The sequence below is a fragment of the Myotis yumanensis genome, unplaced genomic scaffold (assembly GCF_028538775.1).
Source record: "Myotis yumanensis isolate MYYU_CA2020_CCGP unplaced genomic scaffold, mMyoYum1.0.hap1 SCAF_1, whole genome shotgun sequence".
In the NCBI taxonomy this organism is placed as follows: Eukaryota; Metazoa; Chordata; class Mammalia; order Chiroptera; family Vespertilionidae; genus Myotis; species Myotis yumanensis.
In genome coordinates, this window is record NW_027223752.1 from 236,189,406 (window position 1) to 236,311,301 (window position 121,896).

The following is a 121,896-nucleotide window of genomic DNA, read 5'->3' on the forward strand; positions in this document are numbered from 1 at the left end:
CCTCCCCTCGCACCTTCTGCTCTCGCGGCAATGGCCCTTGTTCACCTTTTTTAATTTCTTTTTTTCTTTTTCGTTTTTGATGTATCACCTTAGTCTGCAGAAATGTGAGACGCTACAGATAGATATTGCTTAAATGATTCACAGACAGAAGTAGTTTAATTTTCATTATTGTTCATTCTTAACACTTCCTTTCCATTACTGATATTAGCTGGATAGGTCTTTTCAGTCAATCAAAGCAAAGAAATACAGTACCTGCAGTGTACAATCAATAGGATAACTTTGTGAAAAATATCTGACAGTTTCCTTCTCTACTTAATACAAGCATACAAAATGCATACAAAATGGAGCTGTTGTGTTTAAACTTTATCCTTTATCCCTGCACACAGTGACTTTATAATTCTTATTTCAGCAGAAAAAAAAATGACAGCTTTAAGTTACTGACTGAAAAAAGATCCTCTGCCGGAAGCCGGACCACCCGTGCTGCTTGACACAGTCGCTGCGGGGAAGAAACATCTGCACAGCTAAGGATTCAAGGGACCTGGTGTCTATGGCATACTGTTCTGAGTATGCTTGCTCCCCTTCTTAGCGCTATGTGTTTTAACCAAGGTCACCTCTCCAAGAGAAAGTTTGTTTCCCAGGGTGGGGATTTTTATCAGTAAAACCCCTTAAGTGCCAGGCGGGTAGTTAATCACTTTAACTATGAACAATCACGCATAAGCTACATAATCTTTACTCCCTGGAATGGAGATAACAAACGCCCTAACCTTTGGAAAAGAATAGATAGGATTAAGATCAACTGGTATAAATACAGATGTAGCAGGAGAAATAAACACAGAACCTGGCTTGAGATCCTGGGCTAGAACCTGGCTAGACTGCTGATCAACTGAACACTGTCTCCGTGTCATTCCTTCTTCACCAACTCCATCCACACCTTTGGAAATCCCTGGACGCGCCCACAAGCCTTTCTCCTTTCCCACTACGATTCCCAGCGTGCTCCACGCCAGCCCAGAAGCTGCCTCACTCTCGACCCACTTCTGGTTCGTGATGCAGTTCTGCTTTGCAGGGTGGATTGTCTGGGAAGCAAAGCCCAGCTGTGGCTGGGGTTTCGTGGCTCCTGAGCTCGGCATGGCTTCCACAGGAGCTTCCTCCACTGCAACCAAAACCAAGGCACCTGATGACCTAGTCGCGCCTGTTATGAAGAAACCACACATCTACTATGGAAGTTTGGAAGAGAAGGAGAGGGAGCGTCTGGACAAAGGAGAATCTGGGATTGTGGGGAAAGAAGGACTTAAAGCAGGAATTGAAGCAGGAAATATTAACATAACCTCTGGGGAAGTGTTTGAAATTGAAGAGCACATAAGTGAGCGACAGGCTGAAGTGTTAGCCGAGTTTGAGAGAAGGAAGCGAGCCGGGCAAATCAATGTTTCCACAGACGACTCAGAGGTCAAGGCTTGCCTTCGAGCCTTGAGGGAGCCTATCACACTTTTTGGAGAGGGTCCTGCTGAAAGAAGAGAAAGGTTAAGAAATATCCTCTCAGTGGTCAGTACTGATGCCTTAAAAACAACTAAAAAAGCTGATGAGAAATCTAAGAAGTCCAAAGAAGAGTATCAGCATACCTGGTACCATGAAGGACCAAACACCCTGAAGGTTGCTAGACTATGGATTGCTAATTATTCACTGCCCAGGGCAATGAAACGCTTGGAAGAGGCCCGTCTCCATGAAGAGATTCCTGAAACAACTAGGACCTCCCAGATGCAAGAGCTGCACAAATCTCTCCGGTCTTTGAATAATTTCTGCAGTCAGATTGGGGATGATCGGCCTATCTCCTACTGTCACTTTAGTCCCAATTCCAAAATGCTGGCTACAGCTTGTTGGAGTGGGCTTTGCAAGCTCTGGTCTGTTCCTGATTGCAACCTCCTTCACACTCTTCGAGGCCATAACACAAATGTAGGAGCAGTTGTATTCCATCCGAAATCCACTGTTTCCTTGGACCAAAAAGATGTCAATTTGGCTTCTTGTGCTGCTGATGGTTCTGTGAAACTTTGGAGCCTTGACAGTGATGAACCAGTGGCAGATATTAAAGGCCATACAGTACGCGTGGCCCGTGTAATGTGGCATCCATCAGGACGTTTCTTGGGTACCACCTGCTATGACCGCTCATGGCGCTTATGGGATTTGGAAGCTCAAGAGGAGATCCTGCATCAGGAAGGCCACAGCATGGGTGTGTATGACATTGCCTTCCATCAAGATGGCTCTTTGGCTGGCACTGGGGGACTGGATGCATTTGGTCGAGTTTGGGACCTGCGTACAGGACATTGTATCATGTTCCTAGAAGGGCACCTGAAGGAAATCTATGGAGTAAATTTCTCCCCCAATGGCTATCACATGGCAACCGGCAGTGGTGACAACACCTGCAAAGTATGGGACCTTCGACAGCGGCGCTGCATCTATACCATCCCTGCCCATCAGAACTTAGTGACTGGTGTCAAATTTGAGCCTCTCCACGGGAATTTCTTGCTCACTGGTGCCTATGATAACACGGCCAAGATCTGGACCCATCCAGGCTGGTCCCCACTGAAGACTTTGGCTGGCCACGAAGGCAAAGTGATGGGCCTAGACATTTCTTCTGGTGGGCAGCTTATAGCCACTTGCTCATATGACAGGACCTTCAAGCTCTGGATGGCTGAATAGGCACGACCCTAGGAAAAGAACTCCAACTTCAAGCTCTCCCTTAAGAGCCATTTGTTGTATCATGTTTGTTGCCAATTACCTCAGTAGATTGGATTCTGTGTCAGCCCCTACTCCAAGCAGACAGCCCAGTTCCTGGGTGCATGTGAACTCTTCATGCTTGAATTTTAACGAAATAATGACAGAAAACTTCCCAGATATGGGGAAGAATAAACTTACACAAGTACAGAGAGTCCCAAGCAAGATGAATCCCAAAAGACAGTGATGGAATAAGGTTAGTTACCTCCCTATGAGACTGGCCCTGTGGAGGACTGCTGTATGTACTGGTGGATGGCTATGCGTTATTGGTCGGGCGTACCTGCCTCTCCATGACCCCCGTGTGGATAACTCAATGCCGTTGAAGCCCACGTTTAGAATTCGCCTGACAGAGAGGAAATCCGCCACAGTGGAGTGCACGTATGGCCGCCAAGGGCCCCACAGCTGCCACATGCAGATTCGGAAGGACGGGTTCTCCACCAAGTGCAACCTGAGGCACCACCACAGGATACTTGGTGGGAGCCAAGAGGAATTCCCAGCCTGGCTGCGGGAAGAATTGGGGCAGACGCTGGAGCACATTTTCCAGGAGGACCGGCTGCGGTTCATCCGGATGAAGCTCATCTACCATCAGAATGACAACTGCCAGAACTACTGCTGCATCTACCTCTTAAAGATCTTTTCAAGACTAACAGATAGCCCTGGGGAAATATATCCAAATATATGTTCAAGGCTAGCATGTTCATCTTCAAGCCCTGCCAGTAACTATGTAGACAATTGTTTTTATTCATCTTTTATTTGAATACCTTGTTGCCTTCCTCATAGCACTCAGGATTGTGTCTAGCTCCATTTTTAATCCTTGAAACTTGGCTTTCTATTCCATGGTACATGCTTCAGGGCTACATGTGGCCCAGGGAGCAAGGTGGCTGGACTGCAGTCTCGGATCCCTCAAGTAAAGAGGCACATCTCACCACAAGCTGGACTTGCTGGTAGCTTGAACGTTATAGCCACACATGTAGGTTTTACCACAAACTACATGACTGACTTTGCCAAATCACAAAAAGATTATACCATCCATGTTCAGGATGCTTTCCTACACGGACTTAACTTGTTATCTTCCCAATTACACCTCGGAATCCTTGCAAATAAAACTTATTACCTTACACTTGCGTGCACAAGTTACACAAGAGACATTTAAGAAGACTTCTTTTCCTTGTCAAGACCTCCCATGTGTAAGGGGATTCCAAATAGATCACTTTTCAGCACAATCGGAACCTGAACCCACTAGCTGGTATGGAGACCCGGCTCTTGCAGCAGGTGTTAAGTTAGGAGTAGAAGTTTTCATGTCACTATACCAGGAATCCCGTGAGTTAGATTCATTAGTTGACTCAGGCCAATCACCACGTTATTTAGAGAGATTTTCTCTGAGCCATTTAGTATGTCTACCAGGACACCTAATAATGGTATCTTTCTGGCATGCAGGCAGCCTACGAAGAAGTTTGGTTAGACCGGTGTCATCCTACTTAAAGGCAGTCGCATACATACCAACATCCTCTACTACACTTTGATGGACATGCGATTTCATATTCTCATTATCAGACAAGAACCAAATATTTGACCTTGCATCAAAAATTGGAATTTTGTCTACGGCCATACCATCCTGAACATGCCCCATCTTGTCTGATCTCAGAAAAATTGGAATTTTAAGCAAGTTGTCTGGTTCACAGGTTGTTTTTGCGTTGCTGGCCTGGAATTCCAGGCTCACACAGCTATCTTAAGAGTCCTCCAGCTCTGCAGTCAGTGCGGTGGTTCTCCAGCAGGTCCGAGATCCGAGCCCCAGCCAACCCGGTCACAGGTTTCTGCAGGATTCCTTTCTGAGCACCTTGAAGATGAGCATCTGGGCCCCACCCACACTCCTGGAGCTGGCAGGAAGGAACCTCCTGGGGGACCAGGCCTCAGCCATCTCAGCTCTGGAGTACTTGCCTGCTGAGCTCTTCCCTCCGCTGTTCATTCAGGCCTACCATAGGAGAATGGGGAAGCCCCTAAAGGCTTTGGTGCACGCCTGGCCCTTCACTGTCCTCCCTCTGGGGAGCCTGATAAGGGACCATGAACAGAGGCAGCCTCAAGTGCCAGGCGGGTAGTTAATCACTTTAACTAGGAACAATCACGCTTAAGCTACATAATCTTTACTCCCTGGAATGGAGATAACAAACGCCCTAACCTTTGGAAAAGAATGAATAGGATTAAGATCAACTGATATAAATACAGATGTAGCAGGAGAAATAAACACAGAACTTGGCTGGAGATCCTGGCTAGAACCTGGCTAGAGAACCTGGCTAGACTGCTGATCAACTGAACACTGCCTCCGTGTCATTCCTTCTTCGCCGACTCCGTCCACACCTTTGGGAACCCCTGGACCTGCTGGGGTTGGACCCCAACAATTGGTGCCCAATGTGGGGCACGGACCCACGACCCTGAGATTAAGAGTCTCATACTATACTCGGTGTAGGGGTTTGTGCCAGCTGCAGTCCCGGCCATCACGGGCTGACGCCGAGTGTGCTCAGCCTGCCCTCATCGCGGCACCTGGGCCTTGGTGCGCTGCTGCGGCCCAGGGGGAGGGTGGGCCTGGCAGACCGGTATTCAACTGAAAAGATGTCACTGTATGATGACCTGGGAGTGGAGACCAGTGACTTGAAAACAGAAGGCTGGTCCAAAAACTTCAAACTTCTACAGTCTCACCTTCAGGTGAAGAAGGCAGCTCTCACTCAAGCACAGAGCCAGAGAACAAAACAAAGTACAGTCCTTGCCCCAGTAATCGACCTAAAGCGAGGTGGCTCTTCAGATGACCGGCAGATTGTGGACACCCCGCCTCATGTAGCAGCTGGCCTAAAGGATCCCGTACCCAGTGGATTTTCTGCAGGAGAAGTTTTGATTCCCTTAGCTGATGAATATGATCCTATGTTTCCTAATGATTATGAGAAAGTAGTGAAGCGCCAAAGAGAAGAACGGCAGAGACAGCGGGAGCTGGAAAGACAAAAAGAAATAGAAGAGAGAGAAAAGAGGCGTAAAGACAGACATGAAGCCAGTGGGTTTTCAAGGAGACCAGATCCAGATTCTGATGAAGATGAAGATTATGAGCGAGAAAGGAGAAAAAGAAGTATGGGCGGAGCTGCCATCGCACCACCCACTTCTCTTGTAGAGAAAGACAAAGAGTTACCCCGAGAATTTCCTTATGAAGAGGATTCAAGACCTCGCTCACAGTCTTCTAAAGCTGCCATTCCTCCTCCTGTGTATGAGGAACAGGACAGACCCAGATCTCCAACGGGCCCTGGCAACTCCTTCCTCGCCAACATGGGTGGCACAGTAGCACATAAAATCATGCAGAAGTACGGATTTCGGGAAGGCCAAGGTCTTGGTAAACATGAGCAAGGGCTGAGCACGGCGTTGTCAGTGGAGAAGACGAGCAAGCGAGGAGGCAAGATCATTGTGGGCGAAGTCACAGAGAAAGATGCAACCAAGAAGTCAGGTTCAAATCCATTAACTGAAATACTTAAATGTCCTACTAAAGTGGTCCTACTAAGGAACATGGTTGGTACAGGAGAGGTAGATGAAGACTTGGAAGTTGAAACCAAGGAAGAGTGTGAAAAATATGGCAAAGTTGGAAAATGTGTGATATTTGAAATTCCTGGTGCCCCTGATGATGAAGCAGTACGAATATTTTTAGAATTTGAGAGGGTTGAATCAGCAATTAAAGCCGTCATTGATCTGAATGGGAGGTATTTTGGTGGACGGGTGGTGAAAGCATGTTTTTACAATTTGGATAAATTCACGGTGTTGGATTTGGCGGAACAAGTTTGATTTTAAGAACTAGAGCACAGGCTACAAGCTGCAAGCAGAGAAGAAAAAGGCGACAGCCAGTCTGCATGGCTGTTGGGTCCTTGAGACTCTTGGAAGGACTATATGTTGATTAATCCCTTTATTTTGTGGAAATATAGTATAAAAATCCTTTAAAAAAAAATAAAAAGAGTCTCATGCTCTACCGTTGAAAGCTGTTTACTACTTGGAATCAGGGAAGTGCCACCGGGCTTTGTGGGCTGCCCCTGGCGGCGATACAGCGCCCGGGGCCCAGCGAAGGCGCTGAGATGTTGGGAGTGGACCCGCAGCTGGCGGTCACCATGGGCTGCAGGGGGCTCAGGGGAAAAAAGCTCATACATTTGATTTGGAAGCAATGTTTGAAGATTCAAAGAACAGCTGTGGAAAGAAGTCGGAAAACACTGGAGGCAAGAGAAAAAGAGGAAGAAATGAACAGAGAGAAAGAATTAAGAAGGCAAAATGAAGATATTGAACCTACATCTTCAGGCTCAAATGTGGTCAGAGATTGCTCTCAATCATCTTCCAGTGATACGAGCAGTAGTGGAAGTGAAGAGAGTTCTGATTCCTCTGATGAGTTGATTGGCCCTCCTTTACCCCCTACCATGGCAGAAGAACCTGTTGATCATATGGAGCAAGCTATTGGTCGTTTACCTCCACCTCTTCACGAGAAAGAGGTAGATGGTGATGATGATGATGGTGGTGGTGGTGTGGTGATTCAGAAGAGGAGGAAAATCCTGTTCAAAAGATCCCTGATTCTCATGAAATAACGCTGAAGCATGTCACGAAAACAGTTTCTGCTTTGGGTCTGGACCCCTCAGGTGCCCGCTTGGTGAGAGGAGGATATGACTATGATGTTAAGTTTTGGGATGTTACTGGAATGGACGCTTCTTTTAAGGCATTTTGATCCCTTCAACCCTGTGAATGCCATCAGATCAAGTCATTGCACTATAGTAACACAGGAGACATGATTCTTGTTGTATCCGGAAGCTCTCAAGCCAAAGTGATTGACAGAGATGGTTTTGAAGTAATGGAATGTATAAAAGGAGACCAGTATATTGTGGACATGGCCAACACCATGTCCACAAGGGTCACACAGCAATGCTTCATACTGGCTCATGGCATCCCAAAATAAAGGGAGAATTTATGACTTGCTCAAATGATGCGACTGTAAGGACATGGGAAGTTGAAAATCCAAAGAAACAAAAAAGTGTGTTTAAACCACGGACGATGCAGGGTAAAAAAGTGATTCCCGCCACGTGCACATACAGTAGAGATGGAAGCCTCATAGCAGCTGCCTGCCAGAACGAAGCATACAGATCTGGGACCGGAACCTGACGGTTCGTCCTAAATTCCACTACAAACAGGCTCATGACCCGGGTACAGACACTTCTTGCGTGGCTTTTTCCTATGATGGTACTGTCCTTGCCTCTCGCGGAGGTGATGACACATCAAAATTATGGGACATCCGACAGTTTAATAAGCCACTTTTTTCAGCCTCGGGTCTTCCCACCATGTTTCCAATGACTGACTGCTGTTTCAGTCCAGATGATAAACTCAGTAACCGGCACATCTGTTCAAAGGGGATGTGGCAGCGGCAAACTCGTTTTCTTTGAGCTCAGAACTTTCCAGAGGGTGTATGAAATAAACATCACGGGTGCGAGTGTGGTCCGCTGCCTGTGGCATCCAAAGCTGAACCAGATCATGGTGGGAACTGGAAACGGGCTGGCGAAAGTCTATTATGATCCCAACAAGAGTCAGAGGGGAGCAAAATTATGTGTGGTCAAAACCCAGCGGAAGGCGAAGCAAGCCGAGACTCTGACCCAGGACTACATCATCACCCCTCACGCCTTGCCCATGTTCCGTGAGCCCCGCCAGCGGAGCACCAGGAAGCAGCTGGAGAAGGACAGACTGGACCCCCTGAAGTCGCACAAGCCCGAGCCTCCTGTGGCGGGCCCAGGTCGTGGCGGCCGGGTGGGAACCCACGGCGGCACCCTGTCCTCATACATCGTGAAGAACATTGCTTTAGGTAAGACCGACGACAGCAATCCACGGGAGGCCATCCTGCGCCACGCCAAGGCCGCGGAGGACAACCCCTACTGGGTTTCTCAAGCCTATTCCAAGACTCAGCCCAAAGCCATGTTTGCACAGGTTGAATCTGATGATGAGGAAGCAAAGAATGAGCCAGAATGGAAAAAACAAAATCTGAAGAATCTCATACGAGAGCTGTTCGCATGAGGGGGAGCATATTGAACAGGTGTTTTTTTTAATGCAATGAAAAATACATATAAAAAAAAGAAAGCCAAAGAACAAGAAGCCCCATCACCTGTCCTCGGCCACCACCTGTGCTTAGTTAAGATGAGCTCGGACTGGAGGAAGGTGGCCTTAACCCGATACAGTTGTGTCTTTATAACAAGGGGGGTTGGCTTAGACCAGCCGTGGGCAAACTACGGCCCGCGGGCCGGATCCGGCCCGTTTGAAATGAATAAAACTAAAAAAAAAAAAAAGACCGTACCCTTTTATGTAATGATGTTTACTTTGAATTTATATTAGTTCACACAAACACTCCATCCATGCTTTTGTTCCGGCCCTCCGGTCCAGTTTAAGAACCCATGGTGGCCCTCGAGTCAAAAAGTTTGCCCACCCCTGGGTTAGACACTCAGGGTCTCAGGCAGCAGGGAGAGGCAGGCGTATGTGTCCATTTCACAGTTCATGGGAGGTGTGTTTTTTTTAACAATGAAAGTTTTAATTTTTTAAATTCAGTGAGGTAACTGGCTAACAACAAAGTCTAGTTTCCTTCTCTTACCATACATTTGACCCCCTTTACCCAACCACCCTCTCCCTTCTACTCCCTTCCCCTCTGGTACCCACCATTTTGCTGTATTTAGGAATCTGTTTTGTTCATTTGTTATTTGCAACAACATGGGTGGGTCCGGAGCTGTTATGCTAAACGGAATAAATCAGGTGGAAAAGGACAAAAACCGCCTAATTTCACTCACTGGAGCTCTTTGTGCAAAATGAAAAGAGGGGCAGAGGGTGGCAGTGACTGGGCCAGACCCTTGCCGCTCGGTGGGGAAAGGCGGGGACGGGGGCAGCACCGAACACGGGCAGAGGGCCAAGTCTCTGAGGCCAAGTTTGCAGGTGACAGCAGTTAACTCTTACCCGGACCTGAGGGGGATCAGATAGCGCAGACTTAGCTGATGATGACTGGATGGTTTAAACCAACAGATCAGAAACTTAAGGATGTGTTTCCCTGGAACTGTTCAAACCAGCCCGAGGCTATGCAGTGGTAGCGTTCTCCTCCTGGAGGTCCAGCCCCTGGAGACAACCTCGAGTGGGAACGGAACTCAGGCGCAGGGTCTACAGCTTGCAGGGAGCTGGAGACCCTCACAGCACTGGTTACACCTGCCGCACAGTCTCCTCTTTACAAAGCACAGCGCCCCCTCGTGGGACCTTGTTAAATACCATGTGTTTCCAATTGAGCAGCCCAAGGAGCCCAGGGTTGGAGATAGCTCACTTGTTCTCACATTGGAAGAATTTACACATCAGAGGTTAATGCTTTTGTATAGGTTTACTTTTTATACTTTTATTGATTTCAGAGGAAGGGAGAGGGAGAGATAAAAACATCAATGAGAGAACCATTGATTGCTTGCTTCCTGCATGCCCCAAACTGGGGATCAAGCCCCCAACCCAGGCATATGCCTTGACTGGGAATCTGAATCGTGACCTCCCGGTTCATAGGTCAACGCTCAACCATGGAGCCACGTCAGCTGGGCTCTTTGTATAGGTTTATATAGTCAGGCCAGGGTTTTGTTTTAATCCTCTGACAACAGCATGGAGGACAAAAGCAATAGAGAGCTCTTGGGGTAATAGCCCAGTCCTAAATAGTCTGTCTCCCTTCTAGTAGGAAAGCAAAAAGCCCCACCCCAGCTTTTCAGGATCAGCAGGCGGTACCTTGCAGCTAAGTTAGCCCCATGCAACTTCACACCACCCCCCTCCATAGCTGAGTGGACTAGGAGTGGAACCTTGATCCAACCTGGGACAGTTTCTGGGAGAGGAAGTGAGGGGGCACTCCTGGTGAAAGCTGGAGGAGATGGATGTGAGGTGGGTGTAAGGAAGTAGAGGTGGAGGGGATCTATTCCAGGGACACTCTGCAGGTGGTCCTTGAGTGTGGCTTATCTAAGCTTGTTTACAAACTCCAGGGAAGGACCCAGGAGAGAGAGGAAGATTCCTAGAGGGGGAAGGGCCCTGTCCCTCCAGGACATGGACTAGTTCAGACGGGAGCTGCCCGAGGGAGCAGCTCACCCGCCATGGCCATGCTTCCTGCTGCTCCTGGCACAGCCCTTTACCGACACTCTTAAACCAACAGGAAGGAGGAAGTCAAACCAACAGGAAGCCTGGACATGAAAACGTGAGGGTTGCAAGTGAGCAAGTAGGTTTAAGTTCAGAACTCCTGTCCCATCCCTCCTTTCTCTCTGTTCCTCCCCGGAGCTTCTGGGAGCAGGAGCCGCACAGGCCTCCTGTATGTTCACCTTTAAGGAAGGGGAAACAGGGCTGAGGCTAAGCATGCTCAGGGCGAGGTGGATCCCCATAGAGCCACGTCCCCAGCCCTCATCTCACTGCAAAGCATCAGCAGAATTGACCAGAACCCATCTCCCTCTGCAAGGGGAGGCTGTAAGGCCTCTTACACACCTAAAACCAGTTCTAAGGGTTCGACCAAGTTATCCAGTCTGCAACCCCTTTATCCAAAGCCAGCCTCCGACTTCAAGGAACATCTGTTTGAGCTGTTGCCTGAACAGTACGTTTGTACGCTAATTTACGCTTTGGAATTTAATGCAAATTCAGGTGTTGCTCTTATTGGTCATTCCCTCTGTAACATGTTTCAGCAAATTCATTCAGCTCACTTGGTGGGCCCTTAGCTAAGTGTTGAAAAACATGCGGTCCCTGTTCCCATTACTGTTTCCCAGGTGGTGGACAAGGAGGCTGATCAATCCAGCAGGCATGGGAGTGAATGTGGAACAAATACTACTTGAGAACTGAATTGAAGAGACTGGCTTTCAACACTCCCATCAAGATGCCAGGGAGGCAGCTGGTTATAGAAGTGTACAGGTTTACACAGGCAGGTCAGGGTTTTGTTTTAACAAAAGCATGGAGGGCAAAGGACGTAGAGAAGTGCCTGTGCTGACATGTAGAGCAGTGAATCGCTGGGATAGAGACCTTTCAGGGTCCACATGGAAGTCTGAGGGCACCCTCTGTTAGGGATCTACCAGGCATGTATCTAAAATGCAAAGTGCCCCCTCGGGAATTCGACCAGGAGACCAAGTTCAATTGCTCACACTGAAATGCACTGACGACCAGGGGGCAGCGTGGAATGATGGCCCCCGGCAGCCCTGATCACCAGCCAGGCCTAGGGGCCCTACCTGTGTAGAATTTTTTGCACTGGGCCTCTAGTTCTCTTATAACGAAGGTGCGTGTGGGGAGCAGGAAAACCCGAGGAAAAAAGTGCTGGAACCACAGCCAGGCACAGCTGACGCCAGCCAATTGAGCCCTTACAGCTGAGAGATCACCGGCAGAGGAACCAGGGGAATGACCCCCAGCCCTTTTCTTTCAACCCCGTCAGCTGCCTGCCAATCATGTTGTTTGTAGCAGTACTTTTGATTTTTATTGCCTTCTTCATCCCCATCCTACCCCAAACTTCTTAAGCCTCCAGACCAACATATAACTTACATAGAGCCTAGCATGCGCCCAGAGGGTTGGTTTAGAGTCTCATTTTGAATAGCGTTAAGTCCAACAAGACTTTGCACACCTGCATACGGGTTACCAGCTTGCAAGAGCTGGGGGTTGGTGCCTCAGTTTTACATTCCAGTCCATCACATGAATGCTCTAGGGATGAACCTCAGTTGTCACACCTGCTCTTAGCCCCAGTCCCATTAAGGCCTGATCATTAAAACCCTGTTTCTCAGAACAGCCACAGCCCCACTTGTTTTGCATTTCTGCTTTAGAAATCACACCGCTTTGCACAAAGTCAACATTTCTAGGGTCTTTTTTCAGTTCACAGAACTGCCTTCACATCCATTGCTTTTTGATTGAAGGTTGCATTTGGGGTGCTGGGTCATCCGTGGGAGCATCTACCATGTGCCAGGAATAGACATACTCCAGACAGAAGTCAGGGAAGGGAGTATCAGAAGTGTTTGTAAGGGCTGGAAGGTTGCAATTTAAAAATAAGGTAGTCAGGGTAGGTGGCGTGCATCAAGAAACTTGACACTTAAGCGTAAGTACTTTTGGCCAAGTAATTCCAGGTGGAGAGCAAATATCAGAGGCCCTGGAGCGCCAAGGTCACCTTGCAGGAGAAAAGCGGGCAGGGAAGGTACAGCTGAGGGTAGAGGGCTGGTGTAGATGAGAATCCCCGAGGCCTTCCAAAGGGCCCAGGTAGGCCATCTCAAGGACTTTTAAGCTTTTGAGGTTTGGGAGTTCCTGTAGTTTTTAAACTAATAGTGAGATTTGATTTTCAATCTAACACACACCCAGGCTGCAATCTGGAAAACAGACTGAGATTGGAGGGGGGAGAGATGGGGGCAGGAGCACAAGCCAAGAAATCAAATTGGACACACCTGCAGTAAATAACCCAGTAACAGCCAAGGGGAGGCCAGGAATGATGAACCTGGATACATTTTGAAACGGAATTTCCCGGTAGTTTAGAAAGTCAAGGATGTAAGCCCAAGCTAGAAAACAGTGAAGTAGAGAGAGAGGTACTTTGTATGCTCTCACGTTTACCCTGTCCCCCACCTCCGAGAGACAGGACCCCCTCACACACCCAAAGGTGAGGCTCCAAGTAACAGGCCTCAGAGCCCTTCATTTCCCCTATGAGCCACTGTCTGGATCTTACAAGATGAAATCCCCCTTTTCCTTCCGCTTTCTCGACGAGGACATGAACCCTGGGTTTCTTAGAACCTACACCCCTCCCCCCAGCCCCCGCCTCTTGCTTTTCTTGGCTTTCTTCGCTTTCTAAAATAAACTTTTGAGAAAGCTCGGGCCCAGCAAAGCACACCCCTAAAGTTCCTCCTGCCAGCAGCCCTTTCCGAGGGAGGGCGACTCCCACTGACTCATACTGTTTTTTTTAAGAAAAGAGAAAGAAAGAAGGCACTATGTTTGCAAAACCCCCAGCGGGCGCCTCGCAGCTTCTGCAAACACAGGGTGCCCACAGGGCCGGAAGCTAACGGCTTGGAGGCGCCAGAGACACAGACACGAGAAAGACTTCCCCAGCCCCCCAAGGCCACACGCTGGTGCTTCCGGTGCCCCCAAAGCTTCCGCACAGAACATCCTTCCTTCGCCCCGCAGCAGCATAGCCCCAGCCCTCCCGCGCCCGGAGAAATTCGGACGCAGAAGGATGCCCGCGCCGCTTTTTCAAGGGGCCGCTGGTGACGTCCTTCCGGGGGCGGGGCGTCAGGGCGGGGCCGGCGGGGGGAGGGGCGGGCCGTCCGCGCATGCGCCCGGGGCCGCCGCGCCGAGCCGAGCGCTTGACTATATATGGTCAAAGCTGGGGGCGAGCCGCGCGCGGGGCCGCGCTTCCGGGTTCGGCGCGTCCGCGGCGGCAGCGCGCAGGGCAGGGCGCGAGCGGACCTTGGAGCCGCGGCCTCGGACCGCCCCCTCCGCGTCCGGCACGCCCGGCGCCGCCTTTCGGTCCTTTCCCCGGCGCGGCCTCGGCCAGGTCTGATTCACGGCGCGGGCGGTCCCCGAGGGTCTGGCGAGCGCGGCGCGGTAACAAGTGGGCGAGGATGCCGTACGAGATCAGTAAGTGCCGGGCCCGGGGCCCCCGGGGGGCGCCCGCGCTGCCGGCCCCCTCGGCCCTCGGCCCTCGCGGGGCGTGGGCGGCTCGGCGGGGGTCCACGGGCGCGGGGGAGGGACGCGGGGCAGGCCCACGAGCGCCCCGCCAACCTCGGGGGCGACCCCGGAACCCCCAAAGTTGGAGGTGCGGGCCGGGCCCATGGAGCCCCCGCGCCCCCGCAAGGGGCGGGCGGGGATCGTGGACCAGGAAGTCGCACGGCCCCCCGCGCTCCTTCCAAGTGGCGGCCGGCCCTCCGGGTGGAGGCAACAGGTGACCGGCTGGGACCGGCCCTGAGACCCCGCTCGTCTCCCCTCCCCTCCCCTCCTCTCCCCTCCGTCCTCGGCCCCGGGCCGGGGACCCGGGCGGGGCGCCCCTAACGTGCGCCGCTGCGCTTGTGTCTCCGCAGAGAAGGTGTTCGCCAGCCTCCCCCAGGTGGAGAGGGGCGTCTCCAAAATCCTCGGCGGCGACCCCAAGGGCAATAATTTTCTTTACACCAATGGCAAGTGCGTCATCATAAGGAACATCGATGTGAGTAGCCCCCCGCCCCCTCCAGGCCCCCCGGCCAGTCCCCAGGCAGCACAGCTCCTGGGTGAATTCCCCGCCCCTTCCCCGGTTCCTCTCCGGCGGTGGCCTGGGAGGAGGACGCCACGCCCCCTCGGCTCTGGGACCACACCTCAGAGCCCAGGAGGACTGTTTCAAGTCTAGCCAAGCCGGGTTCTCTCTTCTTGAGGCTCAGATTAGTTCAGTCCTAAGCATAAGGGCTCTGGACTTGGGGGATCACAGGCCGATCCCTGCTCCTTGACCTTGGGGGGCGGGGGGGTTGCTGACTCAGGCCTCCCTGAGCCCCAGTTTCCTCATCTGCAAAATGGAGATGAGGAGGTGAGGCTCCCCCCACTTCCCCTGGCTGCCCTGCCTGCTGAATGAGACGAGGCCTCCCCGCAGCCCAGCCTGCCTGGCACACACCCAGCACTGGGTAAATGGCACTGAGGTTTAATCACTATTAACACCCAGGGTCTCCCCGTGTCCCTGAGCCGGGCACCTGCACTCCAGCCTCACCTTCCCCCTGCGGGATCTGAGCCCCAGGGCAAAATCAGATGCCCGTTAATGCCCATGAGTCAGGGGCACAGGCTGGCATCCTGCCCCCAGGCTGAGAATGCTTCCAGAGCCAATTCCCAGGGAAGTCCTTGCACATTCCGGCTGCTCCTCTGTGATGATTGAAATGACCAGGATTGCACGCTGAAATGCTGCTTCTCCCTGATTCCGGGGGCGGCAGGAGGGGGAGGGGGGCGACAGAATGGGGGAGGGATGCTGGAGGTGCCAGTAGGACCATTGGGGGGGGGGGGGGGTGGTGGCGGGGGTTCTCCTGAGCTGGGCTTGGGCTTTTTGCACAGTTTGCAGGTGGGTGGTTTTGCTTGGCGATGCTCCCCAGGGTGTCAGTTTAAATTCACACAGATCGTTGGGAGCCATTACGCTCTGTGGGTTGGGATGGTCACTGGTCAGATGTGCTTACCTTCAGGAATCTCACGACCCACTGAGGGAATGAGGGGCCCTGGGCCTCGGCTTCCTCATCTGTAAGAGGAGAGGCCTCCCTTGGGTCAGAGGTGCTGCTGGCTCTGCCCCCACCTCTGGTGGAGCCAGTCGCTGCTGTTGCTCTGCTGCAAAATGGAGCTCCGCTTGGCGGTGTCTGCCCAGGGTTGCTGGGCACCTCGAGCGAGGGGGTGGGTGGTTGTGAATGTGCTTTGAAGGCGCTAACAGCTACTGTGCTAGTCACACGCATTCCTAGAAAGCTGATCTGGTCTCGCTCAGACCGAGGGGAAACATTGCCAAGGCTTAGATCGTACTGATCCAGAGGTCTCCAGAGTGAGGGCCTGACATTTTGAGGAAAGTTGAGGTGGCCCCAAGTAGATAGATACTCACTTGTAGTTTGGCAAACAGACAAAAGCATCTCAAGGGTGCAGACCGTGCACCCCATGGACTTGCCCCTGACAAGGCAGGCGCGTCATGGCCGTTTGTATTCACTCCAGATGCAGACCTCACATGAAGTGTAGCTACTGTGTCTGGTACCAGGAACAATTCTTACACTGCAGCATCTCCTCCAACCCCACCATGGGCCCATGGCTCTGAGGGGGTGTCAGGCTCAGGAAGGTGAAGGAGCTGGTTCCAATGGACAAGCTGGTTAAGGCATGAACAAGCCACGGAGGCGTCCCCTGCCCTGGGAAACCCAGGCTCTTCCTTCTGAGGTCTTTTTACGCTACATCCTCTCTTTTGAGGATGCATTTGCTTTCACTTCCCATCTGTTTGTAAGCTTCTGCAGGACCAGGGCAGCACGGGTACTGCTGCTGTGGCCGTCCCTGTTCTGGGTGTGAATGGGGCGCATGGGCCCTTGTTTGATTGGTGGGCCTCGGTTGTCCAGTAAAGGTGGGGCGATGTTTATTAGGTCAGAATGCTCCTGTGAAAAAGACAAGTCCTCATCCACCTGCACGGCCCAGGAGGGAAGGCGGTGGTTAGAGTACAAGCTCGGAGTAGAGAAGAGATGGGAGAGAAGGTGTGGACCAGACCATGGAAGTCTGATTGGCATCTCACCCGTAACGCCTGAAACCATATTAGGGTTTCCCATGTGTCCCTCCCCCCAAAGAGCAATGCAGTTCTCCAGCCCTTCAGGCCTCAGGCCTCAAACCTTGCACTTGACTCCCCCCTTCCCTTCCACACCCTATTTAATTCCTCTCAGAACCCTATGGTTGCTATTGAGAGGAACTTCAGAATCTGACAAGTTTCAGTACTTCCTCAGCTGCCACCCTCATCCAGGCCACCATCTTCTCTCCTGGAGTACAGAAACAGCCAGCCAGCCTGGGTCCCTGCCAGCCCCTGGCTCCTCAGGGCTGCTCTCAGCACCGCACTGGACTGGCTACCTTAGAGCAAGTTGTTCCTGTGCTCTCCCCCCTATGGCTGAGAGGTGGGATGATGAGGCGGGATGATGAGGCCGTCACACTCTGCTCCAGGCAAAGGCCCTCAGAGCCTGTCCTCTGCTCACAGTCTTGCAGGGAGAACCAACTTTCAGGAATTTGAGTTCGGACTGACAAGGAAGAAGCAGAGGCACTGTGGGCTACTCAGCACAGGAGGCTCCGAGCGCCTGTGGGCTCAGAAAGACACCTGGAGGATCAGTGGTGCCAGTCAGGTGGAGTGGGGTGGTGAGAGGGTCCCGCAGTTTCGGGGCCTGGAGAGACCGTTTGGCTGGAGCACTGGGTGTGAGGGGAGCGTGCAGGACAGGTGTGCAGGGCTCTGGTGGTGGATGTCAAGCAGCCCTACCGAGCCTGCCTATGGTCCAGAGGGTACAGAATGTTCTGCAGTAGACGATTATCCTGTGTCTGAGATTTGAGGCTGGGTGACCAATGAGGAGGCTGCTCCCAGATTAAGGCATCTCTCAGCAAGTGCTCGTCAGCTGGTGCAGCCAGCCCTTGCTTCCTGATGGTTCCCACACACATTCAGCCCCCTACTTGCTAAGCCCTGCCCACGGCCACAGTGCCCAAGATTGAAATCAGTGGTTCTCAGGCAGTTTTGCCCCCACCCCCCTCCTGGATATTTGGCAATGTCTGAGGGCATTTTTGTGCTACTGGTATTTAGTGGGTAGAGTCAAGGGATGTTGCCTAACATCCTATAATGCACAGGACTGCCCTACAACAAAGACTAATCTGGCCCAAAGGTCAGCAGTGGCCATTGAAGAACCGTGATAAAGAACATTCAAATGCACTAGGTTAAGCACTTGGAAAGAACAGCGTCCATACTGATTTGGGAACAAGAGGGAAGAACCATCTGTGCCCCAGCAGCAAGGCAGTCTTCTGGAGCAAGGGCATATTTGAGTTGGGTTTTGGAGGATGAGAAAGAGTTCTCCAGGAAGAAGATTGAGACAGCAGAGATGGGGAGAAATTAGACGGGATTACATTTACACTGAGGTTGGAAGAAGTTTGACTGCATCCTCTTAGCACCATTATGGACTCCTTCCTGCAGATTGGTTTTGTACATTTCTTACTCTGCTGATGGATGTGTGGAGAGATACATCAAAGCCTTTCTTTGAGATAAAAAGAAAGGTTGCAGCCTCACACTTGAGGCCAGTGGAGAGCTGGTCATATTTCTGGCTGTGTTGTGGAAGTTCACTCTTCCTGGGAATGGTTGGAGATGCTCACTCAAATGCCCATCCAGTCCCAGCCTTAGAAAAATGCCCTTCCCTACCACCCAGCTGCCTCCACCCCCTTCCCCATGCAGGGCCTTACTTCGGATGGCGTGCGTGAAGTGCAAAGGGCCCTTTTTACTCTCAATGGTAGAGTCTCCCCAGCTTCGTGGTGGTGCAGCCATTAGAAAGACCTGGATTTCAAGCTTTGGTTACCTGGCTTGTGGCTTCTTACTTCCACTTTCCAGAGCCTCACCCAGAAAAGGGGCATCCCTCTGCCATAGACTGGATGTGAATGTCGCGTGCACTCTAGGCCTGTCCGGTTCTGCGCGAGCACTGGCTGATTGCAGTCCAGCACACAGCCCCAAGCACCACCTCTGGCATCGAGCTGGATTTTGATGGGCACATTTTGTGCCCGGCAGTGGCCAAGCACTTATAGCAGTTTCCATATCAGTAAGAATCATCTATACTAATAAAAGGGTAATATGCTAATTAGACCGGGAGACCTTCCAGACATCCTTCCGGACAAAGCCACGGTGGCGGGACCGAAACAGAGGCACTTAGGGACAGAGGCACTTAGGGTGATCAGGCTGGCAGGGGTGGGGGGAGGAGTTGCAGGTGATCAGGCCAGAAGTGGGGGCAGTTGGGGCAATCAGCCCGGCAGGTGAGCGGTTAGGAGCCAGCAGTCACAGATTGCGAGAGGGATGTCCAACTGCCGGTTTAGGCCCGACAGGGATTGGGCCTAAATCTGCAGTTGGACATCCCCCAAAGGGTCCCAAATTGGAGAGGGTGCAGGCTGGGCTGAGGAACACCCCCTCTCCCAACCCCTCACCTCACCCCCGTGCATGAATTTTGTGCACTGGGCCACTAGTCTATAATAATAAAAGCATAATATACTAATTAGACCAGACAGCCAGACAACCTTCCGGACAAAGCTGGGGCTGCAAGAGCAAAGCCCCTCGCACGTATTTCGTGCATCGGGCCTCTAGTGTTGTTATACCATTAGTGTGAAATTTAACTGAGCTAGTTCACAAGCATCTCTGGAAGGTTGCCTGGGCTGTGATGGTGCATGGTCTGCCTTCGTCTTCACAACCCCCTATTGGGTGACTCTACTGTCTTAGAGACAGGGCACTGAGGCCCAGGAGGTGTTGGGATTTGAACCAGAGCAGCCACTCCCAGTTTTCCGTCCTGACTCACAAGGCCCAGGGCAGGCAGAGGGATGGGAAGACAGGTAAGGAGGTGGCAGTCTTGTGTCCAGTGGGCTGCTGCCATGCCCAGGGTCATGCCTGAGGCTTGGTTTGCTTCATTGGGAGGCAGGAAGGAGAAGGCTTTCAGGGGTGGGAGGGCAGTGCTCACCAGGTCCCAGCGCCAGCCCAGACTTGATCCGGGAGGGTAGGAATGCATTCTTGTTGTCCTTTGAGGTCTCGTGGTAGGGGCTTAGCCTCTGGGTTCAGGCCTACGGTTCTGGAAGCACAGGTTTGTGTGTAGCTGCTTTGGAGCTGGGTATTGGGCAGTAATTTGAACTTGGCCTTAGTCACCCATGGACAGAGGGCCCTGCAGATTATTAACTTGCAGGTCCAGCTACTGGAAACTGCTCTCAGGAGCTGGGAGTGTTTAGAGAGCCAGGACTCTGGGAACTCAGCCTCCTGGACTCATGCTCACCTTGCCTGGCCAGAGTGTGGAGGGCGCCCAGGCTTTCTCTAGCTGCTCCAGGGGACCTTCAGCTGCAGAAGCTCAGACACCCCTTGTGAGCTGTGCCGTGTCAGACCCCTTCAGCAGTGGGTGGTCCATCGGCCTTCCCCACCTCTGACAGCCCATCTGGTTCACTGGCCAGGAGCTGAGGGAAAGGCTGCCATGCCCCGTGACTGGGCTGTTACCCAGTCTTACCTGTAAAATGCTGTGGTGACCTCTGTCCCCTAGCTCAGCACCAAGAGGGAAATGTGAAAGGGGTGCAGGGGTGGTCAGGATGCAGCATAGCCACTCTCCTGGGACGGGGCAGGGCAGAGTTTGCGTGGTGTGCTGCTCCCAGGAAGACCCCCTGCTCAGGTTCAAGGCAGGGACAGGCTCTGAGGTAAGAACCTGAACTGCCCTCGGACCACGTGGTGGGAGCACCCTCATCTTGTTGGTGAGATGGGGTGGACCAGGGGTGGCCGTGGTCCTGTGTCTCATCGCATTTGTGACTGCTCTCGCAGGCTTCAGCATCGTGGCTCTAGTCAGAGATTTCGGGAAGTGGCTGAGCGTCAGGCAGGCCCTGAGCTGTGCCCTGAGTTCAGGGGGAAACCTGTGGGATGTGGATGGGGTGTGGGGCCAGGGCGGCTCCTGTGCCAGCCCTGAGGTGGGCCCTGGGCTGGAAGGGGTCTCAGGGGTCTGAGAAGAGTGGAGGCTATGGGCTCAGGTCCTGCAGCCCCTGAAGGAGGGATTCTAAGGAGAGAATGAGGTGATCGGAGTTGGGACCCAGAGACCATGGTGGATTGATGCAAGGAAAGATCGGTTTAAAATATATTTTCATGGTTCCAGGGGGAATGGGAAGAAATAGACAGAATCTGGGTCGGGTACAAAGAGGAGGTGGGCTTGGGAGCTGTTAGAAGACTGGGCAGGGCTGGGGTAGCAGGCAAGGCAACAGGTTCTAGTGGCTCTGTCAGCCTCTGCCCACATCCACGTGGCACCCGCAGGGCCTCTAGTGCCAGGGCTTCTGACTGCGAGAGCACAGGAAGGAAGTCCCAGAGGAGAGTGCCCAGCCTCCGCGCCCCTGGTGGACACTGGAGCCCTGTTCTGGAGGTCTCCTGAGGATGGGGGAGGGAGCCTGCCCCAGTGGAGTGCTCCAGCTGCTCCCACACTCGGCTTCCCTCCCCTCCCCACCCCCCCCCACTCATTTTCTGTGGTTCAGATCTCGTCCTCAAATCATTACTCATCCCAAATCCTGCTTTTGTTCCTCCAGACAGCAGGAGATGAGGGGGCGTGGGAGGGAGGCTGCCCCTGGAGGTGTGAGTGGGCACTGCTGGTGTGGAATGAGCCTGACCTGTGGCAGGACATGCTGAGGACAGGGATGGTGTCATTTCTGCCTCCAGTGGCCAGCTTCCCTGTTGCAGAGCAGTGGCCGCTGACTCAGGCAGTCATATTCAGCCTGGTGACGCCTGCTGTCCCCCTCCCCACCCCCACTGGCCCCGTGTTATTTGGGAGAGTGATGTCTCGTCCAGTGGCTGGTCCAGCTCAGGATTGCGGTGCTGAGCCTGCCCGGGACAACCTTGGGAGTTTCACACGCCCTGTGCTCTGCCCTGTGCTCACAGACGCCCTGCCCATTTAGGGGAAGGAATTCTTAGGACAGAGCCTCCTCCCAGGGGCGTTCCTCCCTCCCCAGAGGCCTCTGCAGAGCCCACCCTTTTAAAGGTAGTGCAGGGTGGTGACCAGGTCTCCAGGCTGTGGGTGCCGGCGTGAGTGGGTAGTTGTCCTTCGGGTGGCTCTGTCATCTGAAGTGGGCTGGTAGTGCCCACCGTGTGGGTGTAAGACCTCAGTCGTCCTAGCGATGGTGGTGATGATGGCTGTGCACACAGCGTGGCGGCTTCTTTGTGAGGGAGCCTGTCAGTGTGCAGGAGTGAGTGAGGGCTGCTCTGGCAGGAGCGGGTTGGAATAGTCAGACATTTAATAGATACCAGGCATCTTAGTTTTGTTGAGGGGTAATTTAGATGCAAGAGACATCCCTCCATTTTAAGTATGTATAACTTGAGTTCGTCAACTATACATAGTTATGTGATTGCCCCCAGAATCCAGAATCATAACATGGAACATTCCAGTCGTTCCACAAAGCCCCTTCTGCCCCGGGCTCCCTCCACCCCAGCCCCTAGCAGGGGCCGGTCTGCTTCCTGTCACTTTAGGTTTCCTTTGCTAGAATTTCACAGAAAGCAGTCCTGGTTGTGTTTGGGGTACATCCTCGCAGTTGGGAGAGGTGGTAGCAGTTCCTCTTGATGGCCCATCCGTTCGTTTCTCTGGGAGACCTTTGAATGGTTTCTGGTTTCCACCTCTGACTGCATGCACAGGACTTTTTGTGGACGTGTGCGTCTCTTTCTCTTGGGAGTGGATTGCTGGGTTTTTGTATGGTGAGTCTATGTTTAACTATAAATAACCAGCCAGGCTATTTTAAATTCCCACCAGCAGTAATTCCAGTGCTCCCCTCCCTTGCCCCCTCATGCTTGCTAACATCTTTTAATTTTATTGGTTCTAGCGGGTACATAGTAGTATCTCATTGTGGTTTTGATTCGCATTTCCCAAAGGACTAGTGTGATGCTGAGCGCCTTTTCATTTCCTTTTCTGCCATTCATGATATCTTTATTGGATACCTGATATCTTCTAATTTCATTAGCAAATGTTTATTCCAAGACTAATTAACTTATGAGCCAAATATATCAAGTGCCTACTTCATCACATAATAATAAGTATTAAGTCTTAGGGGCAGACACGGGATCCGCGTGAGGGCTGCTCAGAGTTCCTTTCCCTCAGAAAGCATTTATTGAGTACCAGCTATTTGCTGACTGCTGTGATGGCTAAAGAGATAAATGCACGTGGATGTGAGGGACCGTGGTGCATGTCATAGCTGCCTCCGGGACATGTGGAATGCTTGGGAAGCACAGAAGAGAGAGGGCAGGCTATCACAGGAGGCTTCATGGAGGAGGTGGCTCTTCAATTAGGTTTGATGCATAAGTAGTGTTAGCAGCCAGGAAGAAATGTTGCTGGTCAAGGGAACAGCATTTACAGAGACTTGGGGCTGCCAAGATTAGTGGAAGGGGGCCAGTGGTTGATGGGGCTAGAATTGAGGGTGTTCTTCTCTGGCCTCTGGTTGGATGGGGTGGGGTGTGCAGGGATCCTGTGGCCAGGAGGCTGAGCAGGTTACAGGCCTCTGATCTTGCAAGGAGAATGGAGAAGGGAGATTACCAGGTGGGGGGACAGTTGGGGGTCAAGTTAGTTGCACCTGCAGCAGCTGCTTCTGGATAGAACCTGTGTCCACAGCCTGGTCTGTGGGAAGCTGCCTCTTCAAAGAGCACGTGGTTCATAGAAAGCTGACAGCGGGTGTCAGGGATTCAGTGGCCGAGTCTTTATTCCACCTGAAAGCAAGCACAGCTGTGGGGACAAATTGGGAGCATCTCAGCGTGGTCCAGGTTTTCGAGGCCTCCTGGATGTGGGTGTGTGTTGGGGGGGTGGGGGGTGGGGGGTGGGATCAACTTTCAGTAAATCATATGTTAAGACCTCACTGTGAGTAGTCAAGCTGCTCCTAGTCCCAGGTACTGGCCGTCTTCTTGTTGCAGAGCCCAGCCAGGCTTCACTCTGTGCTACGCAAGAGGTAGGAGTGGGAATCCGCGTTTCCCACCCGAGGGCTTTGACAAGGAGAGCCTCCAGCCACGTGCCCACTCTGTTCTCCTTCCTCAAAGCCAGGTGCCCTGTTTTGGGTCCTGCCCTGCCTGGCAGCCGGGACAGGGCTGGCTCTGAGCAGGAGAGACCAGCTTGACTTGAAGAATGTAGCTGCAGCCTGCACAAATAGGGACAATTAGGATCCGATTTTTTAAAAATGAAACTCCTATTTCATGTGCATATTTCACGGATACATAGGAGAGAACATTACCTTGTCTTCCATAACCATAGACTAAAGAGAAAGAGGTAAAATGACCTAGAATTCTATCACCCAGAGAGAGGCAGGCAGTAGGCGTTATACTTCTGGGATTTTCTTTGTGATGCTTTTGACTTGCTAGTAAGTTTTGTGGGTGTGTCATTTCCCCCCACATCCATCAGTTGGGAGAGTGGAAAGTAGTTTGACTGCTTCTGCTTGCCTCGTGTTCACTCTGCTCTCCTCCCTGCAGAACCCAGCCCTTGCTGACATCTACACGGAGCATGCCCATCAGGTGGTGGTGGCCAAGTATGCGCCCAGCGGATTCTACATCGCCTCTGGAGGTACCTGTGTGCGTGTGGCGGGTGGTGGCCCTGAGGCCAGGCTGGGCTCCTGCCTTGGAAGGTTGGGGGGGTTGAAGGAATGTGGGGGTGGCAGGTGGGACCAATGTGATTAGTTTCTTGGGGCTGACAAGAAAAGTATAAGCCACTGAGAAACCCCATGCCACTGCTTTCTAGTTTGCAGCCTGCCAGCTGGTTCCAGCCTCCGAGGTCAGCAGAAAAGCGCTTGAGGTTGGCCAGAGGCCTTTACAGTGGCTGTGTCGTGATCACTGGAGCCCGCGCGGGTGTGTGTGTGTGTGTGTGTGTCTGAATTTAGCTTTGTCTTGTGTTACCTTTCCTGCTGCTCCTTTTCTGGGACCTAGCACAATGCGGCCTCAGCCTCCGTCAGAGCTCATCTCATTCTTTGACCCTTTGCTCTCCAGCTGGGCGCCGGCTCAGTGAGCGGCTGGGCACACAGATCTTTACCTTCTAGGATGCTGTCTTTATTCACCTAACCCTTTGAGGTAGATCTCTTACCATTTACAGATGAGAAAGGGAGGCACAGAAATTACAGTGACTTACCCTGACCCCATTCCTTCACACACTCAACAGCTATTTATTGTCGGCCTGGCCTGTGCCTGGCCTGTCTCAGGCCCCAGGGAGAGCCAGGTGGAGGAGCTGATGTGGGCCTCCTCCCATCCCCAGAGAGGGACAGGCAGAACCAAAGTGCTGAGGGAACTAGCCGGCGAGAAGGGAAGGGCCAGGATTCAAACACGCTGGAGCCTGTTGTCTATACTGCCCTTGCTCAGGGCATGGCCGGCCAGGCATGGACCTGTCCCTGCAGGGATCGCCCCTCCCTGGCTGTGCAGCCTTCCTTGAGTAACTTGCCCTCTGGGCCTTAGTGTTCTCTCTGTAAATGGGGCCTGCTAGCACCCACCAGGTCGGTGGGGAAGGGTCCAGTGTGCAATGTATGTAAATACTAGGACAGCTCTTGCATAGTGGGCACTGATGACAGTGTCTGTCACCGAAACCGGCACGCACCAGTGCCGGTGGCCGGGGTTGTATGTGGAGGGCTTGGCCAGGAGTCTGGCACGTACTGGGCACTTCATGATTTCTGTGTTTTGACCTACTCTAACTCCATGGTAAAACTTGCTCTAATTTCTATCCTGTGATTTATTTTAGCCATGTGGGGTTTTTTATTCTGGCCCAGCTTGCCAGCAAAATGTCTCTTCGTTAAAACCCCAAGATTTTGCCCTGGTACCTTTTTAAAAGTGTGTCTTCTCAAGAGACATGTGGTTGGAGGGCCCCCACTGCCTGCTTGGCACAGCTTTCCCTCCCTGGTGCCTTGAGCCTGGAGCCCGGCTGCTGAATCACTGGCGAGGCCTGCCCTGCCCTGCCCATGTCCCCAGGCGTGGTGTTCAGACAGTAATCAGTGGCCTCAGATGCTAATGCCAAGTCAGCGAGGACAGTCTACACAAGAGAAGGGTCAGCTGGACACTTTCTTACAAACGCCCTCATTGAATGGAGGAACCAGGGCAACGGGGCTGCCCGCGGGTGCAGGTGTTCTTGGGCTGAGATCACATTTACTCCGCAGCGCCCTGGTCCTCTGCCCAGAGTGAGGACAGGACACATTTCCTGCAGAGAGGAAAGGAGAGTCCTGGGCTGAATTAAACCGGGTGGGGGTGGGGGGTGCAGTGTGGAGGAGGAGGAAGCTGGGAGAGCGCTGTGCTCTGGCTAACATTCCTGGTACCTGCTGTGCCTACGTGGGGCGGGGCCCCAGGGCCTGGGAAACCTGCCGCTCACTCCCAGATGGGGCGCCAGCCCTCTGCTGGATCTTAGGTTCCTGTAAGTCTGGCTGGTCCCCATTTGCTGAGTGTTTGAACCCTCCAGACGGCCTGTTGTGTGAGGAAGCCCACTCCAGGGCCCAGCCCTGAGCAAGGCGGTCCATGTCTGCCTTCAGGGAGCCGCAGTGCCACGCGATGCTTCTCCGTGTGGCGCCATCTTCAGGGCAGCTCCAGGTCCCTCCTAGAGGTGGCTTCCTCAGGGTACATTGATGCCGGCGGTCTGTGCCCGTGCTCAGTCCCCGGGCGCCCAGCAGTGAGTCCCAGGTGACTTGGGCTGCGTGGGGCAGGCTTTCGGGAGTGGGGCCCTGAGCCCAAAGAAGGATGTGAGCGTTGCTCAGAGGAGGGACGGGGAGACCAAGCTGCAGAGCCATCGTGAGCAGAGGATTCTGGTGCAGCCCATACATGGTGGACGTGTATTCATTGTCTGTGCCCCTTGAGACCCCAGGCAGGTGCTTGTCTGCTGTGCTCTCTGGCTAATGTTCCTGTACCTGCTGTCCACTTAGTATGAGGCTTGGCACCCATGGCACTCGTCATCCTCTGGTGACTGCACCAGGGCTGCCCTCGTCAGACGAGGCCCGGGCGCCTGGTCTCCAGCCCAATGTGTTTTTCTGGCTCCAGTTGCTTCTGAAAAGAACTTGATGAGCAAGCAGGGCTGAGGAGGAGGCTGCTGGTCTGGCTGGGGAGGCAGTGGGGAGAGGACGGCAGTGCTTGGAGTGGAGCACAGGCCGGCCACATGCGGAGCCTAGGGAGGTGGGGGAGCAGGATTCGGCCTGTGTGCAGGTGGGTGCCTGGGCTGTGCTGTGGCTGTGTTCTCTGTGGCTCAGCGCAGTCCCTGGACGGCCTGCCGTTGCCCGTGTGCGTGCGAACCCTTCCTGACACTCGGCCAGTTTGTTCAGCGAAGGGACTAAAGAGTCCAGGGCCCATGGGAGCCCCTCAGCTAGTGATGTGCATGAGATGGCAGCGTGTCTCCTCTCTGTCCCACAGCTGGACTAGATGCCAGATGTTTGCTCTCAAGTGTGGGGCCTCCTGTGGAGCCTTAGCTCACTCACTGACTAGTTGTGACCATCTAACAAGAGCCTGTGGTGTGCCGAGGGCTGGTTTGGTGAGACGTTACTCCTGTCAACTCGTCAGTGTTCGGGAAGCCCTCCCGCTCGCACTTCCCCCTGAGGTGGCAAGGTCATAGGTGTTTGCGGGCTGCAGAGTTGCCCAGGGCAGGGCTGCATCTGGGGTGTTGCGGCTCTCTCTCCCCTGGGCCCCACCTGAAGGGGACCAAAGCGCTCACGGAACCGCTGTCCAGTTAGTGAGGTGCTGAAGGGTGTCCTGGGAACACAGCGCCCGCTCACCTGCTGGGAGGGCTCCCCAGACCCCTCCAGGCTGAGGAGTTAGGCCTCCAGTTTTAGCATCAAGGCCTCTATTTTTCCTGCGAATGTGGGAGTTCAGTGCTCCTGCGGGAGGGGCGTGTGGAGGTTGGTGCTTGGAATGTGGTGGCTGGCTCGTGGCAGGGAGGGAGGGGCTGCTACTCTATCACTGATCCCAGGCAGATGCTCCGAGGCCTGGCACCCCGCTCTGTCTGTAGTACCACTGCTTCCCGCACCCACCCTGTGCGTCTCCCATGAGGCTCACTCACTGCAGCCGAGTCGTGGGGTTGGGCTGTGCTGTGATGAGTGAGGCTGCTGACGGCCTGAGGTGCAGTGGGGCTTCGAGGGAGTGGGGTTGACAGACCACCATGGGGCCACCACGCATGTCTGGCACGCACCCGGCTGCCCAGCTGTGCGCCTTGATTCTGTTAGTAACGCAGGGCCATGTAGGAGAGGGGCAGGTGTCACTGGTATACTCACCGTGTGCCCTGGAAGAACTTCTGGTCCCCAGTGTTGAGGAAGTTAGTGACCGAGGCTCGTGTGTCATTTAGGTCCCCTACAAGGAAAGAAAGGTGGTCATAAAGCGAGGCTGCGATGGTGCCTGAGGTTTGCCACCTGTGTCCCTGGGCTTCCTATTGCCTATTGGAATGTGGTGATCATGGAATCTGGTGAGGGGCACAGACCCAGCAGTGGGCCTCGTGGAGGCAGCAGGTGCTGGTCAGCGAGTGGCTGGGGATCGTTGACCTACACCACACCCCTCCTCCCAGGCGGCCTTGGCCAACTGCAGGAGGCCTGTGCCAGGCTGCACAGCTCTGCAGCCCTGGACCCGTGGTGACCGAGGCTCCCGCCACCCATTATGTCCGCAGATGTGTCTGGGAAGCTGCGGATCTGGGACACCACGCAGAAGGAGCACCTCCTGAAGTACGAGTACCAGCCTTTCGCTGGGAAGATCAAGGACATTGCTTGGACAGAAGACAGTAAGAGGATCGCCGTGGTCGGGGAAGGAAGGGAGAAGTGAGTCTGGCTTTGGCCCTCCCCTCCATGTCCCCTGATCTTCTTTCTGGGTGTCCCTGGTGGGAGGGGTGCGGTGACTTCAGTGTGCCAGCTGGGACGAGTGTGTGTTCAGTCACCCTAGGTGCCAGGCTCTGAGCCTCCTCACAGAGGTATGAGCAGCACGGGCCACTGGCTCCTTCAGGGTGGGCTTCAGTGACATGTAACAGTAGGTGAGCTCCTCGGGGTTTGTCTCAGGGCCCAGGCACCTCCTGTCTGTCTGTCTTGGGAGTCCTAGAACTCCTGCCACCATCATGCCCACCTTCCAGCACAGGAAGCGGCAAAGGGAGGCAATGAAAGAGATGCAGCTCTTAGAGCAGGATTGGGTCCCTCCCAGCAGCTGCCAGGGAGACCGACATTTCCCAGCTGGGCACATCACCCAGGTCCCCTCACTAAGGAAGACGGGGTGAGGGGACACTGAGTAGGTGGCCCTCAGTGGCTGCTGCACTCCCAGGTCTAGTGACCAGAGAGGAACCCTGGTTTTCTTATTCCAAGTGCAGTCAGGGTTTCCTCTGGGGTGCCATGGCTGCCCTCCAGAACTTGAACTTGGCAGGCATATGCCTGTCTCCCTTATTGGGAGCCTCTGTAATGTGTATTGTGGTAGGTATTAGTTCTTCCATAGAGTTTCAGGTTTTTTTAATGTTTTTATTGATTTGAGTGAGGGAGGCAGGGAGAGGGAGAGAGCGGTAGAAATATCAATGAGAGAGAATCATGATCAGCTGCTTCTACACGCCTGTATGCAACTCGGGCATGTGCCCTGACCAGGAATTGAACCAGCAACCTCGTAGTGTGTGGTTCGATGCTCGAGCACTGAGCCACACCAGCTGGGCTTTCAAATCATTCTTGCTGGTCTTAACAAATTCTTTTTCATTAGATTGCAAATAGTAACCAAAACAATACGTTTTCACAAAATGCCAGCCGAAAGCAAGGCATCATCTCCTCTTGGAGGGGATGGCAGGTGTATTTCGTGGTCCTGCCCAGTAAGGAAACTAACCATAAAACTGGTCCCCTGGCGGAGGCTTTCTCAGGGAGGCTTGCTGGCCCTGGGCCACACAAACACGGACCTCCGGCCTCTTCTGCAGACACGTCGTCTCCATGCTTTCGACAAATACTGTGTAGAGCCAAAATCGCAGTGTCGTCAGTGTGTGATTTGGATGGGAGTGTGGATGGGAGTGTGAAGTATGGTCATGAGCCGGCGCTGAATTGGACACTCAGCTGCCCGTGTCTCATCCAGCTTCGCAGGGCTGATTATTTTTCCTGTGGCTCCTCTCGTTGGATAAAGGTTTGGAGCCGTCTTCCTGTGGGACAGTGGCTCTTCTGTGGGCGAGATCACGGGACACAACAAAGTCATCAACAGCGTGGACATCAAGCAGACCAGGCCATACCGGCTGGTGACAGGCAGTGACGATAACTGTGCCGCCTTCTTTGAGGGGCCACCATTCAAATTCAAGTTTACCATTGGCGTAAGTGGGCTTCTCTCTGGAGGGTGGCTTTGGGTGAACTTTGTGGTTTGTATTTGAAGCCAGTGGAGCCTAAACCTGTTAGATGCTGATGGCAGAGGTGACGGCGCACACCATCGGTGTGTAGACAGAAAGCAGGGTTTGTGAGGGGACGCCACACGGTCCCCTGTCCTCCTAACCCTGCACTAGGACGGTGTGGATGTTCCAGTTCCAGCAGGAGGGGCCCTGCATAGGACCGGGCTTCGTCCTGGGATGCAGTGTGCATTCTGGGGTGGGAGTCCCAAGCACCTATGAGCCATGTGACTAGACCAGCAACCTGGCCTGCAGCTGTGTTAGCAAGGGAGCCCAGGGCAGGCATCAGCCTGCTCTCTGGTTGTGCCATCTTGAGACCGGCTGAGCCACCAGGGTGACAGGAGGTGGGGCTCCAGAGACGTTCAGATTTGTCTCCAGCGCCTTCCCGGAGAGGTGAGGGGCAGGGACATAGCTGTAAAGTGGAACATGAGAGGAATTAGATGCTGTGAATGCCCTGGTGAAATGCCCCAGGTTGTGGGGTCTCAGTCCCAGCTTTCCACGTGCTCCTGGCTGGCACAAAGGCTTGACCTTGGCTGACAGCAGGTGGCTGGCTGGACAGCGAGTGGCCTAAGGAGGATTAGAACAAGCCTTTGTCCCTTTGGTGCCAGGTGAGGTAGGTGGAGGGCAGTCTTCTTTGTTCTCGGCACAGCTGAGGCAGGTGGAGGGCGTGGGCTGCCTCTCCAGGTGCCCTACAGGGGAGACCTGGCAGAGTGGGAAGCCAGGTGTGGGAGGGGCAGCAGCTAAAGGAGGGCCAGGCGGCATTCCCAGGTCAGGGAGGAGCCGAGTCTCGGAGCCCCGTAGGGAGGAGGTGATGGTGGGCACATGTGTCTGAGCCTGTTTCTCTCCAGGCGCTCGGGACCAGGGCACAAGGCAGGTGGGACCAGGGAGGGCTCCCAGAGGGGACACCTGAGCTGTGGCTAGTCCACTTGTTCACACTGGAATCAGGCTGTGGAGCCTGGGTCTGTCCTGTCAATGACATGGACTTGGGTGCATGACTTAATCATCACCTAATTGCTTTATGCCTCCATTTTCTCAGTGGTGAGAGGGAGGAGAGGGGGGCGGGGAGGCAATGACAGGAGGATTTTGGGAGCTTCAGTAAGTGCTGCTATGACTAAAGGTCAGCAGGAGGGGACCAGCCATCCAGGACCTTCCACAGCGAGCCGTAGAGGCTGAGCCCACAGCTCGGGCTGATGCCCCAGTCCAGTAGGTGGTGGCCAGGTTGGGCAGCCGTGAGATGCTCAAGTTTGGAACCCGCCCCAGATGCTGCCCAGACTGTTCCTTCTTTGTCCCGGCCCCTCCCGCGGAAAGGGCTATTTTTAACCCCCCTCTTTGGTTAAAGGACTGTTGGGGCTCCCTCCCTCTTTAGGTTAATGGGCTATTTCAGGAGCAGACAGCAGCCTCCTGTTCTTCAAGACACTTGGCTCCAATTGCAGGAAAGGCTGAGAGGAGTGTTTAAAGCCACCCAGACCCGGGACTTGGGGTGGGAGTGGCATTTGTCTGTGGGGCCCCTGCTGGGAGTCTGCATGGTTCCCGGGCCTGCAGGGCCACGTCAGCACCTGCCGTGGGCCGTGTCCCACAGTGTCGGGGGCAGCTGAGTGCTGTGACTGAGAAGACAGGGACCAGTGCTGGGGGGCGGCCTTTCAGAGGAGAGGCGGTGGACGTGTGGAGTCAGGAGGGGAGGGCAAGGGCCTTTCAGGAGGGCGTCCTGACTTCAGTGAGCCAGGTTGTATGGGGGGCGCTTTATTCTCTCAGGGAACCAGTGAAACTGCAGTTTATGACAACCCATCGGTGGCTCAGTGCCTCTAGTCTACAGCCAGTTGTACCCCGAAGCCCCGAGGCCTGCCCACTGTGGCAAGCTCCCAGTTCTTAGGGAGGGAGCCCTGCGCCCTCTTCCCCATCTGCCAAGCCTCTTAGTCACAAGGTCCTGAGCCCCCTGACCCAGCCCCCGTCCCTTGTCCACTCTATGGAGAAAACCTGGAGCATGTCCAGGGTTTGAGCCGTGGTTTTGTTTTCAGAGCTTTCTTTTCACCTCGGGGCTGCCCTGAGGACTGGGAGGAAGGAGGAGACAATGTCTCAGACCCTCTTGCCCCTGGCTTTGCGCATCGCTGGCCCCGAGGGAGGACAGGGTCAGCCCTGCTGTGTGGCTGGCTTCCTTCCAACCTGGAGTGGACAGCAGAGTAGTTGCAGGTGGCCTGAGTAGTTAAGAATCTGACCTCAGGTGGCTCCCCGCCAGGGGCCCCTGCTTGCCAGCCTCCTGCTCGGGGCCCAGAGCTGGCTCAGCCAAGAGCTCTGGATGGGAAACTGGAGACCGGCTCCTCACAGCCTGGCCTCTCGGGTCTGGTGTCTTCTGTAACAGGTGCCTGGAGGCCCCGAGGCCCCTCAGTGGTAGGAGGGTGGGCCTGTGGCAGTGAAGGCAGGGCAGTCGAGGCCTGAGAGCCCCGGTTGGAACTTGGACTCCATTTCACTTTGGTTCAGTGGGTGGGTGCCCCTGTTGGGCAGCCCTGCCCTCCAGCTCCGCATGCCTAGGACTGAAGGAAACAGCACACACCCTTAGAGCAGGGGTCGGCGGACACAGGAGCCAGAAGCACAAACCCCACAGCTGAGCTGGGCCTAGGCCAGGCCTGGGGCCTCAGGCAGGAGGCCTCGCCGTCACGGCAGGCACGGCTTGGGCTTGAGCTTGCTCCGGGATAGAGGGGAGAGGGTGGTTCTGCCCCACAGATGAGGGAACACGGCGTAGCAGACGGAGCCTTGGCTGGGGGTGTCCAGGGGCCTTCCAGGCAGAGAGCTGGGCCTGGGCCGAGGCAGGAGCCGAGCCAGCCCTCACTGCGTCAGGAGCTCCGAGGTCTTCCTGTGGCTGTGGGCTCCATTAGCAGCAGTAGCTGTGAGGCAGGTGTGTGCTGCCTAGAGAGCTTTCCTGGACCTCCTGTCCACGGGTGGATAATGTCCCCTTCCCACAGGACCACAGCCGCTTCGTCAACTGCGTGCGCTTCTCTCCCGACGGGAACAGATTTGCTACGGCCAGCGCTGACGGCCAGGTGAGGGCCGGGCCGGGCTGGGGGCCCTGGAGGGGGGGCTCCTCTGATCGTCCTCGGTGACTGTTGAGAACAGACTCACTAAAGCCGGTCTCAGCGTGGGAACATAGGAATCTCCCCCTTTCCCACCTGGAACGGGCTGTCACCAAAGCACGGGAGACACGGCTCTGTCTCCTCTTAAATGGAGCAGAACCTTCGAGTAATGCTCTGAGTCCCAGTCGGGAACTGACAGAACAGTGATCAGGAAGAGCACTCGGCACGCGCACTGCTGAGATGCACACAGTAACCCACACCCTCCCTCTGTTGGAAGATACACATCTACGACGGGAAGACGGGAGAGAACGTGTGCGCCCTGGGCGGGAGCAAGGCTCACGACGGAGGCATTTATGCTGTGAGTATGGGCTTGTGTTTCGTGGCTTCGTCTGTGGTCGTGGTCGCCGGTTTGCATTCACAGAACAGATTTGCAGTTAGAAGCTTCAGAGTCGGGTGATGGCACAGAGCTTCGGGGTCACGTCCAGCGGGTGACATGGCCTGGACACTCGCCCCGCCCCTGCCCCGGATGCCCCCCACTCTGGTGTTGCTTCTCCCTGCTCGGAAGTGGGGGCTGTGGCCGGGCTGCCTTCTGAGGCCACTTCCCACTGAAATTCTGACACGTGGCACACCGTTTTGTTTGAGTAGATTAGTTGGAGTCCTGATAGCACTCATTTGCTTTCTGCTTCCGGAGACAAAACCTCGAAAATTTGGGACGTCAATGTGAACTCGGTCGTCACCACGTTCACCATGGGCTCCAACGTTCTGGACCAGCAGCTGGGCTGCTTGTGGCAGAAGGACCACCTGCTCAGCATCTCCCTGTCTGGGTACATCAATTACCTGGACAAAAACAATCCCAGCAAACCCCTGCGGGTCATCAAGGTGAGGCTGCGCCGGACGCGCCTGCCTGTGTAAGGCAGAAAGGGAGAGGCTAGGGGGCCGATGGGAGGAGGGCCCGGGGCTCTGGTAAAGTGGCAGGATGCTGGTTGTTTGGGAGGAATGTGTGCTTAGTAAGGTGGGAGGCCAGGGGCCCTCAGCCCTCCTCCTGTCCTGAGGAGTTCAGCCTCCCTCAGTTAGGGGCTCACGGGTTGTGACCCCCCAGAGCCTCGAGACAAGGTAAGTGGACCCGGGAAACCTTGAGGAGGACCAGGTGGCCTGAGGTGGGCCTGGACTTCGCGCGGGATTTGAACATGGGACTGCATACGGGGAGCCCCCCTGGGCATGAGGGGCTGGAGGCGTGTGAGGAGGTGAACTCAGGAGTGATGGAGCCTGAGGTGTGGAGGCCTTAAGTACCTGGCCAGGGGTCAGGGCAGCAGGGAGAGAGCGGAGGGGTGGGAGGACCCACCTGGATCTGGTCCCTGATCCCCAGGGCCTGCCTCTGCCTTCTCCCACTGTCAGCCCCAGTGATTTTGTCATCTCAGGAGACTTACAGCCCGACCAGAAGCTCCTCGGGCTGACCTGGTGCCACCCACTGCAGACCCGCCTCTGCCAGGGCACTCGGGGTCGGGCGGAGTCGGTAGGGAGCAGTTGGAAGTCGCAGAGGCCGGCTGCCGTGTCCTCAGCTCCCCCCTGCCTCCTCCACAGGGTCACAGCAAATCAATCCAGTGCCTGACGGTGCATAAAAACGGCGGCAAGTCCTACATCTACTCCGGGAGCCATGACGGACACATCAATATCCTTTGACTCAGAGCTGGCTCAGGGGCCGCTGGCGGGTGAGGTGGAGCTTCTTGCTCTGATGGTGCCAGAGGCAAGGCCAGCCAGCTGTCAGCAGCCACTCAAGCACCATGGCCGTGACCTGGAGGGTCACATCTCACTCTGTGCCTTGAGTGGTGCTCCCCTGTCCGTGACTAGTCTTGGCCCGCCCCTCTCCCAGCAATCCACTCGTTGAGTCTCAGGTTCGAAAGGACTTGGAACCTCTTAGTAGAGCCCTGTAGCTTAGAAATGGGAAAACCAGAAACCAGCTTTGATTGCTGAAGTGCCTTATCCAAGGCCAACAACCCCTGTGGGCAGCGGGGCTGGAACCAGAACCCGAGCCTCCCTCCTCCGGTCAGCAGTTGAGGTGATCCCTAGACGCATGTGTGACCGCCCTTTCCTCCACCTCCCCACCCCACCCAGCCCGTGCTTGTGGCCTGGGGCTGGTAATCCCCCTCCCAGGACCGTCTTGAACATTGGAGCAGGTGTCTGCAGGGTGACCCACAGGTGTCCATACCCAGTTGGGGCATCATTGAGCTGCCCTCATGTAGACAGTTTCCCAGTCTCTGTGCTGCATCTGGAAGGGGCTGACCGGGACTCCCCGTTTCTCACGCCTCCACAGACTCTTGTCTGCAGACCTTCGTCATTTTCGTGAGATCATGGAGTCTCCCCACAGTCCCAAGAGAGGGAAGCAGATAAGTCACCCTCAGCCCCATTACATGTAAGGAGATGCAGGGAAAAGGGGTATATGTCCAGCGGGGAAGAGAAGGTGCTAGAACCTGCCTCTCCTAGTGGGTATGCAGGTCTGTGCAGCCACCGCCTTCAGTTGGCCTGGGTTCTCCCTTCCCGGCACCCACTCATCCCCACCCCATGTCAGTGTACACACGTTACCCTTGATACTTATGTTTCCTGCCGGGTCCAGGGCTGGGGTCCCCATCACAAGAGTGTCAGCGCGAGTGCACACCAGCTTCCCAGAGGGACTGTAACTTCATTGGAAATGAGAGGCTCACTCACTGATGTACAAGAAGAATCTCGTAATTTAAAACCCACCTCACACCCAAGCACCTGGCACTCACATGCCTCCCTGTGATGGACCGGCCCAGGCTTTACCTGGGGCAGCTTGGTGTCCATCTGCTAAGCAGCGGGGCACGGCCAGCCTCCTGCTGGTGGACATGGGCTCCACAGCAGGTTCCAGAAGGAGCAGAGCACAGCACTGGCTGTTAGACAGCAATGGCCTCCGTAGTTGGGTTGTGATCTGTCTATGCTGTTAACTGCTCGCTCAGCGCAGTTCTGTGACCTGCTCAGCTGGCCTGTGCACCACTATCACAGGAGGCGTAGTGGGCTCGGACCCGGCATGTTGGGTTATGAATGGCCCGCTGGCCTGCAGTCAGGTCGGCAGTCTTGCTGGTTTACCTTGACGGCTCTGAGATTCAGGCGTGGATGTGCATGGGGAGCTTGCCGCAGGCCCAGTGCATACTGTCCTGTCCCTCACATGCTGCCTGGGACGGGCTTTGGCTGTGGGCACCTCCAGCCCCCTATTCTGGAGGTCCGACTTTTCCTTAACGGCCCCCCACATTACTGGGATTCCGAGACTGGGGAGAACGACTCCTTCACTGGGAAGGGCCACACGAACCAGGTGTCCAGGATGACCGTGGACGAGTCCGGGCAGCTGGTGAGCTGCAGCATGGACGACACGGTGCGGTACACTAACCTCACGCTGCGGGACTACAGGTGAGCTGCTCGGGGCTCCAGGACGTGCCTCCGCCCCGAGAAGGCGCTGTGCCTGCCCAGTCGCCACTCTCACAGCATTTCCTCCCTCTTTGCTTCTTGTCCTGGGCCCTCATTCTGTTGCTGGGCTCTTGGCTAGGAGCTGGGTTAGAGTCCAGGTGCGCGCAGACCATGACCAGGTGTAGCCTGGGAGGCTGGGGCCAGGTCTCACCGCTCCCCCTCCTCGGCTCTGTTCCTCATCATTAAGGTGAGGTGACTGGCACCAGTGAGGCTTTGAGGGTGCCTGGCATATGGCAGGTGCCCCATGGACAGATGGGCCCTGGGAGATGGTGAAAAGCAGGGTCGCATTCAGTTTGCCCTGGTACGTGGATTGGTAGTCCATGGAGCAGGCGAGGAGGAAGGGGTGTCGTGTCCCTGCTCGCAGGCAGGCTCCTCCTTCAGCACCCACACCCCAGACCTCACTCTGCGGTTAGTTGTGTAGACGCCACCATCCTCCCAAAGGTGGCAGGCTCCTGGAGGTCGTCTTGGTGACCCTCACACTGGGCACGGCACCCATTGTAGCGGACATGCGTGCTGTGGCCTCGCTTGCCTTTTGGGACTGTGGTCAGTTAGGCCTCAGGATGAGCGCAGAAACCACCCCAGAACCTGACCTCCAGGCTCCAGTCCTCTTCCTGCTGCCCAGTGACCCCAGCATTGCCCTGAGCCTCGGTGGGTGAGAGAACCCTCGGCGGGCAGAGCCGCAGCCTGGCCTCCCTCTCACGGGCCTGTTCCCTGAGCCTTTGGGACCCCACGCTGGCTCAGTTACATGGAATTTTCCTCAGTTTAGTATTTTCAAGGAAGTTTTTGTGTGTGCAGATTTTCCTAGAATGTGTTTTCATAGTATCAGCTAAAAGTAAGAACACAATTTTTACCCATTAAAAACAATGGGTTATACAGGGTGTCCTAAAGCAATGTATACACCCTGGAGCAGCTGACAGCTCAATTTTGAAAATGAAATGTATTTTAGTAATCAGCCTTCATAATTACTCAGCGTGTGTGTGCATTTTGGGGGACACTGTATTTTACCTGACTGCAGTAGACTGGTCATGGCCTGGGATGAGGGGGCAGAGCTCAGCACTGTGCACCCAGGAAACAGGGTCTTTGGATGGGGAGACAGAGCAGTGACAGGGTGTGGTGGGTGGCGGGTACTTAACCACTTTAAATAGCAGCAGAAATTACTCCCTTCGTTCCTCTCATCACCCTTCCCCAGGCCCCATCCTCCGCCCCCTGTGATTTCCAGCTTTCTCCCAGACTCTGAGTCATTCCCCCCGTGTTTAGTCATTACTCCCCTCGTTCCTCTCATCACCCGCGCCCCCTCCCCCCCCGCCGCCCGTGGGTTACAGCAGCATGTCCTCCAGAGCTGCTGTGGGTTCGCAGTCAGTGTGTGCACACCTACCCGAGCCCCCAGACATGGCAGTAATGCGATCCCTCTCTCCGACAGCGGACAGGGGGTGGTGAAACTGGACGTTCAACCCAAGTGCGTGGCTGTCGGCCCTGGAGGATACACGGTGGTTGTGTGCATCGGACAGGTATGGCCCCGCCGTGTTGGCTGGCAGGGCGGGCAGCTGGGCAGCGTCCCGTCTCTGAATCCTGTCCCGTCCTGCCCCATGGACAGTGGCTCGAACAGACCTTTCTATTGAGCTCTTTGCCCTTGTTGGCCTTCAGCATGTTCACTCAGCAGTCCTGTTCGTTACGTGTGGGGTCGTCCCCTTCTTCCAGATGAGCAAACGGAGGCACAGAGAGGGCAGGGCTGGGATTTGAGCTCAGGTAGCTGATCAGATCCTGCATTTGAGCATCAGGCCCCGTGTCCATTGCTGTGAGGCCTCCGAGAGGCAGAGCAGGGCTGTGTCTTCACTCATGTTCATGATGCCAGCCCTCTAGTGGCGGCACTGTGTGACCTCAGGCATTTCCCTCCCCCGCTGACAGCTCCCAGGAGGGTTAGAGGAAGTACTGTCTGGCCCCTGCACCTTTGTAAGCCCCTTTCTTAGGGAGGAGGCTGAAGCCTGGGTGATCTGGTGACTTCCCAAGGCCACCTGATGGCAGGGGCACCAAGCCAGGGAGGGCTTTGTGGCTCTAGCTCCCCAGCCTGGTCCTCATTCATTCTGGTGGAGGTCCCTACATACTTTCTCTTGTGGAATTTCTGGAATGAAACGCCTTTGCCTGAGACCTAGGCCGGACCCACTTTGTACAGCTGTGGCAGACACCAGCTCCCAGCAGACCTGGGCATCCCGGCGTGGGGGTCAGTAAGGCAGGTGTGACTGTGCCCTTGCTGGCAGGAGTGGTGAACCCTGCTAAAGAAGCTGCCATTCAGCATCCAGGGCCCCTCCCCGTTCTGTGAGCTTAATTGCTTCGGGGAGAATGGATTCTGTGTCCTAGATAACACGACTTCCTGCCAGGCAATTACTGCAACGGCCAGGTGGTCAGTGGGGGACAGGAGTAATGCCTTGGAGCACCTGAGCCTCGTGGGGGAGGGACCGGAAGGCGAGGGTCTTGGATGAGCGGGCGGATGCTTCCCCGATGAGAGGGCGCTTTCCAGGCCTGTGTCTGAACACCTGGCCTTTGCAGGAGAGAGTGGGCTGTGGGCCGTGGCAGGTGCTCTCTGTGTGCAAGGGAGATGATCCCGCCGCCTCCCAGGGGCTCAGGCCTGCAGCTCTCAGCCAGGTGCGGGGCTCGCTCCGCAGACACAGCTGCTGGTTGGTGTGCTTTGTTAGGCGCTCACCTGTGCCCTGGACTCTGTCTTCAGGGCTCTTACCCCCTAGGGCAGCGGTTCTCAACCTGTGGGTCGAGACCCCTTTGGCGGTCAAACGACCTTTCACAGGGGTCACCTAAGACCATTCTGCATATCAGATATTTACATGATGATTCATAACAGTAGCAACATTACAGTGATGAAATAGCAACGAAAATAATTTTATGGTTGGGTCACAACATGAGGAACCGTATTTAAAGGGCCAGAAGGTTGAGAACCACTGCCCTATGGGGCTGAGACTCAGGCTTCAGGAGCTTCCCCGCAGGCAATGGTGGCCAAGCCGGGATCAAGCCCCAATATGTTTGTCCCCAGGGCCCTGTCGTAGGGCCCGGACACCCGCGCACTCGGCCCCCTCCTCCCCCCATCCCCCCCAGGACTCTGTCCCATCAGAGGAGGAGGAACGAGGCTGGGGTGGTGTGCCAGAGAGGTGCACAGGGAGCTCCAGGCCGCCTCCTGGGAGCCGTCAGTCCCGTACTCCCCTCCTGGGGCTGCCCTACGGGAGGGCAGAGCCCGCCTACTGGCGTCAGCCTGGTGCCCGTTTCCTCTGTAAGATGGGGGGCCAGCACTGTCACTCCAGGCCGTGGAGACGCACTGTGACGACATTGGATGCTTCACAGTCAGCAGGTCAGACTCACGAAGGGTGTTTCCTTGGACCTGAGAGACGAGAACTTAGACTGCTCGGGAGTCCTGTGCGTTCCCAGGACTCTGTCAGCAGCCTAGGCCTCCCAAGTGCCTCTCCCTCTATCAGGGGAAGCGGCTCGGCCTCGCTCGTGGGGCTGATTGAGTAACTGGGGCACTGACGTGCACACGTCGTCAGCTTCCCGGGCAGTAGGTGCTGTGGTGGTGATGGTGGCAGTGGGGTGAAGGCGTGGCCTCACGGCCAGTGTTCACTGCAGTCCTGTGACAAGGACCTGTCGCCGTCCCCTTGACTGGCGAGGGAGGAAGCATAGTCAGGGTCGCAGGCCTGAGGCTGGCCCGCACGGCCCGCCCTAGCCAGGTCAGAAAGGGAGCCCCGACCCGAGCGGAGCCGTGTGCCAGGCTCCGCGCTCTGACCTCTGCCTGTGCTTCCAGATTGTCCTGCTGAAGGACCAGAAGAAGTGCTTCAGCATCGACAGCCCCGGCTACGAGCCCGAGGTGGTGGCGGTGCACCCCAGCGGGGACATGGTGGCTGTTGGGGCCACGGTAAGGCCCTCTGCCCTGGGTGCCTGGGCTGTGAGTGTGGGACTGTCTTAGGCAAAAGAGGAGGGAGTGGGACTGGGCCCCTGGGAACCAGCAAGGGACACCTCCATGATGTCCCTCAGTCCCCAAGGGCTGCCCAGCCCTTGTCCTGGTCTCGTCCTGGTTCTGTGTGCCTGGGCTGTGAGTGTGGGACTGTCTTAGGCAAAAGAGGAGGGAGTGGGACTGGGCCCCTGGGAACCAGCAAGGGACACCTCCATGATGACCCTCAGTCCCCAAGGGCTGCCCAGCCCTTGTCCTGGTCTCGTCCTGGTTCTGTGCACACAGCACAGGGCACCAAGGAAGGGACGTTTAAGACCTACCCAGGGGACCTTGAACCGCCTCTGGGACACGGGTTGCTCAGTTGCCTTGAGTGCAGGCTGGGCCCTGACTTGTCCTGGGGCAGCCTCTGGCAGTTGCAGGGACACCACCTACCAGTACCCCGGTTACCACCCTTCTTCTAGCTCTGTCCCATGTGCTCACCCTCGCCAATTCGTTCCAGTGAGTGTTACACTTCTCAGTGCCAGGCCCCTGGGACATAAAATTGAGGGCTCCCTGCCCTGAAGGGGAGGCACCTGAGGTGCATCCACCCTGGTTAGGCTCCCTGAGTGCAGGCAGAACCACCCACAGATGCCCAGGCCCCTCCTGGAGGTTCTGGCTGTTGGGAGCTCGACAGAGGTTGGCCATGGGCACCCCTGACCCAAGGACCCCTGGGGCTTAGGGGCAGCCAGTGGGCTGAATGACAGGCACAAGCCCTTTGAAAGAGCTGGGCAGAGGGAGGTTTCGCCAGGGAGCAGGCGTTGGAAGGAGCTGCCGAGTGTGAAGTGTTCTCAGAGCCTGGCCTGGGAGCCCTCATTGGAAATTTCTGGAGTGTTTGTAAAATAGACAGACTCCCGAGCACCCAGACACAGAATCAGAATCGGGGTGCCTAGGGCCCCTCCCTGGAGCACCTCCCGAGTCACTGTCCCATCCCTGACCCCTGCAGGACGGGAACGTCCGCCTGTACTCCATCCTGGGCACCTCGCTGAAGGACGAGGGCAAGCTCCTGGAGGCCAAGGGCCCCGTGACTGACCTGGCCTACTCCCACGACGGCGCCTTCCTCGCCGTGTGCGACGCCAGCAAGGTGGTCACGGTCTTCAGCGTTGCCGACGGCTACGCGGTGAGTGGCAGTCTGTGCCGTGTCCTCGTGCTGGGCGGTGCGGGTGGCGGGTGGCGGGTGGGGGCCATGGCCTTTCCCTCCTGTCACCAACCAGATAGGTGCACTGGAGCAGGCGACTTTGCTGTTAGAGCGTGACCGACAGGGGACAGACCCTGCCGGGAGCTGTGGTCTGGGCGAGACAGACAGTTCCGCTATAAAATGTACGCATAACAAGAGACAGATGTGAACAAGGGTACATGTTTGCTGGCATTCACCTGTCAAGATAAACACCACCCTGCCCCACCCCCAGGAGGTGCCCTTCTGCCTGGTGCCACGAGATCACGTGTTCAGTGGTCTCGTTTGCCTGTTAGGAGCCTTAAGACATCTGAGTAATTCACGGGAGAGAATCCACAGAGGCCGGCATAGGCCAACGAGAGAGACAATCTCGGGCCATTTGTGGGGGTTGGCAAGAGGGGATACTGTTAGCAACCCCTTAGTGAGAGGGCTTTGGGCTGGGGCACGCTCTGGAGTAGCCGCATGCAAAGCCTCCTGCTCTGCCCAGGCCGGCCCCGGCCCCGGCCCCGGCCCCAGCGGAGGAGGGGAGAGGAGGAGCCTCATGCCTTCCATCTCCACAGTTCCCTGGTCAGGCCCTTCCGTCTGCCCTCGCTGCGCTGAGGGCTCTGACGGTGGCCGGTGCTTGATGCTGGGCTGCATCTTCAAGTAGCAGGGACTTCGTGGGGTTCTTACAAGGAGGCCAAGAGGGGGGAGGCGTCGCCTGGCGCTCATGGTCACTGGGAGGGTTGGTGAGGACCCATCCCTGACTTGAACCCTGATCTCTGCTGCCTCTTTTTACCCTGCAACTAGGAGAACAATGTGTTTTACGGACACCATGCAAAGATCGTCTGCCTGGCCTGGTCACCAGACAACGAGCACTTTGCCTCCGGGGGCATGGACATGATGGTGTACGTCTGGACCCTGAGTGACCCCGAGACCAGAGTCAAGATCCAAGGTGACTCTCACACCCATCGGCTCCCAGGCAGCTGGCCCCAGGGCTCCAGTGTCCCCTCTGTCCTTCCGGGGAGGCCACCCCGTGAAGGCGTGTCTCCTTCCTCCCCATCAAGCCAGGCTCTGCGGGCCTGAGCTGGGCACTCAGGGACCGACAACAGGTGTGGTAGCAAGTGGTCTCCATACACAGGCCACGTGCTGAGTCGGGCCTCTGACAGCTCTGAGTCCTTTCGGCTGCCGTATCAGTCCACACGGGCGTACACGTAACAGAACCTAGTCGCTCACAGCTCCGGAGGGGAAGCCCGAGGTCAGGGTGCCAGCGTGGTCGGTGGGGCCTCGTCCAGGTCGGGACTTCTCACTCTGCCCCGAGGCAGCAGGGTTCTGTGACATCTCGTAAGAGCACTGCTCCCGTCCGTGGCCAGAACTTCTCATACTGTCACCTTGAGTCAGATTAGCTTTTCAACTTAGAAACTTTGGGGACAAGCATTCAGGCCTTCGCCTCCTCCCTTCCCCACCCACCCCACCCCCTTCAGCCTCGCACTCTGCGAGAGCAGCCTCAGGAGAGCCATCCTGTGGGCCGTGCATGGGCTTTAAATTTTTCTAGCAGCCACATTTAAAAAGAAACAGGAAGTTATTTTTAATTATTAATTTTATTTACTCCGACACGTCATTTCCACATGAGACAGCAGCCCACGTCACAGGCACTGTCGTCCCTCGTGGCTCACGCCCCGGGTGGGGTCGTCCTGTGTAGGGCAATGTCCCGAGTGTCAGTGCCAGCGGAGGGGACGCCCGCTTCTCCTCCATCCCAGCCCCGGGTCCTTCTGCAACGAGGGGAAGGGGATTCCTTAACAACGATTGAGTCCGGCCCCACAGGCTGCTCCGTCATCCCTGTCCAAGGTGTGCAGAGGAGCCGAGCAGCTGGCTCTCCCTTAAAGTGTGTTTTTCCTCCTCAGATGCACACCGCCTCCACCACGTCAGCAGCTTGGCCTGGCTGGACGAGCACACGCTGGTCACCACCTCCCACGATGCCTCTGTCAAAGAGTGGACAATCAGCTACTGAGGACCCGCCTCCGCACAGCCGAATCAGGGACTGGAGTTCAAGTGCAGCAGAACACAGCCTTCCTCTAACTCTCTGTACCGCCCCGGCCCGCCCCGGAGCAGGGCCCACCCCGATGACCCTCGTCTCTGCAGGGTGTTCGTATCTATACACGTCCTTCTGAAAGCTTTAGACAGTGACAGTTTGCACATGAGAAATAAAGTGAGCACTTAAACAGTGTGTGGAGCGTAACTCAACCCACCCCAGCGCAGCCCGGGGCACATTCCAGAGGCAGCGCCTCCAAAGCACACAGCCCGCTCCCGGGGCTGCTGCGTCCCAGCCCCCCTGCCGGGGGGCTGCACCGGGAGGGGGCACCTGCGCTCAGCGAGGCCCAGTGCTGTGGCCCAGATGTCACGCGGTCACTCACTGCGTGAGCCACGCTGTGCGTCGCCCCCAGAAGGCCTCGAAGTAGACGGGCCCGCGGGACCTCGTATCCACTCTTGGTTTTTGTGCTTGATTTTAAGAATGAACCATGATGGTTTTTTGTTTTTCTCTTTTTTTAGTTTTTTTTAATGTGTCTTAACTGTTGCCTGTCTTGTTTACTAGCTATTGGGTTGAGGGCGATGTCTCCAGGAGCCCTTGTTAGTAGACTGAGGTGTCCTGGTCCCCATGCCACTGTCATCTTTCCATGTTTTCCTTTCTCTCCCCCTCCCGCCCCCAAAGCAAAAGTTAATTTAAAGGTAAAGATGAGTCGCTGTAATCTGTCATCGTCGCACCTTTTCTTTTTCAGTGCAGAAATTAAAGTGACATCAGCACGGTGACTTGGAGTTTTCTTGCGTGTGTCGGAATCACTGGTAAATGCTGCTGAGAGCAATCCCTCCCCCGCACTTGTGAAAACACTTGAGCGCTTTACGAGATTAGAGCGAGAGATGATTAAATATCTTTTCTCTTCACTGTGGATCGCTGACTCTGTGTGGCGGGCCCCTGGGGCTGGGGCACACGGTCAGGGGAGGCGGCTCAGGCTCAGGCACTGGGACTGTTAGGTGCGCCTTCCGATGGGCGAGAGGCCCCAGGGAAGGGGCTGACACTGGGTCCTGTTCTGTCTGACCACCACGTCACTGTGACCTGGGCCACCTCACCTCCCTGGGCTCAGCCTCAGTGTCCTCTGTGAGCTGGAAGCACTGGACCTGTCCCACCCGTGCACTGAGCGGTGTGAGCCTGTCCTAAGCTGACAGGAAGAAAGGGGTGGGGCGCTCCTGGGGCATTGGCAGAGTATGACGGTGCATCAGTTTCCACATCTGTAAAGTGGGGTGAAGGTGGCACATCTCAGGGCTGCGTAGGGACTGCGTGAGATGCGCAGGAATCCCACCATGAATGCAGGAAGTGTGAGATGGTCTCATAGGTGTAAAAGGCAATTAGCAAACGCACACGTTAATTACACCAGAAGTAGGACACAGTTATTAGCCAGCTCATGATACTACACAACAAATGGTGCCCGTGTCCAGGGGTAAGCAGGGTAGGCCTCCTGGAGCAGGTGGTCCCTCAGGTCGGGGCGATGCTCAGAAAGCCAAACAGGACTTGGGACTTGACCGTCCTGGGAAGCAGCCAGGCAGGGTTTAATGCCATCCCGTGTTCCTGCTTGGACCCCTTCCCCCGCTCTGTGGAGATGAACAGCTACAACCTCGAATTCTTGATGTATATGGAGCCCTAGATGTCTAGGAGTCTGGTTTTCTGGTCGACCCCTCTGGCAGACTTGCCTGCTAGGAATGGTTTGCACTGCGTGGTGGCTGTCCGTACCTTGCAGGAGGCTGTGCAGTGTCCCTGTCCTCTCACACGTAGGTGCCAGTAGTGTGACAGCCAAAAACATCTTCAGGCATTGCCAGTGCAGACAAGAGGGCCCTTTTTGTCTGGAAGAGCTGGGCAGGGGTGGGGGTAGGAGTGGAGGGTGCAGCAGGTAGAAGAACTGTGGTCCTAACAGCTTGGTTCTCTTCCAAAGTCCCTACATGAGCTACTCGCCTTCCTCACTTTATTTGTTCCAAGTCCACTCCAGTCACTTAGTCACTCATGTTCATGACCTACTCACTGATTCTCTATTACAAACCAGACACCACAGTCAGCTCTGGGGACACACTCAGCTGCGAGATGAGGCGTTCATGGTGAGCTAAAGGTTTTAAACACGTGATTCTGTTAGGGCCCAGGAAGCTGTGGGAGGAACCTGAACCATGCACAGGAGACCAGCCTGGGGTGGGTCGGGGCAGGGATGACTGCCCACCTGTCAGGATTCAAGATGTAGTACCGCCTCCACTGCCTCTCCCGCCTGGAGGCCTGCCTGCTCTTGGGTCACGCAGGCCCCTGGCTGTAGTGCTCAGTGAAAAACAGCAGAGGGCAGCGTGCGACCAGGCTGTGCAGAGGCTGAGGCCGGCCGGGTAAGCCAGCGTGGCCAGCACAGAGCACGCTGGGTAGGAGTCCTGTTTCCCCTGGCCTCACCTCAGAGAAGCCCTGCATCTGTGAAAATGGCCAGTGGACCAAGGAGGACAGTGTCCCTGCCACTGGCCTCTGCTGTCACCCCTGCCGGCCCAGCAGGGGCGCCATCTCTTCTCCTTCCGGAGTCTGAGGATTCGCTCCGCCGTGGGCGGTTTAAGACGAAGGGACAGGCGCTGCCCACAAGGGCCCACGCCCGTCTCCTTTCACAGCACATTTGGTAAAAGCACCTGCCATTTCCTCAATGGGCATTATTCTAGCCCGTGTTTGGGATGGCAGGGGCTTGGCTGACGGGCACAGTGTCCTGGCTTCTCCCCTCTCAGTCCGTCAAAGCTCCCCTGTTCCCAGCTTCTCAGCAGCGAAAGAAGTAAATTGGGAAGATTTGTTCCAAAGAGGCGCCCGTGGGATAGTAACTTCTCATTCCCTGCGGCTCCCACGTCCCCCCCAGCATCTCAGAAAAGCAAGCCTTTCCCTGCCGGTGGCCCAGGAAAGGGTGAGCTAAAGGGACTGTGTTTGCTCACATCACCGGGTTTTTTGCAGTGTTTCTCAATGTGCGGTCCAAGACCACCTGCACCAGAAACTCATAAAAATACAGATTTTTATACGTGGCCGCGTCCACTAGAACTGCTGCTCGTCAACCCCACTCCTACATGTGAACGAGAGAACAGGAGCTGAACAGAACCTGGACACAAAAGAGCGGTCCCCTCTACGCCGGGGGCAGGGAGCCTTTTTTCCGCCAAGGGCCACTTGGGTAGTTATAACATCATTCACGGGCCATGCCACATTATCCACTTAAAAACTAGCCTGCTGTCATTTTGAATTGAAGGTCAGAGAAGGAGCTTCACAGACAAGAAAAAGCTAAAAGAGTTCATCACCACCAAACCAGTATTACTTGAAATGTTAAAGGGCATTCTTTAAGAAGAGGAAGAAGAGGAAGAAAAAAAGCGATAAAGAATATGAACAATAAAATGGCAATAAATACATATCTACCAACAACTGAATCTAAAAATCAAAGTAAATGAACAAGGAATCTAATGAATAAAATAAACTGATAAATAAAATAGAACCAGAGGCATGGAAACATGGAACAAACTGATGGATCTCAGAGGGAAGGGAGGAGGGAGGGTAGGGAGAAATTAACTAAAGAGCTTATATACCTATTAGAGGCCCGGTGCATGAAAATTCATGCACTGGATGAGGGCGGGAGGGGGGCGGTCCCTCAGCCCCGCCTGCACCCTCTCACAGTCCGGGAGCCCTCAGGGCTGGGAGGCGACCCGGCGATCAGGAGAAGGCGACACCCCGTCACACCTCTGCTGCTGCCACTGCCAGCAGCGCAAGCCTCAGCCAGCCTTGGTTACCTGCGCCTCAGGCGGCCCTGGGCGGCTGGGCAGCCGCCATCCAAGGTTTGCCTGCACCTCGGGTCAGCCCGGGGCGGCTAGGCGGCTGAGAGGACTGGGCACCACCATCTTGTGGCTGTGGGTGCCGCCATCTTTGAGGGCATGGCAGCAATTAGCATATTCCCTCCTTATTGGCTGTGGGCACCACAATCTTTGCAACAGCATGAGGGTCAATTAGCTACTCCCTCTTTATTAGATAGGACTAGAGGCCTGGTGCATGAAATTCATGCACGGCGGGGGGGCAGGGGGATCCCTCACCCCGGCCGGCACCCTCTCCAATCCGGAACCTCTCGGGGATGTCCAACTGCCTCTCGCAACCCAGGACCTCTGGCTCCTAACTGCTCGCCTGCCTGCCTGCCTGATCGCCCCTAACCCCTCTGCCTGCCTGATCACCCCTAACCACCTCTGCCTGCCTGCCTGATCACCCCTAACTGCTCCCCTGCTGGCCTGATCACCCCTAACCGCCTCTGCCTTGCCCCACACCCAGGACCCAGGATTCCCTCCTCTGGTCGGTCACAGGCACCCAGGACCCAGTCCAGTTTTGCCCGGGCCAGCTGCAGAGGACTGTGAGCAGGTGGCTTTGCTGAGGCCACAGCCGCAGATGCCCAGGACCGCGAGGTGGGCAGCTTGTCCCTTTCCTGGGCCACAGCCCCAGCCGCTGGCCCCTGGGACCGCAGGGCAGGTGGCTTGTCCCTCTTCAGGGCCACAGCCTGGCTGGTCCCCATTCCTCTCTTGCGAGCTCATTTGTGCCTGGATGGTCGCCATTTTTCTCTCATGAGCTCATTTATGCCTGACTGGTTCCCATTCCTCTTTCCCCAGTGTTGAGTGAGCCATTATGGCGTGAAGGCATGAGGATGTGGTGACCATTTGCATATTAGCTCTTATATAGTCTATGCATTACCTATGACACAGACAATAGGGTGGTGAAAGCCTGGGTGGGGCGGGCACTGGGTGGAGAGGGGCTATGGGGGGAGAAAAGGACATCTTTACTACTCTCATCAATAAAGATTTTTTTAAAATATCAGCCTGCTGTATTTGGTCAAACATTTAATTAACTCACCCCTAATGCCTTGGCAGGGCCAGACCACAGGATTAAGGCCCTAGAATGGGACATTCCCAACCCCGCTTTTTCTGAAGTTTACGAACAGACTACACTAGTCTGTGTGACAGAATAATGTCACCTGGCCTGGGGGTAGGAGTTCTGGCTTGAAAAGGGGCCTTTGGGGTGTTGGAACTGTTCTATATCCTGGTGTATTGGGATGATGCTCTAACCAACTGAGCTACCAGGCCAGGGCCAGACTGTCCTATGTGTTCATCTGAATGGTTGCTACACAGGTATATACACACGTGAAAAAATGCTTATATACAGATATATATATATCTAGGTATATACCTACATATCAGTATACCATATTGTAGGCATACCATATATGCACGGATATATACATATGCATTGAATTCTATATTTATTAACTTTCTTTTGTTCAAGTTTTTTGTTTTGTTTTGTTTTGTTTTGTTTTGTTTTGAAAGGAGAGCCCCCTGGTTATAACACCTGGGGCACATCACTTTTTATTTTTATTATTAGAGTGGAAGAGAGAGGGAAAGACAGAGAGAAATATCGATGTGAGAGAAATACACTGATTGGTTGCCTCCTGCACATACCCAGACCAGGGCCCGGGGCAGGAGCCTGCAACCAAGGTACGTGCCCTTGACTGGAATCCAACCCGCAACCCTTCAGTCAGAAGGTGATGCTCTATCCACTGAGCCAAACCAGTGAGGGCTATATTTATTAATTCCCCTACGTTTCACACACACACACACACACACACACACACACACATTTCCCAGCTTCATGTCAGAGTCTCTGAGCTGCGGCCTGAGAGTCTGCAGGGTGCTCCCCTGATGGTGATGGTGCGCATTGCAGACCATGTGGCAGGCTGTGCACACGGGGAGCGGTGCTTTTGTCATCTCCCAGTCTCACCTCGGCAGTCACACCAGACCCTACTGCCCGCCTGGGTGGAAGTATCACAAGGCTTTCATACGTCCTTCACTGGAGAACAAGACTGGTGTGAGATTTCTCACCTTTAAGCTGTCACACCTAAGACAGAAGCCGCGCTCTCATGGAAGCACAGGCACCTCTTTCTTGCTTGTCTTTAAAAACTGAACAGGAAAACCAACTGTTTGCATCCTTTTAAGTCTTAGTGGAGAAAGACATATGTTTGTTCTTTATTTTTAATACATTCTGTTTTATTTTTTTCCCATCACCATTCGTCCCCTCTAGGCCCCCTTCCACCTCCGTCCACCCCCTGCCCCCACAATCACCACACTGTTGTCCAGGTCCATGAGTTCTCTCCCTTTTTTCTTTTTTGCTCAATCCCTCCACCTCCCCCAACCCTACCCTGCCACCCGAGCATGTTCCAAACTTACAGTCAGTCTGTAGGTGATTTTTTGCTCTGTCCCCCACTTCTTCATGTGCTCCCTGACCCCCACCACACTCAGCGTAATTAACAAAGGAAGAGGCAGGTGACGTTCGTTGAGTGTCGGAAATGCACAGGTCTGCTGTGCTTGTGTGATCGCATTGGATCCTGAAAACAGAGTCAGTGAGCAGAACTGAGGCTCGGAAGGACTCAGCAACTCCCCAAACATCCACAGCCTGTAGGTGGGGTCGCTGACCCCAATCTGCCCAGCGGCACTAAAGAGCTGCTGTCGGTGGGAAGTGACTGCTATGAGGCTGACGGCTCGTTTTTGTTTAATTTACAGCCACAGAACTTATCATTGGCATTCAAAGCCGCAGCAAACATCCCCTTAACGATCAGCCTTTACCTAACAAGTGGATTAGTTTATTTAAGCATCCTCCTAATATTTACTCAGTGTCCGTCTTTGCCAGTGCAAATGTCTTGCTGAACATGTTTGAAATCCACCATTGCACTTAGGATTATTATTTGAGAAAAATTGTTATAAACGGGGTAACTAGAACAAATGTACATTTTTAAGATGTCGGAAGTTTTGCCAAACTGTCCGAAAGCATCCTGTTAATCTGCATTCCTCTTAAAGGGCTATACCTTGCCAAGGCTGGGTATCATGACTCGAAAACCAATTCTGCCAGCAGGACACCCCAATTCAATCTGCGTGAGCGAGGGGATCATTTTAGTGTATTTATTCTTTTTTTTAAGTATATATATATATGTTTTTGCTTTCAGAGAGGAAAGGAGAGGGAGAAAGAGAGATCAAAACATCAAAGATGAGAGTCATTGATCAGCTGCCTCCTGCATGCCCTCTACCAGGGACCTAGCCTGCAACCCAGCCATGTGCCCTTGACTGGAATCAAATCTGGGTCCCTTTAGTCCATAGGCCAGTGATGGCAAACCTTTTGAGCTCGGCGTGTCAGCATTTTGAAAAACCCTAACTTAACTCTGGTGCCGTGTCACATATAGAAATTTTTTGATATTTGCAACCATAGTAAAACAAAGACTTATATTTTTGATATTTATTTTATATATTTAAATGCCATTTAACAAAGAAAAATCAAACCAAAAAATGAGTTCGCTTGTCACCTCTGACACTCGTGTCATAGGTTCGCCATCACTGCCATAGGCCAACACCCTCTCCACTGAGCCAAACCAGCTAGGGCAGTGTATTTATTATTTTCACTTCTTCTTGTATGAATTTCTTAGTCTTTGGTACTCAGTGGGAGCCCTTGATCTACATCTCAGCAAGCTGACACTTCCTCACGTTTAAGTATGTTTCACCGGTTTTTCTTAGTCTTCTCATTTTGGGTCTAGGCAACTACAGAAGGCAATCAATCAATGTCCCTCTCCCACATTGATCTCTCTCTCTCTCTCTCTCTCTCTCTCTCTCCTGAGTTTGTCTATCATGCCCTGACCAGGTAGCTTCTTTCCTCTCTAAAAATCAATTTAAAAATCAATTTTAATAATAGATACAGAGGCAGAGCTGCCTCACACAGATTGTCAAACTGCAGCGGGAAGGCCGGGGAGGGTTGGGGGGCAGGAGGGAGGGGGTTAAGAGATCAACTGAAGGGCTTGTATGCATGCATATGAGCATAACCAATGGACATAAGACACTGGGGGGTAGGGGAAGCCGGGGTATTGTCAAGGGCGGGGGGGAAAAAAAAGGACACATATGTAATACCCTTTGTAATGCTTTAAGCAATAAAAAAAAATAAAATAAAATAAAAATAAATAAAAATAAAAAAAATCAATTTTAAAAATATATATCCTTGGGTGAGGATTTAAAAAAAAAAAAAAGAGTTTGTCTGCCAAGGTAGTTACACAGGTGTTTATACAATCATTTGTTAAATTGGAAATTAACTTAGGGAGGAACGAGGAGCCTAAAAAGGCAGAGCCATTAAATATATATACAATTTAACATGGATAATATAATATATATATATATTATAAAGATTATGTATTAGGTTATATATAGATTATGTATAATACATCTGTAAATATATTTTTGTAAAATATGATATATTTATATCTATATATATAAAAGCCTAAGTAATCATCGCAACCACATGGACGACCGAACAGGCTGTGTGGGGTGACCAGTCTGGCAGGGGGGTTAGTGAGGGCCGACCAAATGACCGAGCAGCAGGCTGTGTGGGGCAACCAGGACGGCAGGGGCGGGGGGGCGGGGGCAGTTGGGGGAAGTGAGCAGAAGGAACCTCATGCCCTCAGGGCAGAGTCCAGAGTGAGCCCTGCGGGGACTCAGTTCTAGGCGGACGGACGCCTAAACTGGCAGTCGCCGGGAACCCCGAGTCACTCGATGTGTTACACTCTGAAATCTTTGAAACTGTTTAGAGATGACTTCAATGCCTACTTTTGATTTGAAAAAAGAAAGGAATTGTTTTACCTGTAACTAATTTGCAGAGTCGACGTTTTGGCCCTGTCTGCCCTGTGCACAGGCCCGCTCCACGGCCACGCCTCCTTCCATCCCCTGGGGAAGCTGGCGGGCAAGTGCACCGCGGGCCTCGCCTTTCCTGCCAAATGGGGTTTTCATGGCTGTCTTCCTGTGGTGAAGGAGCTCTTTCTTTTAAAGCATGATCCCCACCGACGGCTGCTCTTTTCTGGGGAGGTGACTGGTTTTGGATATGCCCCAAGTCTCAGTAAACTGCCACGCTGGTTCTGAAAGAGCTATTGTTATTTCTTAGGCTTCCTCGGTAGGTGGAGTGACATCTGGAAACCATGCGGCATTTGGGGCTTCCTCCTTCCCAGGGGCCATCACTCTGACTTCCGTCTTCTGGATGCAAGATACTCACAAAGCTTTAACCTTGAGCATCAGGTAAATCCCGGACTGTCGGCACCTGCCTTGGGCAGGTCCCCTTACCTCTCTGAGCCTCCATGTCCTTCCAGAGCCTGGGTCTGCCATGGAGTCTTCCTAGCCAGGTCACTGTGAAGATGAAGCAACGCCTGCCTGTAGCAGCGCCCTCTCCCAGCTCAATCCATGTTAGAGAAAGCGTGAGTATCACTAGAGTTCAACAGGGGCTTAAAACGACAGGCAGGGACACCAGGCTGTTCATACCAGATGGGAGATGGGAACAGGCACCTATTGGCATGGGACACATGTCCGCTCACCTCCGGGGATTGTGCTGGGTGCTTTCCAAGCATTTTCTTCTCACCGCCCCCACCCCAGGCTGAGGGAGGCACAATGACCATCCCAACAGCCCATACTCACCTGCAGGGAAGTGGGCCTCAAGCCCAGTCCGTCTCCTGCAAAGCCTGTGCCCATCTCTGCTGGTCTGTCCTGGGGCAGGATGGGTCATGCATTCATTCATTCAGCCCAGCGGCTCTCAACCCTGGCCGCAGGCTAGGACCACCAGAGGATCTCCCACGATGCATCGCTGCCTGAGTTCTGCCTCACACCAAGTGCACCCGCCTCTCCAAGGGTGGCTCTGGCACCTGGATCTTTTCAAGGCTCCCCACGTGACTGCTATGACCAGGCTGAAGAGTCGCTGGTGGCCCCAGTGTGGCACCTGCAGCATTGACACATCAGACAGTAATCGCGGAAGCCTGGCCTCACCTCGTCTTCACTGCCTGTGATGATTAGTTGTATGTGTCAGCTGGGCCGGGCCACGGGGCCTAGATATTTGGTCCAATGTTATTCTGGTTGTTTTGGTGATGGTGTTTTGGAGATGAGATCAACATTTAAATCTGAGGACTTTGAGGAACGCAGATGACCCTCCCTAGTGTGGGTGAGCCTCATCCGATCAGTTGATGGCCCAGATAGAGAAACGACTGACGAACTTTCCCTGATCTGGAAGGGATTTCTCAGCAGCCTTTGGACTCAGAGCCACTCTGCCCTGGGTCTTAGGCCTGCTGGCCCGCCCTGCAGATTTGGGACTTGTAATCTCCATGTATTGCATGAGCCAATTCCTTAAAATAAATTTCTTTTTATACACACACGCATCCTGTTCGTTCTGGTTTTCTGGAGAACCCTGACTCATACAGGGCCACGAGCAAAACTGGCCTCTTGTTGAACGTGGCCATACATAAACATCCAGCTCACATTCTTCTATGGACAGCCACGCCTGGAGAAGGAGGGGCTAGAAGCACGGGGTTCCCGGGCCAGGGCAGAGCGCTACATGGCATTTGGTCTCACTGACACAGAAGCGCAGAGATGGAAATACCATCTCCTGAAGTTATTCCATAACCAGGGACAGGACTCCGTGGGATTAATACAGCGGCTCCTGCCTAGGGCGATTCGGCATCCTAGGTGGCAGTTGGCAATTATGGAGGCATGTGTGGTCTGGTCAGGGCACAATAGACGAACTCAGGAGACCTTGCCGCTGGCATCTAGTGGGTAGCAGCCAGGGATGCTCTAAACACCCTCTGAACGAAAGCACAGGCCAGCCCCTGTATCAGATACACCCGCCAAATGTGTAGCAGGTGCCAAGGTTGAGAAAGCCTGGGTTTGGATGGGGAAACACTTGCTAAGGAAATTAACTTAGGGAGGAGCGAGGAGCCTAAAAAGGCAGCAGGAGTCTGATAGACGGACTGGAAGAACAGGCTGGAGGAAAACATTGCCGAAAAGGCCAGGGAGCTCCGGGAAGTTCTTAAGAATCCAGCCGGTGAACGTCACAGTGCCACGTGTGGCTTAAACTGCGCTCCTCCCACGGGGAGTCCTGGCTCTTCGAGTCTTAGCGTGAGACCAAAGGTGGTGAGTAGCATCTTGTGTTTTTAATTTGGGGAGCAATCTGTTAAACTCATAGAGGGGGTGCTCTGTGGGGAAGCTAGGAGGGCAGAGGTCTGGTCCTCTCTCTGCTAACGATGGCCTTTGGTACCCTTGGTGGGGATGTGGGTGTGGGGAACTCTGGGGCAAACTCTCCCCAGCGAAGCAGAGTCATTACTTAAGCCCCGATCACTCTGCTTCTGGAGACAGGAGCGAGCGGAACGCACACTCCCAGGCCCCAAGGGGACAGGGCAGGTATGAGGGCGCTCCTGCAGGGCGGCCAGGCTGCGGAGGGTCTGGGTCTCCATCCTGGTGGAACGCTCCCTATGGGTCGGAATAAACAGATGTTTGTGAGGTCAAGTAACCTGGTCAAGGTCATTCTGCTTGTTCAGGGCGAGGCCGCAGGCCAGCTTCGGCTCTGCTGAACGCCTACGTCAGCGTGTCGTCCACTAGGCGCCCCCTCCGCCCGCCCCCCTTCATAATGAGAAGAGGGCGAGCGGGAGAGGACCCTTTCCATCACATTGACGAGCCTTCCGTTGCGTGTTCCTTCCTTCTTCCTTCGTAGAGAAGAGCAACAGGACAGGCAGGCGCTACTGAAAAAGGTTAGCGGGCGTGGGCCGCGGAGTCAGCTTGACCTTCTAGAATTCTGACTTTAGTGAAGGTCTTACCTGGTCCCCATGATGCGTGCTGCCCATAACAAAACTTCTTTTTTAAAAAATATATATTTTTATTGATTTCAGAGAGGAAAGGAGGGGGAAGGAGATAGAAACACCATCGATGAGAGAATCATGGATCGGCTGCCTCCTGCACGCTCCCTAGTGGGGATCGAGCTAGTGACCCAGGCATGTGCCCTTGACCTGGGATCCTTTGGTCCGCAGGCCGACGCTCTATCTATCCACTGAGCAAAACCGGCCAAGGCAACAAAACTTCTTAAAGGAAAAGAGCAGCTAACCTATGTGAAGCCACTGCCAGGCACCGGTCTGAGGGCTTCTCATGTCAGTGTTAGCAAACAGCCCTCAGGGCGGCCCTGTGAAGCAGGGAGGGTGTTTACGTCTCCACGCCCCAAAGGAAGGGTGAACAAGCCAGAGAGGGGAAGTGACTGGCCCAAGGTCACGCAGCTGGCAGCTGCGTCGGAGCCCAGGCCGTGTGCGTGTGGACCCACTGCCGGCCATGGGAGCTATAGGGGGCTTGGCCCGACTCCTGCTCTGCTCCCTGCTAACCACATTGTGGATGATCTTGGCCTCAGTTGTTTTCACTGTGAAAACATGGATAAAGATGGTGTTTCCTCCTGGTGTTGGGAGGTGTAACATCATCTCAGTAATCAAAGTTTCATCAACGCTGAATTGCTCACCTCCTCCCTTAGGGATCAATGCTAGGTGCCCAGACGCCCCTGGGGCGCTGTGTTTGGCACATGGTCAGGGTGACCCCAAGGAGGGGCTGTTGGCTGGAGATTCGGGGTGGGGGGTGGGGGTGACTGCATTGAAGAGGAAAGAGGAGGGCTAAGACCCCGGGCTCTGGCAGGGGGACAAGGTGAGCTCAGCCAGCTGACCAGGGGCCTGGAAGACCCAGCCAGGCGCCTTCACAGGTAGAGGAAAGGGGAGGGTCTGGGGGCTCGAATGGGGGAAGGAAAGACACAGGAGAGAACCCAGGCTTGGAACCAGACAGCTCTGAGTTCAAATCTCACCTCATCTCCGTCCTTGCAGCGTGACCTTGACACAGTCCTCACGCTGCCCTCTCTCAGACATGGGCTCTCCGTGTCTTTGTGGCTGAGGACCCGGTGAAAGGAGCTGGGTTTTATCTCTGTGGTCATTTTTTTAAAAAAATAATAAAGCCATATTTTTCTTAACTGACTTTTCTAAGACCAAAATAGGTTTCTCTAATGAACTGTTAAAAATAAGAATTGGAAGAGAATGACATCAGATGAGAGAGGCGAAGGCACACACTTTATTTCTTTGTTTCTCTGCGCTCGCCTGTCTCCAGCAGACAGCCAGGGCCGGCACGTGACGGGGAGCCTGCCACAGGCCTAGAAATAGAACCGCTGCTCTCTGGGGCCTGGGCACCTCCCCCCCAACCCCCCCCCCCCCCCCCCAGAGGCAGCCAGTCTTCCAGTTTTACACATGAACGTTCAAATGCGGGGGGGGGGGGAGGGGGGGGGGGCGGGCGGGGATGAAAAGCGGTGACCTGAAGATTTGCGGGAGAGAGGGTGGCCTGGGACGGGCGTCGCTAATGACAGGTGTCAGGCATTAGCCAGGTGGCTGAAGGGGGGCGGAGTGGACGTGCGTGGATTAGTGGGGACCGACTCCTGGTGGAGGCCCTGGCTCCGCTCCTGTTTGCAGGGTGAGTGTGCGCAATCAGTGACCTGCAGCCGCGTCTCTGAGCAGACCCTGGTGTAAGGGTCAAAGGTCGTCTCAACCTGGGGGGCCTCTCCTTCCCGCGCCCTCTGGCACTGCGCTCGCTCGCGGTGATGCGTTTCACTTCGCCAGCCCATGTTTTGGAAACATGGGTGAGGTGCTCGGCCCCCACGGCACGGCCGGAACTGTCCGTGTCTGGGTCCCCGTGAGAACCTGCCGGGTGCGGTCAGCCTGGCGTCACCCACGTCTCACTGAGCGCCTTTCCATGAGGCAGACGCCACGCCGGCTGCTGGGGGTACATCTGAGCGAGGCAGACAGCCCCTGCTCGGGAAGACAGCCGGCACCTGTCCACAGACAGGAGGCGGTAAGGAGTGGCAGGGACCAGGAAGGACAAAAACCAGGCGCGGATGGAAAGGGAGGACTGGACTGTGTCCTCCAAGCAGCGGGAAACCAAGAGCACTGCCTTTGCGGCCGAGCCTGCCTCAGCCATCGCCCGTGGATTTAACCATCTCTTTATCTGCTTCCTCAGCACTGTGTGTTCCCTGTAAAAAATTTATCACCAGGCCTTGAAGTTACCGCCGGGCCGGTCTCCCTGATTAGACTGTAACCTCTGTGATAAGGGACTGGTTCCTCTTTCTTGTATCATCTTCATTCACCCACTCGCTCAGCCCTGCGTCCACTCAGCTCACGTTTATGGGGTGCTTCCCGTGTGCCCGATACCGAGACGAGCCCCTGGACAAAGAGAGGGCACTCAGTACGTGCCTCCTTTTTTTCGATTGAGATATAATTAACATAGAACATTGGATCAGTTGTAGGTATACGACATACATGACTTGATGTATACTTAGGTACTGCGGAAGGACCACCGCGGTGAGTTCAGGTAGCACCCGTCACCGCACAGACACAAGGATTGCTTTCTGGTGAGAGCTTGGAAGAGAGGCTCCACGACACACAGTGTGTGCGTTAGGAGTTGCCTTCCCAGTATCACAGACGAGGAAACCCAGCCTCGGATGTCAGGAAACTTGTTCAGGCTCACCCAACCTGCAAGCAGTGGGCCAAACGTTGCCAGCTCTCCTTTCTCTATCGTAACTGTTATGCTGTAATTTTTTCCTTTATTACAAAAATTGTGAACGTGTAAAGGGCCGGGTTAATTGTGAGTCCTGGTTGAACAGCGACAGCTCACATCCATTCACGGCATTGTCCCCGTAGACCAAGCATGTCAAACTCAGAGGCTAACACGGACCACATAAACAAGGCACGCGGCCCACGGAGTTTGACATGCTTGCTGTCCGGTGGTTCTCAACCTTCTGGCCCTTTAAATACAGTTCCTCATGTTGTGACCCAACCATAAAATTATTTTCGTGGCTACTTCATCACTGTAATGTTGCTACTGTGATGAATCGTCATGTAAATATCTGATATGCAGGATGGTCCTAGGCGACCCCTGTGAAAGGGTCGTTTGACCGCCAAAGGGGTCGTGACCCACAGGTTGAGAACCGCTGCTGTAGACTGTCTGAGGCAGCCACGCAGCTGAGCCCTCCCCAGGATCCTTGAGTCCCTGCCGCAGCCCGTGAGCTGGGGTTTGCTGCTTTCATTCCCCTGTCACAGGTGCGGATGCCCAAGAGCAGAAAGATGCAGTAATGGCTCAGGGCCAAGAAGCCCAGAGCGAAGGGGCTGGGACACCTACCGCTGACCCAGGGCTGTGCTCCTGCCAGCTCACTGCCCCAGGAGGGCGGGCTGAGCATGGGCCCAGGGCCAAGGAGGACAGTGCGAGGGAGCGGCCGCAGCGTGGGAAGGAGGCCTTGAGCTGGTCTCGAGCTGAGTCACTGAGAGAGGTGGTGCATGGTACCTGAGGGCGCAAAGGCCAGGCATCTGGGTGCCACAGCAGAAAAAGCCCAGCCCAGTGGCAAGGATGCTGCTTGGCGTGCCACCTCCCTGCTGCCAGGCAGGGGACCTCGGAAATCACCTGCCAGCCGGGTTCTCCCGGGGGTGGGGCCCAGATAAAAACCAGATGATAACAGGTGGTGCCTGCATGATAAACAGCAGGCAAAGGGGCCTGTGCTGGACACTGAGGGTTTCAGCTTAGGCCTCATTTATAAAACAGGGTGCTCTCTCCGGGAGATTTCTGGGTAGGTCTGGGCGGTTTCTTGGGAAAGGCAAGGCTCTGGCTGAGTTTTGAGGGAAGAGAATGTCGGAGCCGCAGAACAGAGAGAGGAGGAACGCAGTCCCAGTGCAGGGTTGGGGTGGGGGTGGGGTCTCGGGAGGTGGGTGCGGGACAGCAGGGCTGGGGATAGGTGGGCAGACGAGACCCAACCTCCAGCTTCCCGTGCAAGACAAACAATCTTCGCTCTCGGCAGTAATGTCACCCAGGATAACAGACTCAGTCAGTTATCACGAGCCCCAGAGAGCAGAACTTCTGCTTTCACAGGGCACAGGACAAAAAGAGGAAATGGAGTGAGACTTTCAGAGGCTCTTTGGCCCCTGGAGAGGATGGAGAGAGGCCTATGGGGTCCCTCGAAGTGCCTGACTCTGCACCCATCTAATTCCATTGTAGCGCTCCGCCTGCAGAGAGGGGTTCAGGTTGTTCTTCCCAAAAGGAAACGGTGGTTTGGCATGGTGCCAAGGAGGCCTTCCAGAACGATCTTTTTAAAATCTGCCACCTCCCCATCTCTGCCACCAACGCAGCGTCCGGGCCCCGTTCTCCCGTTTTCCCACAGCACCTGTCACGGTCCATCGCCCTGTGTCACTCATGCATGTGCTTGGTGTATGGTCTGTCTCCCTCCCTAGAATGTAAGCTCCATGAGGGCGGGAATTTCTGGCTGGGAGTCATCACTCTCCACCCCAGTGCCTAGGACAGTGCCTGGGCGGCAGGCCCAGTCAGTGTGTGTGGAGTGAATGAAGGAACAGGTTCCATGTGGTTACAGCTCTCTGTGTGTCTGTCTCCCTCCTATGACTGTGAGCTCCTTCCAGGAGGGACTTGATCTGTTTCATGTCTGTATCTCCAGCAACTAACCAGCAGCCTCGCCTGACTCTTAGTAAGTCCTCAGAAAGCCTTTTTAAATAATCTATAATAATAAAAGCATAATATCCTAATTAGACCGGACGTCCTTCCAGACAACCTTCCAGACGAAGCCTGGTCTGCGAGGGAAGCCCAGGTCCCAGGTACCATAGGGAAGCCGGTGCTGGCAGTCAGGGGAAGGAAGGCCTACTCTTGCACGAATTTCGTGCATCGGGACTCTAGTAAATGAATAAGAGAATGAGTGGATGGGTGGGTGGATGGATGGATGGGTGAATGCATGGAAGGATAGATGGATGGAAGGAAGGATGGATGGTTGGATGGATGGACAGATGGAGGGGTGGATGGATGGAAGTATGGAAGGATGGATGGATGGATGGGTGGATGGATGGATGGATGGATGGAAGGAAGGATGGACAGGTATTTCTTTTCTAGAGGAGAGTTTGCTTGGCGAAATGCAGCAAATAGGTGTCCATGTGTGGCCTAGCCTGTGGCTGCTCCTCAGGTTGGAAGGTTTAGAGTCCCACGAGCTCATTTGGGGCTGGAGGAGTTGAACAAGGTGGTTGAGTCCAGCTAGCCAGGGCAAAACAGTAAGGTCAGTGGGGGTGTCAGTCTTGACTCTGCCCCTCCCTTGCTCTGCCTCTTTGCCCCTCACCAACCTGGAGAGAGAACTCACCTTCCCTGGCCTGCCCTCCTCACACTGTGGCACAGAGGGCATCCCCTGCTGGCTCCCCTGTCCCCTCCCCAGCAGCTGCTCCTCAGGAAACAGAAGGAAAGAGGCCCAGTGCCCAGAGCACTTGTATTTGCTGTTTTGTTTTTCCTCCCTGTCCCCTTGCCCTGGCCCAAGCTTTGTCAGACCCAGAAAAGTAACTGCCCACCTTGGAAGGCTAAGGTGCTGTGGGTGTCCCCACTTAGAAGAGTTGTCACAGGGCCACGGAAATGACAGCTGGCTGAGCGAGGGGTCCTGGGAGCAGGTGCTGGGTCAGTGCTCCCGGTAACAAGGAAGGTCCCCTCAGCATTCCCCGTCCTTGGTGCAGGGTGTGAGGCAGGGACTCTCCCTGAGCAGGGAAACAGTCTTTGCTGCCTTAGGGCAGAGCATCAGCCTGAACTCTGTATGCACAACCTCAGCTGGGAAGGTGGGCCAGCAGCTGGGGCTCCCAGGTCAAGTGGATCTCAGAGAGTTCATCCATCTGGCAGGGAGGAGGGTCCTTCATCTTGACCCTCAAGGTAAGAGCCAGTATAGGCCACAGACTCAGAACTCTGTGGAGCACACAACCCAAAGGGACCCATGATTCTGTCCATTTACTTTTTCTATTTATGTTTCATGACCGTGTAGGTGTAGGTGTGGGTAATGATGGTGATGGTGATGGTGGTGGTGATGGTGATAGTGGTGATGATGGTGATGGTGGTGGTGATAGTGGTGGTGATGGTGATGGTGGTGCTATGAGGGGCAGGGGCAGAGGCAGGGAGAAGAGGCAAGAGGCCACGGTAGTAGTTCAGACTCGGGTGGAAGAGATGCTTTTGATGAAAAGTGGTCAGATTCTGGATGGATCTCAGAGTTAAGTTGGGGTGTGGAGAGTGCAAAGAATGGCGATGTCATTTACCTGGAAGGTAAAGATGTAGAGGAGCAGGTTTGGAGGGGAGCAGGGGAGTCAGCATACAGATGGGATGGGAGACCCTGTGCAGTGAGTGCAGAGAGAAGAGGGAGCGGGGGCGGGGGCGGGGGTGGGGTGGGGAGGAAGAGGAGAAAGTAAGGGAAGAAGGGGAGAGGAGGAGGCCCCACAGAAGTACATGGAAGGAGGCCAGTGAAAAGGGAGAGAACCGGGCAGGAGCTCAGTGAAGTCGCTCCCATTAGCCTGTGCAAGTCTAAGGAAGATGCCAGCTGGCCAGCATCCAGTCCACAGCCTTTTCTTCGACATCCAAACCACGTACCGAGTCTCCCCAGGAATCCCAAGGTCATCAAGGCCCGTACAGGGCGGCCAAAGCCTCCCACAGGATTGTTAGTCAACTCTGGTCTAGCCAAACAAGAAACAGGGAGGAGCGCTGAAGGAGCAGCTAAGTATAAATATTTATCCTGGACACGCTCAATTTCATGAATGATTGACTTACCGGTGTTAAAAATAGGTCCCGTTCACGAGTCTCTGCCAGGTGTTGGTGTTATGTCCACACGTTATCATTCCTCCTCCCGCAGGGACATATTGTCATGCTTGTGACACGGGTAAGGAAGCTGAGGGCAACGGAGTTACCCAAGGTCACACACTGGTCGGTGGCAGTCAGGGATGGAAGCTGAGTCACATTGGGGCCAAAGCCAAGTCCGTCCCGCTAAACCACACTGATGCCCGGGAGGAGGGTCTGAATCGCGGCCGAGGGGTCTGACTCTAGGAAAGCCACGGAGGCCTTAAGCAGGGTGGCTCACCTGGCCTGGTTTTTGCTGTAGGAAGTCACTGGAGATGCCGCTGGATGGAACCGCCGGGGGGGCGGGGGGTGAGCAGGGACAGCTGTCGGGAGGCCATGGCAGGCAGTCTCCCAGGTGACAGAGGATGTCATCTGCCCCGGATAGAACTGAGAACAGAAGCGACGAGAGTTTTGATGATTTGGACAGGCACTAGGAGGGAGTCTGGAGGAAGGAAAGCATCTTTGATACTTGGGGGGCTGGAGGGGCTGGAACATGGACATCGGAAGTGTAGTTTAGGACCTGCTATGTTCAAGACGCTGCTTAGCCACATGGGGGCACTGACTGGAGGGTGGACATATGCATCTGGACCTGGAGGAGACGTCTGAGCCAGAGGAACAGAATTGGGGGTCAGCAGCATATCATTGGTTTTAAGGCTACTACCCGTCTGGATGAGTCACTTATGGAAAGAGTGTGGGTAGAACAGAAGGGGGGGCTTTGGGCTGTGTCCTGGGACCCTCCACCACGAGGTCTGGTAGGCGAGGGGAGCAGCTGAATGGACTAAGAAGGGGTGGCCAGGGAGGCGGAGGGAAGACCGGGCCAGTGTAGTGGCTGCAAAGGACGTTCCTAGGAGGACCCAGCGGAAGAGGAGTGGTCAGCTTCATCCAAGGCGCAGGGAGGTGATAGGACTTGACTACTGACCATGGAGCCTGGGTGTCCTCAGAAACGCAGCGTGAGCGGTGTGGTGGGTCAAACCCCCTCTGGGCGGCAGCTGAGGAGAGAGCGGAGACAGTGGGTTCTCTTTGGGAGATTCTGCTGCAGCAGAGAGCATGGGAAGCAGGTGACCACAGGAGGCCTGGGGCCAGCAGAAGTGTTGTTGTTTTTGAAATGAGGTGAAACTCCCTTACTATCAAACTAACCATTGTATTTGATTTGTTAATTAACCATTTTATTTTTTAAAATATATTTTTATTGATGTCAGAGAGGAAGAGAGAGGGAAAGAGAGATAGAAACATCAATGATGAGAGAGAATCATTGATTGGGTGCCTCCTGCACGCCCCCCTCTACTGGGGATCAAGCCTACAACCCAGAATTGAACCTTTGACCTCCTGGTTCATAGGTTGACGCTCCACCACCAAGCCATGCTAATGAACCATTTTAAAGTGAACAGTTCAGTGGCACCGAGCGCTTTCACAGTGCCGTGCAGCCACACCTGTCTAGTTCCCCAACATTTTCACCATCCCCCAAAGCCAACCCCTCCCCCATTAAATAGTTGCTCCCCTTCACACCCACCCCCAGCCCCTGGCCACCACTCAGCTGCTTCCTGCCTCTGTCGTTTCACCTGAGCACTGCATTGACAGGGAATGATGAAACAGGTGACCTTCTGTGTCAGGCTCCTTTCTCTTAGCACAATGGTCTCAAGGTCCTTCGATGTATCAGATCGTCATTCCTTTGTGTGGATAAACCACAACCGCTCATCCTCTCCTTAGCCAACGGGCATCTGGCCTGTCCCCGCCTCTTGGCTTCTGTGAACAAAGCTGCTGTGAGCATTCGTGCACACGTGTTTGTCTTGAACACCTGTCAGCAGGTCTGGGTGTGCACCTGGGATTGGAGTCCCTGGACCACGTGGGGATCCTGTGTCTAATTGTTCAGACACCACCCAGCTCCTTTCCACAGCAGCTAACCCAGTTACATCCCCACCAGCAACGTCCGAGGGCTCCCATTTCTCCACATCCTCACCTTTTTGGTTAGTTTGTTTTTATTGGTGATATTAAGACATTTGTGTTCCTAGCCTGGAACAGAGATGGAGAAATGGAGGCTGCTGCAGAGAAATAGGACAGTTGCTGGAGAGAAATTCTAGAGAAGGTGAGAAGGATGAGCCCACGAAACCCAGGAGTGGGGGGCCTCCAAAGTGGGCAGTCTGGATGCTGGGCTGCCAAGAGCAAAAGAGAGATTCTCTGAACTCTAGGCCCTGAGGCTCCTGGTGGGCGTGTCCTCTGGGAGGAGCTCTCCCACAGTGATCCCGGTCGGGCCAGCAGAGTGGGTGGTCTTATTTTTTTTAAAATATATTTTTATTGATTTCAGAGAGGAAGGAAGAGGGAAAGAGAGATAGAAATATCAATGATGAGAGATAATCATTGATCACTTGCCTCCTGCACACCCTCTACCCAGTGGAGCCAGCAGCCTGGGCATGTGCCTGACTGGGAATTGAACCTGTGACCCCTTGGCTCATGGGTCGACCCTCAGCCACTGAGCCACATCGGCTGGGCATGAAACCTCAGTTTTCATTCACAAGCCGTGCTGCTTCGGGCAAGTGGGCTGACTTCCAGAACCCAGGTGTGCTCAGCCATAGCGTGGAAATGAAACATCAGGATCTGCCTTTTGGAGTAAGTAAGGCTACTTATAACCAGCACCTGGCAGACAGCAGGTGCTTATTGAACGGAGACCCCTTACCTTGGCTCATTCTTCTGCCCAGACTCTGAATTACCCAATAGAAGTAACAGGTGTACCCTTCTCAGTATCTAGCAGTACGATGGCCACATAGTAGGTGCTCCGTAAATATTGGAAAAAGAATAAAGATCCAAGAATAAAAATAATGATCAAAAAAGAGATTTCCCGCCCTAACCGGTTTGGCTCAGCGGGAAGAGCACCAATCAGCCTGCGGACTGAAGGGTCCCGGGTTCGATTCCAGTCAAGGGCACGTACCTCAGTTTCAGGCTCCTCCCCGGCCCGGGCCCTGGTCAGGGCCGTGCAGGAAGCAACCAATCAATGTGTTCCTCTCACATCAATATTTCTCTCTTTCCCTCTCTCTTCCACTCTTTCCAAAAAAATCAATGGAAAAAAATATCCTGGAGTGAGAATTTTTTTAAAAAGGGGATTTCTCAATAATAATAGCAACAGTGAATATCTACTCGGTGCTTGCGACAGGACAGGCATTGCCACAGGCAGCATCTCATTCAATCTGCACATGACCTTGAGACGAGTCCTCCCCTACTTCATAGAGCGCACGTGTCTGGTGTGAGGTGGCTGGGGAGTGGAGGGCCAGCGCTGGGGTCGGACATGGGACCCCAGGCTCCTCGTCACCCTCTGACACTGTCTATCCGGATGCTGCAGAACCAGCGGCTGAACAACCCTGGCGTCAGAGAGCGATTTACTGCGCCTGAAAATGCCACCAAGTTCAAGTTTGTGCCGCTCGCCGAACCACGGCCAGTAAGGCACGTGACAGGCGTGGGGGAGGAAATTCGGAAAGCCAGCGAACTGCGAGGATGGTGGATGAGCCTCCCAAAGAACCACTAATGAAAGCGCAGAATTCGGGCTTTCATTATGTCAAGGGGAGGGGACGCGGGAGGGACTGAGGTCAGGAGGGGACCAAGGATCTCAGGCATCGAGGAGCCAGCAAGGGCCAGGAGGCGAACTTTGTTCTCGGGCAACAGATTCCAGTTGCTGTGGATTTGGTCTCCGTGTTCCTATAAACCTTGGACAAACACTCGCTATTTTGGTACACACTTCCTTATCGCCCCAGGGGAGGCGATTCCGAGCAAGGAGCTGCGTTTTGTTTTGTTCTGTTTTTGTTTTGTTTTTTTTGTGAAACATAAGCAGACTTCCTCCAATGCTTATTATTGTCTGCGTTCAAGGATAAGCAGCTAAGCAGAAGCAAGTGCCCTAAAGGCTATGGAAACAAGGCAGGCCGAGCAAGGTGAGGTCGGAGAGGCCTGGCCGTTCACCGGCATAGGGAGACAGAGAGAGCGAGGCTGGGCGGCTGCGTGGGCACAGGAGGGTGGGCACCAGCCGGGCATGTGGGAGGCTTGAGAAGATTGGAGAGCAAGGCCCTTCCTTGCCCAGGGCACCTCCGTCTGGGTGCGTCTGCATTGCCTCCAGCACAGCTGACATCCCCGGGCACACGAATGCCACCTCGCTGGTGTGCAGCTTGTCAGCCCTCCGAGGCGGGTTGATAAGGGCATCGCGGGCAGATGTCTCCCAGGGCCCAGGTGGCTTCTCTCGGTTCACCAGGCCCACCCCTTGGTCAACATGAAGGCGCTGGGACACGAGATTAGGCAGGGAAAGGCTGTCCAGAGGCTCTCAGTCGATGCCCGGGGGATCGGATGGCCTTTTCCATGTTCCCCACACAGCCCTGTCTCCCAGCATCCCTCTCCCGTGCTGGGGGGACTTCCGGCACCCATCTCTCTGTGCCCCACTTCCCACACCCCCACCTCCCTCTGGGCAGGTGCCTTGGCTGAGCCTGGACTGGCACCGGCTGCACAGGCGCACTCTTGGGTCCCTTCCACCGTGTCTGCCCCTCCAGCCCTCTGTCCCACAGGGTCCTGAAGGCTTAGCTCGTGCACATCACTTTCGACAGGAGTGATGGCGCTCGTGTTCTCTCCACGGCTGACCATCCTCCTGCATCCACAGAGGAGACGTTAACCCCTCCTGGTCCTTTGGGTTGAGGGCTTGACCAGCCTGCATTCATTTGTGTCCTGCATGTCATCTCACCTGACCCTCCCCACAGCCCGGCATGTTGGTCCTACGCCGGTCACAGCTTCACATCAGCGAGAAGGGACCCAGCACCCGGGAAGGTCAACCCGTTAGCCAGCAGGGGCTTAAGCAGCCAGGACACCTCTGCCGTCAGCTCCGGGTCCAGAACTGGCTGACCCGAACCTGCGCATGTGTGTTAATCATTTATCGCTCGTCAAGATAGGCCTCGTGGCCTGTTTACAGCAACAGGAGCGCTGGATGCCATGTAATCATTAACGCTGTTGTCTTTCACAGTTTCCCAGGTTTATATCTGATTTCACCGGGAGCCGGTCTATCTGTTTGCTCTTTAGACTGGGACAGGCCAGCGAAGCTCGGGGACAGGTAAGCTACGCTCCCTCGCAGTCCTGGATCGGCTCGGGGGATGGTTTCAGAGGGGACTGGGACCCCTACGAACAGTGAAAGGAGGGGCTTGAAAACCGAGGGACTTGGAAATCAATGTGGTGAAGACGGAGTTGAGGAAAGCACGTGAAGTGCCTAGCGTGGTGTCCGGCAGATGCGAATGTAACAATGACATTGGCCATGAGCAATACCGGCTATTCTTCCCACGGCTGGTGGCCCAGGCTGTAACCTCCTGCCACCCACCCTCTCCCTGCCCCTTCCTTCCTTCCCCTTCTCTCTCTCTCTCTCTCTCTCTCTCTCTCTCCTGCTCCGTTTTCCACATTCCTTTCCGTTAGCTCGTCTTGGGATTAGCTATAGCTCCATGCCAAATCAGCAGAGAATTAATCCTGAAAATGAAGAGTCAAGCCCCAGCAAGTGTTACTCAGACCGAGCGCTCGGGGGCCAGGGTATGTACGGTGTTTCCTGTTCAGGGATGTTCGCCCGCAGCTTTGGAACCTGGGCTTTGCTCAGGGCAGCGGCGCCCGGCCCTGCAGGGAAGTGGCCACCACTGGCATGTGCCAGGTTTGGGAGAACAAGGCCCGCCGATGTCGCAACCTTCTGCGGGGTACTGACGCCTCAGGGCCCGTTCCCTGCCTTGGTCCTTTTACACAACACAAGCTAGTACGTGAGGGTCTGACATCAAGCTATCGGGATTCAGATCCGAGCTCTGTGACAGGTTGGTGGGTACAGACACTTCGAGGCTCACTTGCTTTCTTTTTTCTTTTCTTTTTTTTTTTGAAATGTTTTGATTGATTTCCAGAGAGAGGGGAATGGAGAGGGAGATAGAAATAATGGCTGCCTCCTGCATGCCCTGCCCTGGGGATCGAGCCCACAACTGGGGCATGTGTCTGTACTGGGAATCGAACCAGTGACCTCCTGGTGCACAGGTTAATGCTCAATCCCTGAGCCCCACCAGCTGGGCTCACTCGCTTTATTTCGAACAGGCCAGGCCACGTGTCAGACACACATGGTGCCCATGAGGGCTTCATTATTGGGAGAAGCGGCAATAGGAGTAGCGGAGGTAGTTTCATAAGTATTTAACCCCTGGGCGGCGCCCGTCAGATCGCCGAGAGCAAGGTCTGCTCTATGGAGCTGCTGGATCGTGGTGGCAGGCGGGCACCCAGGGGCCCGGGCCGTGGGTACACAGCGGTGAGTACGCCAGCCCTGTGCCTTCAGAGCGGGCCCGGCCACACCGCCAGGCTCTGGCGTAGGATTGGAGCTGAAAAGCAGCCATGTTGGCATTGTTACTGTGGATCAAAAGGACAGGAAGCTCGCGTTTTCAGAACCTTGTTCCCGAGCTTGTATTTACTTTGTTAGGCTATGTTACTTATTTATTATTCTGTTGAAACCTTAGAGCAGTGGTTCTCAACCTTGGCTGCACATTAGAATCACCTGGGAATCTTTTTAAAATCCTGATTTCTGGGCCTCATCCTCCGGAAATTCTGTTTCTTTGTTACTAATGTTGTGGCCCCACCCCATAACAAAGAAACAGAATTTCCGGAGGATGAGGCCCAGAAATCAGGATTTTAAAAAGATTCCCAGGTGATTCTAATGTGCAGCCAAGGTTGAGAACCGCTGCCTTAGAGCAGCGGTTCTCAACCTGTGGATCTCGACCCCTTTGGTGGTCGAACGACCCTTTCACAGGGGTCGCCTAAGACCATCCTGCATATCAGATATTTACATGACGATTCATCACAGTAGCAGCATTACAGTGATGAAGTAGCAGCAAAAATAATTTTATGGTTGGGTCACAACATGAGGAACTGTATTGAAAGGGCCAGAAGGTTGAGAACCACTCCCCTAGAGAAACAGGTCCAGAGAGGTTAAGTAACTTCCTCCAAGTCACACAGTGAGTGAGCAGTAGGCCCAGGATTTGAAGCCCCGGCTCTATGCTGCCTGGGGCACAAGCTCTCTGCGCCTGGTCATGCTCAGCTCTCTGAGGGTCGCTATAGGGGGTCTCAGACCCCTGCTGCCCACGGCTCCCCTGGGCAGCGGGTCCTCACTGATTTCGAAAACCCCGTCCCTTCCCCGCTGGCCTGGGAATAGATGGGAAGCGGCGGGACCCCGAAGGAAGCACCACCCACCGCCCACACACCTTCCCGGTGCCCGGCTCGTTCCCGTGTTTTCTGGGAAGAACGCAAGCCTCTCCCCACGGGGCCGGGGCACACCTCCCATCTCGGGCTCCGTTCTGTGGGTTCTTTATGTCGTTTGGATACTATAATCTCCTCCTTTCTAACAGCCCCCCCTCCCCCCCCCCCCCGCCATCCCTGTCTCCTCCAGCTCGGCCTCCTGAGCCATTTCCCAACCCCACCTGCTCCTTCCAGGTTGGGGCTCTGTAGGGCCCCTCTCTTTCTCCGCTCTCCCTGGCGACCTGACCCATCCTCCCACACTGTCCACTACCCCGGATTCCTCCCAGCACCACTCTTACTCCTGCTGCCCGAGCGCTGCTTGCACCTGGTGCCTCACAAATACTCAGCCTCGGCCACATCTGTCACTGCCCGGCCTCCAGCCCAGTGAGCGATCGCTGTCAGTAATTAGACAGCGAGGACTGGCTGGGCGTCCCTCCAGGCCTGTTTTCTAAACGATGCCTCACCTAATGGGAGAGAATGATGACTACCTTGATCGGTTGATAAAGAAACAGACCTCAGACTCCTGCAGGGCCACGGCGTGGCATGACTCCAGGGGGACATTTAGTGTCACCTGTGCGAATGGCACTCCCTGGAGCTCCTCGGAGACAGCTGTTCATTCCCATGAGCTGGATGGGAATGCAGGCCTAGAGGCGGGCGGGGCGGGGCGGGCCATGGATGCCCTCGTTCTGGCTCCTTTGCCCAGGCCATCCATCTGACCCCAGTCTGAGTTCTCCCTTCCCCTCTCTGGCACCCCACCCATTCTGTTTCCCAAGCGCCTCTGGGGCCAGGCACTGTGTCAGGCTCTGTGGACAGAGAGGTAATCAGCTGTGATCCAGTGTGAGGAGTATATCGGTCAGGGTGGCCCAGGGAGCAAGGTCTATGTGTCTGTATGTTAGATATAGTGATGTGTATAGACAGAGATAGAAGGAGAGAGAGAGAGAGAGAGAGAGGCATTTTAAGGAATTGGCTCGCTTAATTGTGGGTGCTGGCAAGCCCCAAGCCGATTCGCAAGCCAGCATAGAAATTCCAAGATGCTGATGCTGCCGTTTTCACGTGGGAACCACAGACAGAATTTCTATGTTGTTGTCTCAAGGCCAAATTCCTTCCTCTTCAGTGCACCTCTGTGTTTTCACCTGGGGCCTCCAGGCGACAGGAGGAGGCGCCCACAGTATCACGGAGGGTCACCCGGTTTACTTAAAGTGAACATCCTCATTTCTAAAAACCCCAGCAACAGCTTGCCTGCTCTCCAGGTGCCCAACCACAGGCACAGCCTGGCCGAGGTGACCCCTCCAGAGAACCACCAGGACCAGGACGCGTCCCAGGCACTGGGGACACAGGAGAGCAGTCAGCAGGTCAGCCCAGCTCTGGGGGCTCATGGGACAGGCTAGGGGAGGCCGGGAGGAAGCAACTCAGATGCGCCAGAGGGGCAGGGCAGAGTGAAGCCGGGAGTCATGCAGGTGAGACGGGGAAGGAGGACAGGACTCCGGCCACGGGGCAGCTGGAGAAGCACCGAGGGGGCAAGGAGGGCGGTCCAGCGAGCTGAGTGTCCCTGGGGGGTGCTGAGCTGGGTGTCCCTGGGTGTCCCTGGGGGGTGCTGAGCTGAGTGTCCCTGGGGGGTGCTGAGCTGAGTGTCCCTGGGGGGGTGCTGAGCTGGGTGTCCCTGGGGGGTGCTGAGCTGGGTGTCCCTGGGGGGGTGCTGAGCTGAGTGTCCCTGGGGGGGTTGCTGAGCTGAGTGTCCCTGGGTGTCCCTGGGGGGTGCTGAGCTGAGAGTCCCTGGGGGGTGCTGAGCTGGGTACCCCTGGGGGGTGCTGAGCTGAGTGTCCCTGGGGGGTGCTGAGCTGAGTGTCCCTGGGGGGTGCTGAGCTGGGTACCCCTGGGGGGTGCTGAGCTGAGTGTCCCTGGGGGGTGCTGAGCTGACTGTCCCTGGGGGGGGGTGCTGAGCTGAGTGTCCCTGGGGGGTGCTGAGCTGAGTGTCCCTGGGGGGGGTGCTGAGCTGAGTGTCCCTGGGGGGGGGGTGCTGAGCTGAGTATCCCTGGGGGGTGCTGAGCTGGGTGTCCCTGGGGGGGTGCTGAGCTGAGTGGCCCGGGGGGGGGTGCTGAGCTGAGTGTCCCTGGGGGGTGCTGAGCTGACTGTCCCTGGGGGGGGGGGTGCTGAGCTGAGTGTCCCTGGGGGGTGCTGAGCTGAGTGTCCCTGGGGGGGGTGCTGAGCTGAGTATCCCTGGGGGGTGCTGAGCTGAGTGTCCCTGGGGGGGGGGTGCTGAGCTGAGTGTCCCTGGGGGGTGCTGAGCTGAGTGTCCCTGGGGGGGGGTGCTGAGCTGACTGTCCCTGGGGGGGGGGGTGCTGAGCTGAGTGTCCCTGGGGGGTGCTGAGCTGGGTACCCCTGGGGGGTGCTGAGCTGAGTGTCCCTGGGGGGTGCTGAGCTGAGTGTCCCTGGGGGGTGCTGAGCTGACTGTCCCTGGGGGGGGGTGCTGAGCTGAGTGTCCCTGGGGGGTGCTGAGCTGAGTGTCCCTGGGGGGGGGGTGCTGAGCTGAGTGTCCCTGGGGGGGGGTGCTGAGCTGAGTATCCCTGGGGGGTGCTGAGCTGGGTGTCCCTGGGGGGGTGCTGAGCTGAGTGGCCCGGGGGGGGGGTGCTGAGCTGAGTGTCCCTGGGGGGTGCTGAGCTGACTGTCCCTGGGGGGGGGGGTGCTGAGCTGAGTGTCCCTGGGGGGTGCTGAGCTGAGTGTCCCTGGGGGGGGGTGCTGAGCTGAGTATCCCTGGGGGGTGCTGAGCTGAGTGTCCCTGGGGGGGGGGTGCTGAGCTGAGTGTCCCTGGGGGGTGCTGAGCTGAGTGTCCCTGGGGGGGGGTGCTGAGCTGACTGTCCCTGGGGGGGGGGTGCTGAGCTGAGTGTCCCTGGGGGGTGCTGAGCTGAGTGTCCCTGGGGGGGGTGCTGAGCTGAGTGTCCCTGGGGGGGGGGGTGCTGAGCTGAGTGTCCCTGGGGGGTGCTGGCACGAAGCAGGTGGCGTTTCGCAGGGGAGGGCCTTGAAGGTCCTCGACAGCAGCTCCCCCAGCCACGTTCCCGCCAGGCCAGAGCTGACGCTGGGCCTCGGAGCTCCTGATTCTGTAAGAGCGGTATTCTTGCAGAATTTTACCTTTTCAATCCTTTTGGCTACTTGAGAATGTAAGGGCTTAATTCTTCAAAAAAAATTTTTAATTTAAAGAAAATGTAAAAACTCATTTTTCTAGTTGTAGAGGTGGGTGTTTTTGTTTTGTTTTTCCGCAGTGTAGAAAACTGGAAAACTGTAGAAAAACGAATACCTAAGAGCAGGGGTCCTCAAACTACGGCCCGCGGGCCACATGCAAATACAAATATTGTATTTGTTCCCGTTTTGTTTTTTTTACTTCAAAATAAGATATGTGCAGTATGCATAGGAATTTGTTCACAGTTTTTTTTTTAAACTATAGTCCGGCCCTCCAGAGGTCTGAGGGACAGTGAACTGGCCCCCGTTTAAAAAGTTTGAGGACCCCTGCCTAAGAGGATAATTGGCTAAACTATCACGGCCAAGTGGGAACAGCTGCTTCAAGGACGTTTATCTTCTGAGCACGTACAGCTGTGACCTGTCCTCTGCTGGTCTGTAGCCCAGGCAGGACCCCGCCTGGGACATGCTGCTCACACCTGTGTGCCTGTGAGCCATCTGCTTGCCGTGCACCGTCTGCACCCCCTTCCCAACAGTCTCTCCTAGCGTGTAAGCTCCATGCAGGCAGGGCAAGGGCTGCCTTCTCGAGACTGCATCCCCATCTCCTGGATGCTAGGGGCTTAGGAAATATTTGTTAAATAACTGAATGTATAAATATTTTGTTTAAAATTTAATTTGGCATTTAAAAATCGCCTGGGCATAGTTTAAGTACGTATGTTGTTTTAGGAGAGGCTATTCAGCCCGGCCAGTGTGGTTCAGTGGTTGAACATCAATGTATGAACCAGGAGGACACGGTTCGATTCCCGGTCAGGACACACGCCCAGTTGTGGGCTCCATCCCCAGTAGGGGGCGTGCAGGAGGCAGCTGATCCCTGTTTCTCTCTCATCATTGATGTTTCTATCTTTCTTTCTCCCTCTCCCTTCTCTGAAATCAATAAAATATATTTTTTTAAGAAGAATGGCTATTAGGAAGTACATCTATTTTTTAATGTTGACTAATGTACATTCTTTCATTGATCTTCCCCTTCTTGTCAAGTGAGAGTAATCCTGAGTATTTCCTTGGGACAGTAACGTTCTCTAATGTCAGGTTTAAAGTGCTCCGTGCATTTTTATCCTGGGGAGGTACCGTCATTTATTTAAACTTCCCTCTTCCATATCTTTTTCCTATTGTGAATGCCATTTTTTCTAACATGAAAAAAAAAATGTTTCAATGCCATTTCTGGCTGAAATCTTGGTGCACATTGTTTACTGTTTCAGGATGAGTTTCTACAAATGGAGTAGCTGGGCGGAAGGGCCTAAATATTTCCGGTCTCCAGAGCAGCTGCACCATTCCTTAGCTCTGTCGTGCCAGGGATGCAGGTGGCATTTGGGTAACTGTTTCCAGTTGAACAGGGGAGGGACCACTTCGTTTTAACTTCCCGGCTTTTATTTTCACATCTTGGGGACAGGAAGTCTAGTGTTCACAAGATGTGCCCAGGGTGAGAATGACCGTGTGGACGAGAATGTTCTGGGAGAGGCCTGTATTTAAAAGCCATCCAGCCAGCATTCCAGACACAGACGTAGTCAACCCAACCATCTCACAAATGGAGAAACTGAGGCCAGAGAGGAGCAGGGGGTGCCCAGGAGCAGGGGTCCCCCGTGCGGGTGTCTCCACCAGCGCTCCTCGCCGACTCCCCTGAGTTACCCATCACTGGCAGCAGGAGTCTAATGGCTGCTTCCTTTTTCTTCTTCCTCAGGAACAAAAAGAGCCCAGTCCCAAACCTGAGAAAGAAGCCATGAAGCTCAGTGACAAGGACCCGGCCGCTAACAAAGAAAGCGATTTGGAGGAAAAGAAATCGGTCAGTCCTGGCTCCCTTACCTCTTACCGGAGCGCCTGGGGACCCAGGGGCTGTCCCTCCTTGCCCCTCCCACCCCGGGGACATGCAGGCTACGGGGGCGGTCAGGCCAGGGGACAGAGGCTGCACACAGGGTGACGTGGGAGGTACAGTGAAGTGTATGTGGTGAGGCACGGGCCTCGGGTGGCTTGTACTGCGGTTGATAAAAATCCTATCTGCAGGTGACCTTCCGGATTTGGAGGGGGGAGGTATCTCCAGTCCAGAGGTCATTTCTCTAGATCAAGGGGACATTGACGTGGAGAGGGATGATGGCATCGTCCTTCAGGATACACTGTAACCGGCCCCCCACCCACCACAGGCCCAGGTCACCGCCCCCTCCTCCAGGAAGTCCTCAGCACTTAGAAAGCCTCTCTCTCCCTCCTCAGGACTCCCTGAGCCCTCTCTCCAAACCAGATGCAAAAACCAGGAGCCGGTCAGCACCCTCTCTGTGCTGGACCTTCACACACGGGGTTCTCTCATTCGCTTCTCCCGGTCACACTAGGGTGAAGGCATCACCACCCAGATTTCACAGGCGATGAAGCGAGGCTCAGCGAGGGCTGAGGCCACTTGTCCAAGGCTATATAGCCAGTTCAAGGTGGAGCCGGTCTCATACCTCCACCCGTGTGTGCCTGGTCTCCTGTGATGGGTGTGGGAGCTACCAGGACTCAGGAGAAAATGTCCACATTTATATGAAACCTTTACTTAGCAGGACAAAGATCAACACGCATATTGGCCAGACAGCCAGGGAAGTGTGAACTGGGCAGGCCGGACGCCATTATCCTCACCTCACAGGTGTGAAGGGGAGGGCCACTGCCCGGGCCATCCAGAGTCCTGCAATAGAGACTCCCTCCAGGTGGACACCATAGGCTTTTCTCAGGACTTGTATTGGGTTGAGTCACGGCTCCCCTGTGCAGGCACTGGTGTGAGATGCTTGCCTCCATCTGTAGGCCCCAGCCACAGCCAACTATTTCCCTTCCCCTAATACCCTGGGCCTTGGCTCAGTGCCCTCCCACACCACACCCTTCTTGGCCAGGTTTAGTGATCCAGGAGCCACCTCTTCCAGGAAGTCTTCCATGATTCAGCCCCAGGCTGGCTCAGTACTTCCTCTGTGTCTCCACGGGGAATTCTCAGCCATCGTATTACATGTTATAGCTGAGAGTGTCTATGTCAGCGTCCTGCTCTGGACCACAGCTCTGCCTAGATGGGGGAGAGGGCGTGTGGAGGGGGGCAGGGCAGGCTGCAAATCAATTCCAGAAGAGCTGCTTCTCCCCGAGTCCCCGAGTCTCCTTGCAGGTTTAATATGCAGAATGGCCATTGCACTGTTTCATATGCTCAGGGAATCGCTAGCCTGACGGCGGGGGCTGGCTTGTCTCTCTGGAATCCTGGTTCCCCACTGAGCGGCTGCTTCCCCATGTTGTGCGTCATGGGCTGGACGTTCGCACATGCGTGTGACACGGCACGCTCCCAGTGCGTCTGCAGGGCTCCACGTCTGATCTCAATATGCGCTTTCCATTTAGCCCAGTCTGCTGGCTTCTTGTCTGTGGGCTTGAGGCTGCCCTGGCCTCCGGGGTTCTTCGTCCCCCAAACACGCCTGTGGCCTCAGCATCTGCTCTGCCTCTGGGAGCACAGGGCCAAGGCGGCCTGTCCTGATCAGGGCTTAAAGGTGCTTCTCTGACTTGGGGCAGGTTGATCACAAGGCAAATTAACTCTCACCCCGTCCTCGTGGGCATGAGGGGTCTGGTCGCCGGAATGCCGCCCCTGAGCCCCTGAGGGGGCGGGCACGAGAGAGGCACCTCCGCAGCCCATGCTGAGTGAGCAGGGTGGGTAATGACCCCATGGCCAATTCTTTCCTTCCTGCAGGTCCAGAGCTGCAGGCAGCCATGCCCATCTGTGCATGGGCTTCGTGGTTTCTCTCCGAGCCCCTGAATAACTCTGCAGGACAGTCAGGGCAGGAGCGGTCTCCCCTTTGGCACTTGGAAACATGGTAGCTCAGAGAAGCAAAGCGACTTGCCTGAGGATGCACAGCAGCAAAGTGGCAATTGGCAGTGTGTTCCATACGTGCCAATCGCATTGAAAGAGGAAAAAAGGGGCTGGAGTTAGGCTTGGCTTCCCACCAGGCTTTTACTGCGAAGTCCATCCGTCCCAACCCTCAAGGCAGGGGTGGGGAACCTTTTTCCTGCCAAAGGCCACTTGGATATTTAAAACGGCATTCGCCGGCCAGGCCATACAAAAGTATCCACTTAGACATTAGCCTGCTCTATTTGCCAAACACTTCATTCGCCCACCCCTAACGCCTTGGCAGGGCCGGACCAAGTGATTTCTCGGGCCTCCGGGCGCCTGCGGGCGGACGTTCCCACCCCTGCCTGAGGGAGCCGCCCGGGCTTTATGCTGCTCTCTCCCTCCCTGCCCTGGCCTCCTTAAAAAGGAAAACCCACACCCAGGGGTAATCCTTGAGAAGACAGGTTTCCCTTGTTGCTCCAGTTGCGGTTCTGACTTGGGATCAGGGGAAAAAAATCACTGCCCATTTCCTGTTCAAACAAGAGAGAATTGCCACACTTCCGGCAGGGCCGCCCCTCCCATGGACTCTGCCTCCTGGCCATCGGAGATGCCCTGGGCACTGCGGCAAGCGGAGCATGGACTCCCGGGAGGAGCCCGGTTCAGCGCCCCTGACATGGGGCCCCAGCCCCCCGGGACTCCCCATGGGGGCCTGGCCGAGGAGCGGGAAGCCAGGTGGGAGGAGAAAGCAGGTAAACAAAGACGTGGGCCTCCATCCCCCCACGGAGGGCTCGGGTCACAGTGTGGGTGGCAGTGTGTGCCTGTTACTGCCTGCCCCGAGGCCACGGGGCTTGGCATCCCATCCCGGTGACTTTGGCCATCGGTGCTCCAGCCCTGTGGCCAGTGTCCTGCGGCCGACAGCACCTTCTGGAGGTATGACTGTGCTCATGTAAGGAGACCTGGCTGGGCGGTGGCCCTTTTTTCCTTCCCTGTCTCCACAGCAGGTACCCTCTGCCCCTGGGGCTGGTGGTGAGGGGTGGTGGGCAGAGGGGGACATCAGGGGCGGGGGCTCCAGGAGATGGCTCCCCCTGTCCTCCTCCCCCCTCTGATGGTTCGGACAAGCAGGAGTGGTGGTCGGGGGAGCCAGCACGGCCAGGGTGGGGGGTTAAGAGGCGTGGCATCTGAGCTGAGACCCAGAGGGTGAGTTTACAGACAGCGATGGAGAATGGTGTTCTGTCCACAGTGCGATTCTGTTCCGTCAATGAATCCCGTTAAGTTCAAGCTGCTCTTACTGCAGAAAAAGACAGTCGTCCCTGGGTATCCTCAGGGATTTGTTTAGGACTCCCTCCGACACCCACATCTGTGGATGCTCCAGTCCTTTATATGAAACTAGAGGCCCGGTGCATGAAATTCGTGCACTTGAGGGGTGGTCCCTCAGCCCGGGCTGCACCCTCTCGCACACAGTCCGGGAGCCCTCGGGGGATGTTCGACTGATGACTTTGGCCCTCTCCCTGTAAGCTGGCAGTTGAACATCCTTACCGCTGCCACCGCTACTGTACTCGCCAGCCATGAACCAGGCTTCTGGCTGAGTGGTGCTCCTGCTGTGGGAGCTCACTGACCACCAGGGGGCAGCTCCTGCATTGAGCGTCTGCCCCCTGGTGGTCAGTGCACATCATAGCGACCGGTCATTCCGCCGTTTGGTTGATTTGCATATTAGCCTTTTATTATATAGGATGGCGTAGTGTTTGCATATAACCTTCCCTCACCCTCCTGTATGCTTTAAATCATCTCCAGTTTACTTACCATACCTAATACAGTGTCCATGTGGTGTAAATAGTTGTTATACTGTGTTATTTAGGGAATAATGACAAGACTGAAAGGCCGTAGTGTTTAGTACAGACATAACCATCATTCAGGTGACTAGGACATACACATCAGCGGCACTGTAACTTTGGGGGGATGTTTCCAATCTGTGGTTGGTTGAGCCCACGGAGGTGGGACCCCGACTACAGAGGGCAGGCTATGTTCCATCCTCCGTCTCCCCCTCCATGCGATCACCTGCATCTTGTCTGCAGCAGGTTCAGTGCCTGGAAGCAGAGGGCAGGAAGCGAGATGTCCACCCTTAGAAAGTAAGGCCCCGCCCACTGTCCAGCCTCGGCTGCGGACACTCCTGGGCACCTGACATAGGACAGGTGAGGGCCTTACCTGCTTGGACTCCTTCCTTCCGCACGATATCCCGGGAGAGGGTTAAATATCAGCCCATTTCACAGCTGAGGACCCTGAGTCACAGGGCAGCTGTGTAACTGGGCTAAGGTTATGCGGTGGTAAGAGCTGGGAGTCAGATGAAGTAGAATCAGATATGAATGTAAAACCAGGAGGTGGGGCTTTCAGGGTGGAGCCGAGGGCAGTGGGTCCTAGACAGGCAGGCTCTAGGAGGGAGGACCTCGGGGGGTGTAGCCATGCCAGCCAGGCCCAGAGAGGTCTTGGCATGTCACTCGGCAGCAGCCATTCTGAATGCCTGGGTCGAAGGGCATGGGGAGAGAACACAGAGGAAACACCCTCTCTGAACACTCACCACGTGCACACGATACTCTAAACTTCCACATCCAGCAACACACCCACCCCTTCCATCCTGGGCGGCCCCATTTCACAGCTGGGCAAGCTGAGCCCAGGAAGGTCCAGGAACTGGCTCAGGTCCCACTCCCAGCGGAGTGGTGGGCCGTCTGGCATGGAGCCCATGCCAGAGGAAGGCCACAAGGTGGGCAGAGCAGGGATTTGGCTATTGGGTCCCTTCAAAGAGCATTTGACCGACATAGTTCTCTGAATTCTGGACTTCAGCTGTCTGTTTACTGCTGTGTCCCTGGAGCGTTGTCAGTGGCTGGTACTCACAATACACACACACACACACTCACACACACACTCACACTCTCTCACACTCTCACACTCACTCACACACTCACACACATACACACACTCTCACATACACTCACACACTCACTCTCTCACACACTCACACACATACACACATACACACTCACACACATACTCACACACACTCTCGCATACACTCACACACTCACTCTCTCACACTCTCACACACTCACACACATACACACACACACACTCACACACTCACACACATACTTTCACACACTCACATACACACACACTCACACACACACACACACTCACTCTCACACTCACACTCTCACACTCTCTCACACACACACTCACACTCTCACACACACTCTCACACTCTCTCACAGACACACACTCACACACACTCACACTCACACACTCTCTCACACTCACTCACACATACTCACACACACTTTCACACACACTCACACTTTCACAGTCACACACACACTCACACTCACTCTCACTCTCTCACACTCTCACACACTAACTCTCACACACTCTCACACTCTCTCACAGACACTTTCATACACACTCACATACACACTCTCTCACACTCTCTCACACACACACTCACACACACACACTCACACTCTCTCACTCACTCTTACACTCTCACACCCACACTTTCTCACACACACACTCTCTCACACACACACTTTCACACTCACTCTCTCTCACTCTCTCTCTCTCTCTCTCTCTCTCTCTCTCTCTCACACACACACACACACACACACACACTGAACGATGGCAGAGAATGTGACTTCCAAGGACACCTGGGTCCCCTCTCTCTGGCGAGTGGCCCACACCCCTGGCCAGCCTAGGATGGCAGCCCTCCCTGTGTCCAGCTCCTGTCAGCTGGCCAGCCTTTGCCAAAGCGTCTGGATGTTTCTGCTCCGTGGTTCTGCCGTGGCTGTGGCCGTTCTTGGAGGGAGCCACGGGGCAGGATGACAAGGAGGCAGGCCTGGATCTCCGGGCCAAGTACAGTAACGCTCTGTCTGCGGGTCCTTGTCCCCAGGTGCTCCTACCAGCCTAGGGGATGGGCCCCTCCCTTCCTCCCTTCCTCCGGGAGCAGCGTGTGCATGGGTGGGTGCGTCTGCGTGGCTGTCAGGAGCCCCAGGGCCCTGACACCGTGCCCAGAGGAAGAGGAAGGAGGGGGTGACCATGTGGGGCTGAGCCAGACCACCCGGGGCAGCTCTGTGCCTGTTCCCTCACCTATACAATCCGGACAAAACAGGAGTGATCTCTGAGTCCCAGGACAGAGTTCCCAGAAGTGCTTAGAACAACACCTGGCCCTGGCTCTCAGGAAGGGCCAGCGGCTACTGCTGGCAGCGGTGTCTGGCTTTGCTCTGTGCCCCTGTGTGGGCCAGAAGCTGGCCAAATTCAGCTGAAACAGCCGCGTGCAGCCACGTGCGGGTCTGACGTACTGTCCTCTCCTTCCCCAGAACTGGACCTGCTCGCTCATCGTGGCCTCTCTCATGGGCGCCTTCGGCTCCTCCTTCCTGTACGGGTACAACCTCTCCGTGGTGAACGCCCCCACTCCGGTGAGTGCCCCGCAGTCCGGGACGCGCCCTGCAGGGGGCGCTGAGGAGGTGTGGGGCGGGGGGGGGGGGGGGTGGGGGGGGCGGGGGGGGCAGTGTTACCCCCTGGAGCTGGGTGGCGTGGGATGCTGCAAACCTTTGAAGGCAGGTTCTGTGCCAGCTGGGGGTCTGGGGGGACCAGGCAGAGAGAAGCACTGGCCCCCGCCTTCGAAGGGGAGGTGGGAGACACAGAAACGACGATGGCGATCATGTGTGGGGCCCTCAGTTCCTTGAGGCTGGAGTGTGAGTGCCCTGGGCCAGTGTCCTGGGAGTGTGAGTGTCCTTCCTAGAGGGGGGCCCCCGGAGGAGCTGGGGCAGATCCTGAGGGTCTTAGTCCAGGGCAAGGAGCACGGAGTCTGGGGGGACACAGAGGGGCCACCCTCTCCTCCTTGTTCTGTTTGTGTCCATGCCTTTTCATCTGAGCGAGAGGGCACCCGGGAACCTGCTGGTTAGCATCCACTGCTGCCTTCTGTTTTCCCTGGGAAACCGGGTCATCAGAAGCAATGTCTCCAGGCCCCCAACACCGCCCTGCTGCTGGGCAGGGCAAGGTTCGCTTCTCCCCTGGGCTGTTAGGTGCCCCCCATTCCTGGGGGTGCTGGCTTCTGCAGGGCCTGCCGCCACCCTTGGGGCAAGGTGGGTGGGTGTGAGGGGGGAGTTCCTGGAGGAGGTGATGCCCGCTGTGTCTGGAGGGTGGGGCGGAGGCACAGAGGCCTGGGATGCATGCGAAACACCCGCAGGGACGCCGCAGGAACGCAGGGGAGACGTGGCCGGGGCCAGGTGTGTTTGGAGCGCGTAGGGCAGGAGCGAAGAGGCAGCCAAGAGCCAGGCTGTGGACATTTTTTTTTTTTTTAATATATTTTATTGATTTTTTACAGAGAGGAAGGGAGAGAGATGGAGAGTTAGAAACATCGATGAGAGAGAAACATCGACCAGCTGCCTTCTGCACACTCCCTACTGGGGATGTGCCCGCAACCCAGGTACATGCCCTTGACCGGAATCGAACCTGGGACCTTTCAGTCCGCAGGCCGACGCTCTATCCACTGAGCCAAACCGGTTTTGGCAGGACATTTTTTAAAATATTTATTTTTTTAAGTATATTTTTATTGTTTAAAGTATTACAGTGTCCCTATTTTTCCCCATTTTTTAAATTTTTTTTAATTTTTTTTTTTTTTTTTTTTACCTGTTAACTCTGTGTAAGTTCATTTGAAAAATTGATTGTGATGCTGAAAACAGTTTGCAAGCCAGCGGGTGGAAATGGCCCGCCTGAGTCTCACAGCACTCGAGGGCTTTGGACCAGCATCCTGAGAGGGGGATCTGATTGGCCCGCGTTTGCCCTTCAAAGTGGCCTGGGAACCTGCACTCTTGCTTCATCCTGAGGGTGGAGCGGAGGCACAGAGGCCTGGGATGCGAAAGTTCAGTGAAACGCAGCAGAGGGTGGGGGCCCTTGCGCTCCTGGCCGGAGGAGGGAGTGTAACGCTTGAACCTGGGATGGAATGACACGGGTGGAGTGACGACCGTGGGAACACGAGCAAGGGACAACTCCGTCATTGTTTCAAAATTGGGTTTTTTTGTTGTGTGGTTTGTTATTTGTTTGTTTTTTAAATTCTCACCTGAGGATATTTTTTTTCCATTGATTTTCAGAGTGGAAGGGAGGGAGGAGGGGAGGAGAGCGAGACACACACATTGGTTGGTTGCCTCCCACATGCACCCCAGTGGGGCTGGAGATCAAACCCAGAACCGAGGTACGTGCCCTTGACCGGGAATCAAACCCACCCTCTTGGGTCCACGGGCCGATACCTAACCACTGAGCCAAACCAGTCAGGGCCAACATGGTTTTAGTGAATAAACTTTGTTTTCGAGAGCAGTTTTAGGTTCCCAGCAAAGCTGAGCAGAAAGTACAGATTTCCCGTGTACCCCTTGGCCCCGCCACACACTTACACGCGGCATTCCCCCACCGTCCACATCTCCCCAGGGCGGTGCGTGTGTTACAACCCAGGACCTGTCTTGACACATCAAAGTCCATAGTTCACAGTAAGGTTCCTGCTTGGTGCTGTACGTTCTATGGGTTTTGACAAATGTATAACGACCTGTGTCCACCACTATAATATCTTACAAAATAGATTTTTTTCATTTTTAAGGCTTTGTCTAAATATACTTTCCCCCCCTAAAATTGATTATATATCCTTTTTTGACTTAATACTTACATCATCAGCATTTTTCCATGTTGTCGCAAATTCTCCATCCCGGGATTTATTATTATTATTATTATTGATTTCAGAGAGGAAGGGAGAGGGCAGGAGAAATAGAAAAATCAGATGATGAGAATCACTGATGGGCTGCCTCCTGCAAGCCCTCTACAGACGGTCCTCGGGTTACGTCGGACTCAACATATGTCGTTTCGTGGTTAGGTCACCATGTCCTATTTATTTATATTTAAAAAAAAGTTCTGTCATTTCGACATACGTGCTTGATGCTTTTTATTATTCATTTACCACAAGTAAAGATCAGGAATTGTTATCTTTCTTTTAAATTTTGTTTACTGTTTCCCTTCATTACTGCTGTGTGTGTGCTCCATGTGAGTGACGTAGGTGCTCATGTAGGTGGGTTTCGACTTACGGCGAAAATTGCGTTACGTCGTAGGAACGGACCTCCCACGTAACCTGAGGACCTACTATACTGGATATCGAGCCCGAAACCTGGGCAAGTGCCCTGACAGGAAATTGAACCTTGACCTCCTGGTTCATGTGGTGACAACCGCTGAGCCACAGGGCTGAGCTGGCCCCGGATTTCTCAGCGCTGTGTGCTGCTGCCCCTCCTGCCTTCCTATGTGGCCGCTTAGGTTGCTATCAATTTTTCTCAAGTACAGTGGGTCCTTGACTTACGAGTTTAATTCGTTCCGAGACCGAGCTCGGTAAGGAGCTCGTTAACTCAAATTACTCTGTGAACTCAGTGCAAAAAAATCGGCCGAGAGACAGCTGGTATCTCAAAAAACTCGTTAGTCAGGACAATCGTAAGTCAAGGCCCCACTGTAATTGTGCATTATTTAAATTGGGAGCTGTGAGTCATGGTTGGGTTGGGTTGGGTTGGGATTGGAGCTGGCAGAGCTGCCTGATTGGGAAGTTGGGGGGCCCTCTCCAGGCCTGGGTGCTGGCATCTTGCTAGTCCTGACTGTGGGTGCTGGCCCTGCCTGCTTCCCCCAGCGGGGGCGGGGGTGGGGGGCAGCTTGGTGGAGCTGGGAAGCCTGCCATTTGGGTTCAGAATGCTGTCATTTCACAAGTTCCTCTGGGAAAATGCCTGTGTTGTGCCTCACGGGGAAGCTCTGCTGAGCGGGGAGGGGTTGAGGGGGCTGCTGCCGGACACGGACACGGGAGCAGAGGCTCGGCCGGCCCGGCCCACTCGGCAGGAGCGTGCTGGTGTGATCACCCCCCGACAAGTCGAACTAGAAACATGCTGTTTCTGACCCGCAGGAGAAAGGCATTGGGATTTGATGAGCACCTAATATGTGCTGGCCATCATGCCAAGGGCCACACACCTCATGTAACTCTTCCAGCAGCCCCACCTGCAGGCCCCGGTCATTATTCCTGTTCTACAAAGATGCTATTCCAGGACCAGTGCTCACACCTGCCCCCTGAGCGTGGGCTGAAGAGATGCTCCTTGAGGGTCTCGCTGCCTCCAGGCTGATATGAACAGCGCGAGCAACTTACAGGAATGAACACATTCGCCCTTTTCGTCCCTGTCAGCCAGCGGCCCCACGGGAGGCGCAGAAATGCTCTCAGAGCCAACGGCATGTCCACGTGGATGTGCCGTCCACCCATCCCCCCTCCCCGCCCTCCACACACACACAGCTCTGCGATCTCCCCGGGGAGGGGGGTATCCAGCAGGAGAGAGGCTCAGGATTGCCCTCGTTCTAATAAGCAGGCTTTTGGGGACACACGGGTCTGCCTGCCTCTACCTGGAGCCAATGAGCAAATGGAACTTTCTTCATGTTCTAGAGCAGGAAACCCTCAGGCCATGGGTGGGGAGGGAGGGCCAGAGAGCTGTGCAAGTCCGTCCCTCTGGGCTATCGCCGGCATCTCGCTTCCTCTCTCAGCACTGAGAGAGCCGGCAGTGGGCGCCAAGCATTCTCGGCTGCCTAGAGTCTAGAAGCTTCCTTCCCACCTGTCAGTTAGCCAAGTCCCGGGAGCCACAGAGTGGGGAGAGAGCACCGCACACTGAAGAGCTGTCAGAACTGGAACCGGGCAGGTACCCGAGGACCTGGGAGGGTGTCCGGTCCGAGACCACCCCCAGGTCCGATGCCTCACCAGGGAGACTCCCGGCACTGGCAAGCTCACAGCTGTGACTTACTTCAGTGAAAGGACCAGAAGCAGAATCAGCAAAGGAAAAGGGGCGGGGGCGGGGTGGGGGGTATGGAGGGGGCGCGCGGGAGTGAAGCTGAAACAGGCTCCAGCTTCTCCGGGCGCTCTCAGCAGAGGCCCCCCGGTGCACACTCAGCCCCCGGTGCACACTTGCGCACACTCAGGCCCGGGCGCACACTTGGCCCCTGGCGCACACTCGGGCCCCACCCTGAGCTGGGACAACACCCGTGAGGTGTCCACGGGGAAGCTCATTGGAGATTCGGCGTCAGGGTTTTTGTCAGCCTCTCGGCAAGTCCCCAGTTCCCATCTTGGAGCTGATCAGCCTGCGCCAGGCTGTGAGAGACCAGGCCCGGGAGCCGCTCTGCTTGGTCCCAGGAATGGTGGGGGCCCTCCCGAACCCACAGTCCCCGGAGCCAGCCCAGGGCCACGGCGCCAGCAGGCCTTTCGGGAGAGCAGCCTCGGGCCGTGTTGCGGTGGGGGAGGCCTGAGCTCTGCTGCGCGGGGACCTTCGGTGGCACTGCGGGGCTCATGGGGTGTCGTCCGTGTGGCCCTCACTTCCCAGAGCCTGGCTTGGCGGTGGGCACCCTCATAAGGACGTCCATACGGTTCTCCTGGCTGCACAGGCGTGTGGCCCGTCTTCACTGGTCCCTCAGGCCTGGGCCGTGTTACACAGCAGTGTGCGCACTCTGGCCCGGCCACAGACGTGTCCTATCTGTGTGCATTTCGTGGCGCTCCTGAGGATAACTGTATGTACGGGGTCACGACAGGCTCGGTGCGACTCAGTGAGGAACTGAACATCGTAGAACAGGCTACAGGGTCACTCCTCTCCCCTGTCCAGCAAGTTCCTGCATCATCTGGAGGTGTCCTGAGTCGGTCTACCTGACTGCCGACTGCACGGTTCAATGCGCTGCCACAGGCCTGGCCCCTGAGTGACTGGCTGGGGAGATGGTGGCAAATTATTCATGGAGCCGTCAGCCCATGCAATGGACACGTCGAGGACCCCGACCTGACAGATATGGGCACACTGACATCCATGCCACCAGCAGCCACCCAGCTTCTAGCTCTCACTGTGCACCTCTGTGGACCCAGCGCTGTACTTTCTACTCATCCTCACATTAAATCCCCATGGCAACGCCTTCCAGAGGGAAAGGGAGTCCCAGATGAGGAACCCGAGGCACAGAGAGGTTGAGTAACTTACTCAAGATCACCCAGCAGAGAAGTGGCTCCCAGGGGCTGTGCGAGCTCTACCCAAGGCCTGGGCAGCCCTGCTCCATGCTCCTGTTTGACCCTCACAACAGCCCCGAGATATTGGTGTCATCACTCCCAATGTGCAGATGAGGAGACCGAGATCCAACAGGTGTAAATGATCAGCCAGTCAAGATGCTGGCATTCACGCCCAGGTCTATGCAAACTGAACCTACAGCTTTTCCACAATGTCCTCTGCTGGCTATGGAGACACTAGTGGGCCCACCCTGGGTAACGGGGGTGGGGGAGCTATGAACATCTCAGGGATGGAACCTGCTCAGGGAGTGCAGGGCCGGGACCTCCATCTTTGGTTCACATCAGACTCACCCCGACCCCATCTCAAACCCACAGCGTCAGAACTGATGGTGATGGGGACCTCATGGGCACAAAGTGGCACCTCATTGCGCTGCTGACTAATGATGTTGAGCATCGTGTCATGAGCTTACTGGGCACTTGAGTTTTCTCTGTCGTCTGTTCGAGTCTTTTGCTCATTTTTAAAGTGGGCCGTCTGCCTTCCCATTGACGTGTTAGAGTTCTTCACCGACTGTGGATGCCGGTCCTTTGCAGCAGATGCGTTGCAGATGTGTGGCCTCAGCGTGCGCCTGTCTTTCCTTGTTGTCAAGGTGGCCTTTGAAGAACAGAACTCGTCGATTTCGATGAAATGCAAATGAGTGCTTTGTTCTCCTTTGCTGGCTGGAGTTTTCTGTGTCTGGTGTCTTGGTCCACCCTGAGGACAGAGCTTTTTCTCTAACGTGAGGGATGTGCGTTTCAAACACTTGCCCAGGTGGTTCTGCTGGCACCGAAGTTGGAGAGGCCCAGGTATCATGGTCGCTCTAGGTTTGGAGGCCGATCTGAGTCTGATTCCCAGGTTTCCCACTTACTAAGCAAGTCACATTGTCTCTCAGAGCCTCAGTTTCTCTATCTGCAAAATGAGGTAAAAAATAGGGCCCATCTGCCTGGCCAGTGTGGCTCAGCGATTGAGTGTCGACCCATGAACCAGAAGGTCACTGGTTTCATTCCTGGTCAGGGCACATGTCCAGGTTGCCCGATCCCCGGGAAGGGGTGTGCAGGAGGCAGCTGATCAATGATTTTCTCTCCTCATTGATGTTTCTATCTCTCTTTCCCTTTCCCTTCCTCCGCCCTAGCCGGCTTGGTTCAGTGGACAAAGTGTCAGCCTGAAGGTCCTGGGTTCGATTCCAATCAAGGGCACATACCTGGGTTGCAGGCTTCTCCCCAGCCCAGGGCCCTAACTGGGGCACGTGCAGGAGAAACAATTGATGCATTTCTCTCACATTGATGTTTCTGTCTTTCCCTCTCTCTTTCCCTCTCTCTAAAAATCAATGGGAAAGCATCCTTGGATGAGAATTAACAAAACTAACAAAACAAACAAACAGAAAGTAGGGCCCATCCACAGACTTTGTCAGAAGGTTCCGTGATTAAGGCTCAGGCAGAACCTAGCGCCGTCCTGGCCTGAGACCACATTCTGCAGCAGCTGCTGGTCTCATCGCAGCTGCTCCGGGCTGCCGGAGGGAGCAGGGGGAGTAACGGTGTGTTGTTTGCTTTCAGTACATCAAGGCCTTTTACAATGAGACGTGGGAGAGGAGGCACGGATACCCGATCGACCCCGACACCCTGACGCTGCTCTGGTCGGTCACCGTGTCCATATTCGCCATCGGTGGACTCGTGGGGACGTTCATGGTGAAGCCGATGGGAAAGTTTTGTGGGAGGTCAGTGGGGGCTGTCTGTGTTGGGGGATCCCCTCTATCATGCTCATAATATATCTGTGTCCCGTCAGGACCCCGCAGACAACGAAATGCCACGTAGTTCAGCTGGAGAGGCTTGAATGTCGGAAGGGCAAGGGGTGGAAATAGGGTTCCAGAAGCCACGGGTCAGGGAAGCTGCAGATAACGGGCTGCCCAGCAGGAGCTGAGGTTGAGGAGGTCAAAACTCTACTGTCCGAACAGGGAGGGAGCCGGGAAGAAACATGCTGGCCTCTTTCTCCTCCAACCCGCCTCTCCCCCGAATCTGCTGCCGGCGCCGCCCATTGGTCTAACCCAGTGGTCAGCAAACTGCGGCTCTCTAGCCACATGCGGCTCTTTGGCCCCTTGAGTGTGGCTCTTCCACAAAATACCGACTTCTGCGCATGGGCCACGAAGTTTCAATCGCGATGTACGTGCGCGCCCGCACATGGTATTTTGTGGAACAGCCACACTCAAGGGGCCAAAGAGCCACATGTGGCTCGTGAGCCGCAGTTTGCCGACCACTGGTCTAACCCAAGTGGAAGCCAGAAGAACCAGGAACGTTCTGAGTTAGGTCCAGAAGACCAGGCCCCGAGGCACGGAGCAGGTGGAGGCACGGCACAGCACGGTGTCTGCGGGATCGCTTCCTGTGCGCACAGAGCTCTGCTTGTTAAAACATCCAGCGCTCAATCTTCCGTAAGAAGCCCCGAACCCAAGCAGATGGCGCAGGAAAAGGGTCGCTGGGGTTGGGCCCGGGATGCCGAGGGCCAGCAAGTCCTGCCTCCCCAACTGGGCAGGTGTGTGGTGTGGGGCTTGCACCTCCCTCTCGGCCAGCGCTCTCCCCGAGTGTATGGCGAAGGCGATGACGGTGGCCTCAGCAGCGTGGCAGCCGCAGAAGCGAAAGGAAAGCCAAAGAGGAAACGCATTTGGGAGGCACTAAACTTCTAAGTGACGGATCCTCGGAGGCCGAGAGATTCGGTCAAAGGTGTGGGTTGTCGTGCCCCGGGCAGCTGCCGACTCCTGTTTGCATCACGACAGAGTGAAAGCCGAATTGGGGTGAAGGCTCGGCTGGAATCGTCACTCTGGGGGGAGGAGAAGCAGCAGGCACTGAAGACAGTTACCGTCTATCCCCCTCCTGCTACGTGCCAAGCTCGACCGACGATGCTTTCTACACGTGACGCATGGAGGCCCGCGAGGCCCAGCAGGCGGCCCAGGTTCCGAAGAATGCACATGACCCGAAATTCAGATCAGGGTCTGTTTGGCCACCAGCCTGCTCTTGCTGTCACGTGGAGTCGATGGCCATGCTGCTTGAGGCCTCATTATTCATCCCCCGTGAGGCCCTCGGGGAGGATGAAGAGGCTGAGCTCAGTGTGCAGGGCTGGGGTCAGGGCCAGCGGGAGGGGCTGGGAGAGAAGTTCAGATGGAGCTGGGCATCCTGGGAGTCCGGGGCATGGTCACCGGCAGGTCCACCGTGGGGCCTATCCCGGCCAGGGCACGTTAAACTCGTCTGTGATTTGGGAAAGGGGTGAGGACAGAGAGGGTGTGAGCCGCCCCAATATCTGGTCTCAGAGATGCAGGCTCCTTGTCTGCTGGACTCTCTGGCTTGGAGAAGTCTGTCCATAGAGAATAGTTTCTAAGTACCAGTCCCTCACTCGGGGCCATTTGTCCTCGGCTCGAATGGCTCTAGTGACAGACCCCTTGCTCCCTCATGAGACAGGACGATGCCATGTTGGTTCCCAGGCTCTGGCTGCAGGCCCAGCTCCGCGCCTGGACTCTGATACCCATAGCTCGTGGGGCCCAGGACGCGTGCCTCAAAGTCTCCGTGCTTCACGCAGTTCACGGCCTCTCTGGAGGCCCCGGTGTTATCTGCTTTTTGTGTATCTTCTCTGAGGCTGTGCCTATCTCTACCCCCACCCCCCCCCCCCCCCCACACACACACCCCTTTTCACACAGATAATCTCACAGTCTACACAGTGCTATACCTTGCTCATTGCACTTCACTGTGTATCTCGGAGATCTTTCCATATGAGACTATAGAACAGTGGTTCTCAACCTTCCTAATGCCGCGACCCTTTAAAATATATTTTATTGATTTTTTACAGAGAGGAAGGGAAAGGGATAGAGAATTAGAAACGTTGATGAGAGAGAAACATCGATCAGCTGCCTCCTGCACACTCCCTACTGGGGATGTGCCCACAACCAAGATACATGCCCTTGACCGGAACTGAACCTGGGACCCTTGAGTCCGCAGGCCGGCACTCTATCCACTGAGCCAAACCGGTTAGGGCCCGCGACCCTTTAATACATTTCCTCATGTTGTGGTGACCCCCAACCATAAAATTATTTTCGTTGCTACTTCATAACTGTAATTTTATTACTGTTATGAATCGTGATGTAAATATCTAATATGCAGGATGTATTTTCATTGTTACAAATTGAACATAATTAAAGCATAGTGATTAATCACAAAAACAATATGTAATTATATGTGTTTTCCGATGGTCTTAGGCGACCCGTGTGAAAGGGTCGTTCAACCCCCAAAGGGGTCGCGACCCACAGGTTGAGAACCGCTGCTATAGAGTGTTGTCTCTGACTCAGTGTCTGCACAGTGTGCACTTGGCAGATGCATCATCACTTCCTTCCGTAGTTCCTTGTTAACAGACACTCGGTCATTTCTGTCATTTGCTATCAGAGACGATGTGGCAGTGAGCAGCCTTTGAATCATCACTGAGTTGCATAGGTCAGTAAGTCGGGGATTCTCCAAGAACACGTAGGAAGGGGAGGGGGAATTAGGGCAAGTTTGAGATAAGTCAGAAACGGTGAAAAGAGCTCTGGCTCCAAAGAGCAGTAACTCAGCCCCCTTGCAAGTGCCCAGCTTCTTACAACCGATAACACAGTTGACCACCTGTTAACTCGCTGGGTCTTTAGGGGACAGCATCCTGCGAGAGGCTAAGGTGTTTGCCCAGCTCCTTGAGGCACCAGCTGTCGGACCTCAAGCAAGTTTCTCATCTGTCCTGGTTAACTTCTCTATGAAACAGGAATAGGACCTTGGCCCACCTGAGAGGGTCGTTTTGAGCAGTAGAGGAGCTACTTGTGTAAAGAGCTTATAATGACGTCTGTCATGGAGCAGGGTTCGCTACAGTGAGCGAAGATGACCACGTTGCAGGCGAGGAAGGACAACACGGAGCAATCCAGTGCGAAGTCACCGGCTCGTAAAGAGAGAGCAGGTGCAGGAGCCTGGTCCCAGGCCCCTCACAGGTCATGCTGCTAAGCCACGGCGTCTAAGCGATGTGTCCGCAAAACAGTGGGAACTGTCCCGGCACAGAGCGATTCGTGGGCGTGATCATCAACCCCAGGGTGACCCCAGAGGGAGCGAGCACCTGGCTCAGGATCACACAGCCAGAGGTGGCTGTGGGGGCCAGTGGGGACCCCACTCCTGGGATGGACAGTCTCGTGGTCAGGCCTCCTCATCAAACCCTCCCTTTTTGTAAATTTATTTTTTATTGAATGTATTGGGGTGACATTGGTTAATAAAATTATATCGGTGCCAGGTATATGATTCTACGGTACATCACCTATAGAGTGTTCTGTGTGTTTGCCACCCCAAGTCAAGTCTGAACCCCTCCTTTCCCTCCAGGAAGTGCACGTTACTGGTCAACAATATCTTCGCAATTACCGCAGCGCTGCTGATGGCCTGCTCGCTCCAGGCAGGAGCCTTTGAAATGCTCATCGTGGGCCGCTTTGTCATGGGTGTGGATGGAGGTGAGGCTCCCGGTGGCCGGGAGGGACAGTGACAATTCCTGGGGGTGCTGCTAAATCCCGTGAGGACACCAAAGCTCAGAGACGTGGGCCAGTAAATGGTTAAGGGCAGGGCTACAGGTTCTGCTGGTTTCTGCCACTTCCCTGGGTTAATTTCATGACCTTGTCTGTATCTTTTAGGCCTTATCTTACTGCATAAAAGTAAAAAATCAACCCGAGACATAATGGCATAAAGCAAATACCATTTGCTGAGCCTGCAGCTCTGTGGGTAGGCCAGGCGGCTCTGGGCGCGCAGCGGTGTTCTGTGTTTGCGGAAGACAGTGCTGCCCACTCTCCCAGGGGTGCGAGCCCATGTTGGCTGCGTTAGAAGGTCTCCAGTGGACAACGATGGATGTTTCTAAGTAACCCAATACAAAGCGGCTAAGGGATTGAACAGGCACCTACACAAAGTGGCCAATAGGTACATAAGATTGCATCAGTAATTAAGGAAATGCAAATTAAAGCCACAATGGCTACAATTGAAAAGTTTGTTAATGCCAAATACTGGTGACTATGTGGAGCAAAGGTAAATTGGTATGAACGTTGAGGAAATTGGCTTAACTACTAGCACTGAACATGCACACATTATGACTACAATGTATTTAACAACTTACGTACATATGTGTGCAATGAGAGTCTTGTGCAAGAGTGTTCATGGGTTGCTATTAGTATTGACCCCAAACTGGAAAGCACTGAAGTGTCCACCAATAGGAGGGTAGATAAGTTGTGGTATATTTATACATTGGAATACTACACAGCAGTGAAAGTGAACGAGTTATGGCTACATGCTACAACATTAATGTATTTCAGTAAAAGAGGTGAGACACATCCTCTCAGTGCACACCACCCTTACCACCATCACCATCACCACCACCACCACCACCACCAACATCACCGCCATCACCACCATCACCACCACCACCACAACCACCACCACCATCACCACCATCACCATCACCACCACCACCAGCACCATCACCACCAGCACCATCACCACCATCACCATCACCACCACCACCACCAACAACAACAACAACATCACCAGCACCATCACCACCACCACCATCACCACCACCACCACCACCACCACCACCATCACCACCATCACCATCACCACCATCACCATCACCACCAGCACCAGCACCATCACCACCACCACCACCACCACCACCAACATCACCACCATCACCACCATCACCACCACCACCACCATCACCATCACCACCACCACCAGCACCATCACCACCAGCACCATCACCACCATCACCATCACCACCACCACCACCATCACCACCATCACCATCACCACCACCACCAGCACCATCACCACCAGCACCATCACCACCATCATCATCACCACCACCACCACCATCACCACCATCACCATCACCACCATCACCATCACCACCACCACCATCACCACCACCACCATCACCACCACCACCATCACCACCACCACCACCACCACCACCATCACCACCATCACCATCACCACCATCACCACCACCATCACCACTACCACCAAATCACCATCACCATCACCACCACCACCATCATCACCATCACCTGCATCAGCACCACCAGTGTCACCATCCTACCTATTTCTTTTTCTGTGGAATCCACCTGCCGGCCGTACCTGTGGACTGAATGACTCCGGGCCTGTTACAGCGTTGGCGCTGTGTGCAGAGTGCGGGGCGTGGTGCCGGGTGCGTGCTGTTTTTGTCCTGGTGAAGCAGAGGAACGGGCCATGACCAGCATATTCCTCGAGGAAACGGCTCTCTCCATGGCCTGAGGGCTCCTCAGAGGAGACAGCTCCCTCACAAGTGCCCTGTTTCCTCCACAGGCATCGCACTCAGCGCGCTCCCCATGTACCTGAGCGAGATTTCGCCCAAAGAGATCCGGGGCTCCCTGGGGCAGGTGACCGCCATCTTCATCTGCATCGGGGTGTTCACCGGGCAGCTGCTGGGCCTGCCTGAGCTGCTGGGCAAGGTAAGCGTGGCTCTCAGCCAACCGCGTCTGTTCTCACGTCACCATCTCAGCTCCCGGTGCCCCTGGCAGAACAGAGGGGAGCCAGAGGGGAACCTTCCCCCCAATGCTTGTCCCTATGCCTAGGAATTCCTGAGCATTCAGCCTTCCACTTACTATTGGAGAAAGTGATTGCTGAGTACCTCTGATTGGGTTTGGGGGTTTTTAAGGACATAAGGAACATATAACCTACTCTAACCTCACAGCATGTTCAAATCCACGCACGCACCGCTATTGTGAACAGCTCAATTACAATTCATTTAGGCTTTTGCAAACCTTTATGACATTACATAGTGTTTTTTTTTAATGGCATCGTGCCACACGCATCGTTCTGCAGCTTGCTTCTCACTTAGGGTGTTTTGGGCATCTTCCCAAGATGCTTTGCTTAGCTCTCCCTCACTCTGGAGTCTTCCTTTCCTATATAAATATGGGATCGCACAGTCTTCTGTTTTTGGCTTTCCGTTTTGGAAGCAGAAAGGCCTGGCTTTGAGTTCCCGTTCAACCATTTCCTTGCTGTGTGGCCTTGGAGGCGCACCTCACCTAGGTTCAGGTGTGGTCAGGGTGAGATCAAGGAAGGCTTCCCAGAAGAGGTGGCCTCAAAACTGATCCCTGAAGGGTGAGCAGCGGTTAGGTGGGTGATGACGGGGTTTGGAGAGAAGAGATTGCAGAGAAAGGGAATAATTGGAGAAAAGGCCCCGAGGTGGGGAACAGCCCCATGAAAGAATCTCGAGTGGCTGGGGGCATGTGTGGGGAGTGTAAGATGAGGCCCCTGTTCACGGAGCTGCAGCTGACATTGTGCCGGGGGAATGGGGAGCCCCAGGCGGCACTAGAGCAGGGGAGTGACTCAGCCAGATCTGAGTAGAAGGCAGCTTTGGGTCTGGGAGTGGGACAGGGTGGGAAGGGTGAAAAGGGAGGAGAGGGCCTGGCAGGAGGCTGCTGTGATTGGTGCGTGTGGCAAGCGGTGCGGGGAATGGAGGCAGTGGCCCTGGGGGTAGAGAGGAGGGGCAATGAGTCCAGGACTTGCCACCTGAGTGTCGGACAAGGACCAGGGAAGGATGCAGCCACTTCCCCTTCCCACTTACACAGAAGGCCAGGAGGGAGGGAGGAGATGAGACCAGGGATGCTGGTCGAATGCACTGGGACAGAGCCCAGCTGATACCCCCTGCCTGGAGCTGAGTCCCGGCAGGCGGGGGTAGGAGGAGAAGGCAGGGGACATACACTCCAATACGCTTCCAATGAAAGCTCCAGTGCACGCCTCACCCAGGGCTCAAGGTTTGGGGTGCTCAGGGGCATTGTGCCCAGACCCAGCCTGTGATCAGGCGCTCCCCAGTGTCCATAGCGGGCGGGAGTCCAAGCCTCATCTGGACCAGTTAGTTCATTCCTGATGTATTCACTCATTTGACACTTACGTCAATTGTGTGCCTGGCACTGTTCTAGGCTCCACCCAGCAGAGAACAGCCAGACAGGGATTCCTGCCTCATGCTCCTCATTTGCATTTCAGTGGAGGACACACATCTGAGACACAGATCTAGGAAGCTGGCTCCTCACGGGGGATGTGAGGCAGAGCAAGGCGGGAAGGAGGGAGGGGGGCAGGGAGCCTGTCCTAGACAGCGTGGCCTTGGAGGGAGGCCTCGGGGCCTAGCACACTGTAAGGACCCAGCAGCCCAGGCAGATCCCTGGGGAACGATGTCCTAGCCCTTCCCGGAGACGCCTCCGTCAGTACCCTCACCCACCCCGGCTTCTTCCCACTCCCGGCTGGTCTGGCCCATCTCCCTCCAAGTCTCCGGCTCATGCAGGGCCCCTCTCCCTCCCCTCGATGCCCTTCGATTCAACCCCTCCTTGCCTCACCTCTGGGCCTCAGCAGAGGACTTGCATCCAACAATCTCTGCCTCCTAGATCCGTACAGTCCCAATCAACTCATTTTGCTCCAATCAACCAACATTTCCTGAGCGTCCCCAGTGCACTAGACCCCACAGAGGGGGTAGACAAAGTCCTTGCCTGCAAGGATCGTGCTGCCAGCGGGACAGATGGAAGGGACAACGGACATGGTGGCCATGAAGCCCGGGGTCCAGGGAGCCCGGAGCAGCCCTGATGCAGCAGGGAGGGCCGGGGAGCGCCTCTGGAGAAGCCGGTGCAGACTTGAGGGAGACACCAAACCAGGCAGAGCGAAGAACCAGAGCAAAAAAAGTACAAATAAGATGGGGAGAGAGCTCGGCCCGTGGGGAAACTGCAGTGGCTCAGAAAGAGCACCAGGGGGCGTTGACAAGAGAGCAGCCCCTCCCTGCACCTGTCAGCGCAGTCACAGCTGAGACCACCTCCCTACGCCAGTGCCTTTGTGGGGTCACGCCAACCCCCTCCCCCTCCCCCACTCCCCAGGGCACCTGGCTGGCTGACGTGGAGTCCGTGGAGTCGAAAACTATAGATCCCTCCCTCCGCCACGCTCACCCACTGGCCCCTCTTCTCCCTCCAGGAGAGCACCTGGCCGTTCCTGTTTGGAGCCATCGCCATCCCCGCCTTGGTCCAGCTGGTGAGCCTGCCCTTCCTCCCGGAGAGCCCGCGCTACCTGCTGTGTGAGAAGCACGACCAGGCGGCGGCAGAGAAAGGTAGGGCTGGGCCTTTCCCATGCGGCTCCGGCGGCTACAGGGTCAGTGCACAGGGCATGCGGAGACCTGGGCCACCCCTCTCTGCAGGCGTGGCGCTGGGGGCCCTTGGGCACCCTAAGCCATTTCATCTTACCCACAGCCACATGGGGAGCCTGGAAAAGCCAGGACAGAGCAGGACAGGACCCAGGTCTGCTCACTTCTGTGCCGCAGTGTCTCCATGGGGTGTCCCAACCACAGAGATGGCGGAACACAGACCTCTTAGTGGTTGGGTCTATGCTGGCTGCCCTCTGTTCCTTTTCTTCTTCGCTGCCCACTTTTCAACGTTGACATTCACTCGCCAGGAAGGAATGACAGGCACAGAGTGAGCGCCAGCATCACAGCAGCCCGGGCTGGAGCCCCCACGAGGGGAGGGGGGTGGGATCCCCTTGCAGGAGAGAAGCACAAGGCGCCCGTGGGCATGGAGCCATCCCAGGTGGCTCTCCGAAGCCCCTGCGTGGTGACATGCTGCGTCCAAGGCAGGCTCAGCCTTCGGAATCGGGCATTTCTGCAGAGCTGCCCAAAGGCAACACCATTCTGCCTAGAGAGACCACACGGCATGAGCACCAGCATGTGTTTGTTCCGTTTTATAAAATGAGACACAACTGACAGTGTCATGGGTAAGCATGAGGGACAGGAATAACCAGTACCGCCTGCCATTCCTGGCTCTGCCGTCTGACCTTGAGCAATTATTTTAACCTCCCTGAGCCTCAGAACACTCACCTATCTATCCATCCATCCATCCACCCACCCACCCACCCATCTACCCAGCTCTCCATCCATCCACCCATCTATCTATCCATCTATCTGTCTATGTATTTATACATCATCCATCTATCCACCCATCCATCCATCCACTCATCTACCCTGGCCGTCCCTGTTTGGAGCCATGTCTCCATCCATCCATCTATCCATCTATCTATCCATCTATCTATGCATGTATACATTATCCATCTATACATCCATCCATCTATCCATCTATCTATCCATCCATCCACCCACCCACCTATCTATCCATCTATCTATGCATCTATACATCATCCATCTATACATCCATCCACCCTCCCTCCATCCACCCATCTATCTATCCATATATCTATGCATCTATACATCGTCTATACATCCATCCATCCATCCATCTATCTATCCATCTCTCCATCCATCCACCCATCTATCCATCTATCTATGCATCTATACATCATCCATCTATCCATTCATCCATCCATCTATTTATGCATCTATCTATCTATCTATCTATCTATCATCATCTATTTATCTTCCTCCCTATGGTTTGTGGTATCATTTGCTGTTATTACTACTGAGAACTCTGTCCACTTTTTAATCCAGACCCTGTCCTCTAACCTAAATTTCACTAATGTTCACACCCAAGAAAAAAGTTGAGACATACAGTCTTGTTTCATATAATTAGTGTAACATTTTTTTAAAATTCAAGCAACTTTTTTTCTGAACTAACAAATGGCATGATGAAATATTAACAAGTGCCTATATTTGTCTCGCAGTTTGTGGTTCAGATGTATTTTCCCATTTACAATGTTTTTATAACGTGAAATCAGAGAACATTACTATTATCTTCATGTTTCTAGACACGGAGGCTCACAGGGGTGACATTTCCTGCCCACGGGTGTGGTCTATGGTTTGAGTGTCCAGAGGCCTTTGAACATATGATGGAAACAACAGGTGTTCCTCCAGCAGGGGGCCTCTAGACACAAACGTGTGGAGCTTGGTGGTGGGGGTGGGGCTTGAGGCCTCTTTCTCCCAGAAGCCCACAGGGGACCCAGCAATTGACAGAAGAACTGGAACCTAAGGGTCCCTTTCCTCCCACACCCTCATGGCCAGAGGAACCTCCGTGGGCAGCGCCTGGGAACTTCCTGTGGGGCCCGTGGGGAAGGCAGGCTTCAGGGAAGGCGGCTGCTGGTCAGAAGGTGGAGGGTCTGCAGTGGAAAGGATGTGGCTGAGAGGGACGAGGGGAGGAGTCCCCGAAGTAGCAGGGCTACTTGTTGGAAGAGGGCGCTTCCTCCTGGTGGGGGAGGGTGCCCCTTGACCCTCTGGCTCTACCGGAAAAGGACTCTTAGAAACGCTTCCATTAAGAGCAGTTGGAATGGGCAGTGCATGTAAGTAAATGCCAGACAGTGGAGAAGGCTTGAAAGACTTATTTCATAGCACAGTAGGGAGTGAACGAGAAGGCTAATTATTAAAAAACTAGAGGCCCGATGCACAAAAATTTATGCACTCGGGGGGGAGGGGGGCCCCTCAGCCCGGCCTGTGCCCTCTCGCAGTCTGGGACCCCTCGGGAGATAACGACCTGCTGGCTTAGGCCTGCTCCCAGGTGGCAGAGGGCAGGCCCAATCCCTAGGTGCAGCCCCTGGTCGGGCTCAGAGCAGGGCCAATTGGGGAGTTGGGGCGCCGCCCCCTGTCATGCACAGAGCAGGGTGGATCGGGAGGTTGCGATGCCACCCCTAGTCACGCTCAGGGTAGGGCCGATTGCGGGGTTGGAGCACCGCCCCTGTCACACTCAAGGCAGGGTCGATGGGGAGGTTGTGGCGCCACCCCCTGTCACGCACAGAGCAGGGCCAATCAGGGGGTTGGGGTGCTGCCCCCTGTCACTCACAGAGCAAGGTCCATCAGGGGGTTGGGGAGCTCCCCCGTCACGCACAGAGCAGGACCCATAAGGGGGTTGAGGAGCTCCCCCCTGTCACTCACAGAGTAGGGCCAATAGGGGAGTTGGGGCACCGCCCCCTGTCACACACAGAGCAGGGCCGATCAGGGTGTTGGGGCGCTGCCACTGTCACACTCAGGGCAGGACCGATGGGGAGGTTATGGCTCTACCCCGTCACACACAGAGCAGGGCCCGTGGGGGGGGGGGGGGGAGGATTGGGGCGCTGCACCCTGTCACACACAGAGCAGGGCGGATCAGGGGGTTGGGGAGCTCCCCTCTATCAGGCACAGAGCAGGGCTGATCAGGGGGTTGGGGTGCCTTCCCCTGTCACGAACGGAGCAGGGCAGATAGGGAGGTTGTGGCCCCGCCCCCTGTCACACACAGAGCCGCAGGGCAATCAGGGGGTTTGGGCTCTGCCCCCTGTCACACTGATCCCGGTGCCGGGAGGCCTCGTGGCTCCACTGATCCCGGTGCTGGGAGGCATATTACCCTTTTACTATATAGGATAGAGGCCTGGTGCACGGGTGGGGGCCGGCTGGTTTGCCCTGAAGGGTGTCCTGGATCAGGGTGGGGGTCCTCACTGGGGTGACTGGCCAGCCTGGGTGAGGGGATGATGGCTGTTTGCAGCTGGTCACACACCCTTCAGGGTGGGGGTCCCCACTGGGGTGCCTGGCCAGTCTGGATGAGGGGCTGAGGGCCGTTTTCAGGCTGGCGGGTGACTGAAGCTCCCAATCTGTCCTTTTTTCCTTTTTTTTTTAAATTCTGGGCCAGCTTTAGCTCTGAGGCTCGGCTCCAGCTATGAGACCTCCACTGCTGAAAGCAGGTTTCTGGCCTTTGTTTACCTTCTGTATTTAAAACAATGTTGCGGTCCTGCTGTCTGAAGGCTGGCTGACTGAAAGCTGGTTTCTGGGGTTTGGTTTAGCTTCTATATTTTTTACAATGTTGCTTAGAGTGCAGCTCAGAGGCCGGCAGCAGCATGCGGGGAACCTGGCTTCCTCCGTCACTGAAGCAAGCAAGCCTCCTTGTTTGCATCAGCTGCCTGGCTGCTGGCCGCCATCTTGGTTGGCAGTTAATTTGCATATCTCAGTGATTAGCCAATGGGAAGGGTAGCGGAGGTACGGCTAATTACCATGTTTCTCTTTTATTAGATAGGATGGTTAATATTAGACGTGCATGCTATAAAAAGAACAAAGGTGTTGGGCTTAGGTTGAAAGGGAGTATTAAAATGTGCATCTGTGCTAATAAAAGGGCTAATTTCACCGCACCCAGAAAACCATGGGTATTTACTGTGCCGGGCATCCTGCCGGGGGTGAGGGGGGAAGACGGAGCGGGACATGGCCTTCCAGCCCTCCGGGGAGACAGACACACCCTGAGCGGCCCATCTGCGTTGAGAGCTCTCCATGCTAAGCACTGCACCTCTATCAGATGGACAAGCCCTCGCAGCAACTACGGGAAATAGGCCATGTCATTATTCCCACTGTGAGTCAGAGCGCTGAGGATGGGGCCGCCTGGCCCCGCATCGGGGTGAGCGCGTAGCGGCGCTGGGATCTGAACCCTGACAGCGTTGCTCCTGAAGCTCTGAACATAAACAAAACACGTTTCACGACCTCGCTCTGTGTTTGGTGCCCGTCCCGTCTGTGGGTAATTTGGGAGGAAGGGCCCTGTGACAGTTAGCTATTGCCGTAATAACGCCGCGTAGCACACGTCTACAAACTCCCTTACTTAAGACATGAGCACATGTTGGGCCAGCTGTGACGTCCTGTTCATCTGCGTAGGGCCTGCCCTTAGAATTCTCCTTGTCTCTGGGAAGCACTCCCATATGCCTGGTGGCCAGCTGGCCGACCTAGGGCAGCGTCACCTCTGTTCCATGTGCCTCACCCCCCAGCAGGCTACTGAGCACCTTCCCTGGTGAGCACTGAGGTCCCAGAGAGGAAGTGAAAAACAAGCAGTTTCTCAAGCTTCAAATCAACTCGAATCCTATTGGCCAAAATAAGTCACATGGTCAAGTCAGAGTGGGCGGGGCTACACAGTTACAGAGGGAAGGACATAGATGTGGGAGGCCGTGGCTGGGTGCCATCAGTACCATCCATCTGTGTCCAAGGCCCCTGCCAGGCTTTCCCACCCCCGCCTGCCCCCAGGTCAGAGTGGCCGGGGACTCAGTCCCAGCCGGGTCTGACTTATTTGTGCTGCTCTTGTCAGTTGAGGGGAAGCTTCCAGCACCTAAAAATGGAGAAAGAGCCCACATGCCCACTGTGGGGGGAGGGGTTTACTGGATTGAATAGAAGTGAAATACCAGCATAGGATAGGGGATGTGAGAAGGCAGGGGTGGGGGACGTCCGGCCCGAGGGCCATACAAGGCCTGCAAAATCGTTTGGTCTGGCCCTGCCAAGGCAACCACAGGCGGCCTCGAAATTCAATGAAGCTAGGAGCTTTGTTCATAGCCGCATGCATTTACGTTAAGTGAATCGTAGTAAGCGAATGACGTCACTCATTGGCCACTCCTCCACTTGCCCACAGTGAACGTGGGAAGTGCTAGGTCACAGCTACGGGAGCGACTTCCTGAGGCAGGTTCCAGTTCACTTCCCAAAGCGACGCCACGCCCTCGTTGGCCGCCTTCTTGGAGAATCTAGAGCAAGTTTAACAGCCTTTTTCTTCTTGCTCCTAAAGAAGAGCATTTCCCCTGCCCCGCGGCTCGGAGCAGTGTGGTTGAGGCTGACGCCCACGGTGAAGGCCATGGGCTGTCCCCGGAGCCGTGGCGGCCCCTGTGCCTGCGGGAGGATGCTTCTCACAGCTGACCATCTGCATCTGCCCTTTACGTTGCACCCACCATCCGGTTATGATGACCGCAGGGTTCTGACCAGTCAGCCCACCTTCACGCACCCACCGCAGGTCTGCACAGTTCAGGTCTGGGGGAAAACATGACAGGCTCGCCGAGGCTGGAAATTTGCCGCATTCGGCATGGGAAAGGCCAAGGTCGCATGGGTTAGTCTGAATCCTGGGAAGCTGAGCTCTGAGACCGTCTCCCCAGGTGTCTGCATTTCAGGGGGCATGGGGCAGGGGCCCAGAGGTCCTCCTGCCGATCATGGAACTGGCTGCCCGGCATCCTGCCGCGTCCAGTGAGGTGAGCGCAGAGGCAAACCAGAGGTTCTCTGTGCTGTCTGTGAGGAGCGCTCCCTGTGCGTGAAGTTAGTGTGTTACATAAAGCGCAGTCACTCCGGCAGCACTGTTCGTCTGCCCCGCGTAGAGACCGGACTTGAACCCGGGGCACACTTGGCTTTGCACTCGGGCACTCAGGAGGTCCTGGTTCTCGCCCCCTCTTCTCCTGGCCAGTCCGGTGACCCTGGGCAAGTCGCCACACGCTCTGGGGCTTTGTTTTCCTATTTTTATGCGCCATGGTCTCAGAGGCCCCTGCCAGCTCTGTCCCTGACAAGGTGTGTGTCTGGGTGGTGGGACCGTCAGCCTGCTCTCGGCTGACCGTCCCTACCCGTCCCTGTGCGCAGCCTTCCGGACGTTCCTGGGCAAGGAGGACGTGTCCCGAGAGGTGGAGGAGGCCCTGGCCGAGGGCCGCATGCAGAGGAACATCCACCTGGTGTCCGCGCTGGAGCTGCTCAGGACCCCCTTCGTCCGCTGGCAGGTCGTCACCGTGGTAGTCACCATGGCCTGCTACCAGCTCTGCGGCCTCAACGCGGTGAGCGTCCCGCACAGTCGGAGGGACCGGAGGGAGGAGAGGGGTGGGGTGGTTCAGGCTCGGGCCCTGGATGCCCAGGTTCCAGCCCCAGCTCTGCGCCATTGGGCAACCACATCATCTGACCCTCAGTTTCCTCATCTGTAAAATGGGACGACATAACACTGAAAGAAAGAATCCACGCGAAGTGTTCGGTGCAGCAGCTAGTGGATTCATCCCTTAATACAGGCTGCCCATCCCTGTAATTACTTGTCCCTGGAAATGCTTAAAAGTCATATTTCTTCATAAAACGGGAATTAGGAAGTCATAAGGAAGAAACACATAGATGATTTAAGTAAAGTGCTTGTAGCCGGGCTGGCTTCAGTGGGCGACTTTGGCCTGAGAAAACCTCAAGGCTTTAAACGGTACGTTTCCTGGGGCCTGAGCTGACGTAGGTGGGGAGGTGGGAGGAGGTCCCCCCATGGAGTCCCCCAGCCCTCCAATGAGCTCAGCCACCCCTCGCCTGCTCCAGAATTAGAATCTGGGAATTTGAGGACAGGGAGGCTGACATGAGATCATCATTATTGTTGCTTTTGGCAAACAGTGGGTTGCTGCCAGGGGTGGTGAGCTCCCCGTTCATGAAGGTGTGCAAGTCAGCAGGCCAGCCATGTGGCAGGGGTGTGTAGAGGAGATTTTGCACTGAAGCACCAGCTGCCCTCTGGGGTCACTTACGTGCTCAAGAGAGCCGTGGCCGGACCCAGAGGCGACCTTCCAAGGATCCCGGGTGAAACAGCTCCTCTTGTTTGCACAGAATGGCCATGAGCCGGCCCCCCACCCCCTTTGCCGGCAGGGAGGGTTTGGAGGTGTTTAGGGCAGGTGATATGGAAAGGCAGTGGTTCCCATCCGGAGAGGGGAGAATGGCAGCGTAGAAAGTTACAGCCAGGGTGGCTTTACCTGTTTTTTGGTTAAAGTCAGCAGAATAGGGAGGGGCTAGGTCACCGGTGTGACCTGGGACCAGTCCTGCTGTTGCCTCCTCTTTACAAGATCAAGGTCATGCCCCAGGGTTTCAGAGCCGCCCCTCCCGCCTGAGACAGCAGAGAGGGAGAATGAATCCGTTTCTTAACGCTCAGACTTGGACTCGAAGAAGCCACGGACGGGATCTGTGTTTAGTGAGGCATTCAGATGGAGAGTCAGGGTATTTCTAAGCAGCGCTCTCTCCTCGTTCGGGTGTAGTTTTCTGATTTGCATGCCCTGTGTAACTGCATAAACTCCACTAGGGCGCAGCTGTAGGCCCCGCAGCATGAGCATAGGTGGGAAGCAGCTTGTCTCTCCCCGAGTCAGCAGTGGGAGAACCCCGCTTTGGAATGTGTACCCCTTCCACGTGAGATCCACCCTCTTAGAAAATGTTTGAGTTTACCGTGTGATATTACCTACGGGCTCAATGTGCAGCGATTGTTAGAATTCTGTCACCTTCCAGAACTGAAACTTTACGCTGAACACATTTCCCCTGCTTTGAACCCCCGGCAACCACCATTCTATTCTCGCTTCGATGGGTTTGACTATTTCAGATATCCTATATAATAAAGAGCTAATATGCAAATGGTCATCACGCCCTCGCACCCTCCTGCCCTGGCACCCTCGTGCCGGGGCCGGGGGACCTGAGGCTGCACACCCTGCCCAGTGGGGCTTGATGGGGGAACCTGAGGCTGTGCCCCCGCCCCCCCTTGCAGGACTTGACAGGGGTGGGGCCGACTGGGTCTGGGTCTTGCGCGATTTCGAGGCAAGCATGGGTGGACAGAGACTTGACTCTGGGTCCCATGGCGCACCCCAGACTCTGACAGGAGGGAGATTTTCATATACATTTTACTAATTTTCTTTCATCTCTGACACTTCTATTATAGAGAAAGAGCAAATAGCAATATTAAAATATTTCCTCTAATTAATTCCCTTTTAATGTGCACAAATTTTGTGCACTGGGCCACTAGTTTCATATAAGTGGACTCAGGCAGTACCTGTCCTTCTGTGACTGGCTTTATTCCTGGAGGAACATCCTCCAGGCTCCATTCCACTTAGGGGAACATCCTCCATGATGTCACATCCTGCAGGATTCCCTTCTTTTTCAAGGCTGACCAATATCCCATTGTATGTACTGGCTACATTTCCTTATCCATTCATCTATCGATAAACCTTTCGGCTATTCCCACATCTTGGCTATTGGGAATAATGTTTTGTTGAACACAGGAGTGCCAATATCTCTTTGAGATCCTGCTTTCAACCCTTTGGAATAATTACCCCAATGTGGATTCGCTGCATCAGATGATAGTTCTGGTTTTAATCTGTTGAGAACCTTTCATACTGTTTTCCATGGTGGTTGCACAAATTTACATTCCTACCAACACTATGAAAGTGTTTCCATTTCTCTATTTCCTCACCAACATTTGTTATTCCTTTTTAAAAATAATAACAGCCATCCTAACAGGTGTGAGGTAGTATCTTGTGTTTTCTTTATCCATTTGTCCATCGATAAACCTTTAGGTTATTCCCACATCTTGCCTATTGGGAATAATGTTTTGTTGAGCACAGGAGTGCCAATATCTCTTTGAGCTCCTGCTTTCAATGCTTTGGGATAAATACCCAGAATTCCTTGAAGCGCCGCTAACACTTCTTTGACAGTCCATTGCCACACTTAGCCAAGCCCCTGTCACTCCTAGTCTGTTAGTATGAAGAGGGGGAAATGATTGAGATCTGTTAGTATGAAGAGGGGGAAATGATCGAGATCTGTTGGTAGGAAGAGGGGGATGAGGGAGGTCTGTTGGTATGAAGAGGGGGAAATGAGGGAGGTCTGTTGGTAGGAAGAGGGGGGATGGGGGAGGTCTGTTGGTATGAAGAGGGGGAATGAGGGAGACCTGTTGGTAGGAAGAGGGGGAATGAGGGAGGTCTGTTGGTAGGAAGAGGGGGAAATGAGGGAGACCTGTTGGTAGGAAGAAGGGGAATGATGGAGACCTGTTGGTAGGAAGAGGGGGATGAGGGAGGTCTGTTGGTATGAAGAGGGGGAAATGAGGGAGGTCTGTTGGTAGGAAGAGGGGGGATGGGGGAGGTCTGTTGGTATGAAGAGGGGGAATGAGGGAGACCTGTTGGTAGGAAGAGGGGGAATGAGGGAGGTCTGTTGGTAGGAAGAGGGGGAAATGAGGGAGACCTGTTGGTAGGAAGAAGGGGAATGATGGAGACCTGTTGGTAGGAAGAGGGGGATGAAGGAGGTCTGTTGGTATGAAGAGAGGGAAATGAGGGAGGTCTGTTGGTAGGAAGAGGGGGAAATGAGGGAGGTCTGTTGGTAGGAAGAGGGGGAAATGAGGGAGGTCTGTTGGTAGGAAGAGGGGGAATGAGGAGGTCTGTTGGTATGAAGAGGGGGAAATGAGGGAGACCTGTTGGTAGGAAGACGGGGAATGAGGGAGACCTGTTGGTAGGAAGAGGGGGAATGAGGGAGACCTGTTGGTAGGAAGAGGGGGAATGAGGGAGGTCTGTTGGTAGGAAGAGGGGGAATGAGGAGGTCTGTTGGTAGGAAGAGAGGGAAATGAGGGAGGTCTGTTGGTAGGAAGACGGGGGAAATGAGGGAGGTCTGTTGGTAGGAAGAGGGGGAAATGAGGGAGGTCTGTTGGTAGGAAGAGGGGGAAATGAGGGAGGTCTGTTGGTAGGAAGAGGGGGAGATGCGGGAGAAGGAAGCCGGTAGTGGGCCCGCCCGTCAGCTGCGCCTGTGACTCTGGCTGTGGCAGGAACCTCAGAGGCCACCGTGTGTCGGTGTTAATTTGGGAGGGAGATGACCCTTGCTGACCTCTCCCTTCTTTTCCTTCCTGCCTACAGATTTGGTTCTACACCAACAGCATCTTTGGGAAAGCAGGGATCTCTCCGGAAAAGATCCCCTACATCACCCTGAGCACTGGCGGCATTGAGACTCTGGCTGCCGTGTTCTCTGTAAGTAAACGGACGGTTACCCCCGAGAACTCACAGGGAGTCAGCGGGGCCACGGGAAACCCAGGTCCCGTAGTGGGAGGCACCCTGGTCCCTCTGAGGGTTCTGAGTTTGAGGAGTTGATCGTGCCGCCCATCACTGACATCTCACCAGCTAGAGCAGCGGTTCCCCACCTGTGGGTCGCGACCCCTTTGGCGGTCGAACGACCCTTTCACAGGCGTCGCCTAAGACCATCCTGCATATCTGATATTTACATTATGATTCATAACAGTAGCAACATTACAGTTATGAAGTAGCAACAAAAATAATTTTATGGTTGGGTCACAACATGAGGAACTGTATTTAAAGAGCCAGAAGGTTGAGAACAGCTGCTCTAGAGAATGTCCTCATCGGTATTTTGGGTCACCATTTTCCTCCTTTAAAAAAATGGCTCCCTCCTTTGAACTCTTACCTCATCACCAATGGCAGCTGCTGCCTCCCTCTGAGGAGGGACATCTCCCTGGGAGTCCCTGCCAGAGGTCCTGGGAGCCTCAGGTCTGTAGTCATGACCTTAAAAGTGTTTCAGACCATGAACTGTCATCTTCCCGGCCCAGGTATGTAGGTGTTTGCAAGGCAAAGAGAAGGAGAAAGACATTCCCTTTGGATCGAGCAACACAGAGGGGCTTTAACGACGAGCCACAGTCTAAAACCGGAGAAAGCGCTCGCCACTCTTCCCCAGCCTCCGGGCTGCAAAACAGACATGTGGGGCCGGACGGTGGGGGCCTGGAGAGTCCCATGTCTTCTTGGCGTGTGATGCTGTATAAGGCACTCACCTCCCTGGGCGGCAGCTTCCCCTTTGATGAGCTACTCCTGTCTCCTCTGCCTTGTAGAGGTGCCCTCTCAGCTCACGGTCCACCATGGGGTTCCTTTCCAAAGGAAAGGGAAGAGGGTTAGAGCGACCTTGTTCTCTGGCCTTGATGGAGCAGCTGATTTCTTCCGCTCGCTCTCTGATGTGTGAGGCAAGGCCGAGGCCGGTGCAAACCAGCAGAGACTCATTTCCACAGAACACTTACTTTTGCTCCTTGGTCTTAACGGGGCGTTTTCACAAGCGGCTTTTGAAAACAGATTCCATGGAAGTGTTGAGACTGGTGTTCCGTCTCCCTCTCCTCCCATTCGCAGTCTTTTTATTAGAGGGAAAATATTCAATATTTCACAAGCGTTTTATAAAATTCTTGTCTCGTGTTACAGACCAGACCCCTTCCCCCAAGCTGTTCTTGTTCATTTTTAAATGGATCAGCAGAAAAGCACCATCGGGAAAGGAAATGATGGGGACATTATAGGGTTTGTTTGGGGGTTTGTCGGGGATTTTGTTGTAACAAGAAATCAACATGAGCTCATTAGGGAAGATTCGTAAAATTTGGAAAAAAATAGAAAGAAACAAAGAAGAAACCACCTACAACCCGTGATACCCAAGGCAGTTGGTTGGGCACTGCCCGCCCCCCTCCACCGCCCTTGTCTATTCAGCGATGCATGTCTTATTCCCTCGCCACAGCGACCCGACTGTTCTCGCCTTAGTCCTGCGATTGTTCCACAGGCTGATGTCAGAACGATTCCCCACTTGCTTCTTGTTTAGCACGTTTTATGAGAGTGTAACATACACACAGGAAGGGAAGCCGACCATCACCTCTGAACTCCTATGAAAGCTCCATCCTTCTTCACAACTCGGCAATCCGGCAATCTCCTTATTAACCGTTGTCTGCGCGGTGCGGGGGGCAGTCTCTGCTCGGAGCCTGGGTGGCAGAGCCACCTGCCTGGCTTCTGACCCCAGCTCCGACCCTTTTGAGCTGCGTGACCCCGGGCACGTCATTCCACGGCTCGGTGGCTCGATTTCCCCATTTCTAGAATGAGGACATGGCCCCTGCCTCGTGGGGGTGGGTGAGGATTAAATGAGTGAATACGGAGGAAGCGATGCAAGCCGGGCAGGTGATGGGCACCCAGTCAGCGGTGGCGACGCCTGCTCTCAGCAGGTAAGTTCCCACGGCTTGCCTTTCCGACGAGGCTGCGATGAGCACCCTGGCAGAGAGCAGGCTTTTGTGGGGACTCTCACAATCTTGATAGTTGAGGAACCCTAGTCTCAAAGAAATGACTTACCCAGGGTCACGCAGCCAGGAGGTCAGACCCAGAGGGAGCGGGGAGCTAACATCTGGGGCCCCTGCTGCTCCCAGGCCCCGGGGGCTCTCCCTGGGGTCGCATGAAGGCCCACATCACTCCTGAAAGTCCAGTTTTCAACCCCGTTCACAAGAGGAGCAAACACAGGAAGGGGGGGCGGGGGGGGGCGGTGATGCTTCCCACCTTGGTCTCCCCAACTCCTCCCTCTGCTCCCCACTCTCTGGCTGGCAGATCGTCAACTTTAAAAGCTGACGGCATTTGACGAAGTATTTCTGGGGAGTGTGAGTCCCAGGAAGAGGTCCCTGGCTTCGAATTCCTGGGAAAGGAGGAGGGAAACTGAAACTGGCACCGGGCCTCACAGCCTCGGGAGGGCCTGCCCTGCCCGGGGCTGCCCTGCCATCTGGACCATGTGTGCTATAGAGGTTTGGGCGCCTCCTTGTGGCCCAGACCTGGGAGGGACAGCTTCAGTGCCCTGATGGTGTACGTGTTTATTCACGCACTCATCCGTCCACAGGCAGCTATGGTGCACCCCACCCTGCTCATGCCAGGGCGTCACCAGTGACATTGTCATGATCTAGAGAGAGACAGACCCAGAAACAGATACGCACCATGTGCCACACTGGGATGAACCCTCCTGTGAGGGATCCCAGGAGGGCTTCCTGGAGGAGGGGCCCGGGAGCCGAGAGCTGAGGGAGCAGGAGTGAGCCTGGCGAAGGGAAGTGAGTGCATTGTGCAGCCGGTCCCCTGGCCCTGTGTGCATGTCCCCAGTCATCTGCCCTCTCCCCACTTTATCTTCTAAAAGAGCTGGAGATGCAGAACAGTCTGTTGCAGCGGTTCTCAACCTGTGGGTCGCAACCCCTTTGGCGGTCGAACGACCCTTTCACAGGGGTCGCCTAAGACCATCCTGCATATCAGATATTTACATGACGATTCATCACAGTAGCAACATTACAGTTATGAAGTAGCAACGAAAATAATTTTATGGTTGGGGGTCACAACATGAGGAACTGTATTTAAAGGGCCAGAAGGTTGAGAACCACTTTGGTCCGCAGGCCGACGCTCGATCCACTGAGCCACACTGGCTAGGGCCCTGGTCGGCAAACTGCAGCTCGCGAGCCACATGCGGCTCTTTGGCCCCTTGAGTGTGGCTCTTCCACAAAATACCACGTGCGGGCACGCACGTACAGTGCGATTGAAACTGCGTGGCCCATGTGCAGAAGTCAGTTTTCGGCCTGGGCGAGTCTATTTTGAAGAAGTACTGTTGGTATTTGGCTCTGTTGACTAATGAGTTTGCCGACCACTGGGCTAGGGCAAGAGCTTTCTTTAAGAGCTGACTTTTCCCCACGTGCCCCAAATTGAGAACCGTGTAACTTTGTGATCATGAACTTCTTAAGAGGTACCTTTCCTCTCAAAGAGGTAGCAGGTGGGGGTGTTCCCCGTGGGGCGGCAGAGGCCCCAGGGAAGACGATTCCCAGGAGTGAGACCGGGAGGGCCTGGGCTCCAGCAGCCTTGCCTTCCGGCCAGTTGGCCACGCTCCCCGTCTGCGTTTACACTTGGGTTGACATGTCTCCAGGCCACTTTCGTTTATTATCTTTAGGGTTCATGAACCACCCTGGAATGGTAGTCATTCAAACGTAACTTTTCCACTTCTCAGACCTTTGGCCCCAAAAGATATACGGTTCTCACACACATTCTTCTTTTACACAGAAATTTCCAAGCAAAGTTTACGTTTCAAGGAATTATTTTTAAGGTTCAGTTTACAGAGAGCTGTCTCGAGTAGATAATTATTTCCGGGGCCCTGTCCCCTGGTCGCAGACTTTAAAACTCTGTTAACTTGAAAATAACCATGGCCTTCCCAGGTCTCGGCTTCTCCTCAGACAGAAGTCCCTGGAAGCAATGATGAACGCCTGCATGTTTAAAGCAGCGTCGCAGCAGGTGATAGGGATAGGGAAGCAGGCATTTCTCCTGCCATCCGCCTTGGCTGTCTTTGCTAAGACAGAGCTGACCAGCAATCGCCGAGCCATTCCCCTTCTTCCTCCCAGGTGTCCATAGCTCAGGCTTCGGCAATAACCCACTTTTGCCGGGAGAGTCCCTCATGCTGGTGTTGCGAGGCTCCTCAGGGACCCCCCAGTGTCAAGGTCAAGGTCAAGGTCAGCTGTTTGGAATACTGGGCGCTGGCCCCCACCTGGGAGGTGTCATCTCGCTCTAGTGTTCGGAGTGTGTTCACGGATGCATGCACGTGTGGGCACGTGTGGGCACGTGTGTGTGTCGCATAGTAGATTTAAAGAAATGGGGACAGCCATTGTCATACTGTACCTCTGCCATCCCTGGTCTTCGTGCATTCCTCCGGGCTGGGCGCTGGCCCAGAGCAAACACCCGGTCCCCTCGGTGCTTAATTACGAAAGCGCCTGGAGGAAGGTGTACCTGCCAACCCAGCCTGTCCCTGAAACTTGGCTACAATCACATTCTTCAGCGTCATTGGCGTTTGAAGGCGCTCAGTGAAGAGCCCTGCCCTGGCCCAACTGCAAGGCAGGCACAGGGGCTGCGAGTGGGGGTCAGTGACATCCCACGGCCCCAGGAAGCTGGACTGGGGCGCAGCTTCCGGGGCTGCAGTCGCTGGTATCACCCCGAGTGCGGAAAACGGCAGTCCCATGGCCGCCCCGGGTCCTCGCCTCTAAAATCGACACCATGGGGGCGGAGAGGAATGGAGAGAGTGTGACTCCGTGGCAGCCTGGCTCCCGGGTGGGGGGAGGGCAGGACTGCGGCAGCCACATCCTTTCGGCCCCCGGTCCAGACTCCCCAGCAGAGAAGCCCACGCCCCCTAACGAGGGAGATGGGAGGAAAGGTGACTGTGTGGATACGCGGGACTTTCTTCCTTCTTCCTTCTCGTCAAGGTCATTGCCTCCCCGGTGCGGCTGTGGAGAGAGTCCCAGGTCAAAGCCGTCCTTGAGCCACAACCCCGTGCGGTTCCCAGCTCCGCACCCCCTTCCTTTGCTGCTTGTAGTAACCATCCCTCTTTGCCCCTGACCTAGGGCTTGGTCATCGAGCGCCTGGGACGGAGGCCCCTGCTCATCGGCGGCTTCGGGCTGATGACCCTCTTCTTTGGGATCCTCACGGTCACGCTGACGCTGCAGGTGAGAGCACGTGCCTGTCCCCCCCTCAGGAGCTCGGCGTAGAGCTGGCTCTCGGCTTCGGGGCCCGGGGTCTTGGGCTTGGCAGGTGGCACTGTCTGCAGACACGGCTCCCCCAGGGGCATCTCAGACCGGAAGCCGCTGGGGGAGGCTTGATGGGTGGGGCCTGAGCCTGGGAGACCAGCGACCTGATGAGCTGTGTGACCTTGGGGGTTACATCCCCTCTCTAGGGGCTCTGGGGCCAGCCCGCCTGGGTGTGAATCCCTCGCACAAAACTTTCGGCAACTCAACCTCTCTGCTCCTTGTGTCTGTAAAATAGGCGCTGGAATGGCTTAGGGGTTACCATTACCCCCATTTTCTGGATGCTGAAACGGGGCCCATAGATATAAAGTGACCTTTACAAGGTCGAAGACGTCCTTTAACCATGACCCTGTGCCGGTCCCCAGCGCCACAGCCCCCTTCCCTTGCTAGTAAGGCCCGAGGTCACACAGATGGAATGGAGGAGGGGCTGGGGCTGGAATGGAGTGTACCTGCCTCCTCACCTGCCCGCTGCTGCTCCCTCGCAGGACCACGCCCCCTGGATCCCTTACCTGAGCATCGTCTGCATCCTGGCCATCATTGCATCCTTCTGCAGCGGCCCAGGTAGGGCGCCCCCCTTCTGCGCCAGCTGGCCCAGGGCTCATGGCACCACCACGGAAGTCAGGGGCTCAGGGAGGGGCCGAGCCTGATCGGGGATGGAGGGGGGAGAGAGAGTTCCCAGCCATTCAAGTTCAGTGACGGCCTTCATTTCCATCCCGCAGATGGTGGGCAGTGTGCCGCCCAAAGACACATTAGTTATAACATACAACGACTCGCGGCTGTGAGGGCGTGAGGCAGGCACACGAGTTTGGGATGAATTAATGATACTCAAGGTGCGGTCTGTGGCCACCCACGGACGAGTTACAGTTCCGTGTGGAAGATATGATGATGATGATAACAGTGGCCATGGCTAAGATTTATTGATCACTGACCACATGCTATACTTAGCTCATGCAAGGCCCGTGGCAGCTCAAGAGAAGGTGGGGATGGAGGGGACTTGCCCGGAGCCGACAGGATGGGGGTGCCGGACGCCAGCCCCTAACCACCACCTTGCAGTGCCTGCAAGAGTGGAGTCTGGTGTGTGCACCCAGGACTCATGTCCGGCCCCAGCTCGGGCATTGCCCTCCTGGGAAAGTCCTCGCCTCCCCTTGAGCCTCAGTTTCCCCATCTGTAAAATGGCCCGTGTGGATGAGACTGAGGGCCCTGCCCTGCCGTGGCTCTGTGTCCGTGTCCCCGGTAGACTGAGAAGGGGTTCAGGGTGGTGTGGCCCCTGCACTGCTCTCTGGGGGCGTCCCTGGTGTCTGTGGGCAGGCTCTGGGGGACTCTCTCCGGAGGCTGCTGTAGCTCCCTCTCTCCGATCTCTGTCCCTGCCTTCAAATTGCCGCTCCTCTACATGCCCATCCCAAAGTCCCTCTGCCTCTTTTTTCTTCTTTTTTTATTTCAGGGAGGAAGGAAGAGGGAGAGAGAGAGAAACATCAGTGATAAGAGAGAATCACTGATCGGCTGCCTCCTGCACGCCCCACACTACGGGCCGAGCCCGCAACCCAGGCATGTGCCCTGAACGGGAATTGAACCGTGACCTCCTGGTTCATAGGTCGATGCTCAACCCCTGAGCCACGCGGCCAGGCCTAGTTGCCTCTTTTTAAGGACCCGTCAGACTGGATCAGGGCCATCGTATGACCTCCTTTTACCGTAATCACCTCCTTAAAGACCCATCTCCACACACAGTTACATTTTGGAGTGCTGAGGGTGGGACTTCAACATGTGGATTTGGTAGTGGGGGGGGGGGGGGGCGCGCGCACAATTCAGCCCATCACGGTGATCACAACTAAAGGCCCTGGACGGAGAAGCCTCAGCTCTCACACCGCTGAGGACCAGGACAGGACCGAATAGCCTGGCCCTCTTTCCTGCTGAAGGATTTTCATGTTTGGTTCATTTCCGCATTTCTGGCCCCTGTAAGTGAGCTCCTACTCTGTGCCCAGCTGTGTCCCAGATATTGGGAGAAGCTGCTAGAACAGCCCCCACGGAACTTCACTGCCAGATAGGGAGGCAGGCACGGCCAAGAAATATATAAATATAAAGCCAGGGCAACGGCAGTCCCATGGGGAGGAGGGGACTGACATAAGGGGATGAAGAGGGACAGGATGAACAGTAGGGGGCGCATTTTAACCGAGGCTGTAGGGAAAGGCCTCCCAGCACCTGTGCCGCCTGAGCAAACTCCTACCAAAGTCAGGGCCTGAGTCCTGGCTCTGCCCCTCAGAGCTGGGTAACCTTGGGTAAGTGAGGGCACTTCTCTGGGCTGCAGTCTCCCCCTGCCCGCCTGCCCCAGGTACATGGAAGCCAATAGTCCCAGAGATGAAATGATAAGCATTCCTACGCAACGTATTCCGTAAATGTCAGTCGCCGCATCATCAAATTGGCGCAGGTAGTCCTCCACCATGGCGGGCCAGCTGGCTTCAGAGCCCATTCGGAGAGTGTGGGGAGTGTGTGTGTGTGTGGCGGGCGGGGGGCGGGGGGGGGTGGCGGGGAGTCACCTCTTGTTCAGATGAGCCAGGTCAGAGATGGTGTTCATGCCTTTCGGAGCTCTGGGCTGTAACCCAGCACCCACTCCGAGGCCGCTGCTCACACAGGCAGAGGGGCTCTCCCACCGCCTGCCCTGCCACAGGAGAGGGAGGCTGGCAGCATGGCCGCCTCCTCCTCCTCCGGGGGACTAATTCCACGCCCCGGCTCTCCCTGCAGGCGGCATCCCCTTTGTCCTGACCGGCGAGTTCTTCCAGCAGTCCCAGCGGCCGGCGGCCTTCATCGTGGCAGGCACCGTCAACTGGCTCTCCAACTTCGCCGTGGGCCTCCTCTTCCCCTTCATCCAGGTCTGGCTGGCGGGGGCCTCTTGCCCAGGGGTACCCTCTGATTCGGCAGCCCTCAGAGTGAGGGGCGATTCACAGAGCAGAGGCTGGCCTACCCACTGGAGACTCGCGCTGTTGGCTTAAGGAAGGGAGAAGTGTGCCTCGGCCCAAACCTTTAACCCTTCTCCCTCCTGCACCCCTAAATGCTAAGGGCTGCTTCAGAGGGAGTGAGCCTCCTGTCACGGAGGGTATGCAAGGAAACCTGGGTAGAATCTCAAACCTGCAACCTGCTCATCGTTTTTGCTGTGTCTGTCACTGTGTGATCCCTATACAATCATGCAGCGAGTAACAGCATGTTGCAAGGGGGATCACCCTCATTCCCACGGGCTCACTTTCAGCAGGGCGGGCGCCCACTAGGCTGGAGCTCCAGGAGCCACACAAGAAACATGAACGGGTGTGGGGGTTCGGAAGAGGCGGGGAGGAATTCCAGCCAGAGCCCCTCTGCGGGGACCCCCTGGGTCAGTGTAGCGCGTCCATGAAAAGCTGCTGGGCTCTGAGAAACAGGGGCTGTGACAAGGAGGCACTGAGGATGTGGCGGGTCTCAGTGTAGGACAGGGAACCCCAATAAAATGCGTGGGTCCCCTTCCTGCTTCTCCCAGGTGGTCACCAAGCCCTCCCGGGGAATCCTCTGGAAACAGGTCTCGGGGTGCCTAGAGGAGAGGCACGTCTGGGGGGGCCCAGCCCCCAACAGCTGGAACCCTGAGAGTCTTTTACTTGACAAACATTTATCGAGCAGCTACATGCACCAGGCTCTGCGGGCACAGGAGCTGCCGAGGTGATGGGTGCAGCTGGTCTAGTGCAGCCAGAGGGGCCACTCTCGTCCGAGCATTCGCCGCCATAACCAGGATACGTGAGCTAGAGGGACCGCATTCCGCATTTCTCTCTTCTTTGTGCAAGGCTGCCTCAGAGTAACCGTCAGTGAGCTCTATCGTCTGCATATTAGAAAAAGTGATGTTATCTGGGCCTAGTAACGTTCCATATTTTTCTTGCGAATTGAGGAATTTCACTTCCTTTTGACATCACACTTTTCTCACGTGTGTATTGGAGGGAAGAAAGAATGTGGTTCATGGAAAATATGAACTTAAGATGACGTTCGCTAGCCCAGCCAGCGTGGCTCAGTGGTTCAGCATTGACCTATGAACAGGAGGTCAAGTTCGATTCCAGTTTTTAAAACATACTTTTTAGAAAGGATAACCTTAGGTAGCAATTGGCTTTCACAATGATTAAGTTTTATATGCCCACTTTTCTTTTTAATTTTTTATTGATTTCAGCAAGGAAGGGTGAGGTAGAGAGAGATGGAAACATCAATGATGAGAGAGAATCACTGATCGGCTGCCTCCTGCACACCCCACACTGGGGATTGAGCCTGCAACCCGGGCCTGTGCTCTGACGGGAATCAAAATGTGACCTCCTGTTCACAGGTCAACGCTCAACCACTGAGCCACACCGGTCGGGCTATATGCCCACTTTTCTTAAAAAAAAAAAAAAGTAAGAAATAAAGACTGCCACTTCCTCATCTTTCCTGGGGTTTGAAGCTGATTGATTCATGCCTCACGGGAGATGTCTCCTGTGCACGATTATAAGGCACATTTGCGTGCGAAGCTGCACCTGGGAATGTTGGCGGATGAGTGGGGACCATCAAGAACAGTCCAGCCCTCGCTGGTGTGGCTCAGTGAATAAAGCATCAGCCTGCGGACTGAACGGTCCAGGGTTCCACTCTGGTCAAGGGCCCGGGTTGCAGGCTTGATTCCCAGTGTGGGGCATGCAGGAGGCAACCGATCAATGATTCTCTGTCATTGATGTTTCTATCTCTCGCTCCCTTCCTCTCTGAAATATATATTTTTTTAATTTTTTTTTAACAAAGAACATTCTGCTCAGAGTGGCTTCGTGGCCAGTGGGGTGCTTGGTTGACGCTTTTGTCTCCACCTTTCCACAGAAAAGCCTGGGCACCTACTGCTTCCTGGTCTTTGCCGCCATCTGCTCCGCGGGTGCTCTCTACTTATATTTTGTCCTCCCTGAGACCAAAAACCGAACCCACGCCGAAATCAGCCAGGCATTTGCCAAAAGGAACAAGGCCTACCCACCAGCGGAGAAGACAGACTCAGCCGTCACTGACGACAAGGCCACGAACAGGCCGAAACCAGAGGCCTCCTCCACGCTGGACAATTACATCAAAAGTGGGATTATCTAAACCACGGGGGCAGGGGGACATTTTTTTCTGCCAAGAGCCATTGGATATTTGTGACATCATCCTCAGGCCATATAGAATCATCCACTCAAAAATCAGCCTGTTCTATTTGTCCGAACCTTTCATTAACTCACCCTAATGCCTTGGCAGGGCCAGACCACATGGTTCCTAGGGTTTTAACAGCCTCCGGGCCGGACGGTCCCCACCCCGGTCATCACGGGTGGTCTCACCATTTCAGAAAACCGAAGATCCCCCTACACGTTGAACATTAGTAAGTATTTAAAAAATGAGACTTTGCTCACTTAGTACTGCAACCATTTGGGTGTCATGCATGGCTGAGTGCCCCAAACTCTTCTGGAAGCTGGAAACAACCACCCTGTGTGTTAGCAGACCCAACATTCTCCTAGACGGGTCCACGCCTGCCTTCTTCATGTCTGAGCCCATGGTTCCGAGGTGAAATCGGGGAGGGAGCCCCCCAATGGTTTCTGGAAGGAACGCAGTCCCTGCTCTACCTGCCGCAGCTGTGAGCTACCCCCAGTGGGATCCTGAGTCCCCAGTGCAGCTGGGCTTGGGTCCTGGGTGCAGATGTCCAGAACTCGGGTGAAGGACTCTTCAGACCGCCTGGCAAATGCCTGGCTCCCATCTCTGGCTCTGTCCTGTGGATCTCTGGCTCCGGGGAGCCTGGTGCCAACCCCTCCCTCTGCTCTGCCTTTCCTGGCTCTGTCCCATGGGGCTCAAGGCCTCCAGCCCTGAAGCACCATCACCTCCGAGCACCAGACATGTCACAGCGAACAGAGAGAGGACCCAGATGTGGGAGTCCCAGAGAGGCCGACGCAAGAAGTAGAGTTTCAGGAGGTGGGGCAGGCCCTGCAAATCGAACGCTTTTCCGTCGGAGCCGTCAAACAAGGTAAAGGATGATTCTGAGGCTGCACACAGGTGTGGCGGGAAGGACGCGGTGATTGCCTGGTGCTGTCTGCCCCAAGGGTGCTTCGTGGTTGCAGATCCCGGAAGAGATTTCGCTGGAAGACAGCGTGTCAGTCAGGGCTCCCCAGAGGCACAGAAGTATACACACAGGCGCACCCCAGGGAGTCTGCAGGCTCGGTTCCAGGCCACCACAGGAAAGCAAGTCTCACAATGAATGAGTCACACAAATATGTGGTTTCCTGGTGCATCTAAACGTTGTTTTTACACTCTGTTGTAGTCTATCTTGTGTGCAATTGCATTATGTCTGAAGTATGTACATACTTTAATTAAAAGTTATTTATTGGGGGAAAAAAAAACGCTAACCGTCTTCTGAGCCCTTCAGCAAGTCGCAGTCTTTTTATTGTTGTTGTTGTTTGGTGGTGGTGGTGGTGGTGGTGGTGGTTATTACAGATGCCAGTCAGTCTTTTTGCTGGTGGGGGGTCTTGCCTCAGGGTTGATGGCTGTGATTGATGGGGTGGTGGTAGCTGAAGTTTGGGGAGGCAAGAAGGTTGGGGGGGGGGCGCAATTTCTTACGACAGCAATGAAGCTTGCCACACCAATGGGCTCTTCCTTTCACGCACGATTTCTCTGAAGCGTGTGATGCTGTGTGGTAGCGTTTTATCCACAGTAGAATTTCTTTCAAAATGGGAGTCAGTCCCCCCGCAACCCTGCCACTGTTTTATCAACAAAGTTTGTTAAATGTTATAAATCTTTAGCTGTCATTTCAATGATCTTTACCGCATCTCCACCAGGAGAAATGGTGCCGATAGACTTGCAAAAACAAAACAAACAAACAAACAAACCCACAATCTTTCCAAAGCACAATAAAACCAGGCAGCCTGTGTCTGACTCAAACACTGCCCAGCCCAGACTAGCCATGGCTCATCTTGGCTGCTTCTCCACATGACATCTCGAAGAGCTTCTCTCTTCTTCTTTTCCTCTGAATCCCAAGAATGCTGACTAAAAAAAAATAAAACAAAACATATTTTTACTGATTTTAGAGAGAGGGAGAGAGTGATAGAAACATCAATAATGAGAGAGAATCATGGATTGGCTGCCTCCTGCATGCCCCCTACTGGGGATCGAGCCCGCAACCCGGTCCTGTGCCCTCGACTGGAATTGAACCCAGGACACTTCAGCCTTCAGGTCAACACTCTATCCACTGAGTGTAACCAGCTAGGGCGAATGCTGACTTTTTGATGCCACACATGTAAGATCTATTAGCCTCTTTTTTAAAAAAAATATTTTTGTTGATTTCAGAGAGGAAGGAAGAGGGAGAGAGAGAGAGAAACATTAACGATAAGAGGGAATCATAGATGGCTGCCTCCTGCACACCCCACACTGGGGATCGAGTCCGAAACCCGGGCATGGGCCCTTGACAGGGAATACAACCATGACCTCCTGGTTCATAGGTCAACATTCAACCACTGAGTCATGCCGGTCGGGCTTTAGCCTCTTTCTGGTACATACTAGGCACCAGAAAAATTGCCTTTATTGGAGGGAGGGGCCGATGAAAAAATGTGGATGCAGTGACAGGCACACTGGCCACCCACCTTAGACCAGGAAGTTGAAGGGCGCCCCCTAAGGGTGCGGGGCAGCCAGCAGTGAGGATCCAGGGTCTGGACTTCCTGGAGCAGAGGGGCCATGACCGCCCCGACCTGCCTAGCAATGGCCTTTGCTTATGAGAGTCAAAACCTCTCTTACTTGGGGTTTCTCGTACTCATGACCAAACCTGAACTCGATTCATACAGTCCTCACAGGAGGGAGCCCACGGCAAATGAGGATTTATCAAGCCTATCCAGTGCTCTAGGCCACTGGTCGGCAAACTCATTAGTCAACAGAGCCAAATATCAACAGGACAGCGATTGAAATTTCTTTTGAGAGCCAAATTTTTTAAACTTAAACTGTATAGGTAGGTACATTGTTATTAACTTAATTAGGGTCCTCCTAAGGCTTAGGAAGAGCCACACTCACGGGGCCAAAGAGCCGCATGTGGCTCTCGAGCCGCGGTTTGCCGACCACGGGCCTAGACACTAGGCAAGCTGCTTCCTTGGGGCCCGGCGACTCTGACTAAGCAGCAGGGACTCTTGTTCCGGATCATCTGGGTGCAGCTGCGGTGCCTCGGAGCTGTCTGGGGTGCTGACCGGGGTTTTCTGCCCGACAACACTAACTTCCCTTCTTTTCAAGTTTGCAAAATACCTCCACGGTGTGGCCTATGAGGCTAGAGAAGACCCCGTGAAGTAACCATGACTGGATTCCTTTCATTTGATCCAGACACTGTGCTCCCCCCGCTAAGTCCAGCCATGTTTACTGTTCCCATCACTGCTCTGTAGGACCTCAGGCATTGGGCCCAGCCCCCTGTCTCCAGAACAACCACTCTGATATGCATCTCCACCCATGAACCCCACCAGACATGGATCCCTTCCACGTGACGGCCCACCACCCGCCGACCTGTGGTGGACCGAAGCGTCACAGCCCTGGCGTCAGCCTCCATCGCGTGGAATCCATGCAACGTGCTTTGGCCACTGAGATGTTGGAAAATGTGACACAAGCGGAAGTTGGTGGGGGCTTGTGCTCTAGGGCAGTGGTCGGCAAACTCATTAGTCAACAGAGCCAAATATCAACAGGACAACGATTGAAGTTTCTTTTGAGAGCCTAATTTTTTAAACTTAAACTATATAGGTAGGTACATTGCTATTAACTTTATTAGGGTACTCCTAAGCTGGCCTTTACTAAAAATGTCCTCAATCTGATTGAGGTACGTTCGCTGAGGTCGACCCCTTCCAACTCTCCCATCCACACTCGTCTTGTATACTTGTTTCGTCTATCTCCTTTTGTTCATCCTCTCTATATGTCCAAACCATCTCAACATACCTTTCTCAATCCTCAACACTACATCTTCTTTCACTCCACAACGTTCCCTAAAATTAACTTAATAAACTTTACTTAAAGTTTTAAGTCTTAGTTAAACTATAGGTACGTTGAATAAAACTTGATATAATACTTAATAACGATATTATTTATTGATAAAA

At 54.8% G+C, this 121,896-nt stretch overlaps 2 protein-coding genes and 3 pseudogenes across 8 annotated transcripts; all 5 read left to right on the forward strand.

Annotated features, from left to right (window-relative positions):
• Positions 1-1,125: 1,125 nt before the first annotated feature.
• LOC139007611 (U4/U6 small nuclear ribonucleoprotein Prp4 pseudogene) lies at positions 1,126-2,691 on the forward strand (annotated as a pseudogene).
• A 2,682-nt stretch (positions 2,692-5,373) lies between these two features.
• Positions 5,374-6,651, forward strand: LOC139007620 (splicing factor 45 pseudogene; annotated as a pseudogene).
• On the forward strand, positions 6,645-8,829 carry LOC138996915 (WD repeat-containing protein 70 pseudogene; annotated as a pseudogene).
• A 5,407-nt stretch (positions 8,830-14,236) lies between these two features.
• Positions 14,237-44,895, forward strand: WDR1 (WD repeat domain 1). The gene is made up of 15 exons (XM_070399358.1): positions 14,237-14,382; positions 14,823-14,944; positions 24,428-24,518; positions 28,563-28,710; positions 30,029-30,209; positions 33,236-33,313; positions 33,621-33,701; positions 33,989-34,222; positions 34,925-35,012; positions 36,607-36,763; positions 38,241-38,328; positions 40,620-40,730; positions 41,749-41,922; positions 42,766-42,910; positions 43,860-44,895. The coding sequence occupies exons 1-15, from the start codon at positions 14,367-14,369 to the stop codon at positions 43,964-43,966; spliced, it is 1,821 nt and encodes a 606-aa protein (XP_070255459.1). The 5' UTR covers positions 14,237-14,366; the 3' UTR covers positions 43,967-44,895.
• A 9,613-nt stretch (positions 44,896-54,508) lies between these two features.
• SLC2A9 (solute carrier family 2 member 9) lies at positions 54,509-119,204 on the forward strand. 7 transcript variants are annotated; one of them, XM_070399406.1, is made up of 15 exons: positions 54,509-54,996; positions 67,535-67,621; positions 71,058-71,159; positions 74,714-74,815; positions 81,211-81,309; positions 88,512-88,672; positions 92,322-92,446; positions 94,326-94,471; positions 96,978-97,110; positions 103,324-103,511; positions 107,346-107,456; positions 112,634-112,735; positions 113,299-113,374; positions 115,550-115,677; positions 117,650-119,204. In XM_070399406.1, exons 4-15 carry the CDS (start codon positions 74,753-74,755, stop codon positions 117,902-117,904), a joined length of 1,587 nt encoding a protein of 528 aa, XP_070255507.1. In that variant the 5' UTR covers positions 54,509-54,996; positions 67,535-67,621; positions 71,058-71,159; positions 74,714-74,752; the 3' UTR covers positions 117,905-119,204. The 7 variants fall into 7 exon arrangements, with proteins under 7 accessions (XP_070255507.1, XP_070255491.1, XP_070255500.1 ...); XM_070399390.1 differs by lacking the exon at positions 71,058-71,159; XM_070399426.1 differs by lacking the exon at positions 54,509-54,996 and having other exon boundaries at positions 67,525-67,621.
• The last annotated feature ends 2,692 nt before the right edge of the window (positions 119,205-121,896 follow it).

What these genes read in the sequence shown, in the direction of transcription:
- WDR1 (XM_070399358.1), top strand. An exon ending in TCATCATAAGGAACATCGAT is followed by an intron (nt 14,945 to 24,427) that starts GTGAGTAGCCCC and finishes TCCTCCCTGCAG; the next exon opens with AACCCAGCCCTTGCTGACAT. An exon ending in ACGACGGAGGCATTTATGCT is followed by an intron (nt 33,702 to 33,988) that starts GTGAGTATGGGC and finishes TTGTTTGAGTAG; the next exon opens with ATTAGTTGGAGTCCTGATAG.
- SLC2A9 (XM_070399371.1), top strand. Translation starts at nt 70,839, where the DNA reads ATGCTGATGCTGCCGTTTTCACGTGGGAACCACAGACAGAATTTCTAT. An exon ending in CTCTGGCTGCCGTGTTCTCT is followed by an intron (nt 107,457 to 112,633) that starts GTAAGTAAACGG and finishes CCCCTGACCTAG; the next exon opens with GGCTTGGTCATCGAGCGCCT. An exon ending in TCCTCTTCCCCTTCATCCAG is followed by an intron (nt 115,678 to 117,649) that starts GTCTGGCTGGCG and finishes ACCTTTCCACAG; the next exon opens with AAAAGCCTGGGCACCTACTG.